The sequence below is a fragment of the Wolffia australiana genome, chromosome 8 (genome assembly GCF_029677425.1).
Source record: "Wolffia australiana isolate 7733 chromosome 8, ASM2967742v1".
NCBI classification, from domain to species: Eukaryota; Viridiplantae; Streptophyta; class Magnoliopsida; order Alismatales; family Araceae; genus Wolffia; species Wolffia australiana.
This window is the reverse complement of record NC_135842.1, coordinates 10,083,740-10,227,407: the sequence shown is the minus strand read 5'-3', so window position 1 is coordinate 10,227,407 and position 143,668 is coordinate 10,083,740. Positions and strand designations below refer to the sequence as shown.

The 143,668-nt window shown below is 41.9% G+C and overlaps 8 protein-coding genes, 1 long non-coding RNA gene and 1 pseudogene across 15 annotated transcripts; 4 read left to right on the top strand and 6 right to left on the bottom strand.

The window, feature by feature from the left end:
• The first annotated feature begins 2,101 nt into the window (after nt 1-2,101).
• SETH1 (phosphatidylinositolglycan synthase family protein) lies at nt 2,102-9,816 on the top strand. 4 transcript variants are annotated; one of them, XM_078579369.1, is made up of 5 exons: nt 2,102-2,635; nt 4,304-4,348; nt 4,760-4,883; nt 8,539-8,620; nt 8,690-9,816. In XM_078579369.1, the coding sequence occupies exon 5, from the start codon at nt 8,771-8,773 to the stop codon at nt 9,716-9,718; it is 948 nt and encodes a 315-aa protein (XP_078435495.1). In that variant the 5' UTR covers nt 2,102-2,635; nt 4,304-4,348; nt 4,760-4,883; nt 8,539-8,620; nt 8,690-8,770; the 3' UTR covers nt 9,719-9,816. The 4 variants fall into 4 exon arrangements, with proteins under 4 accessions (XP_078435495.1, XP_078435496.1, XP_078435498.1 ...); XM_078579370.1 differs by lacking the exon at nt 4,304-4,348; XM_078579372.1 differs by lacking the exon at nt 4,760-4,883.
• On the bottom strand, nt 2,722-7,782 carry LOC144706430 (uncharacterized). Its single transcript, XR_013582248.1, has 2 exons — nt 6,376-7,782; nt 2,722-3,105 (listed from the first exon to the last, which is right to left on the bottom strand). It is a non-coding gene; the product is annotated as an uncharacterized LOC144706430 (long non-coding RNA).
• Nucleotides 9,817-58,268: 48,452 nt separating the features above from the next.
• Nucleotides 58,269-58,932, top strand: LOC144707119 (expansin-A1 pseudogene; annotated as a pseudogene).
• A 26,749-nt stretch (nt 58,933-85,681) lies between these two features.
• LOC144707076 (proteasome assembly chaperone) lies at nt 85,682-87,188 on the top strand. The gene is made up of 5 exons (XM_078580198.1): nt 85,682-85,872; nt 86,171-86,239; nt 86,314-86,389; nt 86,837-86,901; nt 86,988-87,188. Exons 1-5 carry the CDS (start codon nt 85,765-85,767, stop codon nt 87,045-87,047), a joined length of 378 nt encoding a protein of 125 aa, XP_078436324.1. The 5' UTR covers nt 85,682-85,764; the 3' UTR covers nt 87,048-87,188.
• A 1,352-nt stretch (nt 87,189-88,540) lies between these two features.
• Nucleotides 88,541-106,273, bottom strand: LOC144706401 (protein serine/threonine kinase). 2 transcript variants are annotated; one of them, XM_078579326.1, is made up of 18 exons: nt 106,083-106,273; nt 105,931-105,980; nt 105,741-105,806; nt 103,614-105,650; nt 103,045-103,372; nt 101,249-101,464; nt 101,097-101,169; nt 100,794-100,999; nt 100,603-100,665; nt 100,276-100,478; nt 100,088-100,199; nt 99,892-100,023; nt 99,514-99,783; nt 91,280-91,569; nt 90,094-90,340; nt 89,626-89,699; nt 89,392-89,527; nt 88,541-88,854 (listed from the first exon to the last, which is right to left on the bottom strand). In XM_078579326.1, exons 1-18 carry the CDS (start codon nt 106,257-106,259, stop codon nt 88,699-88,701), a joined length of 4,836 nt encoding a protein of 1,611 aa, XP_078435452.1. In that variant the 5' UTR covers nt 106,260-106,273; the 3' UTR covers nt 88,541-88,698. The 2 variants fall into 2 exon arrangements, with proteins under 2 accessions (XP_078435452.1, XP_078435451.1); XM_078579325.1 differs by having other exon boundaries at nt 99,514-100,023.
• LOC144707211 (uncharacterized) lies at nt 96,325-98,602 on the bottom strand. The gene is made up of 2 exons (XM_078580347.1): nt 97,299-98,602; nt 96,325-96,942 (listed from the first exon to the last, which is right to left on the bottom strand). The coding sequence occupies exons 1-2, from the start codon at nt 98,341-98,343 to the stop codon at nt 96,920-96,922; spliced, it is 1,068 nt and encodes a 355-aa protein (XP_078436473.1). The 5' UTR covers nt 98,344-98,602; the 3' UTR covers nt 96,325-96,919.
• Nucleotides 106,274-110,923: 4,650 nt separating the features above from the next.
• LOC144707038 (C2H2 and C2HC zinc fingers superfamily protein) lies at nt 110,924-112,566 on the bottom strand. 2 transcript variants are annotated; one of them, XM_078580156.1, is made up of 3 exons: nt 112,320-112,566; nt 112,142-112,220; nt 110,924-111,191 (listed from the first exon to the last, which is right to left on the bottom strand). In XM_078580156.1, exons 1-3 carry the CDS (start codon nt 112,491-112,493, stop codon nt 111,082-111,084), a joined length of 363 nt encoding a protein of 120 aa, XP_078436282.1. In that variant the 5' UTR covers nt 112,494-112,566; the 3' UTR covers nt 110,924-111,081. The 2 variants fall into 2 exon arrangements, with proteins under 2 accessions (XP_078436282.1, XP_078436280.1); XM_078580154.1 differs by having other exon boundaries at nt 112,311-112,565.
• An 18,872-nt stretch (nt 112,567-131,438) lies between these two features.
• LOC144706572 (small ribosomal subunit protein bS1c-like) lies at nt 131,439-134,030 on the top strand. Its single transcript, XM_078579564.1, has 7 exons — nt 131,439-131,799; nt 132,219-132,494; nt 133,029-133,109; nt 133,194-133,478; nt 133,562-133,672; nt 133,752-133,835; nt 133,916-134,030. The coding sequence occupies exons 1-7, from the start codon at nt 131,467-131,469 to the stop codon at nt 133,919-133,921; spliced, it is 1,176 nt and encodes a 391-aa protein (XP_078435690.1). The 5' UTR covers nt 131,439-131,466; the 3' UTR covers nt 133,922-134,030.
• A 193-nt stretch (nt 134,031-134,223) lies between these two features.
• On the bottom strand, nt 134,224-136,017 carry LOC144707118 (GDSL esterase/lipase APG-like). The gene is made up of 4 exons (XM_078580237.1): nt 135,732-136,017; nt 135,518-135,648; nt 135,000-135,218; nt 134,224-134,424 (listed from the first exon to the last, which is right to left on the bottom strand). The coding sequence occupies exons 1-4, from the start codon at nt 136,015-136,017 to the stop codon at nt 134,224-134,226; spliced, it is 837 nt and encodes a 278-aa protein (XP_078436363.1).
• A 3,321-nt stretch (nt 136,018-139,338) lies between these two features.
• On the bottom strand, nt 139,339-143,388 carry LOC144706571 (putative fucosyltransferase 8). 2 transcript variants are annotated; one of them, XR_013582277.1, is made up of 5 exons: nt 143,078-143,388; nt 142,050-142,117; nt 141,108-141,898; nt 139,814-140,528; nt 139,339-139,563 (listed from the first exon to the last, which is right to left on the bottom strand). XR_013582277.1 is itself a non-coding variant. In XM_078579563.1 (4 exons), the coding sequence occupies exons 1-4, from the start codon at nt 143,277-143,279 to the stop codon at nt 139,868-139,870; spliced, it is 1,722 nt and encodes a 573-aa protein (XP_078435689.1). In that variant the 5' UTR covers nt 143,280-143,388; the 3' UTR covers nt 139,632-139,867. The 2 variants fall into 2 exon arrangements, 1 of the variants encoding a protein (XP_078435689.1); XM_078579563.1 differs by lacking the exon at nt 139,339-139,563 and having other exon boundaries at nt 139,632-140,528.
• Nucleotides 143,389-143,668: the final 280 nt, after the last annotated feature.

Sequence of the window (143,668 nt, the reverse complement as noted above, 5' to 3'; positions counted from 1 at the left end):
AAAAATTAACAACACACGGATCCTAATTTCCTTAGAAGCTAATCAGGAATGGGACCTTCAACAGTTTGATGTAAAAAATAGATTTCTACATGGTCATCTCAATGAGGAAGTTTACATGAAGATACTTGAACGAAAAGTGGAGTCGCCTTCATAAGGCCCTCCATGGACTCAAAAAGTCTCCTCGTGCATTGTTTGAACAGTTTACCCAGGCCATGAAACACATTAAGTATCAATAATCAGATGGGGATCACACCCTTTTCGCTCATCGATTGAATCCAGAATCCTTTTTTATTCTTATTGTAGACATTTAAGTCAGCAACTCAGCGATCAATTCAACATTAAAATTCTAGGCCTCCTCAAATACTTCTTAGGCATTGAGGTTGGCCATTCATCAAGTTGTGTCTTGATCATACTGGCTATTTGCACTGCCAACAAATGTCTACCCCAATGGAAGCCAATCTCAAACTTAAACAAAACAATAATGAAATTGATACTGATTCTCTGACTTATAAGTGTCTCATTGTCAAACTAATTTATCTAGCTCCTATATGACCCTACATTTCTTATGATGTAAATGTTCTTAGCCAGTTTATGCATCATCTTAAAATATCTCATTTGAAGGCTGCCTACCGGATTCTACATTACTCAAAGGGAACCATTGGGCTTAGCCTCATTTTTATCAAGGCATGCCCTTGCATCTCAAACTTTATACTGACTCTGAATATGCTGGCTCTCAAGTTGATCGCAAGTCTACAATTGGGTACTGCTCTCTCCTGCGCTGCAACTTAGTCACATGGCATAGTAAGAAGCAGCCCATCATGTCCTTATCCAGTACTGAAGCCGAGTTCTGAGCTCTTAGCAAGGGCATTTGTGAAGCACTTTGGATTCGCGGCATCCTCCATGAGTCGGGTTTCTCACCATTACAACCTACCATCCTCCATTGCGGCAACCAATCTACTATCAGCTTGGCGCATGATCCTATTCAACACGTGGAGATTAACCACCACTTTATTGAAGACAAAATTAAGTCCCAAGTCATTGACTTTGTTACATCCATACTAAGCAAAAATTGGCTGACATACTCACCAAAGCTCTTCAAAGAAACCAACATGAAGCCCTGGTATTCAAGGTAGGAATGAGGGGAGGTGTTACAGAATTACTACACAGCACGTGAGGGCCACATGCTGCCCTTCTTCGAAGGATATTCCAACCATTGTTAAATGTTTGTAATCCATAGTGTATATAATATGGGTAGAAGAAATAGAAAAATGAGCAAAAAACCTCTGTATTCTTCTCGTTTTCACTCTGTTACGGCCATGATGGCGCACGCCATCAAAGGTCGCCATCGACGTCATCCGCGCCGCACGCCATTGATGCCGACGACGGGGTGAAGTTGCATCGCTCTGTTTTCTCGTCTCCCTCCCACCTGCGTTTTGTCTTTTCCGTTTCGTCCATCCTGTTTTCATCGTGTTTCGTCGCGTCCGCGATGTTGTTCGTCCGTTCGTCATTTTGCCATCTAGGGAGGATAGGCCTCTCTCTCTAATCCCCCCCCCCCCCCTTTGCTTCTTCCTCCTTCATTTCCCCTTAATTTCCCTTTGTCATATGTTTTTCTTCTTTGTTTTGTAATGAGGGAGCTCATTTATAAGGGCTCCCCAAAGGGATCCCGTTTGGCCCATTAGGGCCCATCTTTCCCCCCATTATAATGGAAAGGGTGGGTGCCCTAATGCTTTAGACCTGTTTTTTTTATTGTGGCATTTTGTCGAACAGAACGCAGGTCTCACCTTCCTCGTTTGAGAAGAACAGAAAGAGAAGGAAGAAGAGGAGAGGAAGAAGAAGGCAAGAAGAAGAAGGGAGGAAGAACGAAGGGGGAGGAAAGAAGGACCGCCCGCCGCCGCCACCGCTCGGGCCGTCACGCCCGAGCGTTCACGAACGCGCCGCCGCGTCCACGACGTCTCGCCGCCGTGCAGCCCGTCCGCGCGGCCACCGCCGCCGACCGCGGCCGCTGTCCGCCGCGCCTCGCGTGCGCGACCGCCGCCGCCGCCGCGCCGCGCCTCGCCCGCGCGACCGCCGCCGCCGCTCCGCCGCCGCCCGCGGCCATCGCCCGGCTGCGCCCTCGCCGCCGCGTCGCGTCGGCCGCGCCGCGTGCTCTCGTCCACGCCGCCCACGCCGTGCCGTGCGCCTCGCTGCGCCGAGCGCTCTCGCTCGCGCTGCTGCGCCGCGCGCCTCGCCGCGCGCCAGTCCACGCACCGCTGCCGCTGACCCCCCGTCACCTGCAACCAGCCGCACCGCTCCGCGCGCCACGCCCGCGCGCCGACCGCCCAAAGTCGCCGTTGCCTGCGCAGGCCCTCCATCCACTCTTGCGACGTCGCCACGCCCGTTCGGGTCATCTTAGACGCCCGCCGTCGTCTGCGACCCCCGCTCCAAGACGTTTCGCCGCGACCCGACTGCAACACCGACGGGCCGCTCCGAATGACCCCCTTATGACCGAGTCCTCTACGACTGACCTTTACAAGAAGCTCCGTCACTTACCGCTGCACGTCGAGCCGCCGAGTCTCCTCCGGCGTCCCCCCACTCCACCTGCTCCGACACGCCATCGACGAAGACGAAGCCCTGCATTACGAGCCACGTCGACGAGGTACGTCGTCCCCTCCATCGCTCATCTAGTTATTCCTTGCAGTATTTCTTTCGTCCCGTCTCCTCCGCGCTCGGGCTAGGTATGTGAGAGAGGACAAACGAGAGATAACTATGTTAGTGAGTGTCTGTTACGTGCGAGCCCTACGGATTGAGTCCGTTCGGCCATAGACGCCTTCGTCACTCCGACAAGGTTCGACAGGCCCCCGTTGCCGTCACACGACGACCCGTCCAAGCTAGGAGCTCGGCGCCTCCCTCGAGTCGGGGCCTGCATGTACGACACATAGGGCATTTCACATTCACGTAGTTACATACCCGCCAGGGTACCATCGGACGACGACACCGCCGTCTCCTGATACATCATCATTTATAGTCACCAAGCCATCATACTCGGTGACGACAGCACGACGTCTAGACGTCCGTCCTGCATCAGGCCACCTCCCAGTCGTAAGATTTTTCCCAGCCCCAATGCAACTGCCTTGTCAATAAAAATAAACTCAGAACCATGTTGGTGTTTACATCCAAAAACCTACTGAAGATAATCCTAAACTTCTCATGATAGGAAAGACAATTACTTGTAACATGTATATCAAATATTATAATTAATGGGATACCTGCCATTTTCACAAACTGCACATGACGTATGAAAAGAACCCAAAGCTACCCTATTGAGGGAAACATGACATAAATTTCACTATTCTCGGGCAAAAAGCTATATACAAAATAATATTCAGTTAGAGTAAACTTCTGATAAATAGGGAAGTACTGAGAACTAATGCAAAGTTTATTATCATTTTTTACATTCTCTGGTTGCTCTCGAAGTTGAATAATAGGAATACATAAATATTCAGAAGGGAATGTTTATGACTGTATGAGTGTATGAGATTGGCTCTCATCACCAGTTCTGTCTATAAATAACATGCAAGTGCTTCAGGCAAAAGCGCCGAAGGCGCGGTTCTCTCTAGAGTTGTTGGACAAGTGAATGATGATGTTTTCGGACAGACGGAACGGGCCTGAATGGACTTCTGTTTAGTCATCCGTCCACAACATTTCAATTCGTACATTTTATCGGCCGTCTATGTTTTGTCATCGTCACAACTACGTCATCAGTCCCATTTTGTCAGTCATCCATTGCGGAAAACGAAACTGATGATGGACAGATGGATGACAAAGTAGACTAAACCATGGCGAGGGAGAGGGAAAGGCGTGATCAAGAGAGGATGAGGGAAAGCTCCAATGAGGTCCTCCGACAATTCTGTCACTGCCAAATAATACAAATGCTAGACACTTTCTACCTGAGCATGGTGGCAGGGACGAGGCGCACATCTGTGGCCAGCTCTTCGTCGATGTTCTCAGTGTTGTCGCCATCGTGGTCAGCGATCGGTATACTTAGTGGTCGTCATCCCCATGGTCGAAAGTCATCTTCAGTGGTCTAACTTTCCCTCCTTGGTGGTCTTCATCCCTGTCATTGTTCACGACCCCGATGGTTGTTGTCCCCATCCTAGTTGGTGTTCCATGCTCGAGGTCATACCCATCCACCAATGCTTTATATATATCATATTTCTTCACATTTCCGTCATCCATAAACGTCATCAGTCATCTTCGTCATCCGTCATCTGAGACAGATGACTGATGACAGATGACTAAATACCATTCATTCTACATCTCTCAGATCCACCATCGATGACGTCGAGGCCGGTCGCATCTTGTCTTCACAGTAAGATTTGATCTTGTTTATGTTCTTTTAATTTGTAGCTAGATCTGAAGTTCCGCCGAAGGTTATTGATTCTGTAGATCTCGAGCTGCCTTTTTTCCATCGGTTATCGTCTTCTTGTTCATATTTTCAGTGTTGTTGTCTTGCTCTACGGATTCGGTTCCCGTTGTGGTTTCCGTGGCATTTGAGTTTCAAAATTTGTGTATCTCAGCTCGGGATTTGTGTTTTTCCGCCAAATTTTTTGCCTCTTACGCTGTAGATCTGATCCAATATGTCCACATCTTCCTCTTACGTTGTACATGTCTTACATCTGTGCTCACTTGTTTTAACATGCCACATTATGGAGTTTAGAGACTTTGCTTGATGACACTCGTCTACGTGTAAACTTAGAGACTTCCAAACTAAAACTTGCAGGAATCTTCGCTTCCTGTTCAAATCCGCGCCTAATACATTTCCTAGATTACCCATTTATCACTTGAGTTAGTGCACATGTCTTTCAAGCTTTCCAATACCTTCGTTTAACCTATCTGTGCTCAAGGTATGCCCTAGATTCTCGATTTATCATTCTTATTCTTCAGTCTTGATTATAAATTGATAAATTTTTTGGGTTGCCTAGATTATTCCTGATTATGTGTGGGATGGTGCTGCGGAATTGGCCGAGGCAGCAAACAACACAACTCCAATGATTAGCATTAGATTTTGATGGTTTTGTCTGGGAAACTCCAATAAACTTTACCTAAAGTTTCCAGTTACAGTCAGTTCTGGTCAGGTTGTCCAGTCAATGTCAAAAAAGTAAAAAAATTATGTTGAATATCCACATATTGAGCTTTAAAACCGCCGGCAATGAATACCCCTTTGCCTCCCTTCCCTCAGGAAAGGTCCAAATGTGCAAGATATTATTTTTCGTGCATTTGTGCGGTGCAGTGCAAATTTCGCACACTGCACTGCACACCGCACAAGGGTATGTGCAGTGTAGTTATGTGCGACTGTGCGAAATATTTGAAGGTGCCCCTCCCCGCCGCCGCCCCGCTCTCCTCCCCCGGCCGCCCGCGCCCCCTCCCCGCTGCCGCCCCGCCCTCCTCCCCCCGCCGCCCGCGTCCCCTCCCCGCTGTCGCCCCGCCCTCCTCCCCCCCCTCCCGTGCCCCCTCCCCGCCGCTGCCTTGCCCCTCCTCCGGCTGCTCGCTTCCTCCCCGCCGCTGCCCCCACACTCCCTGCCTCTCGCCACCCTGCCGGCCTCTCTCGCTGATGACCGCCCCCCCTCCCCGCTTCCTTGGGGCGGCTCCGTAGGCTCGAGCAGCTCGACCTCGCCCAGAACGACCTCAATGGGCTGGTCCCCACCGCCCTCGCAGGGCTCTCCTCCGTTGCCGCAATCGAGCTCTACGGGAACCGACTCCCTGGCGCCATCCCAGACCAACTGGCCAGCAACTTTCTTCCACCTCCCGCTGCTCGAAAGCTTCCATCTTTACCAGAACAGGCTTGTTGACAGGCTGCCGGCGAGCATCTCTGGCGCCGGCGGCTCGCCGACCTTTGCCTCCACGGGAACGGCTAGAGGGGGCGTGATGTCAGACGTCGTCTAGGATGTCGTCCGGTCGACACCCGTCTAGGACGTCGTCTAGGATGATGGCTTGGTGCCAATAAGGGATGATGGTATTGAACGTCGACGGTGTCGTCGTTCGACGGGTAACCTTAACGGTCGATGTAACTACAATGCAAGTATGAATGTCCTATATGTCGTACGTGTAGGCTCTGACTCAAGGGAGGTGCCGAGCTCCAAGCTTGGAAGGGTCGCCGGGTGACAGCGACGGTGGCCTCTCAAACCTTGTCGGAGTGACGAAGGCGTCTACGGTCGAACGGATTCTATCCGTAGGGCTTTCACGTAACGGACGTACTCGTCCGTATCGGTAAGACACTCACAGAGTCATAGTTCTCTCAATTTGTCTCTCTCACCGACCTAGCTCAAGCGCGGTGGAGTCGAGACGAAAATATACTGCAAAAGGTTAAGGAACGAGCAACGGGAGAGGATGGCGTACCTCGTCGATGGTGGCTCATCGTACAGTATCGTTGACGGTCAGCGGCAATTCGGAACGGGTGGGGCGGAGAGATGCTGGAGAGCTACGGTGGCTCAACTAGCTTCGATGCTGGAGCAGTTGAGGGGAAGGGATAGGTGCAGGTAAACCTTCAGAACCCTGTCGTCCCGAGTGGGCACGACCTCAGGTATGCCGACACGGGACAATGTCCGAGGTAGGCTCAAGCAACAACAATACATCAGCGATTGGGTACGTGGCTCTGTCAGCACCGGTGGCGTAACCGTTGGATTTGGCACACACCCAAACAGGGAAATGCGTTAACACTTGAACAGCTCCACCGGGCTGGGCGAGGGGTTCCCGGGTCGGTTAGTCGACTTCGCCTGGAAAGATGGCTGAGACCCGTCAGAGCAACGGAGAGTTGACTCACCGAGTGGCAATCTTCCTCGACCAGATAGGGGGGGTGGGTCCGCTTGAACCAATCGGTCGAGGGTGGATCGTCTGACGATTATCGTCTGGCGAGCATTTCTGGACGGGGCCGAGCGGTGGCAGAAGCCTCGCCAAGGAACCACATCGCCAAACTTGCCACGCGGGGTTCTAGGCTGCCGAAGTTGTAGCCTCAAGGATGACCACCGTGGGTTGGCCTCGACGAGGTCAGAGGCGCCACCAATTCACGCAATTTGACAGCCGCATGTGCAGGATCATGGTTGACTCGTCGCCAGGCAATGACGCCCGACTGATGAGACTAGAGGTGCTACTCCTACGCCGACGAAGGGGAGGGTCGGGCGAGATAATTCAAGCCACGTTGAGGACGGGACTTCTTCGTTCCCGAGAATCCACTTCCTCTCCAACCTCCCACGCTTCTTCTCCTCGTTCATCCTCTTTTCCCCTCTTTCTTTCTCTCAAGGTGAGACCAAGAACAGAAACTCAATACCTTATGATTTCTTCCTGGTCTAAGGATTAGGGCGCCCCCCTCTTCCCTTATAAAGGGGAGAGGTCACTGGGCCCCCAATTGGGTCAACAAAGGGAAGAAAGGGTCCATTAAGGGGGGCCCTTATAGATTGGGCCCCCCTCATTACAAAATGAAAAGGGGGTAAATTGAAAATAAAGAAAGAAGGTAACAAGAAGGAAGGGCATAAGGGAAGGGATCCAAACATGACTAAGGATCCCTCCCTATGACGACGACGAAGGAAGTACGGGCGCGTCGCGAATGCGACCAAACACAACGATGAGACGGGAAAACATAAAACACGAGAGAGCGAGAGAGCGACGAAAACGAAAGCGATAAGTGAGCAATTTTATCCGAGCTTCAACGACAGCGGGGGGGGGGGCACGGATGACGTCATCGACGATCTTCGATGGCGTGCGCCATCAGGGCGGCGTCCCACGGATTGTGCGAATTAGTGCTCTGTGCGGTGCAAATTTCCGCACGAAACTGCACCGCACATTTCACATGCCCTTTTGTGCGTGCGAAAATTCGCTCCGCACTGCACGACCTTCCCTACCTTCCCTTCTTTCCCCCCTCTCAATCTCCCTCTCTAGATCTTTCTCCCTCCGGACCTCCCTTTCTTCATGGAGAACTATCAGGCTGAATAGAGAAGTAAGAAACTTTTACTTGAGAAATTGGTTTTAATGGATTTGTGAAGCCCGCCTTTGAATGAAGAACTGCATCAAGGGGGTGCCTACATATGGTCAAAGGTATGGCGGGTACACTAGGCTCAATAGAAACCAACGGGTCCACCCTCAAATGGAGGACCTACGGTTCCAGTTCAGTCCTCGGACCTAAATTTCCAAACCCTAGTTTGCATCACCTCTATGAAACAGTGCATTGGACGGATGGATAAGATAGCTTGTTACCTTTATCATAAATAATTAAATTCATTTTTATATGTTCTTGTTCATTTAACTCACAACACAACTCATGATGCATTTATACTACATCAATTCTTACAACTAATTCTTCCATCCTATATTTTATTAAACGATAAGATGCATTTTCAATTTTCATAGTCGGGACAGTCAGTTCATATATCATAATACTGTTGCATGACACAACCGTAAAAGTAGCCGGATTCATCAAATACAGCATATCATACATTCATAGGTTCATACATCACTATATTATAATAAATTTATTTTTTGGACTAATAAGATACAACTAATATGTAGGCTCTCCCCTCCGATCGCTTCAGGAGAGCTCCAAAGAACCTGTACAGATTCAACGTCGCAGGGGTCGAATCCCTTCTTCCTGGTAAGTTTCGATCCTTTATACATTCTCTATTTTATAGTCGCGCAGGATTTGATGTCAGCCGTTCTTTAGATCCCAATTTCCCATCTGGATTTCAAACTCCCACCCTTGGATCGAATTACGGCAATCTGGGTCTAGAGAAATTCCTTGTACATGAATGAATTCAACAACTCTTGGATCAATTTCTCAAGAATGGAGTCTACAGAGCCGAAAACTATTCAACCTCCGCAGAAATGGAGGAAGATTGCCTACGGGGGAATGCAACCAGGATACGATGACAACCACACCGACGAGGGTTTCCTCAAAGACATGGTCATGAACGCCAACGTGGTAAAACGGGAGCTGACACAAGTCATTCTCGATTCAGTCTCAATTTCCCAGTACATCTCAATCGTAGCCATCATAGTTTCGATCTGGACTTACACTCTTTCCTCATCCATCAGCGAAAATTCTCTCCTCTTACTAGATTCTTGTGTTCTTTGCCTGGGTTTCGTTGTTCTTCTTCTAACAGGGAGCAGTTTCACATTTTCCTTGCTGTCCAAGTATTTTTTCAAAATTTTATTCTTCATCTCGGGTTTATACGTTCTATCTCCAATTTACTACACTCTGACTCGATCTATAAGCTCGGATTCCATCTGGGCCTTGACTGTTTCTCTCCTGGTTGTTCATCTCTTTCTTCATGATTATTCTGGTTCAACAATTAGGCCGCCAGGAGGGCTTAATAATCCAACGTTGGCCGGTAACATATCTTTGAATGCCTCCATTGTTGCTTCAGTGCTCATAGCTTCTCGTCTCCCTTCCAGAGTTCATGTCTTTGCTTTGATGCTCTTCTCTCTGCAGATCTTCTTGTTTGGTCCTCTAGTGACCTATTGCATCAAGAAATTCTCTTTTAGAGCTCACCTTGTCTGCTCTTTTTTGTTGATGGGCTTGGCACTAGGCTTGATCTTTCCCCTCCATCGTTTGCTTTTCCTGGTTTTTGGGTGTCTTCAGGTGTTCATCATGCTCGTATGTCCCTACTGGCTGATTAGAATCCATGAATACAAGTTCGAGATCAATGGCCCCTGGGATGAGGCCAAGCTATGTTTGGACATAACAGAGTGATCAAGGGAGAGATGTAGCAGGTTTTTTTTTAGAGTCTTGTTATTCTCCTGTAAATTCTTAATCTTTGATTTAAAGGTGATTGATTTGATGGGAAGAAATTCTTTTTGATATTGATATATGTTAGAAACTCACTATGTCCGAAATAGAAGAGGTAAGCTGGTTTTTATCATGCAGTGTTCATCATGATCTTAAATCCTTAAACTTTGAAATAACTTTGAAACATATTTTGAGAATCTTATTTTTTCTGTCAAGTTAATTTCATGATTATTAGGTGATTGATTTAAGAGTCAGGATGGACAATATTGCATGTACATATTCGGCTATCTTTGTTGATCTTATTTATCTTAGAAACGCGTAATGTTAAAAAGATAAGGAATAATGTTTATACCATGTCGATGATCATGTCATTGTTTTAATGGATTGCATGAAGAACACGAGGACAATAATTTGGTCATAGGGCTCAGTTTTTGTCTGTGGTTTTAAATTTTGAAAAATTTTAGTAACTACTATTCACTGGCTAAAGACAGAACATTAACCAGGAATTCTCAAAACGTTGCAGGTCTACCTCTAAAAAATATATAATGCCTGAAAGGTATTTGTTTTTAATTTCCCTTCTGTTGTCTTAAATTGGAAAATTATTCAATAAATTATTTTTATTCTCTTAGTCCCGGAATAAGTCATACTTTTAGAAGTGACCAATGTAACGTACTTATTTTACACTAAAAAAAATTATGGCACTTTTTTTTGCACGTCTTACCCATCTAAGCATGACTTAAAACAATCATCTCCCTTAAAACGTTAATTTTTGTGTTTTTTCCAGCTGAAGTCCGAAAAACAAAATAAAACGGATCACTTAGTTATAACATTGTAATGCACAGATGTATTCTGTGAAATAACAACTGCATAAATACCAAGTAAATTTCACGTAGAATAGTTCAAAGAGAGTAATGCCGTTTTGAAAGATTTTGTCTCAACAATAAAAAAATATGGCAATACTCTTCAAGACAGGCAAAAATATCTGGTAATAAAATCCTAATAAAAATCAAATGAGGGAATCAGCGCATGTTGGACAACTTTTGTAGATGAGATAGATTTATAGAGTATAGTATGATGCGCCAGAATTGGTGAGGAGAAAGGGAGAGGCACAAAATAAATGCCCCTTTTTTTCCTTACACCCCAGTAAGTTAAGATTTCATTGATGATAAATCAAGTATTCCTATGCCACACCACATCTCACTTACGCATCTCATTAGTAAGATCTGAGTAAATCGTTTTTTTCTTTCTTCCCCACTCAATTAAAACATCAAATCAATCATTGTAATCATTAGTATAGTCCTCCCATGTGCGAAATCAACTTTTCTCTTTCGTGCATACAATTTACCAGAGATAAGATTTTATCCTTAACTATCTAGCACAGTCTTTATGATTTGACACTACCTAGTCATTATTCTAAGACATTATGTTAAAATCAGAAATAAAAGTTTATTATTTTTCGAGAAGATTTTATTTTTTTGTTTTCTCTACTTTGTACCCTATAACTTATGTACTTATGTTTATGTCCCTCCATCATTTGACAATTGTAACATATGATTCTCAAATCGACCAAAGGGATTCTGTATCTGAGGCAACCCTTTATAAAGAGGGTCTTTTCAAGTAATAAGAAGTTTGTTTTATTGGTTTTTTTAATGCTCCTTTTCTGCTCTCCAAAAGGTGCCGAAATGATGACTCAGACTTCATATTCCATTACATCAATATCAATATGCTTCATCTCTGATGTCTTCTCCTGTTTGGAAACCCTTGCATATCTATTTATCCCTTTCTGGTATCGAAACTGGATGCTTGTGTGTCATTATTCTAAACTTATAGTTTCTAAACTTATTGTTTCTAGAGAGTCCAATCTGCCTGTGCCACAGGGATGGTCCATAAACTCATTTTATTATGTCTGCAACCCTATTTGACAGCAAGTGTCCTATGTTTTTTGGGAAGTGCCTCTATCTGTTGATTTGGTTGTCTGCATATGATGGAAAAATATTTGACATCCATTCTAGTGCACTCCTTTGGTATGCAAAGCTATACTGCAATTTACCCAAAGTCTTTGATGCATTCAAGATCAAAGGACCTAACCAATTGAAATAATCTGAATATGTCAATATGTTACTGTTCGGTCAGTAGAAGTAAAAGCACTTAACTAAGAAACCCCTTCCTTCCACCAATCTCCTATATGAGAGTGGCATGAGGCTGATGCCTTGGTTAAGGCATGGCTCATAGAGATTGTGGAAACCTCAGTTGGTAGACATTTGCTGCAGTACCCACATTTTAAGGTTATAATTGAGTATTATACAACAAAGAAATTCTAAGCTCAATGATAGTCATTCTGATGAAAGCCAATTACACATGTATTTTTACTATGGTTCCAATTTAATTTGCCTAAATCAAATAATTTTATAATAATAGAAAGCTCACTCAAATATGTATATGGCTGTCTCCCAAGGATTGACTTTTAGAGGTGAATCATATGATTTAGTTTGAATTAGGATAGTCAGACAATGAAGTGAGTGATTAGAGGAATTAAGTATATAGTAAGACAATAAAAGAGAAGAGTATTAATATTATAGAGAGTGAAAGGGCAGAAGATAAGAGATTATTAAGTGGGAGAAAGGAGTTAGAAGAAGAAAGAATTTGGGATAATATGTAATAATAAGTAATAGTGGATAGTTTTTGAGATACTGGGGGATAGGGAGAGATAATATAAGATATTACTTATACTAGTTTTAGGGGTAATATTTCGAAGTAGGGTGTTGAAATGAATATATGGTATTCTAATTAAGGATGGTATTAAGATAGGTAGAAAAAAATTTATCTTTAAGATGTACAAGAGATGAGATGATATAGTAGTGAAGTAGGTGATTAGGGTTAATTGTAAATTTTATTGCATAAGTCTCGAAATTACACATGGACTAGATTAACCACCTAAATTTTGACTTATCAATTGGTGTCGTTTCCGGGGAGGGCTGTGGCATTGAGGTTGAATTTTAAAACAGTTTATCCTGAGCATTGAAATATTTGCATCTTTATATTCGACTAACATCAACTAATCATTTTCTTGAGTGGTGTTTGATGAACAGAAGGAGATCACTTAATCCACGACTCTTTTACATCAAACTAGGTGAGAGTTCAACCATAAATTCACATCCTAACCTTGCTTTTACAGAGGAAAAATAATAGCATATAAGAAGAAATGGATCAACATCAAGCTCAAAATTACACTAAAGCCGATGAAAACCAATATATAAGTCACATGCGTCTTAGAGAGTATTCTAATCTCGTTGAAAGCCAAACTTTTACTTGGATATCTGCTCCATTAGCAGAGAGTTTTTCTTATCAAATCAATCCCCAAATTCTACAAATCCTACCTAGATTGTTTGGAAGAATCAATGAGAAGCCATATGAGTTTTTAGAGGAGTTTTCTGATATTTGTGACACATACACCTACCCCGGGGTATCAGATAAGAATTTGAAAATGATACATTTCCTTTTACCCTTAAAGATAAATCCAAGGATTGGTTCATATCCTCTAGACATGAATTCACATCATGGAATGACATTGAGAAGAGTTTCCTTCAAAAATTTTATTCTTTTGGCAAAACTAATTCCCTTAGGAAATCGATTAGGGACTTCCTCCAAGGAAATGAGTCTTTTAGTGAGGCATGGGATAGATTTAATTCCTTGACCAGGAGATGCCTCATCATGGGACTCCATCTTGGGAGTTAGCCCAAACATTTTATGGAGGCCTAAATGATTATGAGCTTAATATGGTAGACATGGCTAGTGGAGGTGTATTTGTGGAGCACTTCGCTGATGAATCAATGGCCTTGATGGAAAAACTAATAGATAATTGGGCACATCAACAAAGTTTTTCTAACAATGGCAGAAATACCTTGCAAAAGAGAGGACTCATAGACGTTAGAGCTGTGGAAATGGATCTCCAACTCGACAAGATGAAAAGGGACATCGGTAATTTAAGTAAGAATATGGAGGAATTAACTCATCATTTGAAAATTTTGATGCAGAACCTCAGATGCAAACTTCTCATTTTGAGGTTAATAATGTTTCTAGTGTTTTCTGTTCTATATGTTCCTCTAATGATCATTTTGATGAAGCGTGTCCAATGATGGAGCAAGTGAATGCCTTTGGGCAACCCAACCACAATCAAGGAAATTGGAACAGAGGAAACCAGAAAACTTTTTAAGGACAAGGAGGAAGAAATGTTTTTCAACCTAAAGCTTTTATTCATAATTCATATCCATATTATTCGAAACATTTGTTAATTCTAGTTATTCTAAACCTACTAATGAAACATTGAATGAAACAGTTAGGGGACTATGAGAAGACAAGAAGAATCAACAAAGGATAATTGAGAAACAATAGGCTATTATGCAACAAATGAAGATGGAGTTGGAGGAACTCAAGAAGAGATTAGGACCGCTAGAGCAACTACCGAGTCTGAAGATGAAAGGTAAAGTTGATGAATATGATCACCATGCTCAACATCAAGGTCAACTCCCAACCCAACCTCTCGTTAATCCTAGGAATAGTTGTTCAATTTCTAGTGATATTTTGAAGGATAATAGTTTATTTAGTGATGTGGAGGAAGAAAATTAAGACAATAATGTGAATGCAATATCTAACCTTAGGAGTGGTAAGATATTAGTTGACCCAGTTGAATCTAAGGGAGATGATAAACCGATTGAAGTTTTAGAAGAAATTAAGGATAACAATATGGAAAAGTAAAATGTGAAGGATATCAGTAAGATCATAAAGAGATGAGAACCAAGTCCTAAGGAGTACATTCCTCCAATTCCTTTCCCTAATGCTTTAAAGTCTTCAGAAGAGAAAACTAAGTATTCACATCTTTTAGAATCCCTTAAAGATGCAAAGATCACTATTCCTTTAGTGGATGCTATTCAAAATATTCCTTCTTATGCAAAGTTTGTTAAAGAAATCTGTACACCCATAGGAAAACTAAGAGAGTATATCTTTCCAAAAGTGTTAGTTCAATTATATTGAATGACATACCTAGGAAAAGAAGAGATCCAGGAGCATCATTGATCAAGCGTGAAATGGAAGGAATGATTTTCAATAGATCCTTCATAGATTCAGGAGCTAGTGTTAATGTAATGCCCAAGGCTCTATATGATAAATTTAAATTTGGAGATTTAGAGACATTAATGTTCGAACTTCAATGAGCTGATGGGTCAATTAGGAACCACATAGGAAATTAGAAGATGTGATAATAAAAGTAGAAAATTATCAAATCCGTTTTTATTTTTTAGTAGTTGATATTAGTCATGAAATATTAGTCATGCCACTATAATTTTAGGAAGACCATTTTTAGCCACTGCTAGAGCTGTCACCAATTGGGGCAAGGGATTGATAACCTTCAATGTTGGAGGAAATGAAATTAATTTCCCTATTTCCAATACAATAAGATCTCCTAATGGTAATGAAGAGGTCTATGTTTATTAAGTTTAGTTTAGGAAGATAACTTTGGTTTTGATTTATGGCACCTTCAATTACTTACTATTGATTTCGATAATATGAAAACAATATTTATGAAGAGCAACCACATTTTATTCCTTCTTCTAAAATAGAGCTTAAATCCTTACCTTCTCACCTTAAGTATGCATTCTTAGGTCCTGGAGAAACCACATTTTCTCTTCTCTCTTATCCATCATGCAAGAACAAACACTAATTAAGGTGTTATCATCTTATAGGGACGCAATAGCTTGGAAAATTGATGATATTAAAGGAATTGGCCCAGTAATTTGTGAGCATAGAATATTTGTAGAAGAAGGTTCTTAACCTTCCAGACAACCTTAGAGAAGACTTAACCCACAAATGTTTGAGGTTGTGAAGAAAGAAATCCTTAAGTGGTTAAAAACTGTTTTTATTTATGCGATTTCCGACAGTCCTTGGGTTATTCCTATCCATGTAGTGTCTAAAAAATCAGGGATTAAAATAACCAAAAATGATAAAGGGGAAGAAGTTCAGACTAGAACTGCTTCAAGTTGGAGAGTTTGCATAGATTATAGGAAGCTTAACGCCTTTACAAAAAAGATCATTATCCTCTTGTCTTCATTGATCAAATCCTTGAACAATTATCTGGAAAAAAAATTATAATTTTCTAGATGGGTATTCAGGTTATAATCAGATAGATATCCATGAGAAGGATCAAGATAAAACCACATTTACATGTCCAGTAGGTACATTTGCTTTCAGGCGCATGCCTTTTGGTCTATGCAATGCCCCCCCTACTTTTCAGCGATGTATGAATACTACATTTTCAGATTTATCTGGGGATTGTATAGAAATTTTTATGGATGATTTCTCTGTATTTGGTTCTTCTGTTGATGCATGTTTAGCTATTTGACTAAAGTTTTGGAGATCTGCGTGGAGAGCAGGTTGGTCCTCATTTGGGAAAAGTCCCACTTTATGGTGGAGGGAGGAATAGTGTTGGGAAATCAAGTCATCAAGAGTGGTTTAGAAGTGGACAAAGCCAAAATCGAAATGATCAAGAGCCTTCCTCTTCCAACCACACTCAAGCAGCTTAGAGGGTTCCTTGACAACGCTGGTTTCTATAGAAGATTTATTAAAGATTTCGCTACAATATCCAAACCATTGACTCATCTAGTCTCTAAAAATGTTGATTTTGTTTTGGATGAGAGTGCTAAAAGATCCTTCTTGCAGATCAAATAAGCTTTAATTCATGCTCTTGTTCTCCGAGCACCTAATTGGAATTTTACGCTTGAGATTATGTGTGATGCTTTAGACTTTGTAGTGGGAGCGGTTCTAGGACAAAGGTTAGACAAGAAAACCCTTGGCCATCTACTATGCTAGCAAGACCTTAGGCAGAGCTCAGGTAAATTATACTACTACTGAGAAGAAATTGCTAGCAATTATATTGGCTTTAGAAAAATTTCGTTCATATTTGTTCATCAGTAAAATAGTTGTTTATACCGATCATTCAGCTTTGAAGTTTTTACTTTCAAAAAAATTAACTAAACCTAGGTTAATGATGTGGATCTTGCTCATGCAAGAATTTGACATATATATAAAGGATAGGAGAGGAGTAGAGAATGTTGAAGCCGATCACCTTTCTAGGTTTTCTACATAATACACCTACACCTATCATAGATAAAATTCCTGATGAGTACATTCTAATGGTCAAAAGCCAAACCTCACCTTGGTATGCACACTTAGTTAATTATCTAGTCACGGGATTGATTCCAGATGATTGGGATGTGCATCACTGAAAACATTTCTTTAGGGATATCAAATTTTACTATTATGAAGAACCCCAATTATTTCACTTAGGAGATGTCTTTAGAAGATGCATACCTGAGGAAGAACAATGGTGTTTTGAATTTTTGTCATGCTTCCTTCTGTGGAGGTGATAACACCCTAAATTCTGTCTTTATTTCATGTTATTAGCACAATTTTATGCATTTAAAGAGCTTAAAATGGGGTTGTTATCATATATTTACATGAAAATATTATTTTCAAGTGATTTCTGATTTTTCCCTAATTTTCTGTTAATTCTATGAATTTTAAAGGATTTATTGGAGCTTGAAATAACTATTTTTGAATGAAAATGGCAAGTTTAATATTTAATTTTGAGATTTATCAGTATGGGGATGAATCAGTGAATTTTCTAGAATTTTCTAGAATTTTTTACGAATTTTTAGGATTTTTCTGAGATTTATTTGAAGAGGAAATGCATTTATTCTAAGAAAAAAAGATATATTTATAAGAGAAAAAAAGTATTGATATCATTTTCGAACTTTGAAGGGCCTTTTTGCAAAGTTTTGTTGCAAAAGACCCTCAAAACAGCTCTTGGTCGTCACTGTATGCGTAAAGATGTGATTTAAAATGTTCCAGGGTTTTATTGCAAATGGTTTATTAATTGTTTTATTGTTTTGGAAAAAAACAGGAGGAAAGAGAAGGCGCAAAGGGCATATACACGAATATTTTTGGGCGGCGTCCATTCGTAGTGCGAATTTTCAGTGGGTTTTTCCGCAAAAACGCCACTAAGAGCTTTTCGCGCGTCGACGTGGCATAATGGTGGTCGTCGGATAAGAATCCGACGATACTTGAGGAGACGTCAGTGACGGGAGGTAAGTTCATCGCCAACGCGGCGCGCACAATGCGCACGCACAGGCGGTGACGTGGCGCCTGCGGATTCGTCTGCGCAGCGAGAAACGCAGGTGCCACGTGCGTGATCTATTTACGCACCTATTTGTTTTACTTCTCTCTTTCTATTTTTTTTTTCACCAGGGGGTACGTGGCGCAACGAGGAAGCACCCGCCTGAAGAAGTTGAAATGGCGCCGCCAAGGAAATGGCGACACCTCAGCGTGCGGTTAGGAGAAGAAAAAAATAAATAAATGAATTAATCCAATGGCTAATATTGGTTTGAATTCATTTATTCATAACTTTTGATCCAGAAGTCCGATTGAGATGATTTATTTATGGATTTGCTCATATTGATCCCCTCTTTCTATCTGTACAGTTGGATCATTGAGATCAAGCCTGTATTGATAGATATAAATTAATTACTAATTAGGGGTAAAATGATAATTTATTCCATTTTACTTAGGTATAAAAGCCAAAATTTGAGAGGAGGGGGTTATTCTTGATGGTGCTCTATCACAGCTGCAAGACACAGAGGAGCTCTAGCTTGGATCAACCTATCTGGTACCTTTTTCTTGTTTGTATTTGAACTTTTAGTGTATTTTGGATGATGTTTTAGTGAAATTTCTTCTTCATTCTTCTTGATCTTGGTCTGAACTTCTAAATCGCTAGGCTTGAGCGGAAGGTACAAGCCCTTACTAAGATTGAGAGGAGAGAATGAGAGATTTACCTAGCTATTCCAAGTGCACATTAAAAAACTATAAAAAACTTCAATTTCTAGGAGAGTAAATTTCCCTTTGTATTATCTAGTTGTGTAGTTATTTCTGAATTATAAGACCTACAAAACCAACCAACTCAAATAAAAATTTCCCTCTCGACCTCTCTAATTGACCCCTTGGACCCTTTTCTTTGGATCAAAGAAGCCAATTTAGAGCTCCCTATTTCTTCTATTTATCCTATCTCTTCTACCCCCCTTTCTAAATTTCTCATCGAATTAGGGTGGTTTGATCTTCATTGAAGATCAAATTAACTCTAATTAGGGTTGAATTACCAAGAAAACCATCAAATTGAATTCCTTACTAGCTTCCCTTGGACGACACTCGTACTTATCACTACACATCTTAAGTAGAGTTTTTATAAATTTTATTGTATAAGTTAAAATTGACGACGACAAGGGTTTAAAATTGTATAAAATTTACCCCTATTTTTGGCTTATCAGGAGGACACTACGCAAGTAGAATAACAACAATTAAAGTCCTCCAATGTGGCTTTTATTGGCCCACATTATTTAAGGATGCATGTGAATTCTGTTCTAATTGTTTAGAATGTCAAGCTGCAATAATTATAAGGAAGAATGATTGAATGCGATTACATCCTATTATTGAGGTTGAATTTTTTTATCTTTGGGACATTTATTTTATGGGGCCTTTTTTCCTAATTCAGAAGGATATGAATATATTTTTATGGCTTTTGATTATGTGTCAAGGAGGGTAGAAGCCATACCCATTAAAAAGAATGATCATAGAGTTGTTTTCAAGTTTATTCGACAAAATATCTTTTCAAGTTTTGTATGTCATAGAGCTATAATCAGTGATGGAGGAACTCATTTTAATAATCATCAATTTAGTTCTCTCCTTAAGAAATATGGAGTAGAGCATAGGATCACCGCACCTTACCATCCGCAAGCTAATGAACAAGTAGAAGTGTCCAATAGAGAAATTAAGAAAATCATTAAGAAGATCATACGCCCAGATGGAAAAGATTGGTGATGCAGGACGGACGCGGTCGACGTCCTGCGGCGGGAGCGTGGGTCCGCTTGTCCCTCTCGGGGACGTTCATCTTGGACTGCACGTCCCGCTTGTCGGTGGGTGTCCCAGAAAGGTCCTACGCGGGGCCTCAATTCGTAGTAGCGAGGGTGACCGTTCTCCACGTGGTCTGTGCTCCACGGATAGTTTCGGGGCGTTGGTGGGCCCGACTATCGGTGGAAGGGGGCTGTTCAGCCAGCAGGATGGAAAGGACGGCGGCGAACTAGCAGCTGCATAAGACGGCCATGGGCGACATCGTGCTGTAAGCCGCGGTGGTCAGCAACAGTGTGGCGGTGGCCGGAGATGGCAGCGGCGGCTGCCAGAGATGACGGTGACTGGAGGTGGCGGTGGCCAAGGATGGCGGCGGCGGCGGCAGCCGGAGATAGCGGCGGCGGCGGCCGGAGATAGCCGGGAGAGTGGCTGCGGTAATGGACCTCCTTCGGGGTAACAGGCCTCGGGCTTGGGCCAGATCGGGCCACCGAGATTGACGGTGGCCCATGGAATTAGGCCCGTAATGGGCATAGGGCTGTCGTAGCATCCTCGAGATGCGTGCATGGCAATGGGGCTCTCGGGAGGGCGGTCCAGTGCGGGGCGCGACCCAGGGCGCGGGGACCGTGGCGCAGGGTAGCGGGTGGCCGTGCAATGGCGCCGTGCGACCCCGTGCGGCCGGCGACGTGCGCTGTTCCGGCGGCTGCGGACGGCTGCTGCCGCTACGCTGATGGCGGTTGCGGCTGCTGCGGCGCTGCGGCGCCGCGATGGCTGCGGCCGCTCGCGGGCTGCGGCCGCTGCGTGCGGCGGCCGCTGATCGCGGCGGCGGCCGCTGCGGCCACTGTTCGCGGCGACGGCTGTTGCGGGCGGCTGCGGCCGCTGCGTGCGGCGGCGCGGCGCTGCGTGCGGCTCGCGGCGCTGCGTCGCGGCGCGCTGCGCCGCTGCTGCGGCGCGCGCGTCGCGGCTGCGGGCCCTACTCGGGCGGCGGCCCCGTGATTCGAGCGGCGGTCCTCCAACCTGGGACCCTGGCGGCAGCCGTCGCCTAGGGTTCCGTTGACCCATTCTGACGGAACGGGTGGGGGGTGGGCGGAACGGGACGGCGGACAAAATCGGCCCCGTCCCGTCCGCCCATTCACTCTCCTACTCTCAAAACAGAACGGGTTTTTTTCCAAAGATTCAAGAAGACTTGCTCCGTCGGGCGCCCTCTCCTTCCGTTATGTAGGGAGGATAATGGGCCCTAAGGAGGGATCCAAGAGGGGGGAACGCATTAGGAAAGGGTCCCCCTCTTAAGACCACTAGTACATAGTTTATTTAAACATGAACTTTAACTAAACCTAGGAAAAAAAACGCGGATACGTTGAGGGCTTCGCCATCAATTGGTCGAGTAAACTTTATGATGCACTTTGGGCACATCAGACAGCCTATAAAACCCCATTAGGAATGTCCCCATATAGGCCAATTTTTGGGAAAGCATGTCATCTTTCAGTGGAAATTGAGCATAAAGCTTATTGGGCCATTAAGAAACTAAATCTTTCTTTAGATGTTACAGGGAAGAAATGTTTATTGCAGATGCACGCACTTCAATAACTATGGAATAAAGCATACAAGAATTCAAGGATTTATAAAGCCAACATGAAAACTTTTCATGACATGCACCTTAACCGACGAGAATTTATAGTGGGGCAGAAGGTTTGGCTTTATAATTCACGATTGAGACTGTTTCTTGGGAAATTGAAGTCACGATGGGATGGTCCTTTCGAGATCATTAAATTTTTTGACAATGGAGCAGTCACAATTTCAGATCCTAAAACCAACACAAAATTTTAAGTTGATGGTCAAAGGCTTAAACCTTACATAGATTCTTCATCACTACCTCAGCCCAAGTCCATTTATCTTGAGGAGCCTCTAGAGTCTCCGGGATCACCATCATCCTCATAATTGGTTCATGTTTTCTTTGGTTCCTGTATTTTTCTTAAGTTATTTTTATTGATGTTTGCCTTGGTTATTTCTTTTTCATAAAAATCACACCATGGATTTTTTTTTCACAAGGTATATGGGGACAAGTTACAACTCTACAGTAAGATCAAAAGCGCAAACCCAGAAACTTTTAAATCTCTTTACTTATGCATTGAGGACCATGCATGATTTAGTTGGGGGGAGGGAATTTCAGATATTGAGAATTGCTAGGATATGATTAGAATGCGTAAAAAGGGCTTTTAAAATTTGTGCTTAATCCTTAAAATTCCCTAAGCATTCAATGAAAACTGTGTCATCTGAGATCCTTATAAGTGAAAGGACGAGAATTGATTTATTGGTTGTAAAATTAGGATCATGGGATCTAGAGCCTTCAATGGATAATTTAGTGGTTGGCCTTCTTGGGGTGGGAATCTAACAGGCACTGAGGAAAATTGGGTAATCACTGGGTTGCTGTGCTATAGGACTGTTATGGAGCGACTGAGAGAGAACAAAAGTGAGGAATACCTTCCTGTCCTTGATGATAGCCAAACTACCTAGTGTCGAGATTATTTACCGCTCTAAATTTCATTGATTTACCTATTTCCATGTGATTAGCCTTCTAGTATGTCCACAATGTAGTACCCACTTCGAGCCTCATTTATGATTCTACACTCCCAGGTGATTTCATGCAATTTACCCTACTCCATTACTTCATTATATACATCTACCTCACATATCTATCCTATGCATCCATCTCGTATATTCATCTTGTATCCTCATAATATCATTATTTATCATTGTTACAAGTTGTGAGTAAACATCATTCATCATGCTCTTTCAAAAAAATAAAAAAATGAAAGAAAAGAGATAGCATAAATTTTTCTATTCTTCTAATCATTTACTTCGATCAATATAGACCACCATTACGCCATCTATCGTTTCTTCATAGTCATGCATTCATATCACCTAGGATAGTAGTTTTCATAAGTGGAAACTTCCTTTGCTTACATCTTATATACTTTTTGCACCCTAATTATTAGCCTTTTTCCACAACATTCTATGATTATTGTTTCAGCCAGCTTTTACTACAATCACACAAAGTTAGAAACGCTTTTGACGATGCACTCTTGGAGGAAAGTGAGTTGGGGGGGAGTCTTAATACACTAGGTAGCCTCCATTATAAGTCAATAGGTAGTCATTATTTAGAGAGGATGAGGGTTCAACTCCACTTTTTGAGAGAGTGAGGATCATCTCATTCTTATAGCACTATACCCACAAATAGGCCCAACCTCGACTACAATTGAAGCTAGGCTTCTGGAATTAACCGTTAAGAAAATCCCAACATACTCTAAGAAGGTCGACCTGGTGATGGAGTTAGATTTTCATGGCAATAGTGGAAATACAATTAGTGAGTTGATATTTCATGCTTTAACTTTTTGGATCATGTTGACATTATTATTCTCCAGTGAATCCTGTGGTGATTCTAAAGATAATCCCTTGCACATTGCTAAGGGACTAGCAACAATTTAAGTTGGGGGGTATGATCACATGAAAATAAGCATGATAATTCATGCTTATTTCATGCATTTAAGAGCATAATTAATCTAACTTATGCATGTCATCATGAATTTTTAGTAATTTTCACCAAAAATAGATAAATTCACTAAATACTCATTTTCTATGTCTAAATGATGATATTTTGAGGTGTTTATGATTTTAGTGAAAAATAGATTAAAAAAATTATTTGGTGAATTTTTTTAAGAAATTGTAAATCAAAAGATATTTAATTTTGAATTTTTGGAAATTTTACGGAATTTATTTAATATTTTCTAAGTGTTTTTCAAGTTAAATTAGGAAAAGGGGGCCCATTAATTACTGCGCTGATGTGGCATGCACACCTACGCGGCGTGCCATGTAAGCCCACATGGAGCACAATTGGCCCTGATGGGGCACACGTGTGTGCACATGTTTACTCACATGTGTGCTCGTATGAGAGGAGCAGGGGGCATGTGTGCGCACATATGTCTCGCTTGTTTTAACCACAACTTTCTTGAAATTTTTCCATATGGGACTAACTCCATTTGAAGCAATACATGACGTGGCAAAATTAGAGCCATTGGATCAAGATCTTAGAGGTAAGCTCACCTCCTCTTTTTTTGTCTTTTTTCTGCAGATCAACGGGGCACACCAATTGGGCGGTCCACAACTGATCCGATCATAACAGAAGCGAATCCAGAGGTGAAAAAAGAACCCTTACTTAAAGAGGGGGATCCAACGGCTGAAATCAATCCCGATATTGATGATCAGATGATCTGGTGGCTAAGGATCGATCCAATCATCAAAAATCAAGAAAATAGCCATAGAAGTTCATAAAAAATTTGAAGAAAGGCCTAAATTTTTTTGAAAAATTGAGGCATTTGCAAAGGGCCATAACTTCTCATTCGGGAGGATTTTTCAGCTGAAATTTGTTTGGCAGTTTTCTCTCTTCCAACTCTTTGAATGGACTGGTGGCCCCTATAAATAGAGTTGCAGAAGTTGGAAAATGACTTGTATTCTTTTTGTCTTTTTTCAATGAGGGGACCTTGTATTCTTGTGTCACAAAAGTTTTGAGGTGCCAGAGTACGGTTTTTCTTCTTTCTAAAGTGAGTTTGTTCCCTCTCTTGATCTATTTTCATGTCTATTGCAACACATGGATCCATGAAGGGAGATTAATTCTTGGGAGCATCTCCAATGGAAGAGGTAAGTTATAAACACTTAATTAGAATTTTTTTCAATTTCCCCCATCTTTCTATCCATTCCACATTATTATATCACTTCACTATCTGTTATAGGTTATTAAACCCTGTGAGTAGGGATTTAATAGCTGATACCTCCAATTTCTAATTAGGGTGTTCATAGGAAACCCCTTATTAGGGTTTCTTCATCACATCCATTCATTCTTCTCATCCTATCCTCATTCCAAGATTTTAATACCATCCTAATCTATGTTACAACTTCATAATCTTATGAGTAAGAATTAATAATTTATACACATGAATTATTTAAATTAAATGATCATATAAGATTAATTATCTCTTCTTTCGCACTCTTTACACCTAATCCACTTTCTCAACAATTAATTTGCTTTAAAATCAATCTTAATCACTCAATTGTCTCTGTGGTTTGACCCCTTACCAATTTAGATCAGTTATAACTGAATTAGGGTTAATTATAAGCTTTATTGTATAAGTTTCAAAAGTACACATTGACTAGGTTAACCACCTAACTTTCAACTTATCATATATATACTAATAGTTTAAGAGTAAGGGAGATAGGGAGGAAATGCAATTTATTTATTTCTAATTACTTTCTCCCACTTTTTTTAATTGTTGGCAAAAACATGATGCCGGGTACGTCCAACCCTAGGGTTGTGCTCGTAGACTGATCCTGTCGTGCCTTGGTCTCCACCTAGGGTTTATATATATAAAGAGTAGTTTTTATCAGAGTTTATAGGCATGAAGCGAGCGTGTCCCAATTTCACACGGACCCTACTTGCCCACACCCATGATGCAGTAAAAGAAATGATACACTACTGGTACCCAGGAATTTTGGGAGAGGGTCGCTCGAGGCCCGCATCATGCTATTGCGTCGTAGCGATGGTGGTACATAGAGTGCGCTTGATCCACCTATTGTCATCATGTGTCAGAGTTGAGGCGTGCGACGGGTAAAACAATCAGGTGAGAGGGCGAGAGCTTCCTATTCTAGTGCTCCATGCGATACACCACTCGCGGGGACCATCCTTTGACAGGGTGTGACGTGTGCGAAGAGCCGGTAGGCCGAGGAGCTCTACTCAATGATAACCTCAAGCCGCATGTGGGAGATTTTGCCAAGTAAGGAATAGGGAGGTAGCTGACAGATTCTTGTCAATCGGCGATGACACCTCATGATATCATGTCATATGTTGTGGAGACGCCATTGGGAGCATGTACCTGCACAGAGCATATCGACTAACAACTGTGAGTCTGATTCTATGACGATATTGTGAAGGTTTCGCTCCTCGCAAAGGAGCAAGGCATCATGTATCACCATACTTTCTCCCACTTACTAATCAATTATGTTCTGACAATTCACTCTCTTTATTATTATTACTTCTCTCTTATATTGTCTTATTATAGACTTAGTTCCTCCAGTTTAGCCAGACGAGCCGCAGATGGGCCTCTCGCTGCTGAGTTGGATCTAGATCGGAATATATCAAATTAGGGGGCCATTGTGCCCCTTTAAAGGCTTTGGAAGGACTTCCAATGGCATTCAATGGAGTGGGCCAATATTGGGGGATCTCCTAGGCCATATGATCTCCCATGACATCCCCCCCAGCAGAAATCACTATCTGGTCAGAGGAAGAAGACGATTGGTGGTGGAGATAGACAGATCTGCACTGGCTGTCTGATCTTCCTCATAAAGGACCCAACAACTATAATGAAATTAAAGTCGTGGACCCCTTTAGGTTATGGTGCACCCTCTTGCAAAGCCAAAAGCCCCATCAACGGGCCACATCAACCATCCTTGTGATTTGCTTGACATTGGGTCTTGCTGTCCTTGTCAGCTACTACAACCAATCAGAAGCCTACAAAAGAAAATTAAATAAAAATCAATAAGAACAAGATCTCACCATTTGATCTTAAGAAGATCAGATGGCCAAGATTATAGGCAAATACTTATAGAAGTCCATTATCATGCGGGCTTTGATCTAGGTCAGGTCGAAGCCCAGTTAAGATTTCTTTCTATTTGTCTTAAGATTGCAAACCATTGGGCTATCATCCATCTTGTCCCTTGTGGGCCAACCCAATGTAACTGAATGAAATAATCATATATGATCCATATTGGAAAATGGTAGAGAAGCAATAGTTGTATAAACTCAATTTGAATATGACATATGCAATAAAATGCCATTTCCTTGCGCATGTGTGCGTGTGCTATCTTCATGCTAGGTCTCTCTTATACTATGGGTGCCCTTTGTGAGCCTTCTATGGACTTGGCCTTGTGTGTGTGTGTGCAACTATTGGGTATTGCTGCTGTTGGTTTTGGGAGGCCAGGATCTTGAAAAATAACTCAAAATGGTTCAGAACAGAAGACTTAAATGGAATCATAATGACATTAAGAAAACATTTAAACTATTCACTTGTGCACGGATCACATCCAAGATTTCTTGAATCCTCCAGCGAGATGAGTTTATATGCTCATGTGTGCAGCCTCTTGACATATCCACGCAGTCCTTGGCACATCAAATCTCCTCCTTCACCTTAGGAAGCTCCATTCAATCTCCATTGTCATTTTTACGCCATCTCGATTCCATCATGAGTGGAGTGAAGATGTGGGAGAAGGGAGAAGAAGGGGAAGGCCCCAGAAAAATTCTTCATTGGGTGAATTTTTTGGGGGCCTTTCCCTTTTTATACTAAGTGGGCCTTTTTTTGTAAAACCCCCTAAAACTTAACTATATCTTTCTACGTCCAACAAACCATCTGCGCGTGACTCTCTCAGCTTATGTATAAGTCTAGTTTATAAATCCAATGGTCAAATAACCTTTCTGACCTTCTAAATTAATGAACTATACAGATTAATTAATGGCAAATCAATTTAACCCAATTGATAATTTGAGTTTCCATCTTTTAGGGTGTCAAGGTACACCTTGTACTCTGGAAGATATGGAGTGTATTGAGTTACTCATGAAGCCTATTTATCATCGATATCATGTACCAATAGTCCCTCACCAGCGTTATGCTCCTAGGATGACTTAGGGTATGGTAAACTGTCAAACTCTAATCAGTCATCCTAGTTAGTACTAATGCATTTGAAAATCATTTGAAAAATATTCTACAATATTACACTGCTTTAACCGAGGACTTCATCCCATTGTCTTCCTTAACTATCTCCTATTATACCAAAGGCAAATGATCCCATCTTGATCCCTTAATTATCTTTATAAACTTCTAGATGCACCCAAACTAAGATTATTTAGAAATATATGATTAGGATTTCCAAGGTCATAATTAAAGTATAACTGCATGTCCATGAGACATCTTTGATGTCTCATGTCCAAGGACCACTTACACAACTAATATCAAAAGAGTGCGAGCCCTAGCATGCCCCAACCAGTTGGAAACGATTTTGTAATCTATGCTTGCTGCTCGTTCAGTGTCAGTAGAATAAAGAAAACATGGTCATAACATATTGTTGGGAAGATGTGTAGGTGGATTGACTCAACAAATTCCTATAGAAATAAAACCTACACAAGGAAGTAGTTGCCATTCGTTACATTATCATTTTAAAAGCTTTAGAAGAAGCCAGCCTAAAAATTCATTGAAGCTAAGACTTAAGGTTACTGTTGGAGGTGTATTTCACAAACAAGGGGCTGTTGAATAGTAGTATTTTTCATGGGAGGCCTGATTTTAGGAGCGTGAGAGAGTAATGAAAGATCCATGTCCCCACCCTAGCTAGATGAAAATAAGGGTATGCCTGCACATAAAAGACCTAGGAAGCCTAAGCCTAATTTGCTATGAAAAGTAGTTCCCCGTTAGGAGAGCTGTTGATGGACGAGGAATCATTGGGTTCTTTGGTTCAATGGTTTAGAAGAGAAGCTCCTTATAAATGATTTGATGGGGGACCATCCAGCTTTGAAGACCCCGTCAAACCAGTTCGTTGAGTGAGGGCTCACGCGCGAGACCCACCCTTTGGAGTATCCGGCCTCGTCATTGGGCCATAAAGGTTTGACGTTATCTTTCCTTTATGTTTTCTATATTTAGTAGGCCTTGTATATCGGCCGTGTATGTGTCTTTTTTCTGTTTGTTCGCACGTGTTTGGACCGCTGTATGGACCTACATGTTTGCGCGTGTGTGAGCCCATGTGTGGGCGTGTTAGTAGGTTTCTCTCTCCTATTAGGGGGCCCTAATTACTCTTAATTGGATCTTCTCCCCTATATACCTAAGGGGGAGGCCCATATTTTCCCCTATAATAGGTGGGGTCTGCCCATAGGAAGAGAAGAGAAGAAAAGATAGAAGAAAATGTGATTTTTAAAGGAATTTCCATATTTTTTAGTTTCTTTTGGTGTTTTTTCTCTCTCCTAACTTTGTAGTCGCATTTTCATAAATATGCGCGCCAGAAACCACCCACGTCTTCGTCGGAAACCACCATCGCCGCCGCCTCCCAAGATTGCCCAACAACACCCACGGCCGCCCAATGCCGCCCTCTGCCGCAGCAACGCCACCCCCAGCTAGCGTTGCCTGCAGCCGCAACAGTGCCACCCACGGCCGCAACAGTGCTGCTTGCGACCGCCGCAGCCACCACAGAAATCCGCGACCGCCATAGCAGCCGCCCGCGGCCGCCGTCGCAGCAACCTGCGGCCGCCACAACAGCCGCCTACGGACGCTGCAGCATCCTGCAATCGTGCCTCGCTGTTGCGCCCATCACTACGGTGCCTTGCCATCGCGCACACCGCCGGGCCTAACCTTGTACTTGCGCCGCCGCGCCTACTTGCGCTACCACACTTACTTGCGCTGCCGCACCTACATGCATCGTCATCACACCTATGTGTTGTTCGCCTTCCACTGCTGCCGAATCAGACATCGCCCGGGCCTAGCACTCCTGGTAGGCTCATCAATGCCCTCTCGGCGTTATATTATTTCTTTCATTGCCTCCAAACATTTTCTCCACCGCCGGGGTTAGATTAGTGATAGATAGGATTCACGTTTTGAGGATTACGATTTCAATCAGTACATCCTTGGTTGAGACCATCGAGGGCGTGAGCAAAAGCGGCAGTAGCCAAGCTTGCACCGTCGGCCTTCAACCTGACATCCACATCATTGGGAGCCTAGTGTCATTTCTAGATCACGTTTACCATAGCTGAATGGTCGTTGGTGTACGTCGACACCGGATTTATACTTCTCAGTGATTTCATCATTGCATCATCACTTGCATGACGTCCACGTCAGCTAACCTTCCTACATGACATGACTGCCATCACTCTTCTTGTGGTGTAACACGAGCCATTCGATCCCAACGTCCGTTGGGTTACATCATGATTGACCGAGCACCCTCTTCCATTCGTGCTTTTCTTGTTTGGTCCAAAAAAGGAATTTGCTGAGCCTTTCAATGAAGGATCAATACAATCCTATTGGCTTTATAATAGAGAAGGCTTTTATTTCATTATTTGCAATACCAGTAGGCGCCGATCTTCTTACTGATTTACCAATGTTTATTGAATAGATGGTACATGAAGACTAGGAGGCACACTCTAACGCTCTAGAAAGCTTGAAAGAAACTCCGTTCAGGATCAGATCAGATTCAAAATCAGAGAATAGGAAGAAGAAGAACTACTCTTTACTTTGATAAAGAAATAACTTTATAAATAAAGAGAGTTGCTTACTAATCCCCACTATTATTATTTACGTGACTCTCAGTCACTGATTCAAGAATGATTATCACGATAGTTCATGTTGAATTGAACCTAAGATTATGTCTACATAATGGTGATCCCTAAAAAATTAGTAATTGACAACAGGAACTAATAATCAATAAAAGGTTCAGCATGAACAATGTGCACTCATGTGGGAGCATTTCATTTTGCACATTGTTATAGCAAAGGTGCGAGTTTAGGAGGGTTTATGAGCAAGATCATGTTGTTGACTAAAATGGGTATTTTTACCTATGAATGACATAATAAAACTAGGGTCCTGACCAAGTAAGACACAGGCCTATCTATTTACATTTTGAGACGCAATATCTTGAGCATCTATAATGGTGACTACATCTGCTGGCATGTGATGTTTGGAGATAGAATCAAGTCCTTATGAATGAGCAGATCCAGGTGATCTTGTTTTATGATGGTAGGGACAATTGCTTCCATTAGTGACCAGAAAGACACCAAATTTTCCTTTAGGTGCCTCAACTATGGTATAGGTAGAAGAAGCTGGTGCAGAAAAAGCTTCGCAATAAGGTTCGAAGTGTTGAATTCAGGTAGAATAGACTGATGATCCTGTAGTCACTTGGCAGGCTATTTAAAGAAAAGCTTTCATCTACTCCCCCTAAACAATAACCAATCCCATCTCTCTCCAGACCTAGTGTGGTAGTTTCCACAATATAGGGTTTTCTATCTATAGATTGAGCCATTACTAAAGATCCTATTCGTTCAAAACTCAAATGACTGCTTCTATAGATAAGGTGGAGCATCCTTGTTCTTACTTTTTTTTCCACAGAATCAAATTCTCTTTTAACTTAATATTTTGAATAATTTTTCTAATACTTTTAGGATTTTTTTGAATTAATTTTTACTCATTTTGATTTATCAATTTAGGTCAAATTTTCATAATAAATATTGAAACAATAAAAGATAGATTAAAAGTAAAATTTAACCCTTACTCAATTAAAACCTATGAGGATTTGACCCTTACTCACCCAATTCTTGCAAGGAAACTTTTAGAAATATTTTTAGAAATCAAATGCCTTTTAATGATATTTGTAACCCTAATTCTGGTTCATCTCGCACAAAGAGAGAAGAGTGAAGAAGGAATGGGGGAAAAAATAGTTTTGTACCGTACAATCTACTCTATGACTTGATGTGCTTTTAGTCTTCATAAAAATTTTAACACAACCTTATACTATAAGTACATTCCATAACATCTAACGAACCTCATATGAATGTCCCTCTTGTTCTATATACCAGCATAATTAATGAGTCTCTTAGCCCAATAATTTCTTTTTGGCCAACAGATAAGTAAGATATATCTAATATATCAATTAATTAATTGTAGGTTGATTGCCCAATTTTATAGGTATGGTGCTCACATGTAAGCTATCAAGCTACATTATTTGCCACAAAATATTAAATGAGTTTAATCGGTCCTTTTATGGAACTGATTCATCAAAAGTTATGATGTATTTATTTATAATTCATGACATATATTACAATCCAAAAATGACTCACATTGTAATCAACCCTAAACCTAATGGTCATAATATTTGAGATTGATGCCACAAGATATCATTCCAAATTTTACTTTCTTATGTTAGTGACGGAAATATACATAGCATGCAAGCCAATCACATATTTCATCTCTCATTTAACATTCAATGATATAGTCTGTTCATTAGAACACTCACTTGCTACTTACATTAAAGTCCATAAATGCATGAAATGACTAAGTAAATTATGGTCAAATCATACAAAGATCACTACTATTTAAAGTATTTTATAATACTCGTGAAGGGCATAAAAATATAAGGATACCATGTCGCTATCTACTCTCTCTAATATGATAAGTACACTAAATAAAACATATCTCACATTCCATATTTTGTTCCATATTCATTATAGTGCACGTGTGATGCTTATAATCAAGTCTATAAACGCATTATCAGACTAAGTGAATTATGATGAGATCGTAATACATATATCACTAGTCTTTAAATATGTGTTCTAAATATTCCTATTTGAAGGAAACTATGGATACACAACGGGTCTCTTAAGTGGAAAGAGTTCATTTAATTGATCTGCACGAATCCCTGAATTCTATTATTTCAAACTGTCAATCACGTTGGTTCACGCAATGGTTGTGTAAGTGGTCCTTAGACTTGAGATACCAAAGACGTGTTGTGGACGGACAGTTATACTTTGTCTATGACCTATGAGTCTTTCATCATGGGATTCTAAACAGTCTTAGTTTGGGTGCATCAAGAAGTTCACGAAGAGGATTGCATGGTCAAGATCAGATCGTCCACCCTTGGTATAAGAGGAGACAACTCAAAGAAGATAATGCGATGAAGTGCTTGGCCAAGTTGTGAAATATCAGAGAATAGTTCTGTAACAATTTTTGAACGCATCACTACTATCTGAAATGCCCGATTAGGGCTTCACGGTTGGCAATACCATAACTAGACTAATACATGGGCCTAGAGGGTCACACACAAGTGGCCTTTTTAATGTCAAAAAATATACTTAAATTTTGGGGATTTATAAGAAAAAATACCCGCTTAGTATAAGTATGGGGAGGCCCTAAAAACACTTCAGCAAAGCCAGAATTTTTCAGGGCTCTTCCCCTTCTTCTCCCTTCCCCTTTCGATTTCTCTACATTCCTAATGTGATCAGAAGGGCATAATGATGCCGATGAGGCGTGAATGGAGCTCATCATTATCAAGGAGGAGATTTTATGTGCAATGGACCATGTGGATATGTATAGATGATGCACACATGAGAAACTCAATACATGTCAATCCAGGATCCAATAAATCACAAATTTGCTTCATGCCTAGGTGATTTGATCATTAGTTTTATAGATGTCGTTGTGAGTTCATATTAAGTCTTTTTCTGCAAGAATAACTATATTTCATCAAGATCAAGCCCCTAGAACCGAACAAAAAGTTTGAATGATAGAGCTGAATTATACTTCAAATTTTGTTGTGCACAAGGTGTATCTTGGCTTGCCACATGTTGAAAATCAATCATGTATTAAATCATTTATTTTATTAAATGAATTATGCATTAGTTAACACATACGTTGACATAGTTTATTAGTTAGGCTTGCCAATAAATTTTATTCTACTGTTAAAGTTAATAATGTTTGTAATTTTAAACTTTTATTGACATAAATTCAAACTTGATTTCATAATGAAATATTGAAGAAAAGCATATCTAAAAATCTTCAGCATAGAAAACAAAACATTACTTTTTCATGGGTTGAATACATAATTTATTTGTTCTTGAATTGAGTTTCTTTAAGCTGTTAAGATTTCTAAATCAAACATTCGGGTCATGTAGGGTCAGATGAGACTAAATCATATCCAAACTTAGAACCTTTTTGTAACTTACCGAATTTCAAATTCAGTGATCTGGCCCAACTAACTATCAACCTTGTAATTTGAAATTAGATGTCAAAAGTCACTGGCCGACTAACTATATGCCCATGTGTAAGGCCCCAAAGTATGTGGCATTCCTGCACAGAGGCCTGCGTGCTAACTATGGGGACATGTTCGTGTAAGGGACTCATGATTTGGAAACTGAGTTCCTTAGTGCAATGTGATAACACACACTACAGACAACAACGTCTGACACCTGATCTTTTAGGCCATCGCCCTTAAGGTGGGCGTGCCCGTTGGCGCTCAATCACGGTGAATTAGGGGAGGCCCGCACATGCTGGGCACGTGGGCTGCTGGGAGCACATGCACGGGATGCGCAGGCTGTGCTGTAGTGCCGCGGTGCTGCGTGCGAGGTCATGCGGGTGAGCCACGCGGCCCTGTGCGGGCGTTGCGTGCATCGCGTGTGCAGGGCGTAGGGTGGGAGGCATCCCGCCAAGAGACTAAGGCATTGGCGCATAGAGAGTGCCGAGACAATGCGGGCGCATGGTGCCCCTATGGATAGCGCTGGGTGCAGCGCCAAGTTTGGAGCGCCGGGCATGACACTGTCTGAGTGGATGGCACGATAGGTGTCATTGTGGGTGCTAATGGCGTGTATGATCCCCAAGGCTGGGACGGTGTGTGTGATCATCATGCCCACAGGGGCGTGGCTCCCAGCCCAGGGGCACGCGTGTCGTGGTAAGGCCAATAGGCATGCGCGCGCCGAGCGACGGGCCTCAAGTGCAAGAGCGACACTACCAAGGTGCGTTGCGCCTTGTCTCGTTACTTTGGTATCATCCCTCATCTTCCCTCCATGTAATGCTCATGACTACAATGTAAGCTCTTCATGATATTAATGCAATGATCCTATTCTCCAATGGGGCTGCATCTCTACCCTCTCCTCTAACCCCTTCTATCCATACTTAAGCTATTGCAAAGAGTTCCGCTGCAAGATATCAAGGCTGCTCAGTGTTCTGATCCATGCACTAAGGCCAACACACACCAAATTTGAGTATTTTTATTAGCTTGGGATTTGACCGCATGGGACCATGCCACACCTATAGCAGCTGCTGCTAGCATTAGTGGTGGTGGTGGTGTAAGTTCTCACGCTAGGGCTAGCAATACTACCGTTGGCCATTTTTAGGCTTCCATTGGCGAGATCTGAAGTTAATTAGGCACCCCAATATTGGGTCAAAGTAGGATATAAAAGCCATAAATATAACAAACCAAATTAACAGGTTAATATGACAACTTTTTACGAATCAAATATGTAATGTATTGATTCCTCAATTGAGCCTCTGTAAGCCATTTAAATGTTGTGGCCTAGACTTATCCACATAATCTGTGGAGTGCCAGATCTTCTAATGTTTCTATGGATTATACTAGTGTTAGCTGATTTCCTATCCATGTAGTCTCCAATGGAAGCATCACTCACAGATTATGAAAATAAGCAAGAGGGGGATACTCAAACTGCCACACACAGGTACTAAATGAGGGTACCCCTCTATTTATAATATCTGCGAATGTTTTCCTTATAAGTTCCCATCTTTGGGAACAAGTAATAGAAGTCCCTAAACTTGAGTATATATATTAATATCAAAAACCCTGTGCGGGTGATCTGTGAGGTTGATATGTAAGTCTATTTAATAACATCAATGCCGAATAACCGTTTTGGTCCAACCTTATATCACATATATATTTAAAATAGTTTGTACTTAATTCTGCATCCAAGTTAGAATAGTTTGAACAACTTACACAACAGTAAAAACCACAAGGCATCTTTGGTGTCTCAAGTCTAAGGGCCACTTATGCAACCAGGACATAAATCAACCTGATTTATGGTAGGTATGGTACTACTTTAATTATCAGACATGAATTAAACTTAATATATTATACTAATAAATGTTAATCGAGATGTGGAATATGTGATTGGCTTGTAGGAAAGATGTATTTTTTACTCAATCACACTGACACGTGCCCAACAAGGTCATACATAAGATCTATGGACATTGGTGACAATACTTAAAGTTAGAAGGCTTGTATGAAAAATGTCCGAACGAGTATAAAAGGGGGACCCATTTTAGTTGCCCATACCAGCGTCTCCCATTATCTTGTGAAACTTAATGGTAGGAAAATCAACTATATGTTCAAAGATGTCTCAAGAATGTCAATAAGAGATCCATCATATCGATTGCGTGGATATGTCTAGACCGGACTCTTGAATGGCTTAGTAAAACTCTTCAAGCCACAAATCAAGGGTGGAATCAGTTACACCCAAGGTGCTAATATCATTTTTAGTTTTATAGATATATTATGAATTGATTTCGATATTTGGCTACATGAAATTTTATTCGAAGCACTCAACCAAAGCCACCAAATACAACAAGATGAATGACATAATTGACCAGTAAGTGGCGGATGCTGGCATGTAATCTGTGGGTTTCCAGCTCTGTGAGATGCGGGGGTGTCATGATGCACTCTATCACATGCATATTTTCTGTAAGTTCCAGACCTTTGCTATATATTTTTTTTAAATGAGGGGAAAAGGTGATAAATAAGGGAATATTACACCAACCTTGTTGTTATTCTAAATAAATCCTGATCAATTCTCCTTCTTATAACTCTTTATTATAAAGTAATTAGTCTCTTCTCTACACTCTTGAAAAACAAGAAGGGAAATTTAGAAGAATGTGTTTTACTTGTACAACCACTATTTGTGTACAAATCCCAAGATGTGATATAAAGGGGGGAATATGAGTTTAAATAGAAGAGCCTAAATCAAATCTGACTTGGATTTGATTCTAAGAAGTTTGAGGGTTGAGATGTCTTGTATTTAGCCATATTACCCATTTCCACCATCCTCCCTCTGTAATGACACCTCCAAATGTGAATCATTGAAATATCTGTAACAATCACATTAGACTGAGTTCGGTTTTTCTCCTCCTCAAATATTGCACCTCCTATTTCGATATATGCCATGGATTTTGTTCTCCCTGTTATCAAATTTCTATCCAAAAATTAAAATTTAATGTACTGATGTTCTACATTTCAACAAAACTGGAAAAAAGTTTTATCCACTTGACCCTAAGGAGTCAAGTGTTGTGAGCCCCAAAACTCATCAATCAGTGGATAACATGTTATAAATCAGGAAAATTGTGATTATTTTATGAAATATCTAATTTGGGTACCATGAAATAAGAGAGAGTTTATGCATTAAATCACCGGAGATTTTTTTTGGTTGCTGCAACTGAAATTATGAATAGATAGTTTTGAATCGGTAATGCGGCTTTCGTGAGACATACCATGTCAGATGAACAAGATATGCAAAACATTTGGAAGAAGGGGGGCTTTACTCTAATATATTTGTAATACATTGGAAACCAACTTGAATTGAGATATTTAACAACAATATGTAAATAACCCATTTCTTCAAGGAGACCGGAAGGAAGAGGTTTGTATGACAATCAAATGAATGTAAAAACTTATACCTAATATGTCTCAAATAGTATTTCTGTTAGTTTGTGCATTGGTACGTCTATTATAAGTGGTCCATGGGTTTAAAAGTGGACTAGTACATGTAATGTATTTTTATTAGCTGCGGGCAACCATGTCTAACCATAACAGGATAGGTGCTAGCAGCTGCAAGAGGCCGGTAGACAGATTAGAAAAATCAACATCCAAGAATGTGGTTTGGACGGTTCTCCAATGGCATGAAAATACAAGTCTATATGTAGTGTAACGGGGATCACATCCTCTTCATGTAACCTTTAGAAGTTAACGATTAATGTGCTACTTGTACGTCTGACATATAATTACCACTAAATGAGACAAGAAGGAAGCCAAATGCCTAGGTGACACACCTTTTAGGGAATTGGACATCTTGTCTGAAAGAATACTTTACTATTTTGTGGGATGGAGGTGACATATTCTTGAGAAGGGTCAATGTTGTCACTGCGTAAGTATACGTTGGATTTTTTTGAAAAAGAAGACATACATTTGTTTTGCTGAAGGAGACTCGTAAGTTGGCTTTTAAACCCGGAGTGCATAACCCTAGATTCCGACTAAGAACCTCGGATTAGACACATACAGTCTTAGTGGATTGCAACCCATATCAAAGGTTAATCATAAATTTGATTTATCTCAATTATACATGCACGAACACTAGATTTGCAGTGAGCTTGTTGAGCCAAGGCATGCATGACCCTCATGAGACTCATCAATTAGCTGCATATCATGTCCCAATATATTATACAGGAATTTCAGGTTAGTGGATCCACTTCTAGAAGAGTAACCAATCAGTGAAGCTCTATACTGATGTCAACTATGTTGGGTTAGTCATGGATTGGAGTGCGGATGTTACTGCATCTTCTTGTATGGAAACCTTGAGAGTTTGAACAGGAAGAATCAGTTATTTGTCTAAGTTTAGATCCTCACTAAAAGGAGTCTATTAGGGATTGTGGACCCAAAAGATTCTCCATGACTTGAAATTTGAGGCTGCTTATCCGATTCAGGTATTGTAATTGCTCATAACCCTATAAAGCACGTAACGATTAAACATGTCTAGGTCAACTGACATTTTATTTATGAAAAGGTGGAGGCAGGAACCATCACTACCTAGTGGTAAATATACACTCTAAGGGGCTACCAAGTTCATCTTTCTCCATATGGTTTCCTAGCTAAAGATGGAAAACATCCACATTAGGCACCTGCATTACTGGCTCTAAATTTTATCTTTAGTGCTTTGTAATCAGGTGTTGGGTGAATAGTGACCTGACCCATATCAGTTCTCTTTTTCATCTCTTTCTGTGTACCTTACCATACCATACACATTCATGATGCAATCATAATGGGTCCATTTCAGTGTAACTGACATTTATACCATTCTCTATACAAGATAGTTTGAGGTATTTTTTCCCAAACCTTAGATGATTTTGACAATAGCTGGAGAGACATTACTAATGCAGCAGCTCACAATCTTTAGTCCCAGAACATCTTGAAGAAATGTTCGGAGCATCCTTCATCTTGTCCAGTTTTTTCCGTTCAACATGATAACCTAGTATTTCAGGGTGGACTAGTGCTACGCGGCAAATAAATGATAATTCCAGTAACCTTAAGGAAGTACCACAATTCTATTACTAGAGTGATACACGGTTTTTGCACACTAAGAAATGATACACGGGCTATGCAAGATCTCATCTAGACATATACGTGAGCAGAGATGAAAACCTACATCAACAAGATTTATCTCTAACACGCCATTTCACTTGGTTCTAAAAGCTACTCCATTCAAGGTGCTTTACTTGGATACCCCCAAAACGGATACAGTATGATTTACCATCTGCCCTTATATTTTCTTTGGCAACCCTCCACTTAGAAAGAGACCAAATTCTCACTTCAATTCATCAAAGTGCAACATGCCATGAAAAATATGGCAGATGAAGATCGGCTGTGAGATAGAGCTCTAGGTAGGGGGATAAGGTCTATCTGCACTTAAAACCCTATTGCTTGAAGTCCTCAACAAAAAGGGTAAATGATAATTTATCTTATTAATTTTGTGGTCCCTTCATGATCTTAAAGAAATTTGATTGGGTTGTATGTCACATGGAGTTGCCCCAGGACCACTCACTGTACCCATTATTCATTACTGCATAGAGTAAGAAAGCTTTGGATCCCACTAAACAAGTTCAGTCTGTCCCTCTCAAATTAATTTCAGAGATTGAGTGGCAACTCCATCTAGACCATAAAAAGTATTTAGTACCCAAACTAGCCAGGATGACTTAATCAAGTGGCAATTTTTCAGACACACCAATTTCCCATGTTTGATGTCAATTTTCATAATTCCACCTTTGAGACAAAATGGTGGTCAATGAGGGGGATCAAGATATGGTCATACATGTTGGATATCAAAGAAGACAAAAAAACTTAATATAATAGGGAGCGGGCCACTTATAGTTTGTGGGTGTCATGTACTTGGTGAAATACAATAAGGGTAACACAAAAGAGGAAGACAATGACCAATAAGCTCTTGCAAAAAAATTTCCTTTTGAGGGATATTTCTTGTCAAATTTTTAGGCATCGTCCTAAATGATATGTAACAGTACGTAACTTCAATCAGTAGCCCCCTCGCAGTCAGAAATATTTGTAGAGTTTAATTTTGAGTTTTCTGCAATTACCTTATCTCTTTATGCCCATTAATTTTGAAAATTCATTCCCTTTCATCACATCATTCCTCTACCTTGTCTTTTCCTTTGGTTTTGCAGAGAACTTGATGTTCCCCTCTGAAAGGCACATGATATATCAATGAAGTCTGGGATAATGGACTGGTAGAAAATATCATCACCTTTTTTACTCCATAAAATATGAGGGTGGACTTCCAGACCAAGTCTTTTGGTTCTCAATCACCTAGTAAAGTTCAGCTCATCCTTAAACATATTTTGCTGAACAATACTACTTTAAAATCTGTATTTTTTAGACTAATTCATGGTATTATAGGGCCCTAATTTTCATTCTAATTTACAGTTTTAAAGTCTGAGCCTTGATTGGGGTCTAATAATGTTGAGGATGAAATCACTCCATCTTTGACTGATATTTGTAGTGGCCCTCCCCAATTGATCCCACTTGCATATGCCAACAAGGAATGAGTTGATTCGCTATGATTTTTTCCTTTGGACTTCTAATCTGCCTTAGAATATTTTGTAGTTGGCTATTCTAATGTGCCTTGTTGATCAGCAAAAAAATGAAGCTTTGGTACAAACTTGATCTGAAATGTAATCTTCCTCCACAAAGTACATGTCTATGCCCTATGAGATCCTGTGATTGTTGAGCACTTACGGAAGAAAATGAGTAGCTTAAATGATGCCTGAAAGGGAAAGAACATTAAAAAAATTTAATTCATAGTTAACATGAATTTAATCCATGTTATCACCAATTTTTGTCATTTTAGCATCTGTCCTTTTTATTCACTTCTTTGCTCATTTTTGCAAAAATAATGCTTAAATGATGAAATTTGCTTGACTTTCTTTTTTTAAGTTAAAACTATTGAAAATTAATCATGGCTTTTGAGTTCATAATATTTCAGGGGCTAAAGTCAAAGCAATAATGAATAATGGGCAATGTGCATGTCACAGCAGAAAAAGTCTGAACCAAAGTGCAAACTTTGGTATGATTTTGATTTTCCTTATTAAAATACTTAGGTAGAGGATGTTTCATGAAAAAACTATGAATCTTGAAGAATTGGGTGAAAATTTCACCCAATTCTGATCTGTGGATGAAAAGATTTGGGGTTTCAAAGTTAAGTGAAAAAATTGGATTTCTGAATTTTTCCTAAAGATCATTTTTTTTGAATTTAGCCACGTGGCAAGTACCAGGTGCCATATGAGAAACTTACGCTGGCAGTGATGGGGTGCACACATGGCACGCCTGGGTGACATAGAAAAGGGGTGACATAGTGATGTAGTTATCTTGATATCTTATCAAGCACGAAAATATTATATAATTATAAATTGATTTAACCCTTGTGGGACTAATTTTCTTCTTTTTTTGGGGCATTCCTGCTCAGATCCAAAGTTGAGAAAGGGTGCCTGCCATTTCTCGATCCTCCACTTACCTAACCATTCGACATGCCTGCATTTAGGGAATGACGGTTTCAGTCTCAGTCTTGGTTTTTGGCAAATATCTATACCTATATCTAAACTTTGGTACGGTCTTGATTCGGTCAGAGTTTGGTTTTGGTTTGACAAAACCTATAAGTTCGGTCATATAATTTTGAAAATCAAAGTCAAATGAGGTAAAAATACTAATTAAAAGAGTTAAATGAATAACTGTACTAGGTAAAGATTCCATTTTTGCCATGGATTCACTACACAATCAAAGGCAAAACTGTAGTTGTCCACATTTTTATATATTTATATTTGAATTTGTGTATTTACATCTTTCTATAGTCATAGATTTACATATCTATGTATTTAAATATTTAGGTATTTACACAATTACATATGTAGGTGTTTACATTTTTGTATGGTTATGTATTTGCATATTGACATATTCATTACATTTTTGTATAAGTTATTTGCATATTTATATTATTTGTCAATTGATGTTATTTTCATATTTCAGAAAAATTTTGTTTGTGTTATTTGCCTATTTATCCTTTTTATATTTGTGGATCTTTAATGATTGATTTACATTACACAAGAGTAAACATGAGTAGCCCAGTTGGCACTTGGTGACCTCACTGGTGTCCTTGACCCATGTTTCAAATCCGAGTCCGCATTTTTCTTAGTATTTTTTCCCTTATAACTTTTGGTCCGGTTTTTGGTTTGGTTTGCTCGTGAAGCTCAACTGGTATTGAACTTTTGGTAAACCCAATATTCCCGAGCTGATGGTAATGGTTTTCTCTGCTTTTATAGAAATTCAGTAAAAAATGGCAAAACCTAGCTGCATTTGGACCCTTTGACTCAGATCACATGGTAGAGGATCATCCCCCCAAACCTTTCCTCTCTACTCAATTTTATTGGCCACATGGTGTATTCTGGGCAGTTCTGCCCATATCTGATATCCAGAAATGGCCGTGATCCTCCTAAAATCTTTTCTTGTTTTTTTGAAGAAATAATCTCTGTACTTGATCAAAATCGCTATAAACTATAGTTGTAGCTCAAGGGATGATATCCAGTGCTTGCCATCCTCTTATATGACAAAAAAACCTTTAGGTTTGGGTGGAACAAGCTCAAATAGATGGATGAACATGGTGCTTGAACATAAAGCTTTGATGCCAGACATTGGGACGTAAAGCCTTGATTCAGCATCAAGTTAGAGAGAGGTTCGATTCCTAGTTGTGGTCAAGTTAGTAACACATTAATTCATCAAATCATCACTTAATTAGGTGTCATTTTAAAGTTTTTGGCAAGATAATTTGAACTTAACCACGTTTCTCTATCCTCATGCACTATTTTCTCTCCCTAACTTATCACTAAAATTTCTCCTTTGATTTAGGCAATAATTGTGGTATCATGGGCTCATTGGAAAGTTCATAGTCTTTTTAGTAAATATATCCTTATATCTTTCTTAAAACATGATTTCTTCATCCAAGTTTCCAAATTACCTCTTAAAGTTTGAAATTATTGTGATAATCCCCAATTTCTCGTGGACACGATCTCGACTTGCCACTAAGCTTTATATTTAATTTTAAGTTCAGTGAGTTTGAGTTTATTTTATTAGCGTGTAATTTCCTGTTTTCAATGACGAAGGAATACATAGCCAGGAAACATAAAATCATTGCTCCCAAGAGGTCTGAGAAGCCATCATTATTGTAGGGAAGACCATTTGGATAGGGGAGAGAGAAAAATGAGGATTGGCCAAAGGAGGGGGAGAGAATGAGAGAAAGGAGCAATGGATAAGAGGGGGAAGAATGAGAATGATGTGCTTCCAGATTTCTTCATGGTTTTCCAAACATTAAGTTGGAGCATTCGCTGTGCTTGTGGGCTGCTTCTACTTCATGGCCCGATGACGCTCATAGACAAGGACCTGAATGATATTAGTGTCTCTTCGTGGTTTTGGCCTTCTATAATGCATCCCATCGATAACCTTTAGCACTTCCGGTCCATTTTCGGGGTGCTTTGACCTGATGTGAGACATATTCACCATGAGATTGTTGGGGCATATGCCCCATCTCTTTCATGCCCACGGTCTTGCTCACTCAGAGATGGTATGGAATGGGCAGGAAGTGCATCCTATTCGGTGCATCAACTGAGATACCACATCCGCCCATGTCCAAAGATTCTGATAGAGATGGAATTGCACCCCCTATTATTGTGATGGGATTTAATTCCAGATCAACACCTAATTTAACAAAAATCCCAGATCACAATTTTTTTTGGACTTGTTTTTTTCTTTTGTGAGCAGGTAATCAAAGAGGAGATGGAGAGGGCATTGAGAACCACTTGATTAATTCAAAATAAGGGCTAAAATTATGTGGTCGTGAAATTGAGTATAATCAATAATATATAACCTTTCAATGTAAAATAATTTAATTAGTTTGTGATGAGCCAGGGTCATCTCCACAAGGAATAGATCTTAGGGAATAAACTCTCTCGATTGCGTGAAGTCGAGAAGATGAGAAGAGTTATTTATATTGTACGAGTAGTGAATGGCTAAAGATAGTGATTACGATAGAGGTAGGAGTAATTTAAGAAGATGGATGAGGGATAGTACTAGTTGTGGATCGTTGAATAGGATGAGAGGATAAAGGGAGACGAGAATGGTGGCGTGAGATGGTGACATGTGACGAGATGGGAGTGGCGAATATCAGGTATCCAACTTAGGGTTAAATTAGGGTTTATAATACAGGAGTGTGGGAAGATGAGATGGGATTATGATGGCAGCTGTGGTAGTGGCATGGAAAGTAGTGGATGCAGTGATGGAAGTAGTGAAACTAAGGAACAATTATGGTAAAAATGGGAGAGATATTACTGTATGTATTCTTAAATGGAAGGAGCAAGAGATAGGTGATGAGATCGTATCGGTGCAGGGGACACATGAAATGAATGAAAAATGAGGATGAATATAGAGGTGGATGAGTGATGGTGATGGATGATGAAGATAGTTGAACTACCAAAGTGTGTTGCATAAGACTCAATGTAAGGCAATATGCTAACCTTAGTTTCCATTAATCCACCTGGATCAAGGAATCTTCTTGATGCACATCACCCTCCCCACTTCTTTGTTAAAGCTCTCCAAGCACTAAAGACACCAAGAAACCCTTGATGGACCTTCAAAACTTCACTTTTTAAATCTGCCTCTATAGGAGGAAGTGAGCTTAAAGATGTTTTTTACAAATATTAGGAGCTCAGTTTATAGATCCAACCATACGCATGGATAGACGACATAAAGACAAAACTACCATTAAAACTTCACCTTAATCTGAGTTGTCAATTATCGAATATTAAGCCTAGAAGTTGGACTCTTCTTAGTAGTTGCTTTAATCCAAAGATTCCTCTCTCCTCATCCTCTTCAACACTGTCACATTGTTCAGTTAGGATTTTGTCTCATCCTAGCATTTAGTGGCAATTATTGGTTGATATTCTTCCTCGTCATCCATGATCGATGGCTCTTGTTGTGTCATGTGTCACCCTAGGAAAAAGTAAAAAAAACAGAACAATAATATATTAATTAAATATCCTATTAAATAAATTTTGTTGCAGCTGACATTGCGCTGCCTCAGCGTGTTTCCTTTCTAATTTCATAAGGATCTGAAATGTGCGCACCACATCAACGTACCTACCATTCTTCACTAGTAAGATCAGAGAGAGAGAAAAAATTAATTTTTAATTTGTCTTTGCCTTGACACACACGCATTGCATTCATTACAAAAATGCCCCTTTTTTATTGGACTGCATCATCCTGCACCAGAAAAAGTAAAAAGAGAAATTGGTTATCATTAAATGCCATAACGGTTTACTTAAATGATTGGCTGATGCCAATCAATAACTGGATTTAATGATTGGTTGTCTCCAATCATTATCCCTAGCTCTGATTGGTCGTCATCATGAAAAATAAGGATAAAAATAATTTAATATAAATAAATAAGTAAATATGGTCGGATGAAGCTACTAAAAATGCATGTTCTTAGTGCTAGTATTAAGCCTTTGAACCATTTATCATACTTGAGGATATAGATCCTTCATAAACTATTTGGGATGTGAATGACAAGTTGCCTTGCTCTACAATCAGCGGTATCTCTTTACTACATTTGAAAACATTTATTCCTGATCTTCACTCTCAAGGGTCAAATGAACTCCCCTCTTTTACTTCCTCTACAATTGTATTTTTCAAAACATTATGCAGCTATTTACTTTTGTTCTACTTTTCTTACTGTTTAAACTGTTACATGCACATCGAGGGTCTTTGTCACCTAAACCTACTTGAGAAGGAAGTTTTACACATCATAATTATATGCGCCAGAATGTTTCACATTCAAACATTGACCACCGACTTCTGGCATCAAGAACATATTTGTCTGTCCTGCGGTTCACAGTTTCTCCAGAGAGTTCATATTACAAATTGGTCAGAAGGCGCTTCAATATGGAAAATGTTTTACAAAAAAGTTAAACTTTCACTCGCATGGACAAAAAATTCAATATCTTTAATTGCTTCTTACACTACCAATAAATTTACAATTTGATGGCTAGTAACTATTTGATCTAATTTAAAATGGAGTTATATTTCTGAATTGAGCAAGACGAAGGTGTCCAGCGCACTAGACTGAGAGTGATAGAAGCTTTATTTTCTTATATAACCAATTCAGGTTTTCCCCTGGATTCAACTTAAACAGATTCAAATTATTCAATAATTTAATTTAGAATTTTGACTCACAAGTTGGTGTCGTGATCTTCAACTATCTCAGCACGAAAGAACAATAGGGCCTACTGTGTTCTAGGTTTTTGCTTCACAGTGTAGTCTCCCAAATATACCATTTACGACTGGAACTAGAGAATCACAACCTTCATTAACAATCTTCAAGAGATAGAAGTGTGGAATCTCTACCCATTCTTGTCATTTCTCACCCTTCATGCACTTGCATTTGCTCCACCATGACTACTCTTCCAAATACTTAAGGATTGTGCTTATGCGACCATAACTTCTTTAGAAAATGTGTCGATTGATTTACAATTTTGGTCATTTATATCTGTAAATAATCTGCACCCCTTTCTCTTTTTCAGGATAACATGGACAAAGAGTCCTTTGACCACCACATCCAAGCCCTAATCACTCTGAAATTGGAGAAGGATCCATCCCTATCCTAAAAAACCGGCGGCTCTTTGACATAGATAGTCAACAAGAGGTTGAATTTTCCATATTCATGTTAAGTTTTGGTTAAAAGATTGACTTTTGAATATGTATTAGTTGACCTTATGCTAATTTAGACACTCCTTTGATGCATCTAAACTTGAAGCTAAGGAGTTGAACACAATTAAAAAAAAGATGTGATCTGGCGCAACAATAATTTGCTGATGTCATCACCCAAACGCCAACAGCTGACCATCCACATATGAGGCTGTATCACTGACGCCACAATAGATGATGCCACTGAGTTTATGAACCCTTATTGATGTAGAACAACAAGAGAGGATTGAATGTTCATTCCAACGTCGATTGGGTGAATGAAATGCAAAAGGGGTATGTGCTAAGGAAACGTTTAAAATCAACACGAAGTATAGACTCAGCGTCTAAAGACACCGATGACCAATACATCACGGTGAGGAGGCCCTGCGTATGCCACAAAGATCCAATTGACCTGAAAATCAGGTTGAAGACGGAGGTGTAAGCATGGCTACTACTGCTAGTGCGCACACCCTCAACCGTCACCAAGGGCTTACCGTGAAGAACACTATCACTCAAGTCAACAATCCTATCTAAAACTATCCTATCCCCGCTGGTGGAGACGGGCTCTGGAGGTACTAAATGAAGTAAAGAACGTACACGGGTAACGACAAGCACATACGTGATATTAAAACCTGATTGGTCGTGACAGTAGCAATCAGGACCCGACAGGGAACAGTCAATGTTGGCAATGATGGTAGTGGCAGCGGCATCAGAGATGCAACAAGTTGGTGGCGATGACGGTCACGATGTGGATGTGAGTGGGTGGCAGCGGTAACAGCATGCGCAGAGCGGCAATTGCAAGCAATGTTATGCAGAACGGGGGTGAGGCGGTAATGATGAGCAGAGTACATCAGCACACAAGCGTGGGGGTGGCAAGTGGTAGGCAGCCTGAACGACTTGCAGACGACAGCCTGGGTGGCGCATGGGTGACAGCCTGAAACGTGCGCGGGCAGTGGTTTGAGCGGCGCACATGGGGGGCTTGAGCAGTGAGCAGCGACAATACGAGTGAGCACGGATGGCGACCTGAGCAGGGGCAGACAGCGGCCTGAGCGGGAGCCGACGACGGGCTGAGCATGCACAAAGGTTGTATGTGGAAGCATGGGCAGTGGCCTGTGCGAGCGGATGGCGGAGAGATTCATGGTGGCCTGAGTGAGGTCAGTCTGTGCAGGTGCGTGGGAGACAGCATGTGCAAGCGGTGGAGGCGTGATAGGTAGCAACCAAGGTGGGCATGGTGTGTGGCTTTGTGCGGCACAGGTGGCAATGGTGGCAGTCGATTAGGGTTTCCCAAGGAAGCCCAAATTCGTAGTGGAAAATTTCTAACTAAGTCAAAAACTCAGAATAACAATAAAAATAAAATAAAACACAAACTTTTCTTCCTTTTTTTCTCTTTTTTTCTAATTTCAACAAGGGGTAGCCCCCCCACTCGCCCTTACATAGAGGGTGAATATGGGCTTCCCCCCATAGAAAAAAGGTGAAGGCCCGCATAAAAGGATCCTAAGGGTCTTCCCCGGCATGGAAAGGCCCACCCATGGGCCCAAACACATCTGCCCGAATACAGGAACAGATGGACTCGAATACATAGGCCTGACACACAAAAAAAAAATGACATAAAAGCACAACAAAGGTAACATCAACCTTCGAGGCCCCACGGACTACGCCGAATATGTGAAGGCTTGGTCTCTCCTTTAGCCCATGCTCCTCAAGCTAGCTGATACAGGTCTTCGATGCTAGATGGTCACCATCACTTATCAACAATTTTAACTTGTTCAACACATGGTCAATCTTCTACCCACACCTCTGCTAAGTTCTTTTAGCATCACCTTACTTTGTTAGTGTAATCATTGTTGTAACTCAGATCACTTGGACCAAGCTTGTTGTGAAACCACATTCTTGATTTGGGATGGACTGAAGCAGGCCGCGTCATTGTCTATGTCATTAAATTAGGGCCAATCATCCTGGCCTTCTCCAAAAGTCACATATCTTGAGTGTGAGCTTTTATTCCTCCCCTCTGCTTTTTCCCATTGGGAGGTGCAATTTAAATTAATTTTTTGGAAAATTCGAATATATTTCAAATAATAAGGCAAAATTTTGTGCTTAAAAATAAATTAATGGAAAACTTCTAGTTATGCTTCCCAATAAATAGGTCTCACGATTTTTTTCTTCCTAAACCCTCCAAAGATATTAATTTTTTAATTAAGTGTTATCTTGTAGTATTGCATCGACTGTGAATACTTCCAATACTTTTGAATAACCAGCCTGCTTCTTGGCAGTCAATCAGGAACTTGTGAACTCTAATGCCTCCCACTTAATGCATTTGATGAAAGTTGATTTTTCTTTGGAAAGGCCTAAAATTTTCTTATAGTCTCCCCAAAACTGTATCTTTTTTTTTCTTCACTAGTAATACTCAAAGGTCTGTATAAATTTTACAAAATTACCCAATAAATCATATTCAGGCAAAATTTATCTATCCATATGCTAACTAATTAACAGGTTCCATCGATTTCATTAAATTTTCATAGCCACAAGAATTATCATTTATTCTCCCATTCTGATTCTAGAAAACAGTGTGTCGAACTCACACCTCATTATTATCTCCTTGCCATACCATCACTAGTCAACCCAATAACTATATTCTAAAAAAATTCAGCATTAACCAATAGACGTTTAGGAGAGTTATCACATCAACTGAAGAATTAAACATGAAAATTGAAACCGCGTAGAATTCACATTAATTATTATCTCCTTCCAGTACCCACCAAAAGATTGATAGAACCAAGACAATATCTAGAACTCTAGAAAACTTTCTCGATAAAACTTGTGTGTGCATGTGAGTTATGAAGTCAACCATAAAATTAAAACATGAAAAATGAAACTGTGGAGAACTCAAATCTCATAACTATTTACATGCAAGACTCACCAGAATATTTCACAAAATCTAGAAAACAGCTATATTCTAGCTAATAGCTATGCATGTATATGTGGAATTATCCATAGAATTACAGCAAGAAAATTGAAACCGTGTACCCCTCCCATCTGATTATTACATCCTTACAACACCCACCCAAACATATTTTCAATAATCAAACCACTAGATACACTCAAGAAAAGCTTCTGCATAAAACCTATCGGTGTGCATCTGAGTAATGAAGTCAACCATAGCATTAAAACACAAAACTTGTTAAGCGTTAAGAGCCCACGTCTCACCATTTGTCCCAGCAATAAGCACATCAAGATTTCACAGAATCAAGCCAACAACTAAATCTGACAAATAATTTATGCTTAACTAAGGGGGACTTTTCAAAACTGGCCCATTAAATGCAGCGTATCAAGGCATTTTCAGAAAGAGAGGTGCAGAATTCCATTTTCAGAAAGATTTTCTGGAGAGAGTGAAAGAGAGAGACAGACAGAAACAAATAGAGAGAGACAGGGAGAGACACAGGGAGAGACAGGGAGAGACACAGGGAGAGACAAAAAGATATAGAGAGAGACAGGCCCCCACGTGTATTCCAGGACGAGAGGTGAAGAATTCCATTTTCAGAAAGATTTTCTGGAGAGATTGAAAGAAAGAGAGAGAGACAAAGAGATAGGGAGACAGAGAGAGAGAGAGAGATAGAGAAAGACAGGGAGATAGAGAGACACAGAGAGAGATAGAGACGGGAGATAGAGAGACATAGAGAGAGAGATGGATACAGGGAGGTAGAGAGAGACAGGGAGATAGATAGACATAGAGAGAGAGAGAGATGGATACAGGGAGGTAGAGAGAGACAGGGAGATAGAGAGACATAGAGAGAGAGAGAGAGAGATGGATACAGGGAGGTAGAGAGAGACAGGGAGATAGAGAGACATAGAGAGAGAGAGAGATGGATACAGGGAGGTAGAGAGAGACAGGGAGATAGAGAGACATAGAGAGAGAGATCGAAAGAGAGAGAAAGAGGGAGAGACAGAGAGATAGGGAGACAGAGAGAGACAAGGAGAGGCAGAGAGAAAGAGAGACACAGAGAGAGATAGAGAGAGACAGGGAGATAGAGAGAGACAGGGAGATAGAGAGACAAAGTGAGAGATAGAGAGAGACAGGTAGATAGAGAGAGAAAGAGGGAGAAAGAGGGAGATAGAGAGACATAGAGAGAGAGACCGAAAGAGAGAGAAAGAGGGAGAGTCAGAGAGATAGAGAGACACACAGAGAGAGATAGAGGGAGACAAAGAGAGACAGAGGGAGAGAGATAGAGAGAGAGAGAGAGAAAGAGAAAGAGAGAGACAGAGAGAGAGACAGTCTAAGGCCAATTGAGCTGATAGAGATGTCCCACTACAAAGTTCTTTCGAGTTGATAAGCGGGTCAGGCAGGAACTCGACAAGACAGGACCGCTGCTTCAGAGGGACGTTGCCAATCTGCCTATAATATGGTAGGGCCCATTTTCTTTCTTATCCTTTTTCCCTCTCTTCCCCCATAAATAATGGGATATTTGGATTGACTAGCGACCATCGATTTTAGGTCAATGCTGTTTTGTTTCAATCTTTTTATTTTATTTTTAACACATCAACCCTCTTTATGCACACTGTTTTGCAGATTTATATATATAGGACTCTCTCTCTCCATTTTTTATCTCTCTTCGTCTGAAATACAACAGTATGAAAACTCTTTTTCATGTCTCTCTCTACCCCTCTTTTCTAGCATGAAAACCACCTTTCTATCTCTCTCTTATCCTCACTCTTTCTCTTTTTATCTCTGTCCATTTGCAATAAGACCGCCTGAAAATTATCTTATTATCTCTCTCTCTTATTATCTCTTTCTATTGCAATACGAAAGCATATAACTATCTTTTTAATCTCTCTTTTAATCGCTCTCTGTCTGCAATACAATAATAACATATCTACTCTCTCTCTTATTATTTATTTATGTTGCAATACAAAAGCATAAATCTCTCTCTTTCTCTCTTGTCCTATCTCTCTCTTTTAATCTCTCTCAGCCTGCAATACAATAATAACATATCTTTCTATCCTACTCGCTCTCTTTCTTTATTCCACGACCATCTCTTTCAGGTTGATTACGGAAACCATGTCATTATAAAGGTTAGTTCAATTTAGAGTAGGGTTTATCATGCTAATTATAAATCCGGGGAAAAAGGAGTTTTGTTTATGATCATGGAGAGGCTGATGGGGAGAATGTTCTTGGTTACATCAGGAAACGGTCTTGCTTGATTTTTACAGGTCAAGTACCGGATGGTTTCAAAAAAGACCGCCTTTCTCTTTCTCTCACTACCCGCTTCTCTCTCTATCTCTCTCTCTCTTACTGTTGGCCTCTAGTCTCTCGTGACCATTTACCCATCCATATATATATATGACTGCTACCCTCTTTATCTCTCGTGACCACTAGTTCACTCTGTCTCGAGATCAAGACCATCCTTTTGTCTCTACCCTATGGTTTTCTCTCTTGTACACCAGCCTTCTTATTCTCCTGATCACTTTCTCCACCTATGTATTTCCATCTATCTCTCTATCTTTCCTTATCAATATCATGTTCTCCGGCCAAAGTCAAACTATGACCATTCTTCTCTCTATCTTCTCTGATTTTTCCTTGTCTCTCTCACTTCGACCTTCTATTTCTTGTGCCCATTTTTCCCCCAACTCATCTATCTGTCTATATATCTCTCTATCTATCTATCTATCTATCTATCTATCTATCTATCTATCTATCTATATATCTATCTATCCATCTATCCATCTATCCATCTATCCATCTATCGATCTATCTATGTATCTATCGATCTATCTATCTATCTATCTATCTATCTATCTATCTATCTATATATCTATCTATCTATCTATATATCTATCTATCTATCTATCTATCCATCTATCTATATATCTATCTATGTATCTATATATCTATATATCTATATATCTATATATATATATCTATCTATCTATCTCTCTATATCCTTGGCTCTATGTCTCGTGACCACTTATCCATCCAAATATATCTCTATCTCTCTTCATTGAATTTTCTTTCCTAGACGATAGATTATCTATTGATCCACAAAACCGCTAGTCGATGACATTTCCTAGGGACTACTTCCTGACTATTGGCATCCGCTGAATTTGGATTCCGATCATTTATGGGACAAATTTCTAAGGTATCAAGCTGTTTGTCCACAAGAAGATGGATTTGATAATATCATCCAACTGGATATTATCAATTGTGTCTGATGCAATATACGAAGTCTCTCTTTATCGTCATTATCTCTATGCCTACGACTCTTTTCTCTCTTTTTGTCTTGGAGGAGATAATCCATTTGGCTCTGTCTACAGGATAGAGTAATAGGATAGAGACACAGAGAGGGAGACAGAAAGAAAGGGAGAGAGAGAGAGAACACAGATAAGCTATCAAGAAATAGGAGCATGAGCAAGATGCACCCGCAACCAGTAGAAAAAAGCACACAACTTGCCGAAATTAGTAGTGCACATAGTTATCTTCTTACGCACAATTCTTCATCGCCACAGACTTCTGCCCATTATCTCCCAGTAATTAGCAGTAATGTCCAAGGATCAGGCTTCATTGCACATGAACAGCTTTGGTAATTTGCATAAATCATGGATAGTTAATCTACCAGCCTTAGCTATGATTAACTCTTAATGACAGAACTATAGTCGGCCACACGCGTCACCATCACAATCATCTACATTAGTGGACGGTTGGCACATTGCCCTCTTGGCAGTAAAAAGGCCAGTCCATCCGAGCAAGACAATATCTATGTGGGAACCACCGCCCAGCCGACATCTCTCTCTATAAAAACTCACCAAGCTCCACTCCACAACCCATCACCAACTTCTCTCTACAGCTTTTCATCGCTCTACAGCTCTACATCTATCTCTATCGCTATCTCTCTCTCTAGCTTAGGAAAGAAGTGTTGAAGACTGTCGAAGACTGTCAAAGAGAGAAGGATGTAGATAGAGAAGGAAGATACGGGAATAATCAAACTAGAATATTGATCAAGAAGAGTTAGAAGACAGTGTGAAAATAACTAAGGGGCTATGCCATGTTTATAGCTGCTGGAGGTGCCTTGGGGATCGACGCATGTCTGGGGACCCGGTACTTAATGATGGCGTGTGTCAAGGAACCCTTCCCTGATGATGGTGGTAATGGCGTGTTGTAAGAAGCTGTGGCGGCTGGAGGTGATGGCGGAGTGTTGTTAGGTGGCTTGGATGATGTGGCATTAATGGGTGTCTTGACATCCCCCGACAAGCTCAACCGGGGTGTAAGGTTAAGCTTGGATTGAAGACGTAGAAATTGTTGCTTGGGAAGACTCTTGGTCAAGTGGTCAAAAAATTGGGTTTGACTTGAGATAAATTTGATATGTAGTTGATCAGCCGCAACCCATTCATGAACAAAGTGGAAATCGATTTCTAGGTGCTTGGTGTGTGCATTGAAAACCAGATTTTGAGCTAGGTAGATGGGGCCAAGGTTGTCGCACCAGAGAATGGGTGGCGTAGCTGGATGAAGGTGCAGTTCTTGCATGAGGGACTGAATCTAGATGAGTTCCAAAGTTGCATTTGCTAACGCTTTGTATTCGGCTTTGATGCTGGATCGTGAGACAATGGCTTGTTTCTCGGAGTTCCAAGTGATCAGGTTGGTGCCAAGGTAAATGAGGTAACCACTAGTGGAGCGGCGATCATGAGTATCCCCCATGTTGGGTTCTGTGCTTTGGTTCGTCCATGGAAAAACGCGTTCCATGGATGCAAAAGCGTGGTCGATTGATTCTCAATCGATCTATAAAGCGAAACATTTCAATTACCTTTTGGGGAACTCATTCCACCCTTGACTTTGCCGCTCCGAGATCGTTCTGAAGCCATTCACGCGTCCGGCCTCTAGAAGTATCCACGCGATCACTCGGCGCTTGGATCTCCACGTCTTCTTCTTCAACTCTTCTTGAAAATCTAGAAGATCTCCTCACCATGAAGTCACTCTTCCTTGGATGAGAGGAGAAGAGAGTGAAGAAGGGGAGGCTCTCAAATGAGGCTTGCATGGGTGCTTCAAATGAGACCCCTTTCCCTCTTTATATGTCACTGAAGGTTTTTCTCAAACCCCACCTCCCAAAGTAAAATATATCCACCAATGCCCTTATGACCTTGTGCGTGTGACCCTCTAGGCCCATGTATCATTCTAGTTAATAACTTTAATGGCCCAATAACATTTATTGACCAACTTTATTAATTAACTATATCAACATATAGATTAATTAAATAAGGATCAATTTATCCAAAGAGCACCCACTATCTGACCTTAGCGTCTGATAAGTCCAAAATGAGTCATGTAATTAGACATATTTTTAAGGCATTTTGGGATCAATTCATGTGTATTTTACCCTATTTTATAAAATATTGCATGTCATGCACTAAATAGAACGAATGATAAAAATGATCCATTTTAATGTCATTTTATGCACATTATACAATCTAAATATTTCATTAGTTGAAATATACATTCAATACATATTTAATTGTCTCATGTTCTATTTAGTAACTTTTCTATGAAATCGCAGGAGAAAAATATGTATTTAAATTGTAGGAAGAGATAGAGAAATATTATTGAAAAAAGATAAAAAATATTTTTTTTATTGGGCCGGCTATGGAGCAACCAAGGACTGGGCCTCGAGCCAGCAGCTAGGCCAGCGAGTGCACAACACTCACGCCAGCCCCGCCACTGGCGAGGCCCATGCACGAGGAGCCCAAAGAGTGCAGCGCAGGCGCCACAGAGATTTTCATTTGTGGTATGGATTCCAGCCGCCGGCGAGGCCCATGGACGAGGAGCCTAAAGAGCGCAGACCCAAATTCGTGTCGATATCAAGCCCAAGTAAGTCACAGAGGAAGGTATGGACTTCAGTCGGATAATTAATTCGCGCCAATAGATATATACTAATGTGAGTTTTTAAAATTGTCCATATGGGATTGCGAATGGCACCATATCTCTAAACCGCTGTGGGCCGGGCTGCAGAGTAAAAACATGATCGCGGCCCGACGGGCCGCGATCTTAAAGAAAACAAGAAGAAATCGATACCGGGCTTTGAGCCACTCCGGCCCGAAGCCCGTATCATTTCGGGCTTTATAAAATAAGAGTTCATCTCAGCCGTCCGATCTTCTCAAGGAAGATTGGACGACGAGATCAGCCTCTTGTTATATATCATTTTCATTTTACATTTTGCAGGCCCTTGATTAGTGTGGTAGCTGACGAGGATGCGGGGCCCGACGGCGAACGAATTGTAGACAGCAAAGGCGACGTGGACTGCTCACGTGGACGGTGATGGAGCGCTGACATGGCGAAGATCGGGGTACATCATACAGGGGTCCACTGGTGCGATTTAATCGCAGCCGTTGGATGTTTATGAGAGAGATCTGACGGCCAGGGGTATTTCGATCCACCCTCGCCCTTGGCCGCCTACGCCGGCCACCAGAAGCTGTTGTTGGCCGGCGGGGGGGACCGCTGGGCGATCCAACGGCCCGAGAGGACCCCTAGAGCGGCCTCCTTCCATCAGACGGCGTCGGGGCTCCTCCCAAGCCATTAAAAAGGGGCTGAGAGCCCCAACTTCGCCATCTCTGGCCGCAAGAAAAGAGGGACGGCGGAGGGCTCTCGCACGTGACCCAGTAGCCACCAAGGTGCCGTGACACACCTCTAAGGCTCAGAGGACTGTCGAGAAGGTCTAGGAAGCTTGGGTCTTCATCGAGTCGCACCCCAACGGAGGAGGAGGACAGAAGAAGCAGTAAACCGAGGTTCGGCGGCGGCGACCGGCGCCGCCACTTCTGCCCTATGAATCAGGGCGTTCGGTGAGATCTGAGTTTCTTAGATTATCCCTATACATCCGTTTTGAGCCTGATGGAAAATTTTATTCAAGATTTCATCATATAATTGCGTTTTCAATCCATTTTGATTCACCGTCTTCTTGGGGGCATTTCATCGAACACCTAGTGTGTTCGATGAACAATATTTTATTTACCTAAGTTTTACATCATTAAATCTTACAAAACATCAAAATAATATATCTCAATTTATTTTGAGCATTCTGTCGAATACCTCACGGGCGTTCGACAAAATCGGCTCTCTTATCCTATCTTTATCATTATTCCTACTCTATCGGGCATTCTATCGAACACCTTACGGGTGTTCGACAAAAACACCCTCTCCTCTTTATAAAAACTTTAGAAAACATATATATATATATATATATATATATATATATATATATATATATATTCTCTCTCTTAGTCTGTTTCCTCCGTGCATTCTGTCAAACACCTTGCGGGCGTTCGACAGAAACACTCGCTTCCCTTTACAACATCTATAAAAACGTATAAAAAAACTTTCTACTAAGTAAATCTTATATAAACAGCTTCTCTTCTATCCCTCCTCAGGGCATTTGGTCGAACACCTCTCAGGTGTTTGACTAAATCTACCTGCATTTCATAAAATCAATAATAAAAATTCCATAAAAAAATATATAAATCATAAACAACCTTTTCACTTCTATTATTATCCTCTACATCCTCCTAATATCTCTCTACACACAGAAGTTCTTACTTAGCATATAATAATTTGATGCTCACTTATTCTCTTCCTATCTATCTTATTAATATATAAATAAGTCTGTATCCCCTCTGTTTTCTCTTAGTATATATATATACCCATCTATATAACTCTTCTTCTTTCTTCTATCCTCTTATTACTAATTACTCTTATCAAGTACTTTATATTTCTTCGCCAGCCACCTAATATCTTAATTCTTTACTATTCTTAGTAGCTATAAAAGATATATCTATATAAATCTAACATTCCCTTTTCTATACTTATCTTGCTAAACTAATATCCACTCTAGTTATTAATTACTTATCTCTTCTCACTCTAATTAACTTTAGCTTATCATTATATCTTAATAAATGATAACTCAATTATTGAATTTAAACCTAAAGGCCAGTCCCTATGGAGACGACCTTACTCACGCTGTACATGAGTAAGTTTCTATACATTTTATAAATTTATTTGATTGAAGGCAAATTAATAGCAACGAAAATTAAAAAATAATTTCACAATTTGCCTCCGTCAGTGTCGCCACACTAATAGCCACAGGATCAGCTATACTTATTGAATAAGTAGAATCAGCTAGTGTTATTCTATCCGGATAATTTGATGTCTATCTCGACTATCCTCGAATAGGAATATTTAGAATACATGTTTAAAGACCAGTGATCATTGTATTATGATCTCATCGTAATTCACTAGGTCATTGCATGTATTCATGGACTTCATCATAAACATCACATAGAATAATAATGAACGTAAATATTTTATTCAATGGACTTAAATAAACATGGTAGTGTGATTGGCTTGATGGCCACATAATATCCATCACCCCACCCAATCAGCATCACTGAAAATGCTTAAATGGGAATGCGTGTTATAATACAAGGTGAGTTGAAAAGATAGAGATACTTGTAAAGAGGGAGATGTAGAGAGTTGAAAGGAGAGAGAGTTGTAAAGAGAGAGATGTAGAGAATTGAAAAAAGAGATAGATGTAGAGAGCTTTAAATAGAGTGAGAGAGATGTAGAGAGATGTAAAGAGAGTGAGAGAAATGTAAAGAGTTGTAAAGAGAGTGAGAGAGGTGTAGAGAGCTGCAAAGAGAGTGTGAGAGATGTAGAGAGCTGTAAAGAGAGTGAGAGAGATGTAGAGAGCTGTAAAGAGAGTGAGAGATATGTAGAGAGCTTCAAAGAGAGTGAGAGATATGTAGAGAGCTGCAAAGAGAGAGAAATATGTAGAGACTAGTAAAGAGAGAGATGTAGAGATCTGTAAAGAGAGCGAGAGAGATGTAGAGAGCTGTAAAGAGAGTGAGAGAGATGTAAAGACTTGTAAACAGATAGATGTAGAGAGCTGTAAAGAGAGTGAGAGAGATGTAGAGACTTGTAAAGAGAGGGTGAGAGTTGTAGAGAAAGAGAGAGACGAATGAAGGTAACTGAACAGAAATTGGATAATGATGCAGGTGGGGCATGTGGATATGGAAACCTACACAGCCAGGGCTACGGGATGAACACGGCAGCACTAAGAATGGTGCTGTTCAACAACAGGCTGAGCTGCGGGTCCTGCTACACAATCAAGTGCACCGGCGATCCCAAATTGTGCTTACCCGGCGCCATCACCGTCATGGCCACCAACTTCTGCCCACCCAACTTTTCCATCCCCTGTGACAATGACGGCTTGTGCAACCCTCCGCACGAGCACTTTGGCTTAGCCCAGCCCGCCTTCCTCAAAATCACCCAGTACCGTGTTGGCATCGTCCCTATCCCCTACCAACGCGTCCCTTGTGTTAAGTCCCACGGCATCCACTTCACCATCAACGGCCACAGCTTCTTCAATCTCCTTCTCATCACCAATGTCGGTGGGGCTGGCGACGTCATTGACCTGGCCTTGAAGACTCCCACCTCCGGCTGGCAATACCTCTCTCACAATTGGGGACAGAACTGGCAAAGCAACGCCGACCTCGGTAGCAAAATCTGTTAAAGAACATGATGCTCTCAATACCAAATCTAGCCAAGTCAATACACAAAATGATGATATGGATAAGGACCAGCATCGAGCAGCCAACACATCCTCTCGAGATCCAAAAGCATCAAAGATTTTGCGTCTTCCCAAAGCTCAGTCAACTAAATCAGGGTTAGTTAACCCTGATTAAGGTTCTGAACCGTTGTCCCTTTAGGTCTATAAATAAGACCCTTCGTGTATCAATTTACACACACTTGAATATTCTTAAGTTTCTTCTTTGTTCATCTGATTCTCCTTCTCCTTCTCTTTGTGGCTCATCGACCACTTCTTCTCCCCAGCTACTTCTTTTATTTCTCAACATGGTATCAGAGCCAAAGCCTGAAAGCATGGCCGAAGAATTTCTTCAATGTGAAGAATCGTTTGAAGCATCGTCTCAAGATGCATCTCCAATGGCTTGGAAAAGAACTCTCAGAGCAAAAGCTCTAGTAAGGATTCCAGCCACCATGGTCCCTTCGATCAAGCTCACCAAAGAAAACTATGTCATCTGGAAAACTCAGGTAATATGAAACCTTAAATCTCATCGGTTGATGTCCCACATCACCGAAGAACTTCCAATAGAGGCGAATGATCCTGAAAGTGAATGGTGGTATTATGCTCAACATGTTCTTGCATTTCTACTTTCATCTATGACTGAATCTGTCATAGGTTGTGTCACACAATCTCAAACAGCCAAGGCTGCTTGGGACATTCTGGCAGAAGAGTTTGCCTCTTCCGCAAAAGCTAGAGTTCAGGAATTGCTTGGAAAACTCCATACTTAGGCTTAAGGAAATATGACATTGGAAGAATACGTCTCTCATTTTTATTCTCTCAACAGTGCACTCGCAGCATCAGGCAAACCTGTTGATCAACGTATGTTGGTACATGCCCTTCTCTGCGGCTTAGGACCTCAATATGCACTTGTTATTACCACAGTAAGAGCAGCAGTACCTCCTATGTCATTATAAACGGTACTCTCTCATCTCCGTGATCATGATGCAATGCTTATAAGCCATCAATCTGCAAAAAACCGTCTGAGTTTCCAGCTGTGGAAAATCAAGTTCAATCAGCGGCAACAAACATGAGCGTCATAGTCATGGGCGTGGCGGTTTTAACATGAACAATGGATGTGGATACTGAAAAACTGGACAGCAGCAAACAAGAAGGCCTCCACCAAGATGTCAGATATGCTCGTGAACCGGCATCGGGCCCTGGAATGTTATGATCGTTTCAATCGGATGTTCGTGCCACAAGACTCGCGCGTCAACCAAGTAGCATTTTCAGACACCCGAAGCATCTCCAGTCGCTCATCCTCGCAGTTTGACTCGCCGTCTTACCCATCGCCGCATGCTTACAGCACTACATCATCAACTATTTTCTTCTCACTGGTACCCCGACAACGGGGCAACTCATCATGCACCACAGATCCTAACCTTTTGGTTGACCCACAGGTTTACTCTAGCTAGGATAAGCTTTACATCGACGATGGTACAGGTTTGTCTATTCACTCGACAGGTCACACAAAATTTCAAACTTCTTCCCCGAATTTAACACTCAAAAATATTGTGCATGTTCCAACTATAAATCAAAATCTTCTATCAGTTTGAAAATTTATTGCAGATAATAATGTTTTCTTTGAGTTTCATCCTACTCACTGTCTTGTTAAGGATTGTTCCAACGGACAGGTACTCCTCAAGGGCAACATTGAGGAGGGCATGTATCGTCTCGATCAGCATACTCATCCAGAAGCATATCTCAGTGAACAAAGCTCCGCCGACACTTGGCATCATTGGCTTGATCATCCCTCTTTTCGGATTCTACAACAAAATTAAACGATTTAGTTTACCTTCTACTAATTTTCCCAAACGTTATGTTTGCACTGCATGCGCAGTCTGAAAAACTCACAAACTTCCCTTCTATTCTTCTCAAACTCAATCTCATAAACCTCTTCAGCTTATTCACTCTGACTTATGGGATCCTGCACCCGTTTGCTCCCATTTTAACTTTTTATATTATGTCATATTTATCGATGATTATAGCCGATTTACCTGGTTCTTTCCGTTAAAATCCAAAAGCGATGTGCACCCCATGTTCCTTCATTTTCAATCTCTTGTTGAACGATAGTTTTCATCCAAAATTTTTGCCTTCCAATCCGATTAGAGGCGGCAAATTTCAAGCTCTTCATGTGCATCTTCAACAATGTGGCATCCACCACCGCAGCTCCTGCCCTCACACTCCTCAATAGAACAAAACCGCTGAGAGGAAGCACATACAAATTATTGAAACAGCGTTGGCGTTTCTCCACCAAGCCTCTCTACCACAAAAATAATGGGATGAAGCTGCTGCAACTGTGACTTATTTGATAAACAACATGCCCTCACCTCTGTTGAGTCACAAGTCCCCCTTCGAGCATCTCTTCAAAGGTACGCCAAACTTTACATCTTTAAAAAAATTTGGTAGTCTTTGTTTTCCCAACTTACGTGCTTATGCAGTCAACAAGCTTTCATCACGATCCAATCGTTGCGTCTTCCTTCATATAGTGATCATTATCGTGGATATCGATTTCTTTCTCTTACTTCTGGTAGACTTTACATCTCTCGTGATGTCTTCTTTGATGAACGTTCCTTCCCATTTCGTCATATCCACTCCTCCACCACCGGTCAACGTCCTCCTGTTGACACCGCCGGTATACTCGGTCCGTCAACCCCACTCCTCACCCCTCTTCCCATCTCTCATCCTTCACCATCGTCTCCCTCATCTCCCCATTCTGCTGAACTTTCGTCGTATGTTTGTGATTCCTCTACGTCCATCTAAACTTCCTACCACCCTCCTTCTCTCTCTACTACGGCCCCTAACTATGTGCCATCATCGACCTCTCCCTCTTCTATTTCAACCATGTCCGACTGTCCTCTTCACTCCCTCTGTGATCTCTACGCTCGAATCGTTCCTCTCCCTCCCACCCCCATCTCTCCTCCTTATTTTCATGCCTCATCCGTTCCTGCTGAACACCCTTCATTTCATGAAGCTGCTCTCTATCTTCCTTGGATACAAGCGTTGCTTGTGGAACATCAAGCGCTTCTCCGTAACGGTACATCGGTTCTGGTCCCTCCAGCCTCTTCTACTCGCGTGTTGGGCTGCAAGTGGGTTTACCGCCTCAAGCTCAATCTTGATGGCTCTCCTCAACGTTATAAAGCTCGCTTGGTCGCTCAAGGCTACCGTCAAGTTCCAGGTATTGACTTCTCTGATAGCTCCGTTCGTCTGCTTCTTGCCACTGTCGTCTTGCATGGCTGGCACATTCATCAACTTGACATCTCCGATGCATTTCTCCATAGAGATCTAAATGAAACTGTATATATGCGTCAACCTCCAGGTTTTACTCATCCTCACTTTCCATCTCATGTTTGTTTTCTTTGAAAATCTTTATATGCACTAAAGCAAGCCCCTCGTGCCTGGTTTCTTAAATTATCGACTTATCTTCTTCAACTCGGTTTCACTGGCTCTCGTACTGACTCATCTCTTTTCTTTAAAATCACCACTACTTCTCATCTCTACCTCCTTATTTACGTCCTTGATTTTTTGGTGATTGGCTCGGATTGCTTGGGGGTAACGACTCTTCTTAGTTCACTTCATAAAGTTTTTGCTATTTGCAATCTTGGACCAGCTCGACATTTTCTAGGTATTCTGCTTCGTCCTCATCCTCAAGGTTTGGTTCTCTCATAGTCTCACTATCTCTCTAGCATTCTTTATCGTGCTCACATGACTAACTGCAAACCAACTGTCATTCCTGCTCAGCTTTCCTCGTCGGATTTGTCCTCCAATGACTCTGATCCCACTCTCTATCAAAAAATTGTGGGATCACTTCAATATCTCACCATCACCCATCCCCACATTTGTTATGCCATAAACAGAGCATGTCAACACATGCATGATCCACGGCCTGGTCACTAGAAAGCCGTAAAACATCTACTTCGCTACCTTAACGACACTATAAATATCTGACTTATGTACTATAAACATTCTAACTCCTCCTTGAGGATTTTTAGTGATGCATATTGGGCCAGGGATTCTACGGACAGGCGGTCCACTAGCGGCTACCTCATTTACCTTGGTCCAAACTTAATCTCCCTGAACTCAAAAAATCAAACTATTGTTTCCCGCTCAAGTACTGAACGGAATATAAGTCAATGGCCAATGCTACATCTGAATTTCTTTGGATTAAGTCTATTATGCAGGAACTGCAGATTCAAATGATCCAAACACCGATCCTCTAGACAACTTGGGTGCTTCCTACCTTGCACAGATTTCAGTTTTCCATGCATGTATGAAACATGGGGAAATTGACTTCCACTTTGTCCGTGAACGGGGTTCCAACAACCAACTTCGAATCATGTTCACCTCCAGCAGCAACCAATAGGCAAATATTTTAACAAAAATTCTGCCCAAACAACCATTTCTTCGACATTGTCACAAGCTCAATCTCATTCTGTTGATGAGCTTGCCGGGCATTTAAAGCACATGATGTTGTCAATACCAAATCTAGCCAACAAGTCAATGTACAAAATGATGATATGGATAAGGACCAGCATCGAGCAGCCAACACGTCCTCTTGAGATCCAAAAGTATCGAAGATTTTGCGTCTTCCCAAAGCTTAGTCAACTAAACCAGGGTTTTTTTTCATTTATTGGCAAAAAACACTGTGCCAGGTACGGCCAACCCTGCGGTTATGCCCGTAGACCGATCCAGCCGTGCCCTGGACGCCACCTAGGGGGATTTTATTTTTAAAGTGAAGTGTTCATCAATGTTTATAGGCGTGGAGTGAGTGTAAATATCCCAATTACACTCGGATTTCACTTGTCCACGCCCATGTGCAGGAAAGGAAACGATACATAGGTGATATCATGCAGGTGCTCGGAGAAGTGCTCGCGTTGACGCCTCACACAAGCCCCCCGCATGATGATAGTGGAGAGATAGTGGAGTGGTCCCCACCTTTAACAAGTCCATCGATGAAGTGTGTGGCGAGGACCTCATCCGAGGTGGGCGCAGTCCACCCCGCTGTCGTGATCGTCGGATCAGGCATGAGCGCCCCCACCTCAAGTGTTCCACGTGATCCGCCACTCCCGCGTGGCCTCCTTCAAAAGTGTGTGGCACGTGCAGAGTTTCAGAAAGCCGAGACGTTCGACGCGATAGCGTCCCCTAGCGGTTTGAGGTAGCGCCTGCCAAGAGACGAGAAGGGAGGAAGGGAGTCGTGTGTGTACCACATGTTCTGAACCATTGTCCCTTTTGGTCTATAAATAAGACCCTTCGTGTATCAATATATACACGCTTGAATATTCTTAAGTTTCTTCTTTGTTCATCTGATTCTCCTTCTCCTTCTCTTCGTGGATCATGGAAAACTTCTTCTCCCCAGCTACTTCTTTTGTCTCTCAACAAAAGCCTCTCCTTCAAGGTCACCACCAGCGATGGAAGGACAGTCATCAGCTATGATGTGGCCCCACGTGGCTGGTCCTTTGGTCAAACCTTCGAGGGCAACCAGTTCTAGCCGGGCCGGGCACCTGCTGGCATACCCGTCAAACAATTATACTGATTTGTGTAATCCATGGAGTGGATGCCCTCTGTTGGCCTTGCTACCACTGGTTGGGCCTAAGTTGAAGGGGTGATCTTTAGTGGTAGAGGAAAAAGAAAGAAATGCTTTGTCAAATTGCCTCATTAGAAAATATTCTATCTATAGAATAAAGAGAAATCCTTCAACGCTAAATGCCCTTCTATCAACAATTCAAAGTATGTATAAGACAAGAAATTCATGGAAAACACGTCATTAGACATAGCATCACATAACAACCTTCAAAATCCAAATCGCTACACATGTATTTTACGTGTTTAATCTCACTATAATAATCATAAATCCATGTTATGAAGCCTTTAGATAATCTATTACACCCTTAGAATGAAGTTCAATTTGTTTGTATTTCACGGTATTTTAATAAAAACTTTTGACTCATTTCATGAATAAAATAATTTTTGAAGTCAGAAAATATTTTTTTAGAGTTATTTCAATATTTTTAGGGTTTTATTATTTTTGGAATTATACTCTGATTTATCTGGATTTTTGGTATTTTATAAAATTTTGATATGCCAAGTTGTAAATAAAATAATTTTATATGCCAACAAATATCATTTTGAATTCGTTTATATATTTTAGATGATCTTTTTTTCTTTCTCCGCTTCAAGAAGGGGATGGCACACTGTCAATCCACTATGCAGGTTAAAGGAGAGAGATTATGAGATGGCTCAGATTTCTTAAAATTGAAGCAATGATATCTAAATATCTAGATGGAGTTTCAGCGTAATATATTTAGGATAATTCCATCTTTCCCTCCTCTGTCCACCAATGATATTGTATCTATAGATAGAACTCCTTCATCCTTGTAAAAAGTCTCTCTTTGATTTTTTTTCCTAATTATGATTAGCGGAGTGATTTGCTTATTCGAAATCTCGTTTGGTTCCGTTCTTGTACTCCAAGAGTGAAGGATTAAAGAAGAGTGAGGTTTAGATGAAGATACGTGAAGAAAATCACTTTTTGGCTTGTTAGGCACATGAAGACAAGGTTAGTGTGATCTTCATCTTTTTCTATCTCACATCTTTGTCATTTTTCCTAGGTTTCATCATCCATAGCCTAGGTTTCCACTATCACACATGCTACCTCAACTTCTGCCACTCGTTGGCACATATCCACCTCCATCTTCGTCGCACCAGCGATGGTAAAATAGTCATCATTCATTCCCACTCGACCACTTGTAGGCTCATATCTGCCAACATCCCCATCACAATAAATGACAGTATTGCTTTCATTCGCTCTACTCAACTCCATACACTGCCATGAATCATCATTTGGCACTATCAAAGACCTGGCAAAGGTATTATTTGGAGTAAATTAGATTTTTTTCATAAAATAAAATTCTATGTAAACTAAAATTTTGAAAAACATTTCTAGTCCTTTCAGAATTATTCTAAATTAATTTTCATTAATTTTATTTCATCAATTTAGTTTAATTTGCTATAAAAGATATTTTAAAAAATAAAATATAGAAATTAAAATTAAGATACACTTATAAGTAAAATAAAAACTTATGAGGATTCACTTACTCACCCAATGCTCGTAAGGAAACTTATAGAAATTGTTGCATAAATCAAATGCCTTAAATGATATTTTTAACCCTAATTCTGGTTCATCACTCACAACGAGAGAAGAGTGAAGAAGTAATGGTGCAAAGAATAGTTTTGCAAAGTCCAATCTACTCTATGTTTCAATGTACTTTTAATCTTCATAAAAAATTTCACATAACCTTATACCATAAGTACATTCTATAACATCTAATGAACCTCATATGAATGTCCCTCTTGGTCTATATACCAGCATGATTAATGACTCTCTTAGCCCAATAATTTCTTTTTGGCCAACAGATAACTAAGATATATCGAATATATCAAGTAATTAATTGTATATTGATTATCAAAATTTACAGGTATAGTACTCACATGTAAGCTATCAAGTTTATAATTCATCACATTTGTTACAATCCAACAATGCCTCACATCCTAATCGACCCTTTACCCTAATGGTCATAATAGTTGAGATTGATGCAACTAGAAATCATTTAAAATTTTAATTTCTTATATTACTGATGCAGATATACATAGCGCGCAAGGCAATCACAGATTCCATTTCTCATTTAGCATTCAATGATACAGTCTGTTCGTTATAACACACTTGATGCTTACTATAAAGTCCATGAGTACATGAAATGAGTAAGTAAATTGTGGTCAAATCATAATATACAGATCACCAGTATTTAAGCAAATATTCTAAATATTTGTATTCAAACAATACTGATGAAGGACATCAACAATCTAAGGATGTAATGACCCTATCTACTCTTACTAATATGATGAATATCTGACAACACATATTTTTATAAGATTAATCTGACCGTATTTACATGTTTATTTGCATTAAATCAATTATATATTTGTGTTATCAAGCTTAAACTGATTTCAGTTATTTTTAGAATATATTTTGAATTTTATGAATTTTTTAATACTTTTAATGATTTTTCTAACATCAAATTCTAAAAGTGCATAATATTTTGAGACAGAATATAATTCTCCTGAATTATCAACATTAAATTCCTAAACATATGATTTCTGTAAGTTGGAATAATATTTATTTATATTTTTTGGGCTTTTCTTTGATTTCATATAAATGTTCAGATTTTTATGGGCCTTTTATTTCTGCCATGCCACGTGTTGCCATTCGATTCATCAAACGGCGACCAACCAGCGTTTATTGTTAATGCTTGGTGACAACAAATCATCAACCTCGTCAATGATTGGCATCAGCGAATCATTAATCACAAAATGTTATGTCATCATGATTAGGAATTCCATAATGGCTTTTAATTGCACGGCCGAGGTGGCCTAAGAGAGGAAGCTGATGGGGTGCACATTGATGCATGGCACATCACACGTTCTCTTACTTTTTAAATATTGTTACAATAAATATACTGTTAATCCTACTTTTTTTCTTTTTCAAGAAGCAACATGCAGCGCAATGAGAGCCATCGATCAAGTATGACACAGGGCAATCCAAGACAATGATTGAATTTAATATGAAAATAAGGAAAACCACTAATATAATGACATGATGGCACTGACGAGGAAAAGCAGAGAGAAATATTTTGATTAAAACAATGGCTAGGAATCGTCCAACTTCTAGGCTTGATATTGACGATATAGAACTCTGATTGAGCTGAAATTTTGGTAGCTTTGTCTTTATCTCCTTTATTTACTCATATGATTGGATCTATAAATAGAGCTCCCTATCTTTGTAAAAACATCTTTAAGCTCACTTTCTCTTGGAGAGGCCGATCAAAAGAAAGTGACGTTTTGAAGGTCTTGGTGTCTTTAGTACTTGCATGTCAACAGAGAAGGGGGGGTGGGGTGATCTACACCAGGAAGACGCCTTGCACCTGGCAGAACATAAGGATCTAAGGTTAGCCTCTTGCCTTACAATGATTATTTTTCAACACATTTAGGAAGTTACTCTATCACTCCCATCCATTATCAATATCCATCTTCATCCATCATCATCCCTATCTATCATCACCTACAGCCTCCTCACATACCACCATCACCGTCACGATCATGTCACGTGTCCCTCCATTAAAGAAAACATAAATAAAATCTTCCACATTTCACTCCTCATTATCCTTCTAGTTCACTACCTTCATTATCATGTTTCATCCCATTGCTTCTACCCTGTCTCGCCTTCACACCCTCTTATATTTAATTAAATCCTAAATTAGCTACTTCTTATCATTAATTCTAACCTCGACTCACCGGCACCGTTATGTCTTCCTTGCCTAAGCTCTAGGCCTAGTCACTTGATAACGATCCATTACTAGTACGATACTCGCCCTGATTTCTTAAATTACTGCTGCCTCTAACATGATCACTATCTTTGTCATGACACTATTTGTTAAGCTACATGTAGTCCTTCTCACCTTCTACAATTCAACCGTCGAAAGAGTTATTTCCTTAAGATCCATTCCAATGGAGATGAATCTTAATCACCACTAACTGATCCAATTACTTCATGAGTAAAGGTTTATAAATATTATTGATTAAACTCAAATTCACAAGGATGTAATTTTATCCTAAGTTTTAGTCTATCAATTGGTGCCTTTGCTGGGGAATGGTTGCTGCTAGGGATTTGACTCTCTCGTTTGGTCATTATCTTTTATTTAACTAACCTCTTTGTGTATTAAATTATTACATTAATTTTCTCGTAGATTTGAAAAGAACATATATATTAATATTTTCTCGTTGTGTTATTTATTCTTGAGATTTCGGAATTTTGATAAATTCCACAACAAATGACTGATAGAAGCACCAATATACATCATGACTTAGGAAATGAAGTGGAACGGTGGAGCCTCTAAAGATAGAGATACTAGCGATGATGTTGAGGATTATATGATAAATGATGATGTAGGATATTTGAATGATTCAATCTCTTCCTACTTTTCATGGTGTATCCCAAGAGGAACCTTAAAACCATTTAGAATAATTCACTCTCATTCGTCAAACTTTTCATTTCTGTAATGGCAGTAACGATGCAATCAAAATGAGATTATTTCCATTCCGTCTTTGTGATAAAGCTCTTAGCAAGTTCACTTATTTATCTGTTAGTTTAAATAGTTGGAAGAAATGGAGTTTTATTTCTTGAAATCCAGTGACCTGACGGGTCCTTGGGAAAAGTATGGGAGAAATTAAGGGAATTCAAATGAAAATGTCCACATCATGACATAGAAGAATGGGAGATCTTCCAAACATTTTATACAGGCTTAAGAGATCAAGATCAGAAGATGATCTTTGCGGCTAGTGGAGATATCTTTGGGCATAAATATCTAGATGAAGCCATCAAGATTCTAGAACCCTTTCAGAGAACGATGCCTATTATGTCTCTGTCAATTGACATGGATGAAAACAAATGCAAGAAGAGGTAAAATAATCAAGGCAAGTCCAGTAAAACCAGATTTATGGATTGATCAATTAGTTAAAGCAGTTTCTTATTTAACTAATCGATTAGATAGGATGAGCATGAGATGACATGCATTTTTAGTACATTATATGATCATATTTACATGTCTATTTGTATTAAGTTACTTATATTTGCGTGTTATCAAGCTTAAAATGATTCAATCAATTTTTAAAATGATGTTCTGAATTTTCTATATGCTTTGCGCATTTTTGGGGAATTTTATGACAATAGATTCTAAAATAATATAATTTTTTGAGATAGAATATGATTTCTATGGAATTATTTGACGTTAAATTTGGAAAGACGTGATTTTTCTAAGTCAAAATTTATATTTATATGTATTTTTGGGCTTTTATTTTATTTTATATGAATTTTAGAAGATATATAAAGTCATTATCTCGCGCCACCATGTGTCGTTGTTTGATTCGTCGAACGGTGACGAAATTATAACTAAATATAATGATGGTGATAACCAATGATTAACTCAGTTAATGATTGGAGTCAGCCAATCATTTGGAAAGCATTGTGGCATCTTGAAAAGCAATGTCATAATGGCATTTAAGGCTTACGAATATTTTTCTAGTTTTTTTTACGCAAGCGATGTGGACCAGTCACAAAAAAGGGACACTTTTTCACACTAAATGTGTGCACGTGGGTCGAGGAAGAAAGAGTCAGAACATGCTTTTTTTCTTTTACTTGAAATAGAAAAATGTGAGCTGGGAGAATGAGAATTGACTATTTAAAATAATATAAATGATATTACACTGTTTTGTTTTCTTAATTACAGATACACGTGCCCATCTTGAATGACGCGAGAACAGAAGAAGAGAAGACACAGAATTTCAATGATTTGACAGTTAAACTGAAACGGAAAATGAGGAAACGTTAGCGAGCTAATGAGGAGAGAGAAAGAAATCAAGGGCTAGGATTGGCCAACTTCAAACAGAGATATCTAATGGTCTATAGCTCCGATTGAGCCGAAATTTTCAGCACTGCTTTGTCTTCCCCTACTCTTTTCAGTCATACACTTTGACCTATAAATAGAGGTCTAGATCACTGTGAAATTCATCTTGAACTTTCTTCCTTCTTTTGTGGGCTGATTGAAAGATAGTGAGTTTTGAGATCCATCAAGTGTGTTCCTAGTGTCCTAGGTGTGTGGGGAGAACCATTGGAGACGAGAAATGATGTAATACGACTACACCGGGATCAACGGTTCATATTACAACACGATACAATGGATTGATTGTTTACGAGTATTTAGATGAGAATGGTAATCAAGAGGAACTTAGATGAGCAATATAAGACATCTCTTAACTTGGGTGAACAATCGACTAATTCCTCTAAGGGAGGGGATAATCAAGACTGACTCCCAATGACCCTCTAGACCAACTATGATGATTATGATGTAAGGGGCTTTTGATGGCCCAAGGTTGTCCCAATTCCAAGTTCAACGAGTAGTCTTCTGCCTCAAGAAATCCCTATCTCACGACAACTGGCTATCCTATTCAGTCTAGACAAAGGACCTGATAGGGGAAGACTGCACTGCATTAAGCAATCAACTGGTATGTGATAGGGGAAGACGAGAGAATACCTTGAATGAAGCTAGTCCCTTGGCAGGATGTCAGAGAAGGCAGAGCTCGGCGGTGTCGACGGGGTCCGAGGTGCCAGCCACGGGCACACGGTGGCAAGCGGGTGGGAGATCCGAGGGTGCGCGTTAGCGCGTGGAAGCGAGGGTTGTGGGTGCGGGAGGCGGCAAGGTGCGCACGGTCTTGCGTAGAGGAGGGGCTACGGGCGCTGATCAGGGTGCGGGCACCACTGAGTTCGGCAGCGCACGGGGCGCTGGGCGTGGGCGGCAGCGCACGGGGTTGGTGTCGTGTGCGGGCACCGATGCAAGAGGCAGCACGTGGGGCGCCGAATGCAGGCAACTGTGCGCGGGCGCGGACGGTAGCGCGCAGGCACTAGCGCGGGCACGGACGGCAGCGCGCAGGCACTGGCGCGGGCACGGATGGCAGCGCGCAGGCACTGGCGCGGGCGCGGATGGCAGCACGGATGTCGGCATCAGCGCGCGTGCGCAGGTGCTTGCGCGTGTAGTAGCACGCGGGTTGCAGGCCGCAGGTGTCGGATGTGCGGGTTGCCTGGCGAGCGAGCACATGGCATGGAGTGGGTAGGAGGTGCAGGTGATCCATAGGACAGTCTTGCGGAGGCTGGAGATCACCAAATTCTCCAAGAAGAGAACCTTCCTCGTTTCTTAAAAGTTCTTCGGGAAGAAAGCAAGGCGGCTCCCAGAACGGGGTTGCTTTAGACGGATGGGCATCGGCGGTGCGTCCTCGGAGTGGTCTCGACGAGGGAGGCAAAGGCGACAACGATCCAAGAAACTATGATTCTTGAAGATTCAAGAAATCTACCAGGCCAGGAGCAGGCGTCCCGGCGGCGTCGGAGCGACTTTGGCGTGATCTCGACGAAGGCGTTGACGGCGGCGGCTCACGGAATTATCTCGACGTGAGGTGGGGCGATGCAACCACGATCCCTCTCCTCTCTAACTCCTATCTAATCCTCTCAAAGCACTAAGGTGGAAAAAGAAATCACAACTTTCAATTCATCAAAAGCCTTTTTTCACTTGGGCCATGCTATCCCCTTATATAGGGAGGATAGGTGCCTAGTGATGTCTCTAGAGGAGGAACCGTCGCGAGACATGGTCCATCCTCTAGGCAGCGGTTACAACTCAGAATTGAAAATAAGATGGACAAGGCCCAAACACACTGGCCCGGTCCGTGAGTTCAATAAACGAAAATATAACCAAGAAAATAAAACGCAAGATGAAATAGCCACTTACGCGTGATACTTGAACGCGAGGTGGCGAGCGTCGACACAAGCAGCGCGGTGTGGTTGAACTCGTCCCGTCCTGGCGTTGTCACGATGGTCCCCCATCAAGAAGCTTATCGGCAATTGCAAATTGCAGTGATCCTAGAGGAACGTAAGGATTTAAGGTAAGTGTCTTCTCCTCACGTTTCTTTTTTCCGACATTATAGTTTACTTAGTTAGGGTTTACTATCATATCACCTCTTTACATTCCCTTTATCTCGTCTATATCTTTTCCATCATACCATTCCTACATTCAATCACTATTGTATCCTTCGCACTCTCTATCTCATCCGCATATCGTTACGCATAATTCAATGTTCACCTCTTCTTTTCTTGACAATTTAAGTGAATTATACTTGAGATTTACTTGAGATTACTATCTCTCCTACTCTACTCTAGAATTTATCTTTTCTCATATCGTTAATCACTATAGTAAGAATTAAATCCTTAAACATCGTTCCCTGAGGAGACAATCTGTACTCATCAATAACTAAATTTTCTTAAGTACGGTTAAATATATTTTATTGAATAATCTCAATTACCAATGATGAATTAAAACCCCTAAATTTGATATTATCAGCCTGCATGATACATCTCTACCATCTGAACTAGATGTGTCATTGTGCCATCATTACTCTAGTGTCAATTATGTTGAGGCCGATTGCCCTTTGCATGAACAAGTTATGGCTATACAGATGTGGGTCAAAGTTCTTGGAATCATAGAGAGAGCACATATCATCGGCCTAACATGCAAAGGATGTCTCTTAGGCAGCAAGAACAAAGGAATTTCTACCCGGGGGGTTCACAAAACTCTTTTCAGCACGAATCTAGCCCATAGTTTGATGATTTGTATATGAATGTGGAGTAAAAACAAGAAAATATGGAACAAATACAAGCTCAAATGTTGGAGACGATGCAAGAGTTTAAGAAGGAGATGGAGCGGTTGAGAGAAGAGCAAGAGGTGAGGATGGACTATAAACAAAAGGTAAATTGGACAGAAATGGTTCCCACAACCATGAACAAGGTCAAATCCCAACTCAGCCTGAAATTAAAATCCTAGAAATTTAGATTCCATTTATAGTCATGTCTCTAGCAAAATCATCCTGAAACCATGCATGTGATTCCTAAGTTGAGAAATGGAAAAGTTATTTCCGATATTTCTGAAAATGTGGAGGAATTAGAAGAATCTCAAGAGGATATAGAAGAGAATATGAAAGAAATTGGTCCTAAAGACTTTCCGCCGACCATTCCATTTCCCGATGCCTTGAAATTTTCTAAGGCTAAAGCAATTGCTAATGATGAGCATCTTCTTGAAATTTTTAATTTACGTTGAAGCTTCATTTGACTAAAGCAATTCATTATATTCCCTCTATGTGATTTTTTTGAAAATTTTGTGTACAGCTAGTAGGAATCAGATAAGAATCCAGTTATCTTGAAATGTGAGTTCTATTCTACAAAACTATCCTGAAACACGTACGGATCCCGGATCTCCTTTGATGGAATGCAAGATAGAGGGAATGGTTTTCTCCAAATATCTTCTTGATTCAGGAGCAAGAGTTAAGATTTTTTCTAAGGCCTTATATGATACATTTCAATTTGGAGATTTGGAACCAATCTATTTAGAACTTCAATTAGTGGATGGATCTATTAGGCAATCCTATGGATTGTTGGAAGATGTAGTAATAAGGATTAAACATTGTCATTTTCTGGTAGACATTTTAGTGGCAGATATGAAGTCACTAAGGATCTTGGGAATGCCCCTATCATCTTATGCCAACCTTTCTCAGCCTCAGCTAGGGAAAACATGGATTGGAAAAAGGGCACAGTTGAATTGAAATTTGGAGAAAAGAAAGTAGAAATCAATATGTGTTGGTTAATGAAATATCTGGAAAAATCTTGCAAGGATATTTGCTTAGTTGATTCTAATGATGGCATTGATTATGATGTTATGTGTTCCACATCTCATGATTTTCAAGATGGTTTCACATTCAAGCATAATTTTTGTTCTATTGATTCAAAGGTTGATTTCAAACCATTGCCATCCATATTGAAATTTGAATTACTAGGAGAGGACAATGATTTTCCTGTTACCATATCATCATCGTTGTCATTGCATCAGGAAACTTAATATCTAACCATCTTAAAAATTATAAATCTAAAATTGGTTGGTGCATTTCTCATATCATGGAAATTAGTGCATCTACATATCTTCAGATAATCTTTACCATTAAGAATGCTAAGCCTATTAGAGAGCATCAGAGGAAATTAAATCCTATCATGCAAGAGGTAACTAGAAAATAAATATTGAAATGGTTGGAAGCTGGATTTATTTATTCAAGTTATGATAGTCCTTGGGTTAGTCCAGTACATGTAGTTCCTAAGAAATCTGGAATAACCGTGACCAAGAACGAGCGAAGGGAAGAGATCCAAACTAGATTACCAACTAGTTAGAGAATATGTATTGATTATGGGACACTAAATGTGATGATGAAGAAAGATCACTATCCCTTGCCCTTTCTTGATCAAATTATCTGGTTAAAACTATTTATGTTTTCTAGGTATAAGCAAATAGAAATTCACGCTGAAGACCAGGAGAAGGCCACTTTAAAATGCCATTTTGGAGCATTTGTGTTTAGGAGAATGCAGTTTTAAATATGTAACGCTCCCGCCACGTTCTAGTGATTCATGACTACTTTTTTTTCAGGTCAAGCAAGATATTGCATAGATATTTTTTGGACAATTTCTCTGTTTTTTGTCAAGATTGTGATGCATGCTTGGCTAACTTAGAGAAGGCCCTTGATGGAGGACCATCCAAGCGAACCAGCACCAAGCCGCAAGCAACCGCACCGCGCAACCCAAGCCAACGCAAAGGATCCACAATTCAAATACACGGTGTGAGGTCTGTTTTCTTTGTTTTATCATGAACTGATGAAATGCCGCTGCCACGCATTTACTTCATGTCTGTTTTCATTTTATTTCCAGGACTACCCACATGTATTCGGGGGTTCCGCGCACGTTTTTTCCTCTTTGTTATTTTGAGGACCGGTACCGGCCCTAGGGTGGCGCCGTTACTTTAAACGTCACCCTAACAGGCTGGATTAGGGTACCCCCTTCCCCACCCTATAAGAGGGAAGAGGCGCCCAACATTTTTTTCAGGGAATTTTGAAGAAAGACAGTTTTCTTGGAGAAGTTCCCCACCCCTTGCCCTCCCGATCTTTCATTTCCTCCATATCTCTCTCTCTTTCCAGGATCATTGGAGCTCAGGATTCAGCAACCGTCGACCTCCCCACGCTCTCAAGATCGAAGGAATTCTCCTGTTTCTGCCTCCAATCTCCTGATTTTCAAAGAGGACAGGGACTCCTTCGTCAAGCAGGGTCGCCGACTTCCCAAGCTATCTGGAACTAGAGACAAGTGCTTCTAGCGGCCAACCTCTAGGGAGCGGCGAACTCATCCATCCACCAAACCTGGCCACCGTTGAGCACCCATTGATGCCTCTTTAACGCCTAGAGCTCTTGCAAGGATTCTATCCGCCCTATACATCCTGCTTCGGCTTCCCGTGCCTGATTTGGTTCAACCAGCGCCGTTTGTCGTGGGAAGAAGAGGGATTCAGTCCATTGCCGCCCTGATCGCCTCTCGTTGTCAGGACGCTTCCTTTAACTTCTCTAGCCATTGTCACACGACATTGTAACGTCGGTAGAGGGATCACACGACATTGTCAACGTCCGGTGAATACCTATCCAGCCCACCCCAGACTGCCGACGCGGCCCTTGGGTGGAAGAGTTGACCGTTAGCTACAAGGTTCAATTTAGTCGGCACGTGCCGCCGGTCTTCACTCGGGAAGCCATTGCCGATCCGTCTGCCCGGCAACTCGACGTGGGACGACCCTGCTCGCCAGGACCAGGCTAAGTGACACCGGCCTCCGACCAACCCGCCAAGAAGTCGTTGTCGCTCTTGCCACCATGACTATTGTGGAACGACAGTGATCACCCAATCCAAAAACCAGCCGACACCAGCCGCTGATCACCTAATATAAAACCAGCCGACACCAACAGCTGATCACTCATCCAGGAGCCTACACAGACTCAACCGTCCCCCCTCTCACCGTGGGGCGACGGAGCTCACCATCGACACAGCGCTTGGGTGACCAATTACTGTCGACACCGTCAATGCGCCTCTTCCCTTCTACTGTTGAGTTGACTCTCCGCAGACGTGGACTTGCCTTGCACCGCGGCCTCAGGGATCTTGATCCACAGGTCAGCCCACAAACCCCCTTTATGAGGTGTTGTTATCTTTCTCCTCGTGCCGATCACGTGTGATCCGTTCCCCCATTTTCCCTTGCCGCTTGCCACCCCTCTCATTGGCTAGCCTGTTTGGGTAGTTGCTAGTGACTATTTGGGACGGGGTTATTCACTGTGAGGGATTAGATTTCTTTATCTAACTCTGGAGGTCTCGAGGCGAATCACCGGACCATTAGGAAGCTTGGCCCTCTCTAGTCCCACCCCGACGAGTTTGCAGTGTTTCTCTGCAGGTTAGTGACAGAACTGGGTTTCTCATTGTTTATTTGCGAGTGCATTTCCATTATTGTCATTGTTTTCATAGTAATTTTGACAACCCCCGTGTGTGCAACACGCGCCGATCAATCCCGGTCGATGGCGTGTTGCACCAGTCCTGTTGATATGCGTGGAGAAAAAGCTAGTGTTGAGTTGGGAAAAGTTCCACTTCATGGTTCAAGAGGGAATAGTTTTGGGACATCTAGTCAACAGATGTGGGCTCAAAATGGACAAGGCCAAAGTGGAAGTCATTCAAAACCTTCCCCCTCCCACCTGCACGAGGGAACTTAGAGGATTACGTGGCCACGTGGGCTTCTATAGACAATTCATTAAAGAATTTGCTAAAATTGTCTAAGCCGTTGACAAATTTATTTGTTAAGGATGAAACTTTTAAAATTAATGATGCAGGGAAGTAAACTTGCATGCAGATTAAGGAGGCTCTAGTGAGAGCACCAATTCTACAAAAACCGAACTTGAGTCTTCCCTTCGAGCTTATGTGTAATGCATCCGAGTTTTTGGCGGGCGTAGTTCTTGGTCAACGAATAAAAAAAAGCCAATGGCCATCTATTACGATAGCAAAACTTTAGTGGATTGATGGGAACCATCTAGCTCTGAAGACCAGTCTCAACCAGCTCGAGGAGCCAGGTCTCAGGGGCAAGACCCAGCCTTCAAGTATTCGGACTAGTCTACAGTCCCCCAAAGGTTGACACTATCTTCATCTGTGATGTACAACTTCTTTTGTTTTGAAGGCCTTGTATGTGGGCCTATGTGTTTGTATGTTTGTACTCGTTGAGTCAAAGGAAGAGAGGGTAACTACATTTTGTAGTAACTACATTTTTTCCCATTACAAGTATTGGGTATCCCTTCTAAAACCCTAAAGTTGTTGCCACCGCCACCATCTGCTGTCCCCACCATTGTCATCGCCACAACAGATGGGGGGGGGGGGCGGGGTGGTTTATACTCGTTGAGTCAGAGGAAGAGAGGGTAACTACATTTTGTAGTAACTACATTTTTTCTCATTACAAGTATTGGGTATCCCTTCTAAGACCCTAAAGTTGTTGCCACTGCCACCATCTGCTGTCCCCACCATTGTCATCGCCGCATGGCTGAATGCACGCCATCGTGCACAGCTGCCTGTGTCGTGTGTCGTGATGAATCAAATAGTAGGTGATAAATGACATATTTTAGTGAACAGTTTAATGACTATTAATATTTAAATTTATCATTTAAACCTCATCTAGCATTTAATTCATGAAATTGGCCTAAATTAGTAATTGAGTATTTATAAGTATTTCTTTTACTAACCCCACTTGACTCATAAAGTCAGGTGGAATGAATCTCACTTCTCTTTTAGAGTTTTTTTGACATTTTCAGGTTTAGGTCTCATTTGAGGGTTATTGGGCTAAGGGAAAGAGGTTAAAGAAGGCCCAAAAACATTCAGAGCTCCAGAAGTGGCCCAGAGTTGCAACTTGCATGACTTTAATGAGGCTTTAATGAGACTTTAATCTCATTAAGGTCAAATATTACAAAAAAAGCAAGCCAAGTGAGCGACCACAATGAGGAGAAATCAGAGGACACAAACCTGATTGGAGGACACCTCTTCACCAGGATTGAGGCTTCATAAAGATCTGGGCCATTCAAGACCTTGGGAGATCCACGGGTCATCATTTCCCTCTCTTCCCTAGATAAACCCCTCACAATTCAATGTAATACTCACTCTTGTTTCAATCTAAATACAAGATTTAGTGGCATGTGTGCAATTGTTCTTGAGTCATCTTACATTTAGTGATAGTTGGATAGAGCAAGGGTGTTCCTGAGCAAGAGCTGCTGGAGAAGTGGAAGAGTATTGATCACCTTGGGCCTTGGTTGGTGTGACAAAGAGGTTCGATCACTGTTTCTTTCCCTCATCCCTATTTGTTCACCTTTGTCTATAGGTTAGTCTTGGAGCAGCTAGCCAACATCCAGACGGTTAAATTTATTTTATTTAAATTTTTTTATTAAACTTAAAAATTTCATAAAAATTGATAAAATTCTCAAAAATTATACTTTATCTAATATTTCCTTTTAGGATTAATTTTAATATAGATAAAATTTCTGAATTATAATTTCAGTAAATCTAGTTACTTTGCTTTATAGGTAATAAATTATAATTATAAAATAAACTTATAAAAATCTACCCAAAAAAATATTGTAAACTAAAAATTCACTAACTATTACTTTGCTCTATGAGGATCCACCCTTACTCTCCCTAGGCTAGTAAGGTTTATAAATATTCTTGGTTTAATTCGATTACATAAATGATTATAATTAGGGATCACTTTATCATTATTAAACACCGAAAACTGAGTTATCATCTCGCCTTTGCCACAGCATTGTGCCCTGCCCACGCATTGCTGCCCTGCCACTTGCCTTCACCGTCGTGTGCCACCTGCGCCCCGCCTCACACGCTCGCATGCCCCTCGCGCGCCAAGGCGCCCACACGATGCTTGCATACTGCCTCACGCCAGCACACCACCTGCATGCCACATGTGCTGCGATTGCCGATGGCGCCGTAGTACTGCGTCCCACCCATGCAAACGTACTGCGCCACTCGCCACATACTACATTTGATGTAAGATGACTAGGGGAGACCGTGCTGGAAAGACTATCTAGTGTAGGGTGGGATAAATCAGACCACAATTCACACAATTGAGTTCGAAGATTTAAATCCGGTGCAAATACTGATGGTGCAGCCCCTTTCCTCATTCGAGGGCAGGAGTATTGCCTTTCAACCACCGTGGTGAAAATAAAGCAACAATTTCAATAAAGTTGAATGGTCGATCGCTAGAATATTCAAAGGCCTAATCAACTAATTGCTAGAAGATTCAAAAGCCCAAAGCTAATCCGATGGCGGTGGACAAACAATTGAAGAACACTAGACGAAGAACATCGACACCAAAGAGGACAGAATTTACCTGGCACAAGAGCAGTGCATCGTGGCGGTGCTGGTAATTCTCAACGCGTGGTTGGCAGGGCAAGAGACGTGCGCTTCGACAGGGTGTCGCAGATCCAACTGCGCGGTCAGATGGCGGGCACGGGCAGATCCGCACGACTGTGCGTGAGGCAGACGTGGTGGCCGTGCATGCGGTGGGTGCGGCGGGCAGTTGCGGCGAGCGGTTGGAGACGACGCTGTGCAGGAAAAGAAGCAGGTAGGGGGGCTCCTCTAGACGGCGGCAGCGGCGGCAGTCGAAGGCTAGGGAAAAATTCTATTAGAAGAAGAAAACTTCAATTCCAAAAGAAAATAACCCAGTATTTCTTACAACATTGGCCTATGTATAGGCCTTGGAGGAAAGAGAAAATAAGACAGCCGTAAATTTTTTAAAAAAAACTAATATTAAACCACGTTGGCGACGTGCCAACGTGTCATGCCAACGGACGGTTCTGAAGTTGGCGTTGGCGACGTGTCATGATGTGGGACGTCTCGTGAGAAGGTGGAAGCACGTCCGCTACTGGTGCGTTGTTGTGGTCGCCACCAGCATTCCTGGCCACCACTGCATTATTGGTCATCGCTCACCCCCGCTATGTCGTCCACGCCAACACGCGTTAATTCACGCGCCATCGGGCTCCGCCCGTGTGCAACCATTGCACTAGCATCGCACGCCAGCGTTGTACGACCACTGCACGCCACCGACGCATGACCACCGCGTACCGTCGCACGCCGCCGTGTGTGTCCACCTATGTGGCATTCTGTGCCGCCACACCGTGACTGTCATGTGTCTTGCCATTGATGTGGCTACCATTGCCTTTGTGCGATGCATGCCACTGTTGTGCCATCGCGCTGCCTGCTCTATGGCGTTGTTGTTGGGTTCTAGAGGCCTTGACATGGATGAACAAAATGAAACGATACGCAACGGAAGACTTTTGCGAATTGAACGACATCAATAAAATCATTGAAAAGATGTACCTTTCCACGGATTGCATCCGTGATTTCTTAGATCCCAGAGTAAGCCGAGTCAAGCTGCTCATGTGTGCAGCCTCTAGACATATCCACACGGTCCTCGGCATGTCGGATCTCCTCCTTCTCGTTGACAAGCCCCGTTCTTTCTCCGTCAGCACCATTACGTCGTTCCGATCACATCGGGCATGGAGAGGGGTGTGGGAAAGTGAAGAAGAAGAGGAAAGGCCCCTGAACAATTCTGGCATGGGTGAATTTCGTTCAGGGCCTTCCCCTATTATACTAAGTGGGTATTTTTCATAAAAACTCCCAAAACTTAAGTATATCTTCCGACGTCCAAAAGACTATTTGCGTGTGACCCTCTAGGCCCATGTATCAGTCTAGTTAACGACTCTAGCGGCCCAATAACCTTTATTGGCCTTCCAAATTAATTAACTATATCATCATAAAGATTAATTAATGTCGGATCAATTTAACCCAATCGATAGGTCAAGACTCCAACACGTGGGGTGCCAAGCTACACCTCGTGTCCTAGAAGATACAAAGGAGTGTGTATCGACTCACTCATGGAACCTGTTCATCATCGATTACCGTGTATGTATAATCCCTCATCCACTTGACGCTCCTTGGACGACTTAGGGTATGGTCAACTGTAAAACCCTAATGGATCATCCGAGTTAGTACTGATGCATTCAAAAATCATCAGAGAACTCTTCTCTGATATTTCACTACCTTGGCCAAGGACTTCATTGCATCATCTTCCTTGAGTTGTCACCTCTTATACCAAGGGTGGACAATCCCATCTTGACCGCTCAATCGTCTTCGTGAACTTCTTGATGTACCCGAACTAAGACCATTTAGAATCCCATGATTAGAAACTTGTTGGCCATCGCCAAAGTACAACCGTCCGTCCACAAGACGTCTTTGGTGTCTCAGGTCTAAGGACCACTTACACAACCGTGACGTGAATCAACATGATTGACAATTCGGTATTATACCATTCAGGGATTCGTACGTATCAATTCAGTGAACTCTTTCCACTAAAGACCACCCACTTTCTATCCTTAGTGTCGCCACACTAATGGCTGTTGGACCGGCCATACTCATCATATGAGTGAGGCTAGATAGTGCTATTCTATGTGGATACTTCGATTTCCTTCTCGTGTATCCTTCGAATAGTAATGTTTAGAACATATGCTTAAAAAATAGTGATCTCTGTATTACGATCTCATCATAATTCACTAAGTCCGATCATGTATTTATGGACTTCATTATACACATCACACGTGCACTATAATGAATATGTTCTATTAATGAACATGGAACGAGATGTGGAATGTGTGATTGGCTTGCCTGTCACATATATTTCCATCAGTTGCAACCGCCCATCTACTCCGCTTGTGACACCGCTGCGTGCCCTCTCGCCATCACCACGTGCCAAATTGCCGGCGGGTGCCGCTCTAGCGGTCATCCGCATCAATGACAGGTCGCTCGGTGACTCCCATTCTCACTGTCATGGATGGCCGGGTCACATATATTCGGGTACACTAGCACCGATCCCTGTGTACACATTTATTATTTACTTTAGTGTGTCCCAAACCCGTCTCCACCACCGAGTTAGATTAGAGGTAGATAGGGATATCACTCTGAGAGCTAGGATTTCGTCCTCAGTTGGACTCGTCAAGATGTACACACCATCGGCAGTAGTTGCCTCACATTATCAGGCATCAACCCGACGCCCAAGTTATTGGGAACCTAGTGGCATTCCCAAGCCCCTCTTACTGTGATTTATTGGTTGTCATAGTCATTGACGTCCTGTTTAAGCTTCTCATTGATTTTTTACGCGCATCCGCATCAGCATCCACTTGCATTACACCAGCCCAATTTATGCTAGAAAAGTTGTTCGATCCCGACCCATCATTCTACATCATGGATGATCAGGCACATTACACTACAACTAAAAAGGAATTGCTAGATATTGTTTGCTTCAGATAAATTTAGACCATATTTATTACGTAGTAAAAAAATATCTATTTTCTGATCATAATGTTATTCGATATTTGATTAATAAGAAAGAAGCAAAATATAGGTTAATTACATGGATATTATTGATGCAAGAATTTGATACCTAAATCAAAGATATTTGAATTTTATGAATTTTTAAGTACTTTTAATGATTTTCTGACATCGAATTCTGAAAGAACAATTTTTTGAGTCAAAATATAATTTTTCCTGAATTTTTTGACATTACTTTTGTATTTTTTATATAAAAATATTTTTTTATTTTTGCAAGTCGAAATACATATTTATTTATATTTTTGGGTTTTTGTCTAATTTCATATGAATTTTGAGATTCTTTGGGGCCTTCGATTCATCTATTATATTTTGAGATATAATTTGCATAGTGTTGTCATTCGATTTGTCGAATGAAGACCAACCAGTGGTTATCTTCGCACCTATGATATATCTGCATTGATACAAATACTTAATAAGACTTCATACGTCATTTTTCCTCAAGGGCTAATGTTTCCTCTTTTCCCCACTTTTTCCCCCTCTAATGGAGTGTATTACTATAGTTAAGAAACTTCCCTCTACTTGTGCGGAATCACAGAGAAAGAGAGAGCAAGAGAGGAAATCAAAGAACAGTAAGAAAAAGAAAGAAAAAGGTTTGGAGAGACACTAGATGGAAAAGGAGAGAAACACAGAGAAAGAGCGAGAGTAAGAGAGAATTAGAGATTGGAGAGAGGGAAAATAGATAGAGAAACGCAAAGAATGAGTGATAGTAAGAGAGAGAAAGAGAATTTAGAGAGAGAGGGAGAGAGAAAAGAGTTTGGAGAGAGAGAGAGCGGAACACAAAGAGTGAGAGTGAGAGAGAAAGAGGGAGAGAGGAAAACAAAGAGAAAGAGCAAAAGAGATATAGAGGCAGAGAGAGGGAGAGAGGACGAGGAAGAGAGAGAAAAAACACTTATAAAGAGTGAAGAGTGAGAGATGAAGAAGCAGAGAGAGGGAGAGAGAAAGAGGAAGAGAGAGAAAAACACATAGAAAGAGTGAAGAGGGAGAGATAAAGAAGCAGAGAGAGAAAGAGAGAGTGATAGAGAGAGGAGGAAGAGAGAGAAACAATGAAAGAGAGAGAAAGAGAGAGAGTGATAGGGTGAGGAGGAAGAGAGAGAAACAATGAAAGAGAGAAAGAGAAAGAGAGAGAGAGAGTGAAAGGGGAAAGAGAGAGAGAGAGAGTGGGAGGAAGAGAGAGAAACAAGAAAAGAGAGAGAAAGAGAGAGAGAGAGAGGGAGAGGAGGAAGAGAGAGAAACAAAGAAAGAGAGAAAGAGAAAGAGAGAGAGAGAGAGAGAGAGAGAGAGAGAGAGTGAAAGGGGAAAGAGAGAGAGAGAGAGTGATAGGGTGAGGAGGAAGAGAGAGAAACAATGAAAGAGAGAGAAAGAGAGAGAGTGATAGGGTGAGGAGGAAGAGAGAGAAACAATGAGAGAGAGAAACAATGAAAGAGAGAGAAAGAGAGAGAGTGATAGGGTGAGGAGGAAGAGAGAGAAACAATGAAAGAGAGAGAAAGAGAGAAAGTGATAGGGTGAGGAGGAAGAGAGAGAAACAATGAAAGAGAGAGAAAGAGAGAGAGTGATAGGGTGAGGAGGAAGAGAGAGAAACGATGAGAGAGAGAAACAATGAAAGAGAGAGAAAGAGAGAGAGTGATAGGGTGAGGAGGAAGAGAGAGAAACAATGAAAGAGAGAGAAAGAGAGAGAGAGAGAGAGAGAGAGAGAGTGAAAGGGGAAAGAGAGAGAGAGAGAGAGAGAGAGAGAGAGAGGGGGAGGGGGGAGAGAGAGAGAGAATGAGAGAGAGAGAGAGAGAGAGAGAGAGAGAGAGAGAGAGAGAGAGAGAGAGAGGGAGAGAAAGAGGGTGAGGAAGAAGAGAGAGAAACAATGAAAGAGAGAGAAAGAGAGAGAGTGATAGGGTGAGGAGGAAGAGAGAGAAACAATGAAAGAGAGAAACAATGAAAGAGAGAGAAAGAGAGAGAGTGATAGGGTGAGGAGGAAGAGAGAGAAACAATGAAAGAGAGAGAAAAAGAGAGAGAGAGAGAGAGAGAGTGATAGGGTGAGGAGGAAGAGAGAGAAACAATGAAAGAGAGAGAAAAAGAGAGAGAGAGAGAGAGAGAGAGAGAGAGAGAGTGATAGGGTGAGAAGGAAGAGAGAAACAATGAAAGAGAGAGAAAGAGAGAGAGAGAGAGAGAGAGAGAGAGAGAGAGAGAGTGTGAGAGGGTGAGAAGGAAGAGAGAAACAAAGAAAGAGAGAGAGAGAGAGAGAGAGAGAGAGAGAGAGAGAGAGAGAGAGAGGAGGAGAAGGAAGAGAGAAACAAAGAAAGAGAGAGAAAAAGAGAGAGAGAGAGAGAGAGAGAGAGAGAGTGATAGGATGAGAAGGAAGAGAGAAACAATGAAAGAGAGAGAAAAAGAGAGAGAGAGAGAGAGAGAGAGAGAGAGAGAGATAGGGTGAGAAGGAAGAGAGAAACAAAGAAAGAGAGAGAAAGAGAGAGAGAGAGAGAGAGAGAGTGATAGGATGAGGAGGAAGAGAGAGAAAGAGAGAGAGAGAGAGAGAGAGAGAGAGAGAGAGAGAGAGAGAGAGAGAGAGAGTGAGTGAGTGATAGGGTGAGGAGCAAGAGAGAGAAACAATAAAACAGAGAGAGAGAGAGACAGACAGACAGACAGACAGACAGACAGACAGACCGTAAGAGAGTCAGTAATGAGAAAACACAGCGAGTGTAAGAGAGCAAGAGAGCGATATATATATATATAGATAGAGAGAGAGAGAGAGAGAGAGAGAGAGAGAGAGAGACGGTGGAAGCGTGGGGAGCTTGTCAAAGTCTTCCATGGCGGAGGAATTGGCAGCGGATGAAGGCACTGCGCGTACAACGAGCTTCTCGGAGAACGCAGACGACGTTGCCCTACATTTCCAGATCATACGCCTCCAGAAACAGGTTCTCCCCCCAATCCCCAAAATCCCTTCCTCTTTTCTTCCCCTGCATCGTTCCCCACCTTTGGCTGATGAGATTTCATATCAGTAGTCCATATTTTCCCTCTTTGATCTCTGCCGAAACTTGGGGTTTAGTCTTTTCAAATGGCAACTAACCACGCTGATTAAATTTGCATCATTGATCTCTTCTGCCTGCCATTGTTGATTACTTCAGATTTAAGATTACAAATTTAAATCGTTCATGGTTTTTTGTTGGAAAATCATGATTAATGGATCGATTAAGATATCGTGGATTACTGCAGATTTATGTCTGGATCGGATGCAACTCCTCGAAATTGGGCCACATGTTTGCGGCTGCTCCAACCCGGCTAGTATGCCATAAAATCTACCAAAATTTGGCAGATTTAACCTATCAAATCTAACAAACATTGTCAATCCTCTGCAGAGTGATTCAGTAAGCGTTTCCTCCGTGATGGGTGGCGGATCTGATAACGTGGGCTCTTCAATTGCTCGCCGTTTAGGTCAGAAATTTGGCCCTTAAATCCCACTCCGATTATTTTCGCTTTCAGTTTTTCATAAGATCTAGGAACAGTAACCGATCCAGAAAAACAATCAACGTATTATTGTACTGCAATTCGTGCATTAGTCTTCTCTGTATTCATCCTTTCAAGATGTAGAATATATGTTTAATCACGACTCAAGAAGCTTAATCAAGGTAATTTTTTGTCATCGGATTTTAATGACCTGTTGATGCTGTTTTTTTCTTTCGTAGTTAATTGATCCTTTATGAAAACAATCAACGTATTATTGTACTGCAATTCGTGCATTAGTCTTCTCTGTGTTCATCCTTTCAAGATGTAGAATATATGTTTAATCACCACTCAAGAAGTTTAATCAAGATAATTTTTGTCATCGGATTTTAATGACCTGTTGATGCTGTTTTTTTTTCTTTTTTTTTTGGTTTGCAGTGATAAGAACAGGTCTCCATGTTATTCTTTCCTGCAATATCCCAAAGGGAAGCCCAATGCTTGAGGTATTATCATAGTTTATGATACATATTTGGATGCTGTTTGTGATCTTCCTGGTTTGAGATTAGACTCTTTTATTTCCTCTTCTCAGGCCACTGCAGAGAGGAAACTGGTGGAGAAGCTGAGAAGCTTGGGCTATATTAAGCGGTGATCTAGATGAGATGGAAGTATAATTTAAGGTTTGCCGGCGTCACGCACATCCCCTCTCTCTCTCTCTCTAACTTTCTGAAGATACCCAGATGGGATTTTTTATGACCCAATCTTACCAATCGTGCCATTTTGAAATTAACAAGATCTGACTGCCCTCGTGTACAATCCTCTCTCTCTCTCTCTCTCTCTCTCTCTCTCTCTCTCTCTCTCTCTCTCTCTCTCTCTCTCTCTCTCTCCCCTCTCCCGTCTCCCCTCTCCCCTCTCCCCTCTCCCCTCTCCCCTCTCCCCTCTCCCCGCTCCCCTCTCCCCTCTCCCCTCTCCCGGTCTCCCCTCTCCCCTCTCCCCTCCCCCCTCCCCCCTCCCCCCTCTCCCCTCTCCCCTCTCCCCTCTCCACTCTCCTCCTCTCTCCCCTCTCTCTCTCTCTCTCTCTCTCTCTCTCTCTCTCTCCCCCTCTCTCTCTCTCTCTGACACACACTCTTCCCTCCATCTCTCTCTCTCCCCTCCTCTCTCTCTCCCCTCTCTCTCTCTCTCTGACACACTCTTCCTCCATCTCTCTCTCTCCCCCTCCCTCTCTCTCTCCCCCTCTCTCTCTCTCTCTGACACACACACTCTTCCCTCCATCTCTCTCTCTCCCCCTCTCTCCCTCTCTCACACACACACTCTTCCCTCCATCTCTCTCTCTTTCCCTCCCCTCTCTCTCTCTCTCCCTCTCTCCCTCTCTCACACACACACACTCTTCCCTCCATCTCTCTCTCTTTCCCTCTCCCCCTCTCTATCTCTCTTTCCCTCTCTCTCTCTACATGGATACCCAGGAGGGAGTTTTGATGATCTTATTGCCAATTTGATGTACTTTTGAGATTAACAGGATCTCTCTCTACGCTGATACACAGGAGGGCATCTTTTTTTTAAAGAAAAGAGGGAAGATCACCCAAAATCGGTGATCAACCCAAACTTAATATTAATATCGGGGTCCGTGAAAGTTAAATGCTCGGCCAGCCTGGCCTCTTTTACCTCCTTATCTTCCATCTGCCATGAGGGAATCTTATTTACCAATGTGGTGTACTTTTGAGATTACCAAAAGTAATCTTATTTATTTCTCCCTCTCTAGTGAGAAATAAATAAGATTATTTATTTCAGTCCATGAGGGAATCTTATTTATTTCTCCCTCTCCCTAGTGAGGTGGATACCCAGCCAGAAGAAAATTTTAGTGACCCAACCTCACTTAACAGTGTGGTGTATTTTTTTGCAATTAACTATATCTGAGTGCACTAGAGCTCCTGAATTAATCACAAGAATTTCAAACATGGAAAACAGTACAAACAAGCAAGTGAAAGGCACTGAGCGGCGTTATTTGTTATTCAGATGATTAAGAGAAAAAATATATATAGGAACAGAGAATCAGAAGTGAAGTACTATCAAAGTAGTACTCGTGCTATCAGCGATAGTTTTTAGCACAGTTGGTAAGCACTTGAATTGAACACTACCAAATAAAGATTGAAAAAACCTCAGCGGAAAAATATTATAAACAAGTGGAGGCTTCGAGATGCTACATATGTTCTTCGGAAGATACAAGGAAAACAAATGAATAGACGATCGGAAATTTGATATAAATATTAAAAAGAACAAATCCTAAAAAAACTAAAAAAAAAACCTCAGCAGCAAACTTTCAGATGGCCATCTTCTGTTCCCACTAGGAACAACCTTGAGAACGGAAGAATGCTTATGGCTGTGAGGTTGGACTGGTTCCTCGCCATCTTATCTGACGAGTGGAGTTTCAAGGGTACCATACCCCGCTGGACTTGACTCCTCTGCAAAGTTTATTTAAACTGATTAATTGATAATTTTGCAGATTATGGAAGCCAAGTGTAATATTCATATTTCTAAAAGTTCGCGGCATCTGATTGGTTGTCTAAGATTAGATTTGATTTGTTGGATTGAAATCAAAGAGTAAGGGTCTAAAGAGAAAAACAAAATAACAATACAAAAATGAAGTCATAATAGACGAGAAAATAGATTTTTACATAGTTAGAAAAAATGTATCATTTAATTATAATGTTAAAAATGAAGATTTTCGAAATTGGGTAAAAATTTCTCCTCTTGTCCGTTAAATCAAGAAAAATATTATTTTCAAAAAAATCAAGAAAATAAATATAGGATGCATTTAAGGGCTAAAAAGAAACGATTTATCTAATTATAAATAATACGATGGAATAACTGGACTTGAACCCGTGACATTTTGTACCCAAAGCGAACACTCTACAAAGCTTATCCTTAAATGATGATAATTTCCTAAATGATCTTTGCCGAATATAATAATTTCTATAAATGAAGTGCTGCCCACTTACATTGGATGTGAGTCCTGAAAACGAAGAGAGGCCAATCTTGTTTTTTGATATTGAGATCATATTCTGACCCCACACGGCAAATCTGGAGATGCCATCAGAGTGGCCAGCGAAGACATTCGACTGAGATGACAGGTTCCTGCATAATTTCAAGATGGAGTAAAAATTGGACACCCTCGTGGACTGAAATTTCCTGAAAAATAAAGATGCTACCTAGAAATTTCGCAATCACCTCACCTTCTCATGTCCCAGATACGTAGAGTTCTGTCCAGAGAGCTGGAAATGAGTGTATGATCCTCTGGAGAAGCCAGCTGCGAAACAAAAAGCTCAAAACACTTATTAAATAATAAAAGGGTCGTTTTTTATATTTTCAAAATGTTAAAATCGCTGGGTTTTTCCTCCTCCACAGGAGAACACTTCTTTTCCGGCATACTACTACGCATCTGGCCCACAAGTTGAAATTTGCCGCAATGGAAAAAAAAGAATTGTGGCTGAAAGAGACCTTGTGTAGGTCTCCATGGGGGATGATCTTGGAAAGGTAGAGAGATATATAGATATATATATAGAGAGAGAGAGAAGCAACAATTGCTTGCAGGCCCAGACAGGCGTCTGACCCCCCTTCGGAAGGGTTATAAGAATTTAAAAGAAAATTACTCAAATGAAAAAAAACGAAATACCCGTGGTAGTGGAAAATGGACTATTAACCTGAGTAATATAGCCATCGTGGGCCCGCCAAAGAGCGACAAGCTCTCCACTTCTAGTATCGAGGAGCCTGCAGTGGCCTGAGCTAAGCCCCACAGCAAGCCAGCGAGTGCCACGTGGAGTTGAATCAGCTTGGAGTTCCCCTGATCCATCACAAGAGCAAATGGCGGATACAATGGATGACAGTGAATGTTCAACTGTGTCAACTTTCCATAGATGAAGCTTCCTCCCTTGAGCGACATCGATGAATCTGCCAAGAAAAGCAACCATAAAATAGGCGGAAAATATGGGTTTTATTGTAAATGAAGGATGCATCGTGGGCAAAAAAATTCAACCAGGTGAAAAACATATTTCTGTGGGCAAAAACTCTATTGGCTACTGTTCCGATAATGCTATGCAGCATGTGACATGCAGGTGCTGCACACAATTTTAGGCTATTCTAGCTATTGGTCCAAGGACCATTGTAATCTGTATTAGGCCATTGTTTTCAGCCCAATACACTACTGTATTAGCCCAATAAGCTAACCCTAAGAATTTTTTTTATCCCGTATCCCTCTGCTGTTTTTTCTTCTTCTTAACCGTGAGCCCTTTCTCACAACTTTTCCTCCCAACCGTGAGGCTTTCATCACAGCTATATTTCGAATCTATGGAAACAAGGATTTGTTCTAAAAGACACCAAAACGGGAAGAAATCTTTCCATGATGTGGAAACTGAGTATCCTACCATAAGCCAGATCACTCAACCTTCCAAAATAGCTTTTGGAAAATGAAGATTTACGGTAAAAGACAGACATCGTGGGCATAAGTTTTCCAACAAGTGAAAAATGAGATTTCCAATAGAAAAAAACTGAACGAAAATGGTGCAGAATTCAAATGTATGGAAATATGTGTTTACTCTAAAAGACACGAATAGGGGTGAAAATTTTCCATGATGTGAAACTGAGTATCCTACCCTGAGCCAGATTGATGAACTAGCCAAAAAATAACACCAGAAAAATAAAATGTGGGTTTTAGAGTAAAAGACGGACATAGCAGACAAACTCTCCACGAGGAAAATTGAGAATTCTGTTTTTTTTTTCAAATGAGTATCCTGTCAGCAAAAAAAGATGAAAAGAATACGACTGAATTCTTGTTTCACATAAATATGAGTTGATTATAGAAAACATCGAAAGGGGGAGAAAATCTTCTACCTGATGCAACCACTTCCCATTCCAGCTATCAATAGATCATCAGAGCTCAAGTAATACATGCAAGTATACATACTCCCACTTAATGCATTAGAATAAATTCCGGTGGCTGAATTTGAGGGTAACATCTGGGGCAAATCCTCATTAACCTTAGATGACACAGGTGATGAACTAGTAGATGATTCTACAAACGATGAGATGAGCTTCCCAGTGTGGCTACTCCATACGTGAATGGTGCCATCGCAAGAAGCAACCCTCTCTGTCAGCGACAAGATGGCAATATCATTCACGACCTGCAGTGGGTTCACATTATGAAGGATTAAATAACAATAGGCAAGATTCAAATCAAAAAAATTGATAAATTTATTCCTTAAGTAGGTTCTCATGGTTTTTCAATTGAAGTTCCACATTCCATCACAAATTTAACAACCTGTTACCTCTACTGAGGGTCCAAGGTCTGAGGATATGGAAAACATATATTGATCTTCATCCCAATGATAACCCATCAACACACTAATGGGTTGCATAAGGAATGGGCTGAGGTCATTTGATGATGTTGTAACGTAAATGGGCAAGCCCATTGGGCCTTAGCCATCCCTCTCTCTCTCTCCATCAATCTAATTCTCTGGCTCCCCCATGTTACTGTTTTAAATGAAGTGAAATTCAAAATGTGTATTTAATTAAAACCCTAAATGGGTTCTTGATGCGATCCGACACGTATATATGAACGTCAGCCTCGGCCCAAACAGGGTGAGAGCTGCGCGGCCCACGCCGGACCAGACCTCAGTAGCTCTTAGGCTCTTAAGGGGAAGGGGGCTTTTGGTTTCCAGGTGAGGGCTCCTGCACCTATCGTTATCTTCCGCTTGAACTCACCGCTTCCTCTCACAGACGACCACTCCTGCACGCAAGGAGTGAAGATCACTACAGCTCGGTGTCATCCACTCGGCCGAGTCACTCTTTTCCCGTCCTATCCTCCTTACTCTCTCAATTCTGTTCTCACTTTCCTCCACCTTCTGAAAGTTGAACTCAGCTTGTAACGAGTACATAGGAAGTTACCATTATCATTCTGGTGGAACAACGAGTACATTGGTTTATACCAGTTCTTTGCCATCATCAGCGATCTCTTTCACTGCTTTTGTTGAGAGAGTGCTGCAAGGAGTCTGCAATGTCTACTTTATTTATCATTTCCACAACCTCTGTTCAGGCAACCAGTTGCAGCCATTAACTGTCTAGATCACTGTTCAATTTAAGCCAACCAATTGATTTCACTTCTGCCATTGAAGCAACTATCCTCTGCCATATGAGTAATTTTCATCAGACATTAGGCATCCTCTGCCATCGTGCGATATTTGTGTGATGGTTGGGCCACCTTCATCTGCTGTCAGTCATCAGCAGTCCAAACCCCCAATGTCAGCCCCATTTCCACACCATAGAGGTCTGCTGCCGCCACCACACTATTGTCACCAAGTGCCAACCTCCATCATCTGGAGGTCAGACCCCCCACCGTTATACACCACTAAAACATTTTTACGGTGCACTGAGTTGACTAGCTCTAACCAACAATATGCATGGGGTACCTGTTAGGGATATTAGCCTCGTAGAGGGACGGATAATCGATACCCCATCTTTTTTTTAACAAGCTGCGCTGATATAATTAAATATGAAGTGAGATCCTATGATATAATGAAATATGATGTGAGATCCTAATAAATGTTGGACCAAAGTTTCCAATTCACTCTTGAGGAGGTGTGAATAGCGGTATGTATGATCCTGGCTGATGAGCAGGATCGAAACAATGATTCGAAAACGAAATACGTCAAGAAAATGCATTATGTAGGAATGTCTTCCAAGAACTCAACCTTAGGTAGAACCAGCGGTAAAGTTAGATTGTGACAGATGAGATGAGAGGCTGAAGAAGACCACCAGGAGCGAGTCACATTGACTCCCCTCCTGACACGTTGATACACTCTTGATAATGCAACTTCGAACTGAATCAAGAATTGTATCGAAATTCCAAGAATGTCCACGGAGAAGACAAAATACAGATGAGAATGAAGTAATGCAGGTAGCAGATCTTGACGACTCTCTGGACGCGAGAGTTCCTTCACGATCTCGGGCAGCGACTCCCTCCTTGGGCGAAGCTCCTCCCTCTTGACGGCAGAAGAACCTCTGCCTCCCCTCTTGACTCCTGAGAGCTGACTTGGGTTACAAGAAAAGATGGTTAGCCCCAACCTGTCCGCCTTTATTTATAAGGGTATAGCCGACACCCTTCCCTTTCCACCCCTTTGGTCAGTAGGACTGGTCAACGGGCCTTTGACCCGATCTAGCTTTCCTTCTTTGGTATTTCTTGTAATAGCGCTTATCACACGTGAGTCGGGAAGGATCTCTCTCTCAGACTAGAAGCCGCAGCGCCATCTTGGAAATCAAGAAAAAGTCCCCATGGTTTCCCGTCCTCCATTGGCTTATTTATAGATTGTGTCAAGAGAGGAAGGAAGAAGATAATGACATAACTCAATAGAGTACATGGCTGGGTATACATATACCCTAGGAGAGAGAGAATGATAAGAGGGCTAATGGGCTTATAGAATAGGGCCCATTAGCCCATAAGGCTGACTATCTCACTAACTACCCGCCGCAAGCGAAGTATGGATGTCATCCATGCCAAGCTTGGACACTGCACGTTGCAGGAGAGGTCGAGATAGTCCTTTGGTAAGGACATCAACAGCTTGATCAGCGGATGGAACAAATTCCAAGTCAAAGATGCCCTCGTCCACGCGCTCCTTGAAGAAGTAGCGGTGGAGTTCCATATGCTTGATCCGTCCCTGTTGGCCAGGGTTCTTTGCCAAGGCGATGGCTGACTTGTTGTCGCAGTAGAAGTGGATCGGGCCGGAATACTCCACACGAAGGTCATGGAGAATTCCGTATATCCACTGGCCTTCAGAGGCCCCATCGGCAAGTGCCCGGTATTCGGCTTCAGCACTGGAGCAGGACACTTTGTCCTGCTTGCTGCTCTTCCAACTGACAAGACTGCCGAAGACAAAAGTGCAGTACCCCGTGGTGGAACGACAGTCCACAACTGAGCCGGCAAAGTCCGCATCAGTGTACACCTTCACGGTCCGCTCCATACACCGAGGAAAGAACAAGCCCTTCCCGGGGCAGCCCTTTAGGTACGCAAGTACCCGGTTGGCCGCCTGACGATGGATCTCCCGCGGAGAGTGCATGAACTGACTGAGGAGGTTGACGGCGAAACTGATGTCGGGGCGGGTGTGGGTCAAGTACAGGAGTTTCCCCACCACCTGCTGGTACTGATATGCGTTCACCGGTACTGAGTCCTCCCCCTTACCCAACTTGACGTTAGGGTCGATGGGAGTAGTAACCGGTGCACACTTAGTCATTCCGGTCAAGGCCAGTAGGTCAACGGCATACTTCTGCTGTGACACAAAGATCCCCCGGGGGGAGTAGGCCACCTCGAGGCCGAGGAAGTAGCGAAGAAGCCCGAGGGCCTTGATTTCGAACTCCTTGGCCAGCGAGCTGAGGCGCCGGCCTCTGCAGAATCGGATCCCGTGATGAGGATGTCGTCAATGTACACGGCCAAGATGGAGACACCCGCGGAACTGTGACGGAAGAATAGGGAGGCATCCCCATTGCTCTGAGTGTAGCCCTCGGTCTTCATGACCGAAGAGAACCGACCGAACCACATCCGCGGTGACTGTTTCAGTCCATAGAGAGACTTCCGCAGCCGGCAAACGGTGCCCGGGGGGCCAAGGGTATACCCGGGAGGTGGCTGCATGTACACCTCCTCCGTCAAGTCACCGTGGAGAAAAGCATTCTTCACATCGAACTGTCGTATCGGCCAGTCGGAATGAGCCGCAAGCGCCAAGAGGAGACGGACTGTTTCCATCTTCGCCACAGGAGAGAAGGTCTCGAAGTAGTCCACGCCATACAACTGAGTAAACCCCCGAGCCACAAGTCGAGACTTGAGGCGCTCGAGAGTACCATCAGCATGATGCTTCTTGGCATGAATCCACTTGCAATCCACCGCCCTCTTGCCAGGAGGAAGTGGGACGACTTCCCAAGTGTGGTTCTTGAGCAAGGACTGCATCTCCTCATCCATCGCCGCTTTCCAATGAGGAGAAGCAAGAGCATCGGATAGGCGACGAGGGAGGGGATGCGACTCGATGTGAGAAAGAAAGTACCAGTAGGAAGGGCTTAGCCGATGAAAAGAGAGATAGTGAGATAAGGGGTAGAGAGGTGTGCGAGCGCACTGACGAACCCCTTTCTGAAGGGCGATAGGCCATCCCAACTGAGCATCATCATCAGTAGACGAGGGTGACGCATCGTCCGACGGAGGAGCGGAAGCAAAGGAGGGAGAAGAAGATAGCTCCCCGGGGGTGGGGGGAGGCTCCCCGGGGGAAGGTGGTGCACTAGGAGAAGGATACGGTGCACCAAGAGTAGGAGGTAGCTCCCCGGGGTGAGAGATGGACTTCCCGGGGTTAGGAGGTGCACTAGGGGGAGGATACGGTGCACCAGGAGGTGAGACGGTAGGAGGCAAGGGAGAGAAGGTGGCTGGGGACGGCGACGGTGGAGGGATGGGTCCCACAAGTGGAAAGGGTTCCAAGGAGGGAGTCGAAGACGCCTCACCCAGCGGAAGGCGTGGCGAGGTAGAATCACCAAAGTAAGACTCGTGCTCGGCAAAGGTGACGTTTGCCGAGATGAAAAATCTCCGAGACGGAGGGTGGTAGCAACGGTAACCTTTCTGGAGAGAAGCGTACCCGACGAAGACGCACCGGAGAGCTCGAGCATCGAGCCGTGCGAGTGGGAGCCGATCGTGGACGTCGCGTGCACCTGAAGATGCGAGGGAGGAGTCCAGTCCGCAGTGAGAGATGGGGGAACGCCGTGGAGAGACGATCCAGTGGGCTGACAAACCCGAGGGCTGGGAGGGGAGACGGTTTACGAGATGGGTACTCGTTAAGACCGCCTCGCCCCAATACGCCCACGGAACAGAATAGTTCAGTAGAAGTGCAGGCGGTCGACGTGACATACCCGATCCGACGTTCTGCCATACCGTTCTGTTCCGGGGCGGCCACACAAGAGGACTCGTGGAGAATCCCATGGTCAGCAAAGTACGTGGCCAGCTCGGTGTTGACGAAGTCCCGGGCGTTATCGGAGCGGAAGCGCTGAATACCTCGACCAAACTGAGTACGAACCATGGTGCAGAAGTGACGGACCGTCGGAGCAACCTCAGATTTGGCGGTCAACAAGTAGACCCATGTGTAGCGGGTGGCCTCGTCAACAAAGATCTGAAAGTATCGGTGGCCCTTTAGGCTAGCCTGCGGGGCGGGTCCCCAAACATCACTATGGATGCGAAATAATGGAGTGGAGGAGTGCGAGGTGGACGGAGAGAAAGATGAACGACGGTGCTTCGCCAGTTGACAGGCATCACACACGATAGTCTGAAGGTCCAATCCAGTACACATCGAAGGAAAGAGACGCTGTAAAACTGAAAATGGCGGGTGACCCAGCCGTTGGTGAGCCAACTGGAGACGTCCCATACGCTGCACATCCGCCGGTCGGAGTTGGCGGTTAAGCAGGAAGCACCGAGAGCGCCCCCCATCGTCCAACAACAGCAACCCGTTCTCCCACCTAATCGGTGTAGTCCGACCCACCTTGTCAGATAGAAACATTCCGTCAGGCTGGAGGTGAAAAGAACAGGACAAACTGTCAACCAAACGCTGAGGAGACATAAGTATAGCTCTCAGGGCGGGGACATGAAGAACATTGCTGACCACTCTGAGGCCGTCTACAAACACTGCCCCAATTCCAGCAACACGCAACCGTCCACCACCGGCTGTAAGAACTGTACGGTCCCCACTATGCCTTTCGTAGGATACAAACCGGTCATTGAACGGGGTCATGTGTTCGGTTGCCCCCGAATCAAGAACCCAATTCGTATCCGATACGAGAGGCGAGTAAGAAGCCGTACCACAATACCACTGTTCAGACTGAGGGAGAGAGAACGCACCAAATCCACCAAAATGTGCCGTCGACTGAGTCTGAGTCTGCATAGTAGCCACTTGGTCATGGAGACGGGCCAAGTCGGCTTGGAGCTGCTCAATAGTCGCCGGGCTGGTAGAAGAGGTAGAGGAGGAGGCAACCATAGCTTTCCCTTCGGTAGCCTCCTTCTTTTTCCGGTTGTCGTACTGACGCTTCTTGCACCACTTGCGGAGATGTCCAGGCTTGTTGCAGTAGGAGCAAATCAGCCCGGAGGGGGCTGCCTCCGCGGGGGGAGCAGGAGCGGGCGAGGGAGGCTGGGCGAGGAGGGCAGTCGAGTCACGAGCTGCCTCCGAGGAGAGAGTGCCAATGACATGAAAATGACTCTCCTCTTCATGGAGTTCCTTCACCAAATCATCAATGGAAGGAAGGCCTTCCTTGCGATGGAGGGCACGGCGCCGAGTGTCGTCATACTCCTTGTTTAGGCCATAAAGAAACCCCAAGAGGCGTAGGCGAAGAGTGTTCTGGAATGACTTGCACGTCGGATCATCCGTCGGCAAGTAGTAGTCCACCTCGTCCCACAGCTTCTTGTGTTCCAGCGCATAGTCCGAGATGGACAGTGCGCCTTGGCGAAAGTTGCTGGCTTTAGCAACGAGCATAAAGAGGCGCCAGTTGTCCCCTTCGCGGCCGCAGAATTTGTTGGCCTGGTCCCAAAAACCCTTCACGGTGGCGCAGCGAGGGAACCTTTCACGGAACGAGGGTGCCAGGGAGGTCGTGTAGAGCCATCCAAGGACGAAGTGTTCCTCGGCTTCCCACGCCGCATAGTGTGGATGGGTCGATGGAAGCGGGGCTTGTGTGCAATGCTTGAACAGTTGGCGAGCCTTGAGAGTAGTCTCGACAAAGTGACGCCACTGTAACAAATTCGGGCCCTGGAGACACGTCGTGTCGGGAACCGCCGGCAGAGAATGAGTAACCTTGTGTGACAAGGGTTCTCGTTGAAAGTCTGCATCGGTGAAGCCATCATCTGGGACGGCCGGTTGACGCGTCTGGCCCGTGGAGTAAAGTTCCTCCGACATCAGAGCCGTGGTCTCTACGGAGACGGCTGTTGTGACTGAGGTTGCGGCCCGTGCTGCGGCTGCGGCTGCGGCTGCAAGCTGCGGCTGCGGCGGCGGCGGCTGCTTCGGCGGCTGCGGCGGCGGCGGCTGCTTCGGCGGCTGCTGCGGCTTCTGCTGCTGCTTCGGAGGCGGCGGCTGCTTCGGCGGCTGTTGCGGCTTCTGCTGCTGCTTCGACGGCGGCTGAGGCAGCTGGCTGCGGCTGTGCGCGACTTTGGCTGGCGCGCGGCTGCTGCGGGCGAGCGGCTGCGGCTGTGCGCGGCTGCGGCGGGGCGCGGCTGCGGCTGTGCGCGGCTGCGGCTGTGCGCGGCTGCGCTGCGGCTGTCTTGGCGGCTGCGGCTGTCTTGCGGCTGCGGCTGTGCGCGGTTGCGGCTGCGGCTGGCGCGCGGCTGTGGCTGGCACTCGGCTGCGGCTGCGGTTCCGGCTAGGGCTGCGGCTGCGGCTGCGGCTGGTTCTCCGGAAGTTCCGCGGGCTGGCTACAGCTCGCGCTGTGGCTGATCCGTCGGTCACGCTCCGGGTTCGCTAGACAGCGAGAGGGTGATGTCAAACCCTAGATGGAAGAGCTCTGGATCTCTGATACCATGTCAAGAGAGGAAGGAAGAAGATAATGACATAACTCAATAGAGTACATGGCTGGGTATACATATACCCTAGGAGAGAGAGAATGATAAGAGGGCTAATGGGCTTATAGAATAGGGCCCATTAGCCCATAAGGCTGACTATCTCACTAACAGATTGCTCTCCCGATGTTTATGTATTTGAATCCATATGAGCCTGCTTATTTCTTTAAAGAATAATAAAATAGAAAAAATATCAAGAAGAAAAAAATTTTAAGATTTAAGACTTCTTCTGTCATTGAAAAATGAAAAAGAGATTATCATCTGCTCATACATTCATTTTTCTAATGTCTGATGGACCAGTTGACTCTCTCTACATCATGGAATAATTCTAACTTTCTGTAATCCAAGCCCAAGACCAGTTGATAAAGATGGCTCCTTCTATAAAAAACTTTTTGTGGTATTAATCTGGAAAGAAATGAAGAAGCCTCCAAAAACATTTTGGCTACTTCAACAAGCCTCCAGAAAGAAATGAATGAGGCAGCGTCATTAGTTTAAAAGAAATAAAGAAACAAACCTCATCATGACCATAATAACCAGAAATACAATTCATTCGAGACAACTCCCATTTCTCCACAATTCCTTTGAATCCAGGCCCAACACCTCCTGTGAACACTGTGCACTCATCATCCGAAACAGCAAGAGAACGTAAAGTGCCATGATGTGCCCGAGTTGCCCAAAGAATGGATGCTTTGACTTTCCATGAATCATCCTTTGGTCCTCCCGCCCGGGCAAGAAAATCTAGCCCGTCACAATAGGCAGCTGTCCCGGGAAACCAGAACCAGGGCTGGTGCAAATTCATACCAGAATTAGGTTTATCTTTATTTTTCTCAGTGACAGTTTTCTGATCACTGAAATGTTTACCATACGTGAACATCTTCCTGCTCTTGGCTACCTGAGTTTGTGGTACAGACCAGCCAGCCCCGGTAAGTAACAGCTTGGCTGGGTTATAACCACTAGATGAAATTGCTGAGGAAATGGCCTTCCCAATACTTTCACTTTGAGGAGCTTCTTCTAGGAGCTCCCACTGAAAGAAAGCTTCAGTTAACAGAGAATGGTGGTATTTCATATCAGATTACGATAGAACGCACCTTCCAACCATAAGACATTTCGAGAAATTGCTCCAGAAGGAACCAAGTTGTACAAGACTGACGCAGTCTCTCAATGCCAATGAGGGATGCCAGCGGAGGATATAAAACCGATCTGCCATAACTCAAAAAGAAATTAGAAAGTGCCAAAAAGATAGAATTCAGCCCACAGAAAAGAGTTTAGGCCTTACACAATGTCCACGCGGGTATCTATACGGTTTTCCCTTTGTAACCTCATAGAAGATGCTGAAATTTTTCTGGAGGATCTGGTGTCCATGCACTCTTGAGAGACGGCAAGTTCATCAAAGAGACGTTTAAGCTGGGGTAGGATATAGGATGCAGTTGACTCAGGTCCAACCCGTTGACACACACTGACAAGTGCAGTTGCGACAACCTCAGAGAACGCCAAAAGTGTATATTTTAGGTTTAAGTCAATAATCTCAATGCATTGACAGTAGTTTGTGCGGGCCAAAAATATAAATAATGTAAAAAAATAAAATAGATTAAATATATCTTACTTGGAATACAGAAAGATCAAGATTAGCTTGGCAAAGAACCTTAATGTGAAGGCAGGCTTCATCCTGAGTAACAAAAAATAAAAAACAAAGAAAAGCAACAATAAGAAAAAAGTGCACTCGTGTATCATGCTGAACAAGAATATTACAAAGGAATAAAAAAAGTACCGACTCTTATTCAAAAAAAAAAGTACCGATATGAATTCTTTGAGAAGGATGTCTTCATCCAAGAATTTGGCCAGGCCATCTAAGGTAATAAAACAATCAGTCAAGACAAAGGATTTCCAACTTTGAACTGCTTCAGATTTGTGGACAGAGGATGAATCAAGGCATGATATGACAACATTCTTCAGTATAGGCAGAAGGTGTCTGGCAATAAAGTCCTCTCCATGAAGCCCGCCTGTGATTGCAAAAATAAAAAGATGTTCTATCCAGATAAATCAAAATGCTTGTAGTTTCTAAACAGAGGATTAGTGAATGCGAATTTACGGAAATACCAATTCTAACCAATGCATCAATTCCATCCCCCGCGAGCCCTTTTCCAAAAAGATGAACTAAGGGAAAAACTGTCTGCAAGTTTTCAAAAATAACTTCAGGATAACTATCAAACAGATTACCAGGAGCAAAAAAATATTCATTCTTCTGCAACCTGATGAATGGTGATTGGAATCCCAAGCTCTTCACTTGAGCCAATAAGCAGCACAGATGCGGCAGAGGCTGTAGATTTGTTTGGACAATTACAAATGTTTGAAATCACTAGAGGATGTACTTTCTCCAAATACACACTTTGGCCAAGATATTTCCATACTTTCCGCATAAAAGAGTCTTGGAGGATAGAGACCTTTAAGTGTGTACAGCCGGCAATCTGTGATTACATATCATATAGTTATCAATGAAAAAATTCTTCAAGCATTCAGGAGTTAATATTAATTCCTGAAATGCACAACTTTTCAAACTCGGGCCGACAGAGAAATCCTACATTTAAATGTCCAACATGAAGGTCCCATGACATGAATCTGAAAGAAAATAAAAAAATATCCTTGCATTCATGCTGCATAAGGGAATGTTAGAAAAAGTTTTGTTTGTGTCACCCATTATATTTCTCATTTTCTTGTTAACTATAAACTTTACCTAGTTACATTAGGAAATATGTCTTGCCAAGAAATAAGCAGGAGCCGGAATAGATGAGATAAATGCATCGTGGAGGGGCTATCTCCCACTGCCATCAAATATAGTTATAGTAGAATAGCCTACTCCTCTCTTTCTAGAAGCTGGTTTGACTTAACCAGGCAAACTGAGCCAAACAACTGGACATTTAAGTCCAAACATGAAACTTAAAGCCAATCATCCTGAAATCCGACACTTCCAAAAAAATGGCACATGAAGTATTTCATAGCCCACTTGGATATACATAGGGAACATCACCATCCAGTTTAGTCTTGGTTTTGGCAAAAATCTAAACATTGACCTTGAAGTTCGGTCCGGCCTCAATCCAGTCAGGTTGACTAAGTGTCAAAGCCATATTTTTTAATGAAAATTATGAGCTAAAAGTTCATCTAAAAAGTTCATTGCTGATTGAACCAATGCAATAAATCGAATAAATCTTGACATGAGTTTCCACAATGAGGAATACTGTATTAAGTCAGTCATAGAAAACATAATAATCTCATTCCAAGAGCTTCCACAAAATGTGGTATCCTTTCAAGCGGATTACATTTTTCAAACTGGATAAAAGCAATATATAATTATGGACTGTACGGGGATCAGAGATGAGATTGGATGGGAGACAAAGGCATGAGAGAGTGAGACGAAATAGATAAAGGTAAATAGTGGGAGAGGGAGAGGGAACGAGATACCATTAGAGAGTGAGAAAGAACGAGAGAGACTCTGGACAGAGAGATAATTGGGCAGCGAGAGAGTGAGAGGGAAAGAGATAGAGAATCGGGGGAGGGAGAGAGTGAGAGGGAAAGAGATAGAGAATCGGGAGAGGGAGAGACTCAGAGGGAATGAGATCGGGAATCGGGACAGGAGAGAGTGAGAGGGAAAGAGATAGAGAATTGGGGGAGGGAGAGAGTGAGAAGGGGCAAACTCTTCCTGATTTCTGACAGTTTTTAGTACGCATGTATTAATCGCTCATCAAAATTTTGTGAAGACACAATATTTAGTGTTACAGCTCCACTTTTCACGCTCACTCTTATGATGCATGCATTATGTCTTCAGAGGAGCAATTTTTTCTGTTTCTAAACATGTATACTTCTAGGACATAAAAGTTCAGATCTCAGCAACAGTAAGTTTACTTTTTTTTGAATAATGAGCAACAATAAGTTTTTTTTGAAAAGAGATTATTCATAAAGCAAAGGAAATCAACAACGCGTGATTTTTTTTAAATAAGAAACACGATAAACAATAAACGAACAGTGATATATCCAGTTGAGTTTCACAAACCTGTAATATCCTCTGAATAATGGGAACAATCAGAAACTTCACCGCCGGAAACTTGAGGCTTCTCATAAAATCAGAGAGTAAAGATATAGATGCTTCACTTTCAGCATCTGATAAAGGACTCAAAATCAGGGGTAAACAAAATGGAGCACACATCTCCACAGCCAACGGTCCCATAGCTCTCAAAGCTCCTTTGTTTCCGAGTTTAGAGGCATATTGAAGACGAGATGTTGATGTCGACAGATAATGGATGGGTGCAACAAAACTATATACAGACCTGGTTCCTGGCGAAAAATATTCCGACTCTAGGATAGATTTAGCTGAAGGCCTCCTGGTATGTTCAAAAAACAAAAAATGTACTTCAATTATAACAACATGAGGGACTGAGAAAGTCAATGTCAATGATGGCCACCACCATTATTCTAAGTCGAGCTCAACAAAATGAATTTCATGGTCCACGAAGGAGCAAGAGGAAGCAATATGATTTATAACCAAAGAACGTCGTTTACCAATATTTTCCATGTTTTTTATGTTCTACTTAGTGACATATGACATCAAATGAAAATCTTTACCTTCTCCAGTTCTTCTGTATGCATGATTCCACAAGTAGCCTGACATGAACTGGAAGTTCCCGTATGATTCCTGGCATAATGTCTTTTTCTGCGTAGACGGAGATGGAGGCAGAGTCAAATAGTGGTTTTTTCAGGTATAGTTCAGCCACAGTGCAACCAAACGAGAACATATCCTCGGCAGTATCTTCCGAGAGACATGCTGACTCAGAAAAATGTTTCTCCAGACATAGAAAATCTTGTGATCCTTTAAAACCAATGTCATCTTCAAATGAGTCAAGAAGGCTTGATAAATTGACATTATTCAAAGCCAAAGAGCTATTTTCTGAGTCAACCATTCCATGAGAACTCTTCTTATCTGATGGTTTAGGAACATAACGTTTCTGGTTCAGGTTTTCGCCAAGACTGTAGACAGGATTAAGGAAATGAGCATACACGGAAAAGGAAATAGATTCTTCCAATTCATCAATATAGCAAGTCGCTGGAAGGACACTACAATCTTCTGATGATAAAACATCTGCATTCTCATTTTCCAGGGCTGCATGCTCAATAGGTTTTTCCATTTGGGCATTAAGAGACTTTTTCCCAGAACACTGTCGATTTGGGTGGGGTGTGGTGAAAAGCTGACGCCTACCAGTTGACTTTGGTGTCATGGGATCTACTGTCGGCAGCATAACATTCTTGGCAGCAATAGAAGACGCACCAGAAAGCTTGTGACCAAATGTAATATCAATCCAGTGGTGAATCTGACGAGAAACACGATCACTCTCCAAAGCTTCGCGATGCACTTTGATAAAATCCTCAGGAGACTCGGCCCAGGAGGGCACTCGGAGATCACTCATTTCAGGATGAATAGAATAAAATATACGAGGATCACAGTAAAACTCAGGAATACACTCATCAGGAGTCCACTGGTAAAGCCTTTGCATATTGGAAGGATACTCATTAGGCTCATACACGGATCGGACAGCGGAGCGTAGAACACTTAAAGGCAGCCTTCTTGCTTTGTAACTACAGACAGCCAGCTCAGAAAGGCACTCATCGGAGACATGATGAGGAATCTCAGAGGTCAAGTAAGTAAAATCAAGCTGTTCGTCTCCTTTCGCCAGACGCCACTTGCTCTTCTGAAGATCCCTCCATCCCACATCAGAATTTTGGTCAGGCTTGACGCTGAAATCTATCACCCATGGCATCACCATGTGGAATGTCTGATCTCCCCATCTTCTTCCTGCCATTCTGTTTAAAGAAATAAGGTATTCATAGTTGCTCAGTTCACCGGCCTGCCATCGCTTGAACTCAAATCCCCAGTCAACTGGACTTGATAACCTTGAGTACTCCCAAATTGCTTGGCAAGAGCAGTTTTCGGCATAACAGCATTTTCTAGAAGATAAAAAAGCCTTCTTAAAGGCCAGATCATTGTTTCTTCGATCGCATAAGCTTAGATAAGACCAGCCTGAATCAGTCAACATAATTTTGGAAGGCCGGATATTGCCATGAGCCAGTCCCAAGCTGTGAATGCAATTCATTGCAGAGAGTAACTGGTATGTAATGAATTCAATGTGCCAGCTGGACTTCAAGGCTCTTGGACTATAGTTCAAAATGGACTCCAAGGCGAACTGAAATTTTGGCTGTAACAGGTATGTACAGCTTGAACTTTTCAACACGCCCAAGACAGGACAAATGTTAGGATGCCTCACACAACTGGGAGTTTCCTTCTCAATAAAATTAGGAAATCCAATTGAACTGAAGAAATCCGTAACATGGGGCTCGCATGCTCTGCCGTCGAGGAAGAGGTTGATAGATGTCATCACATGTTCTTCAATAGAACCAAATAAATAACGTCTGATGAGTTCCAGCAAGGTTGAGTATGATCCAGAACCAATATAAGTATCAGGTGACAGAGCAGTAATCCCCGGGATAAACCTTGTTTTCCATTCCGATGAGAAAGTATTATCATTTATACATACTCCAACGTTGGCTTGCTCTTGAAGCTGGATACTTTCTGACGGAGGAATTCTCTCCTCACTTGGAAGAGAGTACCTATCCATTCATTAGATGCGAAGTAGCACAGGTTTAGCAAATCTATAGAGAAAAAAAAAAAACTTCTTCTTGAAAAAAAATATGTCTCACCCAGTGTCGGGGAAGAACTCGAGATCATGGAGCGCCACAATCACGAACTGGGCAGCAACTTCGTCGCTGATTATTTCCCAAACAGTAATCATGTCACATCACTAATCTAACTTCCCAGTAACTTGATTTCTTTATTTTAGACAAAAAAATCTAAAGAACCGATCGGTGACATCCGAATTGAGCCACATACTCTGATCGGTCTGACCTGGTGGAATCGCCCTCCCTCTTGGGCAGATTAATCTGCACACGACAAAGTTATATCCTGAAAATTAGAAAAACTTCCAGAAAGAGTTAAAAACAACGGATAAAACGAAGAAAAACACAGATTGAATAGATGGCGACCTCGATGACAGCGGAATCGCCGAAAGGGAATGGCGATTCCGCAACGACGTGACGGAAGACGAGATCGCCTGCGAAGTCGGATCGAATTTGGCGTTCGAGACACTCTGGACACGCAATCCAGTGGCGTCGCGCCGACGCAATTCCAACCTCCTCTTCCTCTTCTTCCTCCTCCGTCATCTCCGTTGCCGACGACTGTAACAGACTTCATTCGCAATTCCCCAGTTCATACGTATATATATAGTTGACGCTTGATGACGGATGACTGTCCTTCATCCGTTCCGTCCGAACTCGTCATCCGACATCTCCGATAGCCATGGATGGATGACGATTTGGATCACGGAATTGTTGATAAAAAGTTTGAATTGTAATGTTTTAATTAAATATTGGGATATTAAATTATAACCGTATAACTAATAATCCTAACAGGAGATCAAAGGCCGAAAAGATTGTCGTACAAGAGAGAAAGCAGTGAAAAGGAAGAAGCATGGAATATTTTCTGAAAATCACATGGTTTCATGATGCTCTGGGTGGGACATGTGGTTTTATTAGGATTTGATTGTGTGCTTTAAAAAATTTCATACAACTTGACAATCACATTACCTTGGGGGGAACTTATTCAAGCATTGACTTGCTCCATATAAGGCTTTCTTTAATCAGTTTATGGGTCTGACCTCTAGGCATAGCCACACAATTAATGTCTTGATGGATATCTTCTTCTTATTATCCATCTCTTCTTCAAGATCGAGTAGATCTCTTTACCATCAAGTCTCACTAGAGTAGTGAGTGGAAAGAGAATAAAATAAAAATGATGGGGCACCTAGGTCTGTCATGCATATGCACCTATAATGGCTGTTCCCTTAATTTACACACCATCATCCTGATGTTTTGGAACTTTTCAGAAAAAATCGGTATAAATTAATCCCAAATCACCTAACATGAAGGCACACACTTTGTTGGAACTATCAATCGGGTAACCAGTGATCTATTTAACTCAATTTATAGGTTCAACTTCTAGCCTATGGGGTTCCAAGATACACCTTGTGTTTTAGATGATAAAAAAAGGAAAATAAACTCTCTTTTAGGATGCAAACCATCATTGGTTAGTGCATGAGTAAAATCATTTATCTATGTGACACTTCCAATATGCATAAGCTATGCTCAATTATCAGATCCTATTCCATTATTCTAGTTAGTACTAAGTGTAACTTATATCATTGGTTAACCTGTTTTCTGAGATTTCCACTACCCTACCAATGTAATTCAATGCATATTCTTCTTCGAGTCAATTTTTTCTAACATGGAGGCCATAGAATACAATTTTTACCATCGAATCATCTTAGTAGACTACTTAAAATAACTGAGCTATGATTATTTTGAATCTTATGAATAGTAATTTTAAGTTAAAATTAAAATATACCCATGCATCCGCAAGATGTTTATGTTGTCTCAAGACTTAAGGCCATTTACATGATTGTAACATAAATCAACCTGATTTGACAGTTAGGTGTAATACCATTCAAGGATTCATGCAGATCAATTTGCTGAATTATTTTCCCAAATAACACCCACCATCCATACTTGGTTTCTAGACTAAGGCCATAGGTACATCCATAGTTGTTGTATAAGTAGGGTTAAATAGTGATATTGTTATAGAATATTTTTTTACCCAGCTGTTTAACGATAAATTATAACACTAACATTATAAATCACTCGGTCATTGCGTATATTCTAGGACTTCATCATAAATACCACATAGTAATAATAATAAAATATGTTTATTTCAATAAACATATCACTAAAAGTGTGATTGTCTCGTAACTTATGTAATATCAATTGCTTTACAAGTTCTTTCTGGAGGAACTTCATAAGCTGTAATGCACTAATGTAAGGATGAGATATTTCCATTATCTTTAAACTGACTGGTAGAACGAAGGCACAAACCTAACTGGAATGTCATTGTAGGTGATTTACTTTGCACATGCCAAAAAATGAATAATATGGCTTCAAGAGCAGAATGTAGTTATAATAGCTTGATCCACCTCCGAATGGCTTAACCACTTCCCTAATTAATTCATCAAATTAGCTTTTTCACAAAGGAGAGTGAAAAATAGACTGAAACCAAGGAGATTGCCAGTTAGAAATAGGAGAGAAGGTCTACTTAAAAAAACCACCAGTATCACATGAGGTCATTAGTGAAAATTTTATGTGAAACACTATCGCCAAAATCTTTCACTCCGTCTACCATCATTGAGAAATTGGGGCACACGGGCTATTAATTACATTTACCCAACTCATTTTCTGTACATCTGATTTTCCATTTCTCCAAACTCTCTACAAAGGTGACAGAGAGAATCAAAAGTTTTTTTCTGATCCTCCTTATGTCTCTCACAACTAGGGATGGCAGGTTTTCCAAAAGGATATTTTATCATATCAATTCAAGAAACACTATGCATATCCTGGTCAAATGAAAGAATTCACCCAACTATGAAGCAACATGGGAGGGTGCCTTGGCAATGGAGAATCACTTTTTTTCATTCAAATTGTAGAAAATTTGGTAGTCTTGGATATTTAAAATTTTGTGCTGGAAATTTTGATGGAGCGCGCCCAAGCATCATCAACAATGCATCATCAGAGCCGTCTTCATCGACAGCAGCATCATCGCCAGTCCGTGTGCAGCCTGACCGGCATGCCAAAGCGTCCGTGAAGACGCTCGGGTTTAAATACCCCAAGTAGAGCACGTCCGCGTTTGTATCACTGTGTTTTCCTTGTCTGTTTTCAGTCGTTTGATTTTATGTCCGTGTTCGTCATGAAGAGTTCACAATAATCGTCATGACGCGTCCATATCGTTGTATTTTCATCCGTCATTTTTATTTTGAGTTGTTTTATCATTTCCCCATGTTTTTTTTTATTTTAAGTGTTGTAAAGGGGTCCCTTAATGGGCCCCTATGTGTACTCTGTAATGGGTCCATCATGGCCCCTATATAAGGCCAAGATGGACCATGTACATCTTAGATCTGTTGCAGTTGTGGAAGTTACATTTTGTGTTCAGATCTCAAGGGAGAGGAAGAAGAAGAGCGAGGAGAGGAAAGATCAACGGTCTTTGCCGTTTCCATCTCTTTGGAAGGTCGTCGCAGTGCACGAGCTATCCTTACTCATCAACGTCGAGCTGATCATTTTCTCAGTTGGGTATTGTCCCCGCCGCACGCCGCATACAAGAGTTACACTCGACATTACTGTGCGGATCGTTGCACTACACGACTCGACATCACGCGTATAGCCATTGCTGACCGCGACCTTGTCCATCAGGGAAGCGTGGCAGACTTGCTCAGGAACGCAATTCAGTGTCGTCGCAGCGGGTCAACCCGGTACACACCGCAACCGATTTGCGAGCACCGTATGGTGACGGCAAGCCCTCTCCTGACCTCAAAGCATCTGTGGCCTGGACCGGCCGCACCAATCCGTCGGTGTGACTCCCTGTGACGATCCACGTGGGGTTGGGATTGTTGGTCATCGCACTGATTGTTGGTCGTGTACGCCCGCATTGGCTGGCTCAAGCCTCCCACTCGGACGCCTCCCAAATAGTTTGGATACCTGCCCGACGTGCCTCCGCCACAATGTCGAGCACCACCATGACCAAAGCTACTTTGCTGCTATCCTTCTTCTGAACTTCAATCTCCAATTTATCCGGCCCAACTCTGCCTCGTCGTCTGTTGTCGAGCTCTACAGTGCTACCTCTACGCACATCTGTTCACGCCAGCCCTGCATCTAGAAAGACATCACCAACGAGCGCCGCCGCCGGTGAGGTACGCCGTTCCCCTTGCTCGCCAGTTATATTACGTCTTTTAGTATATCTTTCAACTGCACTCCACCGCGCTCGGGTTAGATAAGGTGAGAGATTCACTTCGAGAAAATTACGAATTGAGCGTCATTCTAGGTATGGGTCGAGCTCGTCCGTTACATGCAAGGCCCTATGAAAATATTGCGTTCGGCGCCGTAGTCACCGTCGTCGCTCCGATGAGGTCACCGTCACCGTCACCGGACGCCCGCTTTGGAGCTTGGAGTTCAGCGAATCATCACGAGTCGGGGCATGCGAGTACATTCTCCTAGGTTACGTCGCATCACGTAGTTACATTCACTTAGTGAATTGACCTATCGGTCAACACCATCGGCGACGTTCAACATCAAATTTTTTTCTCACGTAATGATTTTATTTCATCAGATTCATGGGAGATCCACATCAGATTGTGACACAAACGATACATTATACATTAAAGTGGTTTTGAATACAGTTGACCTGTAAGTCATCACATTAGTAGACTTTTTATAATACGTTTGTGTAATTTTCAATTCTTTGCTCAACCCACAGGTTATTTTTCGTCAAAATCATGCCATTTATATTGTCCTTTTGGGAGCGTTGGGCCAACATTAGATGACATTTTAAACCACCCATAACTATCTCATCTATTTGAAAGATGTTGTATATGGATAGCAGATATATTTGTTTTATGTTCAAGACATTGATGTGAATAAATGGCAAATATCTGAAAAACTTGCCCTAGATTCGAGTTGTTTTCCACAAACATTTCTCCATCAGCACTTTCATATTATATAGCTAATATTAAGGTACAAAATGATATCGATAAGAAGTGCAATGAACATCTCAATCCAAAAATGAACTCATTTTAATCAAGGGCTTAATAGCTTACAATCTAATTAACACATCTGCCCATTTCAGAAACGCTTAAAAGATTGTGCCTAAAAAATCCAACAACTCCATATACCAAGAAAATGTCAGAAATGTAACACAGAAAAACAGAATTTCCACAAAATCAAAACGCCAGTTGATCACCAAACTCACCAGGATTTTTAAAATGTTGGAAGTTTTTAAAAGAAGAAAGTTGTAACTAAGAATATCAACCGCAAGTGGGCATTTTCAGGAAATAACGTCTTATTGAATAATTAAGAAGAAAATATATACATAGCGATTTAATTATGCCTTTCAGCCCCATTCAACAAATGGGATTTGTGAATACCCACCCTCTGGCGGAGGTCTCAACGATGGAGGTAAAATGTCCCGTGAAACCCGAAGTTGATCATGCGTCACATTCCCTAATTACATACAAAAGAGGAAAATAACTTTTTCCAGACAAAATAGATGATCTAAAAACGAGAATTTATACAATCTTGGTCCTTCATTTAAGTGGAAAATCAGAGGACTAACTCATGAACTCTAGAAATCCACAAAGCACAGAAGTATAATAATTAAGAGTATTAGAAGGTACAAAACCTTGAAAATTGGAAAGGTTTTCCAACAATACGCCCGAAATCATTGATTAGTTCACTCAAGAACAAAACTTTTGAAAAGGGAAAAGAATTCATAAAACACAGAAGATAAGCTAGAGGCCACCAACTTTTCTTTAGAGCAATATCAAAGAATGATACAAAGCCACGGAAACAAGAAATATTATCACAATTAAAAAGAATTAAAGGGATTGAAAATCTGGACTATGAGCTTACAATCAATTGGGTCACTCAAGAAAACTTTTGTAACGGGACATAGATTCATAAAAAACATAAAATCGGTGAAAGGCATCCAATCCTGCTAAAGAACATCGGCAAAGAATGATCGGTAGGCCATGGAAACATGAAATGTTATAAAAAATAAAGGAATAAAAGGGGTTCAAAATCTTGACAATTGGAAAAATTTTCTGAAGCTTAGCCCCCCAATAATCGGGTCACTGAAATCAATTTGCCAGAAAGGGCACAGAAATTCATAAAGACATCAAACCAGTAAAAGACCACCAATTTTTTTAAGAATCAGTAGCAAAGAATGATCACCGGGGCACAAAAACACGTAATGATATAACAATTACAATGATAAAAAATGGCACAAAATCTTGTCAACTCGCCCCAAGTCTGCAGTCCTCATTAATTCAAGCACAAAACTAATGAAACGGTAGAAAAAATATTCATAAAAGACAACAAATTAATGATCCCCAGATCATAACGCTAAAGCAAGAGTTGAAGCCATCAATCTGGGGAAAAAATCAAGAACATACCAAGGACAGCCTGACCCGCAATCTGCAGATTCCTCGTCGGATGCAAGTACCTACACCCATCCCCAAACTGGCAAAATCCCTAGAACAGCAGAAACCAATAAATCTCAGAAAAAAACCCATCAATTTTTTTCAAAAAAAAAGAAGGAATCCTTCAGCAATTCCGCTTAACCGTGCGCACGAAGTTGTTGCAGACGCCTGGCGAGTGAAGCCCAAGTCCGGGGCTGTGGAAAGACGCGTACCAGAGGGCCTTTGCGCGCTGATGCTGGGCGCCTTCAAGGTGACGTTTTCGAGCCATGGGCGTGTCCTGGAACTGCTTGTCGCAGTAATCGCAGAAGTATTTCCCCAGTGGCATCGATTTCTGCGGCCAAGGAAGGTAGGAGAAGGGGAGAAAGAGAGATTGCTTGTCGGGAGAAGGCGAAGTATTTCCCCAGTGGCATCATATATATATATATATCTCTCTCTCTCTCTCTATCTCTCTTTCTCTCCCTCTCTCTCTATCTATCTCTCTCTCTCTCCGTTTCTCTCTCTCTCTCTCTATCTATCTCTGTCTCTCATTTCTCTCTCTCCGTTTCTCTCTCTCTCTATCTCTCTTTCTCTCCCTCACTCTCTATCTATCTCTCTTTCTCTCCGTTTCTCTCTCTCTATCTCTCTTTCTCTCCCTCTCTCTCTCTCTCTCTCTCTCTCTCTCTCTCTCTCTCTCTCTCTCTCTCTCTCTCTCATTTCTCTCTCTCTCCGTTTCTCTCTCTCTCTATCTCTCTTTCTCTCTCTACCTTTCTCTCTCTCTCCCTCTCTCTCCGTTTCTCACTCTCTATCTCTCTTTCTCTCCCTCTCTCTCTATCTCTCTCTCTCCGTTTCTCTCTCTCTCTCTCTCTTTCTCTCTCCCTCTCTCTCTATCTATCTCTCTCTCCATCTCTCTCTCCGTTTCTCTCTATCTCTCTTTCTCTCTCTACCTTTCTCTCTCTCCGTTTCTCTCTCTATATCTCTTTCTCTCTCTCTCTCTACCTTTCTCTCTCTCTCTCTCTCTCTCTCTCTCTCTCTCTCTCTCTCTCTCTCTCTCTCTCTCTCTCCATTTCTCTCTCTCTCTCTCTCTTTCTCTCTCTCCCTTTCTCTCTCTCTCCGTTTTTCTCTCTATCTCTCTTTCTCTCTCTACCTTTCTCTCTCTCTCTCTCTCTCTCTCTCTCTCTCTCTCTCTCTCTCTCTCTCTCCCTTTCTCTCTCTCTCTCTCTCTCTCTCTCTCTCTCTCTCTCTCTCTCTCTGTTTTTCTCTCTATCTCTCTTTCTCTCTCTACCTTTCTCTCTCTCTCTACCTTTTTCTCTCTCTCTCTCTCCCTTTCTCTCTCTATATCCCTTTCTCTCTCTCTCTCCGTTTCTCTCTCTATCTCTCTTTCTCTCTCTGCTTTATCTCTCTATCTTTCTCTACTCTCTCTCTCTTTCTCTCCCCGTTTATTCCTATTTCCTACTCTCTCTATCTCTCTCTCTTCTCTCTGTCTCTCCCCATTTATTCCTACTCTCTCTACTTTCTCTCTCTGTCTGTCTTTCTCTCCCTTTTATTCCTACTCTCTACTTTCTCTCTCTATCTCTCTCATTCTCTCCCTGTTTATTCCTACTCTCCTTTCTCTCTCTATCTCTCTCTTTCTCTCCCCGTTTATTCCTACTCTCTCCCTTTCTCTCTCTATCTCTCTCTTTCTCTCCCCGTTTATTCCTACTCTCTCCCATTCTCTCTCTATCTCTCTCTTTATCTCCCCGTTAATCCCTACTCTCTCTCCCTATCTCTCTCTTTCTCTCTCTCCTTTATCTCTCTCTACTTTCTCTCTCTCCTCTCTCTTTCTCTCGCCATTTACTCCAACTCTCTCTCCCTATGTATTCCTACTCTCTCTCCTCCATTTGTATTCCCGCACTCTCTCTTCCCCCAATGTATTCCTAATCTCTCTCTCCATGTGTGTTCCAACACACACTATCTTCCTTAGGGTTCACCCGTTCCAATTAGACATGGTCGTTTTGTTCTTTTTGTACGAATTTGTGCGGATTATTCATTCTGTTCAATTTTCCAAACAGAACAAAAAAAAATTCGAACAGAACATCGCACAGACCCATGTGCTGTTCTTTTGTTCGCTTTATGCAAATTTTTTTCTAGTTTTGTGCGAATGTGCAAATTTTGTTCGTTTTAGAAAAAAAAAAACAGAACAAAGAACAAGGCTGTGTGCAGTTCTTTTGTGCAAATTTTTTGTTTGTTTAAAACAAACAGAACAGAACAACCGTGTCTAGTCCCGATACCGCTATCGGATTACGGTATCGAGATGGATGCTGTACTGGATACCGAAAATCAAATTTTTGGTGTCCATTTTTCCTCATATCCGGTTATCGAACATTGATATCGAATGTTGGTTGCTACAGTGCCGATATCCGATATCGGTATCTGTTTCGATGTCGTCATCCGCCTCTGTCTCACAGGGTGGATGACGATATCAGATATGGGGGTCGGGTATCGAGATTGGATATCTGATTTCGATATCCAACTTAGAAAGGTTGTGTAAAAATATAATTAACCCATAATTGTTCAGCACTAAGAGTGGATTAAAGTGGGCAAGAGGGTAACTGGAGAACTATTCGATTAATTTAATGGCTCGTTTAATATATACAGCTGAATCTTTTCTATTTCTGCCATATGGGATAACAGGATTCAGAGTTTAACTTCAAACTCCAAGTCATTTTATCCCATATCAAAGAAAATAGAAATTTTCAGCTCTATTTATTAGACGAGGTGTTAATATATTAAATAACCGACATATATAAGGGGCTCTAATTATAGCTACTATAGATTAAAATATTATTTTATCATTCAATATTTAGTCTGCCTCATTTAATATACGGAGCAAAATTTCTATTTTCTTCCATGTGGGATAACAGGATTCGGAGTTTACATTAAAATTTATTTTTTTTGTCGATACCGGATATCGATATCCGGATACCCGCTCCGATATCCGGTATCCAATACACGTTTCGTCCTTACCCCTCCGATATCCGCCATTGATATCCGTCTAGACCTAAAGGACGGATATCGAACGATATCCGATATCAGACAACATCTTGGTTTTTCCCGGATATCGGATATCGGTTTTCCGATGTCTGATATCGGACAGATATCGGTTGGACAATCACTACTCTCCCTGTGTATTCCTACTCTCTCTCTCTCCCTCCCTGTGTATTCCTACTCTCTCTCTCCCTCCCTGTGTATTCCTACTCTTTCTCTCTCCCTGTATATTCCTATTCTCTCTCCTCTCTCTGCATTGCTACTCTCTCTCAGTATTCCTACTCTCTCCTTATGCAGTTATAGTTCTCTTTCTCTATTCCTACTCTCCTTTACATTCTCTCTCTCCCTGTATTCCTAGTCTCTCTCTCTCTCTCTCAGTATTCCTACTCTCTCCTTGCGTAGTTATAGTTCTCTTTCTCTATTCCTACTCTCTCCTTTACGTTCTCTCTTTCTCTCTCAGTATTCATACTCTCTCCTTATGTAGTTACAGTTCTCTTTCTCGATTCCTACTCTCTCCTTCACGTTCTCTGTCTCCCTGTATTTTTAGTCTCTCTCTCTCTCTGTCCGTACTCTCTCCTTCTCTGTATTCCCAAATCCTCTCTCTTTCTCTTTATTCCCACTCTCTCTCACTCTTTGAGTTTCTCATCTTCCACAACACATACATAGAGTAATTATGAGTTTGTCATCATCTTCGCCATCCTTGTGCCGAAGAATGATGAGGATGATGATATCAATTATACAAGGATGATGCCCGTCCTTGATGACAATGACACAATGATATGTAGCTAAGGATGATGCTCGTCCTTAAAAGAAAATTAGGAATATAGAGAAAGAGAGAAGATGCATACATAGTGCATCATTTAGTAACTGTAGTTTAATTTGTTAAATTAAAATATGCTCCAGATTAAGGTAGACTTTTGAAAAAAAGTTGTGGAATTTTAATTAGCAATGCGTTTGAACAATGACATCGATAAAAGTATAACTAATGGGTACAATGAGAAAGAAGGGGCCCTTAGAGAATTTCAACTCTTCCTGTATTACTTAGGATGTTTATAAGTAGTAAGATATCTACATAAATTCATATATTCATTGGATATGAAAAAAGTTCGTGTTGTGTAATTTTCTTTTAAGGACGAGCATCATCCTTTTGTTACCTGAGGCATTGTCGATCATGTCTCAATACACCTGAAATGGAAATCACATTTAAAATGTTTCATCCGTTGTGGCATTCACTTCAGTTCGATTGACCCTTTTGTGTTCTTTGTGAAGTATATCTCACACACAAATATCAGATCCTAGATACACATTCTTTAGGAGAGATGGCTCTTCTACATGTATCACTTATCATTTCCTATTGTCACAAATGAACAAGATTTCATGCCCCTAATCTACCAAATACATGTAAAATACTAACATATATAATAATTTGGATGATAAAATATTGATAGGGAAATCTTGAGAGACAGATAAATTAAGAGTGATTGTGTGTGTTAAAACCAAAATATTAATTGGATGATTGTGTGAGTTAGTGGACGAAATTTGTACTATAACACTAATTGTATGGTGATTTCAGGGAAACTTGCATAAGGTTTGGTGTTTGATAACATGCAAATAAGAGCTGATAAGAGTTAATTTCATCATATTTTTTGGGCTTTTAATGCATAAAACATTAAATTTTAACGCATGTTATCATGATTTTAGGTTAAAGGAAGAATTTCCTTAAATTTCTAGTTAAATAATACGTTTGATAAATAATTTGGTCAATATATATACATTTGGTCAATATATATACATTTCCTTCCTTTGGAACCTCGGGTTTGGCCAACACCTGCCTTCGTACATCAGCTGATATTGCCATAACTGCCTCCACCCCTTATCCTTCTTTTTTTATAACATAACTTCTCTAAAGATAACTTCGCTACGCGCCTTCAGTGTAGAAGGCTCTGAGGTTACGATGAAAAGAACCTCCATACTTCAGTGTCTTCTATAAATAAAAAGAAACTAAACAATAAAACATATTTTAGAAATGAATAAATTAGTTTTTATGCATTAAGAAACAATTTTTAAAATTTATTTTAAGTGTTTTTTTAATAAAACTCTTTTTTTACTGAAACCGGCCCTTATTGGGTGGGTTTAAGCACTTACTGTTTGTTAAATGCGCAGGGAAACACGCCATGCGGCGCGTGGACCAATCAGAAGCCAAAGCCAGACTTCGGTGCGTGACACGCATGCACACAAGGTCGTGCTTGTCACGCACACACTATGCAACGTGGACCAATCACCTTTGACATAACTCCATCGCGTGCAATGTGCGACATGGACCAAAAGAAACGCAAATTGAGATTAAGCTGGCAACGTTTCCTCCGTGCGTTTCACATGCACGCACTGCCGTGCGCACGACGCCTGACACTGCACAGTGCGACGTGGACCACCCAGCCTGCTCCGTGCGCCCTGCGTGAAAAGCAAAAAAAACAAAGTTAATAACAGAATCGGAAGAACGAGTTCTTCCAATTTTGCGGCGATAAAAGGGGGAAACGAAAAAAATTGGAGTCTTCTTGATTTTAAGCTCTAGGAAAGAAGGCTTAGCTTCCTGGAAGACTCAAGAACACCCTGGATGCATTTTGGAGCTCGAATTGGACCAGAATTTTGTCGATCAGGCGTCGTATTCATCCCCAAATTGAAGCACATGCTCACGGGCAATTCGGTCGTTCGTTGCGCGGGATTTCTTCCAATTGACTCAAAAATATTTCCTGGTACCTCTAGGCTCTTATTGCTTGATTTTTACCCTTGATTTTGCATTCAATTTTAGCGAATTTGTAATGTTGTTCTTGTTCGTCATTTTTTCTTAATTTTCAATTTTAATCACTTTAATTCTAAATTTTACTTTGTTTTTAATTCAATTAGTATTCCCTGAGTATCAATTAACCATTTTGGATTACATTCTTCCCTTAAATCACACAATTTGATCTCTTGTTTCTCAAATTAACAAATCGTAGATCGTATTCAAGATTTGATAATTTAGAAAATCTTTATCATTTCGAATAAATAGGGTGATGGCACGACACAGTTTGAGACCACAGTATCATCACTCGAGGATTCGGCATCGTCATCGACTCCGCCACCGACTCGCGTCCAGCCTGCACGGCAAGCCAAGGCGACGACGCGCGCACCCGAATTCAAATATCCCGGGAAATGACGCACCATCTTTGATCCCGTTTACCGTTCTCGTTTTCTATATTTGCATTTTCTCTCGTATTTTCCTTCTTCGTAACAGAGTTGTAGCGAGGGGAAATTCCCGTATGAGGATATTTTCCCTCCTGTTATTGGGTCCAAACCTCTTTTTTCATTTTCATTTTGTAGTTTTAAGGGGGCTCATCCACCTCTCCTCTTTAAAGGGAATGGGTGGGCGCCCTCCCAAAACACTTGAATTTTTTTGATAGAAAAGAAAAATGTCAGAAGTTGAAGAGTCACACGATCAAGGAAGGAGGAAGAGGAGGAAGGAGAGGAAGAAGGAGGAGAAGGGAAGAGGAAGAAAGGAGAGGAGAAGCACCCCACCGCCGCGATTGCTGCCACGTCGCCAGCTTACCGCCACCGCGCTGAGCCGCCCGACCGTCGTAGCATGCAAGCCCTCCGTACCCACGCCGCCCGACCTGCATTGCGCGCCATCCGCGCGCCGAATCTCGTGATGCCATCGCCGCTCGCGAGTGCCTTCGGAGCCCACACCTGATCCTGCGCCGTGCCCGTGAACTGCCCGAGTCTCGGTCGTCGCTTGCATCTCCATCTTAATAATTTTCATTTTTTTGAGAAAATAATCTTCCTCGAGGGGACCACTTTCTGCTAATAAATCCTTCAAAAATTTACAAACATCTTTCTCCATATGTAAGATCCTTAAGAAGTATTCTCCCCTTTCATGAAAATCATTTGTTTTAGTAGGAAACCCTCTAATCATATCATGAAGTAGAATCATTTTGGAAAGACATTCATGTTTGAAAACATCCTCATATTCAAGAAAATAATTCATCATAAACTGGTCACTCTCTTCGGAGTCATCAAGTTGAGAAATTTTCTGTTGAATCCTTTCAAACTCATTAACAAACACATGATGCTCGTTGGAAAATGAAGATGATGCATTTTGCAATGAAATTGTAGAGGAAAGTACTAAAGATGGTGATTCCCCCACTCATAGTGTGGATATTCCAAAGGGGGTATGGCATGAGTGTGGAAGCCATGATCGTGGTTATTATGAAGAGAAAATTTAGGGATCGTCGCCTCACCAGATTTAGGATAATATGAATGCTCATAAAGATTGGGGAAGGCCTCATTTGAATGGTCAAAATTATACGTATAAGGATTGATGCCACAATAATTTTTTTCATCATGATGCAAGGAATCTTCAAGATCAAGAAAATATTCACATTGTGAATTTTCATAAAGACAATGATCATGGTGATAATTTTGATGCGACTCATAATAATAATAACTTTTTCCATCATAGTGAGACATGGTTGCTTCATATGCTTAAAAAAATTATCTCTTGTAAGCAATACAATGTAGTGAAATAATAAAAATTAGATGAATACTAAGCAATTTAGAGAAAATTAAACCAAAATCGATTTTGAAAATTTTAAAGCACTCAATTGATAGAAATGAAAACCAATTGAATTTCCTTAGCGTTGCTTCCCCGGCAACGGCGCCAATTGATAAGCCAAAAATAGGGATAGAAATTATGCAGTTTTTAGCCCTTGTCGTTGTGAATTTTGGCTTATGCAATCAAATTTATAAGAACTCTACTTAAGATGTGTAGTGATAAGTACGAGTGTCGTCCGATGGAAGCTAGTAAGGAATTCAATTTGATGATCTTCTTGGTAGTTTAACCCTAATTAGAGTGAATTTGATCTTCAATGAGGACCAACTCACCCTAATTAGAAGAGAGGTTTAGAAAGGGGGGGTAGAAGAGATGAGATGAATAGAAGAGATTGGGAGCTCTAAATTGGTTTCTTTGATCCAAATAAAAGGATCAAAGAGGTCAATTAGAGAGGTTGAGAGGGAAGTTTAAATTTGAGTTTGGTTGGTTTTGTAAGTTTGATAATTCAGAAATGAAATGGGGGCAATTTAATCTCCTAAAAATTAAATCTAATTTTTTTTAGAGTTTTTCTTTGGGAATGCAGTTGAATGCCTAGTTAAATCCCTCAAATTCTCCTCTCAATCCTAATCAGGGCTTGTACATGCCGCTCAAGCCAAGCGTTTTAGAAGTTCAGATCAGAATCAAGAAGAAGAAACAAGAAATTGAACTAATTTCATTCAAAATGCACAAAAATCCAAATACAATGAAATAAAAAAGTACCAAGTAGGTTGATCCAAGCTGGAGCTCCTCTCTGTCTTGCAGATGTGATAGAGCACCATCAAGAATGAGCTCCCCCTCTCGAAATTTAGCTTTTATACTTAGGTTATATGGTAAAAATTACCATTTTACCCCCGTTTAGTAATTAATATTTATCTATCAATGTTGGCTGGATCTGAATGATCCAACCATACAAATTTAATTTAGATATAGGAGAAAAAAAATACAATACGATATTTTTTGATCTAACGAGTAAAGGTAAAGTCAAAAGATATCAATGACAACTGCCGCATTGTCATCATATCTTATTCTCATACCGTTTTCACGCTTGAGTTAGTCGATCAAGGGATGCAAAGAGTGGAAGTCATGATAAAAGAACAAATAGAAAGAGGGGATCAAGACAAACAGATCCATAAAAAAATCACCTCAATCGGACTTCAAGATCAAAAGTTATTAATAAATCAATTTTAAACCAATTTAATCCATTGGATTTAAAATTGATTTATTTATTCATTTCGTTTTTAAACACGCCATGACGGGTCGCTCTCTCATTGGCTGGCGCATTTTGAATCCTTCTTTTTGCAGAAAAGTCCTTAAAAAGCCTGGAATTGCTGTTGGACGCCGCCCAAAAGTAATTATGTATATGCCCCTACCGCACTCTCTCTCCTCTGGTTTCTCCTAAAAACATTAAAAAATATATTAAATGATTACAATAAAACCTTGGAAGATTTTAAATTACATCTTTACGGCTGCAGTGGCGACCGAGAGCTGTTTTCAAGGTCTTTTTGCAACAAAACTTTGTAAAAAGGCCCTTCAAAGTTCGAAAATGATATAAATACTTTTTTTTTCTCTTATACAGATACCTTTTTTCCTTAGAATAAATACATTTCCTCTTCAAATAAATCTCATAAAAATCCTAAAAATTCGTAAAAAATTTTAGAAAATTCTATAAAATTCACTGATTCATCCCCATGCTGATAAATGTTGAAATCAAATATTTAACTTGCCATTTTCATTCTAAAATAGTTATTTCGAGCTTCAATAAATCCTTTAAAATTCATAAAATTAACAGAAAATTAGGGAAAAATCAGAAATCACTTGAAAACACTATTTTCATGTAAATATATGATAACAACCCCATTTTAAGCTCTTTAAATGCATAAAATTGTGCTAATAACATGAAATAAATACAGAATTTAGGGTGTTATCAACACCCGTAGCCGGTCTGATACCGCCGCCTACTGAAGCCGCACGGACCGCACCTGCCAACACGGGTGCCCCCGAGTCGTCAGGCCCACGCGAACCCACCATTGCGTCACGTGATCCACGACGATCTCCACATGACTCACCGCGATCGCTCGGTGAAGCCCTACCTTATGAATTCGAGGAGAAAGCAACCATAGGTCACCGACCACACGGGAAGTCCACCGTAGGCGAGGACTTCCCCCAAGTATCCACTACACTTGGCCGAGGAGGCGGACATGGACGTGGAGGAATACCCCGCCAGTACCAACCCCGGGAGGACCCGTCAGATGAGCAAGGGGCGTACCTTCGCACCGTGGCCGCCAGGATGGAGCGCATGGAGCAGATGTTCGTGCGCCCACGAACTTCAGAACACGATACTGATATGCCGCATGCCGCCCGAGGACGACATCGCAACCCATTCTGAGTCGCTCGACATGCACACCGGTGGAGACGCTCCTACGACCACGATGACAAGTATGAGGAGTCCGACTACAGGTCCGATGAAGTCCCTCCGCATGGACGTCCTGCCAGAGACCCGGCACGAGACCCATAGGATGTCCGTGCTTGGGATAGGCAACACCCACGGGATGACCCCGCCCGCGGGTATGAGGCCGAACGACTGGTCTGCCCGGACCACTATGTCCGACGACGTGATCGCGATTTGGACGCCGATTACCCGGCCGGCCGAGACGATCCCATCCGGCCCCGTGATCGCAAGCAGATAGCCGACTTACCGGCACGCCGTGACGACCACGTCCGGCCCCACCACCATCGGTACGAGGAGGTTGATGATGCCCCTCGATACCCACCACGGTCGCGCACCTCACGAGGGTCTTCCCCACCATTGGGATGACCGTGACCGCGAGCTTACCCCTCCCCATCGCCAGATGGATCCGCGACGCGAGGACTACCCAATGCTCGAACGGCACTTTGACGATGATGAGCGTCGACACGAGGAGCACCGCGCCCGCATACAGTGAAGCGTGCGCGCCGACATCCCCGTCTTCGAGGGTTCACGGAAACCCAAGGAGATCATCGATTGGGAGTCGAACATGAACTCCTACTTCTGTTGGTACCGCATGGACGACGACCTATGTGTCGAATATGCGTAGACAAGATTTGGCAAACATGCCAAGATCTTTTGGGAGAACGAGTGTGTCGCCGCCGAGCGAAGAGGACGACCCATCACATCTTGGGTCGATATGGCGCAAAAGCTGCGGAGCAATTATGTTCCTTGGCAATATCAGATGTCACTATTCCTCTCGTGACTCGATCTCAAGTAAGGACGACTCACGGTGACGGAGTACATCGAGGCCTTCAAGGAATGTCGGATGCGATGCCAATTCGTGGAGGACCCACGAATCATCTTTGGATTGTGAGCCCATGGACTTAGACCGGCCCTGCGCAATGAGGTCCTCAAGTGCAACCCGGCTGAAGTCGACGAGGCGTATCATCTAGTTGAGCACATGGAGCATCCTTCCGACAACCCCGCTGCACCCAGCGTGAGCACGGCGCCCGGGGCTCCACCTTTCCGGTCCAACCCTGCTCGGGCTACTCCGCCCGTGACCATATGGGTTACCCCGACCGCCGGGGGGCAAGGAATTACCCCCGTTACATCCGTGTGATCTACCCCAGTAGCTCGGGCCGTCACGAGCGACACTCCGGCCTGGAGCATCATTGTCAGCCAGGCACATGTGACGTGCTTCAAGTGCCAAGGAAGAGGGCACCGGGCCAACCAATGCCCATCAACTACACTTCTGATCAACACTGGAGACGTCGACCACGACCGATTGGACGCCGTGGAAACCCCACAAGACGATCATTATCATGGCGAGGAGGAGTTGGCCCTCGAGTATGAGGAACCCGACGGACAAGTTGGGTACATACAAATTACCGAGTCACGAGCGATCCCTCCCTCAGTGCCCTGATCGGTCGATCGACCATTGGCCAATATCGCTGTCGACACACCCGGGGACTTTTGCGCCTCCCGTTAGGGCCCTTCTGGCAGAGCCGAAGCCAGAACCGTTGGTAGATGCGGTCCTCTGCACCTCGATCTTCTACACCTATGTCAAGATCAACAGCAAGGTGTGTAAGCTGATCGTGGACAGCGGCAGTTGCATCAACGCCATCTCCGATACGATGGTTACCCAACTAGGGTTGACCGCTATTGCTCATCCGACTCCCTACGACGTCTCGTGGATAGACGCTTCGTCACTATCGGTGAAGCGTCAATGTCACATCCCATTGAAGTTGAGTGCCTACAATGAGAGCATCCTCTGCGACGTACTCCCTATGAAAGTGGGGAGCATCATCCTTGGTCGTCCCTGGTTATATGACCATGACGTCACTCTAACCGGAAGGATGAACACGTGTTTGTTCATATACCAGAGACGACGGGTTACATGGTACCCATATACCATGGAGCCGGCGAACAAGCTGGCCACGACCAAACCCGTAGGGTTAGTGGTCATTCGAGGGCCCTTGTTCACCCGAGACCTGGGCCGCGAGAGAGACGACACGATGTTGTGCCTCGCCATCACTCTCGATGTCCCCAATGATCCGCCTGTAGCACCTTGACCACCCGAGATCGAGGCCCTCGTATCGGAGTTTGGCGACGTCTTCCTAGATGAGTTACCTGGTGGATTACCCCCGATGCGTGACATTCAGCACGCGATCGATCTTGTGCCCGGCGCGACCTTGCCGAATCTGCCCCATTACCGCATGGAGCCGCGAAACTTCGAGGAAATATTACGACAAGTCTGGGATCTCCTAGAAAAGGGCCTTATCCAGGAGAGCCTCAGTCCTTGCGCAGTTCCTGCTCTCTTAGCCCCGAAGAAGGATGGCACGTGGTCCTTGCACAGTTCCTGCTCTCTTAGCCCCGAAAACGGATGGCACGTGGCGCATGTGCTGCGATAGTCATGCCATCAACAAGATAACGGTCAAGTACCATTTTCCCATTCCTCGCATACAAGACCTATTCGACATGATGGTCGGATCTACTATATTTTCGAAGATAGATCTACGGAGTGGATACCATCAGGTTTGGATTCGTCCCGGTGACGAATGGCAGACCGCCTTTAAGATAAAGGACGGGTTATATGAGTGGAGAGTTATGTCATTCAGTCTCTCCAACGCGCCGAGTACCTTTCAGCGCCTAATGAATGAGGTGTTGTGCTCGTTCATTGGGAGGTTTGTCATCATCTACTTTGACGACATCCTCATCTACAGCCGTTCGAGAGAGGAGCATCTCGACCACCTCCAACAAGTTTGCACTGTCCTTCGGCGCGAACGGCTATATGCGCATCCTAAGAAGTGTAGCTTCCTCACCTCGGAAGTTGCTTTTCTTGGGTTTATCGTTTCCGCCCAGGGCGTTGCAGTAGACCCAAAAAAGGTCCGGGCTATCACGTTCTGGCCGTCATCAGCCAATCTCCACGACGTTCGGAGCTTCATTGGTCTCGCGACCTTCTATCGACGATTCATACGGAACTTCAATTCCGTCACGACTCCCATCACCGACTGTCTCAAGGTAGAGCAGTTAACTTGGACGTTGGCCGTAGAACAAGCTTTCCAGCAGGTAAAGCTCATGATGACTCAGGCAACCGTACTCCGCCTACCACACTTCGGGAAGGTGTTTGAGGTTACCTGTGATGCCTCGAGCGTCGGGATTGGTGGCGTCCTCAGTCAGGAAGGCCACCACGTCGAGCTCTTTAGCAAGAAGCTGAACGACGCCAAGCTTCGCTACTCTACTTACGACAAGGAGTTCTATGTCGTTGTCCAGGCACTGAGACATTGGTGACATAACCTCTTGTCCATGGAGTTTTTACTCTTCTCAGACCACGAGGCACTCAAGTACTTGCACTCGCAACAGAAGTTGAGCGACCAACATGCGAGGTGGGTTGAGTATATGCAAGACTATACATTCGTCATCAAGCACAAGAAGGTCAACGACAACGTCGTCGCTGATGCACTCAATCAGAGAGCCCATGTGTTAAATGTCATGAAGGTGATGGTCCTCGGATTCAAGACCATCCGAGAGGGATACGATAGCTGCCCCGACTTTGGCTCCATCATCGCTGAAGTCCGACGAGTCCTGTCCCACGATCATCGGGGCTACATCATTACCGATGGCTACTTGTTCTATCATAACAGGTTGTGCGTGCCACGCACGTCTCTTCATGACTTCCTCACTTGGGAATGTCATGCCGGAGGTCTTAGCGGCCACTTCGGCCGCAACAAGACCATTGCGACCGTAGAATACCAATTCTACTAGCCCTCGCTAAAACGCGACGTCGCCAACATAGTTGCCCAAAGCCGTGTTTGTGCCTTGGCCAAACAGGTCAAGAAGAGAGTCGGGTTATACACCTCGCTACTGACACCTAAGCGCCCCTGGGACGACGTGAGCATGGATTTTGTATTGGAATTACCTTGGACTACAAGACGACATGACTCTATCATGGTAGTCGTAGATAGGTTTACGAAGATGGCGCACTTCGTGCCTTGCGCAAAGACTTCTGACACCACGAAGGTCGCACAATTGTTCTTTAGAGAAATTGTGCGCCTCCACGGCCTGCCAGCTTCGATCGTGTCCAATCGAGACGTATGCTTCACAAGCTTCTTCTGGAAGACTTTGTGGAGCCTCCTCAGCACGAAGCTCAAATTTTCCACTGCCTACCATCCGCAGACCGACGGTCAGACGGAGGTCGTCAACTAAAGTTTGGGCAACATGCTCCATTCCCTAGTTGGCGAACACCTTGCAACATGGGATTTGATCATCCCTCATGCTGAGTTCGCTTATAACTCCTGGTTAAACCGTACCACCGAGTTGAGCCCCTTTGAGATCGCCTATGGCCCTGTCGCCCGCTACACTTAGCTCCCGTAGACCCTCATGTTAGGGTGTTAGAAGATGGTCTTGCATTTGCCCAGCATATGTCTGCATTACATTAACACATCCATGATAGGATCACACAACAAAATTCATTGTACAAGCAAGCTGCCGACTTGCACCGCCGACATCGAATCTTTGATGTGGGAGACTTAGTGATGGTTAGACTCAGGCCAGAGAGATACTCTCCTGGGACGGCTACCAAGCTACACGCTCGTAGCACCGGCCCGTTCCCGATCCTCCGAAAAGTGGGCGACAACGCCTACATTGTCGATATTCCTCCTACGTGGGGAATAAGCTCCACGTTCAATGTGGCGGACCTGGCTCCGTATCAGGCCCCTTCTCATCCCTTAGACCCATCCTCTCTAGACCCCATCAATGTGAGTGAGTTTGCCGCGACCACTCCCCTAGTTGTTTCACCCGATTGGCACGAGGCAATCAATTGTGTACTGTAGGAGATAATTGACTATGCAGGGGAAGAGGTATCAAGGAGGTTCCTGGTGCGGTGGGTGGGACGGACCAGTGCAGACGACACCTGGATATTTGAAGATGAGCTCCACCGTCTTCGGCAAGATCTGCTCCAACCGCTGCCATTCATCCACCCTGACTCGCCAGAGTCGAGTCCTTCCAACCCCGTGAGGATTGATGGCGCGACACAGTCCGAGATCACAGGATCATCGCTCGAGGAGTCAACATCGTCATCGACTCCGCCACCGACTCGCGTTCAGCCCGCACGGCAAGCCAAGGTGACGATGCGCGCACCCGGATTCAAGGTGCAAGCACTTCCTATCGCCTAAGTAATACTCATCTCATTTACATTTGCTTCTAGACCCTTATTCGATCAAAAAGTGAACGTCACTAACGCCTCCTTAGGGTTCGACCCCTTACTTAAGCACTAAGGGATAAATAAATTGTATTGATTAAGTTCAGAAAACCCTTAAAATAACGACTTATAGACACATATTTTTGAACTTATCAATGTTGATGGGGATAGGGTTGAAAACTTTGGAGAAAAAACAGAGGGAGAGATATGGATTGATATCTAGAGAGATATAAAGAGTGAGGAATTAACTCGAGAGGGTGACAGATATTTTGAAACTCAAATATCTCACAGTTAAAGATATGTTCAAACAAGATATGTTGTGATTTTGTTGGGCACGTTTAAGCAATTGGACATGTTTTGGGACTTCGTTATTAACATCAAATAATAATAACAATGAATAATATTTCATTAAATGAACTTAAAATGACATGAAAGTGTGATGGATTGGTCGCTACATCACATGTGACAAAAGTCTTTAGCTAATGTGATTAAAATACTAACAATCATTCCAAAAATTATAATCATATAATGAACTGGACTTGGCCATTTATTTTCTCTGGTTTGAGGGTGCAGTCTTAGTGAGTAATCTTATGACTTTTGAATTCTAGCAATAATTTGATCCATTCCATATGTTAAAACTTATATGTTGAACACTATCACTAATAATTTTGAATTGAAAATAAAATCTCCCAAAAATCAAGATGATGATAATGTGGAATTGGTACATTCCAAAAGGAATGTGACAAATGTGTAGAGATTGAGGAAGGAGGAAGAAATGAGAAAATTGGAGGAAGAAATGGGAATAGAAAGAGAGAGAGGGAGAAAATACTTAACAATGTCCCATCCATCATCACCAACCTACCACTAATGGCTGCACCTCACAGTGATTCTGCTCTCATGCGCCGCTGATTTTGCCACTGATAGAGATATATGTGTCCGGCAAGCCAATCACACATTCCACATCTCGTTCTATATTCATTAATAGAACATATTCATTATAGTGCATGAGTGATGCTTATAATGAAGCCCATGAAAACATGTATTCATGAATACACGAATACATGATCAGACTTAGTGAATTATGATGAGATCATAATACAAAGATCACTAGTTTTTAAGCATGTATTTTAAACATTCCTATTCAAATGATACGCAAGAAGGACATCGAAGTATCCGAATAGAATAACATTATCTAACCTCACTCATATAATGAGTATGGTCGTTCCCATGGCCATTAGTGTGAAGACACTAAGGATAGATAGTGGGGGCTCTTTAGCGAAAAGAGTTCACTGAATTAAGACGTATGAATCTGTGAATGGTACTACATTGAACTGTCGATCAGGTTGATTCACGTCATGGTTGTGTAAGTTGTCCTTAGACCTGAGACACCAAAGATGTCTTGTGGACGGATGGTTGTACTTTGATTATGGCTAATGAGTCTCTAATCATGGGATTCTAAACAGTTTAGTTCGGGTGCATGAAGAAATTCACGAAGATGATTGAGTGGTCAAAATAGGATCATCCACCCTTGGTATCAGTCCTTGGCCAAGGCAGTGAAATATACAGGGAAGAGTTCTTCGATGATTTCCAAACACATCAGTACTAACTCGGATGACTGATTAGGATTTGACAGTTGACCATACCTAAGTTGTCTTAGGAGCGTCATGTGGATGAGGGATTATACGCACACAATAACTGATAACAAACATGTTCCATGAGTGAGTCAATATACACTCCTTTGTATCTTCTAGAGCACAAGGTGTAGCTTGGCACCCCACGGGTTGGAGACAACCTATCGATTAGGTTTAATTAATCCAACGTTAATTAATCTATATGTCAAGATAGTTGAGTAATTTGGAAGGACAATAAAGGTTATTGGGATGTTTGAGTTATTGAGTAGATTTATATATGGGCCTAGAGGGTAACACGCAAATGGTTTTTTGGACGTCAGAAGATATACTTAGGTTTTAGAGTTTTTTATGAAAAATGCCCATTTAGTATAAATTGGGGAAGGCCCTAAACTAAATTCACCTAGGACAGAATTGCTCAAGGGCCTTCCTCTTCTTCTCCTTTCTCCCCACACCCCCTCTCCAGTCCCCATGCGATTGGGATGGCGTAACGATGGCGATGGAGGTTGAATGGATCTCATCAACTAGAAGGAGGAGATTCGACGTGCCAAGGATTGTGTGGATACGTCTAGAGGCTGCACACTTGAGCAGCTTGACTCGTCTCTCTCTGAGATTCAAGAAATTACAGATGCGATCCGTGCACAGGTTCTTTGTTTCAATGATTTTATCGATGTCATTAAATTCTCAAAATCCTTCCACTGCATATCGTTTTGATTTCTTCATCCATGTCAAGGCCTCTAGAACCCAACAGCCACAAGCCCTTAATTCTCATCCTATTAAACTATCTTGAAGAGTTATAAATTTCCAATTGAAGATAGAATAAAAACATAAGGTGTGACTTATGAATTACGGTATAATAAATTAAAATGAGTTACAATATCCAACTTATTGATTAAGGTAAATTATTTGATTATCTTATATCTACTAACCAATATCAGACATCAAAACATGGCAATCAATTTAAATCTGAAACACTCATAGTAACACTTCAGATAACATATTTCTAAATGGTAATTCCATGCTATATGGATCCATGATGGACATCAGATATTTGTAACAACTTCTGTAGTACCATACAAAAATTTTCACAAAATCTGTATTGTAACCAATATGCAATATCTGTTTCCAGAATCTTTATCTGAACTGCATCAATAATTCAATTTAAAACATCTTTAAAATCTTCTAAGTCGTGCATTCAAATGTGAATTAGTCCACTTGCCCAACATGTCCGATGTCAAATAGGGGCAGTTTGGTACAAAATATTTATTGACACTAAAAAAATGTCCTTAATTGAAGCTAAGGTTTGGGGATGGATGACAATCCATCGTCAATCATTATTCCTGCCATCATGGCGGAAACAGAACAGGACGAAAGAACTCGTACCTCTGTTCTGTTACAAGTTACAACCATTTGACATTCATTGTCAAATCTTATTTGAGGCTATTACTAATTCACTATCCAGTACAGTTTTTTATTTTGGGAATTATGATATCATTTCACAACTCACATCTATGATATGGTTTAATATTGACTGTAAAGTATTAAAAAATGAGTTTTTACTCTATCAATTCTTTAGAGAGATAGAGATAGAGAGATAAAATAGATAGATAAATGGAGAGAGAGATAAATAGAGAGATATCGAGAGATAAATAGCAAGTGAGAGATAGTAAGAGATATAGATTGATAGGTAGATAGATCGATAGAGATATATATAGATAGAGAGAAATAGATGGAGCGAGAGAAAGAGAGTGAGAGAGAAAGAAAAAAGAATGAGAGATAGATAATGAGAAAGCGAGAGAAAGGGATAGGGACAGAGAGAGAAAGAGAGATCATGAGAAAAAGAGAGAGATAGTGAGAAAGAGAGGAAGAGATAGTGAGAGAGAGAGAGAAAGAGAGGGATACTGAGAAAGAGATAGAGAGAGAGAAAGAGAGAGACAGTGAGAAAGAGAGAGAGAAAGAAAGAGAGAGATACTGAGAAAGAGATAGAGAGAGAGAGAAAGAGAGAGATAGTGAGAAAGAGAGTGAGTTAGAGAGATAGTGAGAGAGAGAAAGAGAGAGATAGAAAGAGAGTGAGTGAGAGAGATAGTGAGAAAAAGAGAGAGAGAGAGAGAGAGAGAGAGAGAGAAAGAGAAAGAGAAAGAGAGAGAAAGAGAGAAAGAGAGAGATAGTGAGAGAAGGAGAGAGATAGTGAGAGAAGGAGAGAGATAGTGAGAGAGAGAGAGAGAGAAAGAGAGAAAGAGAGAAAGAGAGAAAGAGAGAAAGAGAGAAAGAGAGAAAGAGAGAGATAGTGAGAGAGAGAGAGGGATACAAATATAAATTCAGTAGAAACTTTAAACGGCGAAAGGCCTTGGTTCTTGGGTTGAAATAGGGGAGGGGATGGCTCCTGCTCTTCTGGGGCACAACTCTCTGCGAAATCCCTCGCTATTTCCTCCTTTTATTGGCAAAAACGTGAGATTTTTCTACCAAATTGTCCCCTTCATCACCTGCAATCCTTCCCCTTTTGCCGGCAAGCAGGTATCCTCGGTGGTAGTTCGGAGTTCGGCTCTGAAGAACAATGCTCAGACCCGGGAGAGGCAGCGGCTTAAGGAGCAGTTCAAGATAGCCCGAGAACGATGCCGTACGGACCCTATGGATGGTGTCACCTTCTCCGTCGAGGAATTCCTGGACGCATTGGATGATCATGATCTTGTATCCGAAGTGGGTACCAAGGTACCAATCCATTTTTATCTTTGTAATTCAGTGTCCGTTTTTATCTTGAAATAGCATTCACGCTTGAAAGATGATTGGTGATGTTTTTTAGCATGTAAAAATCATCAAAAAACGGTGCGTATGCATAAGCGGGTTTGGATTGACGAGAAATAAAATAGAAGAAGTTTCTTCGTACCGTAAGAATCTCGGTCGAGTAATTGACTCTATCTAGACCTAGCATCGTCTTAGGAATTCTTGGGTTTCATCTCAAACTAATGAAAATTTTGTGCCAGGTTATCATTCCTTTGAATTTCAACATTTTTGGAAAATTATTGTATATTTTAGGCAAATATGTTGTTTTCGCAGGTTATGTAAAAGTATTTGATTATTGGATGAATCTTTGAATTGGAAGTTGAAGGATAAAATGTTGTCTTGTCCAGGTATATGGAACAGTATTTGGCACGGATTCAACGGGCGCTGATGTGAATGTTTCTTCAAGTTGTTCGGCGTTCTTGCCGCTTGAAGAAGCATGCATGTACAAGATCAATCACGTAGCTGACGCAGGTATACTCCCAGGTTTCGAGGAGAACTTTGTTATTATTGGAAAGAACTTAGATGATAATCGCTTGATCCTAAGTCGGCGGCCTATTCAGTACTCTCTTGCCTGGGAAAGGTGTAGGCAACTTCAATCTGAAAATGCTGTTCTAATTTGTAAGGTGAGAATATGGATTGTACCTTACCTCTCATAATATTTGTAATTTATTTTGTTATTTAATCACGGCTGGAAGTTATTATTTTTCCAGAGGATTTACAAAACCCCTGAAAATTTGTGCTCTAATTATGAGAATGCACCTTTTTATTACTTAAGTTGCTGTTCTACTTCTCCATTTTATCCCTTTTTCGTGCTCTCTCGTATTTTTCTCTTCTTGCTTACTCTCCAAAGTGAGGACACTTTTGACCTCCGGAAATGAAATTGATTATTGCAGAAAATAGAATTTATTTCTCCCCGACAATTTTCTAAACAAATGAAGGATGAACCCTTTGATCTTTTAATCCACATATGCTAATCCATGGAATTTATTTTCTGAACAATATCAATCTTGATAATCTGCAAACTGAATGGAGAGTAGTTTTGCCTAAAAAATAATCTTGACTCTGTGAGAAAATAGCTTGTCACTGGACTATTTTCTTTTCTTTATTAAAATTTTAAATATTCCATTAAATTATTAAAATAGAGAGAATTAATGCAGATTATTGGAGGAAAGAGAGGAGGCTTGTTAGCATTAGTGGAAGGTTTGCAAGGCTTCATCCCATTGTCGCAAGTTTCTAAGGTTAGTCTTCTAAACTAGAACATTCTCCCCCTTATTTCTTCTGATAGAGCGAAAATTTATTATTTTTCCTTGGATGGGAAACAGAGGTCAGGACTTGAAACATTAATCGGGAAAGAGCTTCCTCTCAAAATTTTGGAGATTGATGAAAAGAGCTCAAAGCTTATTCTCAGCAATCGCAAGGCAAATTCAGAATATCAAGAGCAGGATCTTACTCCAGGGTCTGTTGTTACTGGAACAGTGGATAGCTTGAAGCCTTATGGAGCCATTGTCAACGTTGCAGGCCTAACTGCCCTGCTGCACATAAGCCAGATCAGCCATGCCCATGTCTCTGATATTTCAGCAATTCTTAAGCCTGGTGACATAATAAAGGTATTTTATTTATATAATTTCTCCAGAATATATTTCAAAACAGACGAATCTTATCCATCATCTATTAAAATGCATGAACATAGGGTATGGTTCTCAGATATGATCATGAGAAGGATCGGCTGAGCCTATCAACCAAAAAGTTGGAGCCAATGCCTGGAGATATGATTCATAGGCAAAAGCTGGTTTATGATCAAGTGGGTTTCTTAAAACTTATGCATTTTCTATAACAACCGTATTTTATCTTCCATTTTTCATCTTTTTTTGGCTTGTCAGGCAGAAGAAATGGCCAGATTATTCCTGCAAAAAATTGTTGAAGCAGAGGAAGCTGCGCGCGCTTTTTCTGAATCGGAGTCTGAGGTAGTTCTGACATATCACCGAGTTGCAGCTGTATTTATATCAACCTTTCATTCTTATTTTTCGTCTTTATGTTATTTCAGGTGTGACTTAACTGTGAAAGCTGTACAGTTGAAATTGATAACCTCTTTTCCTAGCTCTGTTAAGATATCTGGAAGTTTGTGAATATTACAATGCTTAGAGATGTGTTGGTGCGTATCATGTTTGTGCTTGAGAGTGATCGGGGCACCTCCTCTGCCGTCTGATCCAGCCGACGATGGGGTTGCCATGGCAGTCTGCGCCACAGCCCCTCACAGGAGCCCTAAACTCTAATGGGCTGTGGGCCCTCTAGGTGACTGCAGCCCAATGTGTCCGGAGATGGCCCACCCGTCAGATAATTTCGGGTCTCAACTCATCCCGACGGGTCGAACTCCAGGTTCCCTCTGAAAGGGGCCCCAGAAGAGTTTCTTCTGAGCATGCATTGGCCCAGGGACTGCAGCCAGCCCAGGGTTTCAGCCCACCATCCCCCTGGATTGCTGCAGACAACCCACCGCCAGCTGACTGCAAACCCACTGACAGCCGTCAGCAGTCCCATTGCGAGTCGCCAGCTGACCTGCCGCAAGCCATCGGCCAACCCGCTTTGAGGTGTCGGAGAACCTGCCATGAGCTGTCGTCCAACCCACCGCGAGGCGTTTGGCGACCCACCGCGAGCAGCGCGTGGACTTCCCTCGAGCTGCCTGGGAACCTCCCCCCCACCCATCGCAAGCCGCCCAGGGGCCCCTATCCCTCAAAGCACTTGCAGGCCCACTACGAGCCACTCACATCCCCCCCCTTTGCAAGCCGCCTGCAGACCCCCCTTACGGCCCCCGCAAGCTGCTGCCAACCCGCCACGTAGAGATGGTCGTGTGGTGCGGTGTGAAACTTCGCATCGTTTGTGCGCATTTTCAATCGCACGAAAGCCACTGTGCGATGGGCGGTGCGAATTTGTGCGGTAATACGCACATCGCACAAATTCGCACATACTGGTATCTGGCTTATCCTTTTGAAAAAAAAAACAAGCAAAATATTTCCAAGGAGGAGCAGTAGTAGTAGTAATAGTAGTGGCTGGTCTTTGGCACATTTATCTCCGATGGTTATGAAGAGGACAAGGAACTTTGAGATTTTTGCGTAAGGGAAGAACGAACTCACCCTGATGAAGCCGGAGAAGATGCTGATGAGGAAGGATGAGAGTTCTTCGGGGAAGTAAACCTTGTTGATAAGGGGATTTACATAGTAGTTCTGCACAAAGTCTGTGTTCCCTGTGCTCACGATGTAAAGAGCTTCGGTGATAATAGAAGAGGTGTTTCCGCGAGCCACCTTCTCCAGCCTCGACTGGTACTCCTTGTAGTACTCCAGCTGCTGGGACAACTAAATCGCGTTCTGCACAGAGACTCAAATCTTTGATTACAAAAGATGAAAAGTTGAAATAAAACTGAAAACCTCCTGAGCGTTACGTGTGATATTTTACGTCTTTGACGTTGTTTTTAAGATTAACTGTGACAGCGACGCGTTTTTTAAGTAATTTATGGGGGCCATTCGATTAAGCTTTAATGTCTTGGGCGAGACAGATGAACCATGTATTTCTGCCGAGAATACGAGATAAATATCTGGAACTGTCTAAAATAACAAAAGTTTAGCCATGCATCACTGTTGACCTGAAGACTTACCAGGGTCGACACGGTTGCATCGTAGTAGCTCGAGCAAGCAGAACCAAAATTAGCCCCAATGAGCAGGTTCTTCCCCGAAGCCTCAGGGCTAAGATATGCTCTCGGGTACTCGTCGAAGCCCAGATTCTCAGCTACATAATTTACGAACCATATCTTTCAAGAAGCGAAGAACGAGGTACATTTCCTTAAAGAGAAGCCACTGTGATAATCTCACTACTGATATCTGTGGCAAGCTTGCCATTGCAGAATCTCCCGGTAGGGCTCTTCATCACGAAGTCCCTTCCATAAGGCAGAAAGACAGATTTGAAGAGCGTGGGAAGATAGTTTTTGCCCATGTCCTCAGACGAGTTGCCAAACAAAATGATTGCCGGCAAAAGATGGGCATTTCCTCCTGCGATCCTTAGAACGAGTAGCGACACAAAAATCGCATAGAAATCTCTGCCACGAGAGCCCATGTAGCTCTCTTTCTCAACAGATGTCTTTCCTTCTCTGAGTTTCATGCCTGGCTAGCTGGCTCTTATAAGCAAGTAGCCTGTCTGGAACTCATTCATATGAGTGGACACGCAAGAGAGAACTAAATTGCTTGGGGTTTGTTGATGAGCATTCAATGCACTTGCATGCGTTCTTGGTTTTGTACTGGGACTCCCAACTCCCGAATGGGTCATCAAAAAATCGTACATTTGCACCGCACAGAGGTCTGTGCGGTGTGTGAATATTCTGTGCGAAGTGTGGTGCGAAAATTGCACCGCACTGCACAATCGCACAAAAAAGTTTCGGGCACACGTTTGGACCAACTCTACGGCGACGAGCTGGACTCGAACTGCCTGAAGATGTGGTGAGGTAGAGACGATCATGAGAGACGGATATCGGTGAGGGAGAGAGGGACCATAGACATGGAGAGGAGAGCCAAGGCACCTTACTTCATTCTTCTTTGCTGTCCTCCCATTAGGAAATGTACAATAACCCTACTTAAAGAATAGAGTCCTGTCAAGGATCCTGTCATTACTATTTAATTTAAAATACAAAATAACCAAATGACTGAAATGCCCTTGTGGGCTAAGATGACAAAAATACCCCTTGATAGGTTGAGGATCTTATCAAGGATCATATCAGAGAAGGAGATATGAGAAATCAAAGAGGGTTTATTCATGAGTTTCCTTGAATCAGGCAGGAATCTGTATTGAGATCACAATTATGTCTATGTGGCATCAGGAAGATAATTGTGGAGATTGTTATTTCCTCAAGTTTCAATAAGAGAGTCTGATAGATCCTTGAAGAAACTCCCACATCTAATTAGGGTTCCCAAAAAAAAGTGTTTCATCACGTCCAAAACCATCTTTGGATTCAAGTGGTGAGTTGTGCTCACTCATTAGTGGGTTATTGAAACAATTATTGCATGTGATTTGGAGAATTGTAGAACAAGTCATACTTTATTTTAATCCCAAATGAGAAATCTTTAGATCTTAAAGAACTCCCTTGATTCACTTTCCCTTTAAATTGGATTTGACCATATGGTTGTTTCTTTTTTTTGGCAAAATCACGATGTCTGGTACATCCAACCCTGCGGTTGTGCCCGTAGACCGATCCATCCGTGCCCTGGACACCATCCAGGAGGTGTTTATTTATAAAATGTAGATGTTTTCATCGTTTTTAGGCATAGAGCGAGCGTACATGTCCCAATTACACACAAACCCTACTCGCCAACGCCCATGTTGCAGGAAAGAAAAGGTACATAGGTGTTACCTAGTGAAGGCCGGGAGATGGTCACTCGTGCCAGCAGGAGTTGGGGGAGCCCTCGTAGCGATGCAAAGTGTGGAGTACGTAGTCCACCCCCGCCGTTCGCAGAAGTCATCGTGGAGGTGCGCGACTTGACGGACAATCAGGCGAGACCGACTATATAGCTGTTTCTAATAGGACTAATCATATATTGGTTCAATAACCACATTTTGAATGGTATTAGTAAGTGTAGCTCAAGTGTATTCAATTCTCAATTATCCATTGATAAGACTCCTTTTTCTCTGACCCTCTTCATACTGGAATCCACTGGTAGCTTTCATTCCAGTTTCCCAGTTTCCTTTTGTCAGTCCATATTATATCTATTCTGCAAGACTTAGATTCCTTGTTTGGAGTATACAACTTTGGCTCCCAAATTCCACATCTTAAATACATTCGGCATATTTAGACTAAGGCAAACATCAGATTATGCGTTTTTTCTATACATAGGCATCAATAGAGTGACCCCTAGGATTTCTGTTATTGTGAACCTTCCAAATCACATGCATTAATTGTTTGAGGTCCTAAAGATCCGTCCTTAATCTGCCTGTCACTTTTCGTCGATTTGAAATTTTTTTATGGTAGATGATATGCATAAACTTCTTCCACATCACTGTGAAGTAAATCATTTAACGCATCAAGTTGTTCAATGATCCTTCTTAATTGGCTGTGAGAACAATTAAAATTCTCAACAATATCCAGATTTTCTATAGACACTAAGGTGTCAAATCGATCCCTTGTGACTGGGTGAGATCCTTGGCGACAAGTGTTTTACAACTTTCCAAGCTCCCATCTGCTTTGTATTCAAGTGATGATACCCATCAGCATCCTACTGCAAGTTTCTTAGAGGAACTGGAAGAAGCCCTTAGATACCTCTCTTTATCACTGTAGGAAAATACAATGGATGCAATGAAAACATTTTATTTTCCTATAGTGATGAAAACACTTGCACAATGTAGTTTTTAAAGAAATATCCAGAGATTATGTGGAAGTTTCTCATATCGTGTAATGCCAAAAGTGATGACACCAGTTACATTTAACCATATTTGATTTCTTCTCCCATTGTGTGAAGAATTAAAAATAACAGGTGCCCAAATATCTGTCCTCAGGGTATATAAAAGCTTACTACTCTGAAACACATCCAACCTCCTACTTTTTAATTGACAAATGAAAAAAAATTCTGCCATCAGATGCACATTTTCACTCTTTTACAAATTTTAAGGTAAAATCAAACAGTCTCTTACAAATTGTTTTGCTATTTACTTACATGTATACAAGCATAAGAAAATGCATCAACGCGTCTCCTCCAAATCAATGGCAAAGTATTGAGGAACATGACAGATATTTGTCAACATATAAGTTTTGCACGATATATTAAACATCTTATAAACAAATCATTGGAAAATGTAGAGTTTAAAAATCACATTTGAGTCCCATGTTTAGCTACACTCAACAAAAGTTTGACTTGGGAGTTAATCACGTCTTGAAAGATTATCAGAAAATTTAAGATCAATAACATTCTCCAGGATTTTTCATTACAAGTTAAATTTATTTATTACATTATTTTCTTCAATAAGAACATTTCTGTCATAGTATGTCCCTTATTTTCATGTTTATCATTCCTTTATGCATGACCTATTATCAAATCGTCGATAAATTGCTCTCAATAAGTCATAATGTAAAATTTTATACAAATGATTATCTGTAATTTTTCACATAAGATTGCATAGTTGGGGATAATCCAAATAGTTAATATTATTCAATAAAATGAAGTATTGTACATACAAGCCGATATTAGAAGGTCGGGTAGTCAAAAAGTGAAGTTATCAAACATTTTGATACCATTCATTCTCTTATACTATTTGGTAAAGCCATAGACTACATTACAATCTGGTTAAGAAAAGATAATCTTTGGAGACCTATTGGCAAATCCTAATGTACAAACAAAGATGAAAATAAAGACTGTTAACAATTTGTCTCATATGTTATAATTACTAGCCATTGAGAGACAAAAGGATGAATTGTGCAAACATTGTGAAGATAAAATAAATAAAAAATTAAATCATGTCTCATTTAGGTTAATGTCCTATACAAGAAACAAGCCATGAAGTTTAGAGTGCAAAAGAGAATCAGACCGTAATTTAAGTGATACAAGCACGACAATACAGTAGAAAAGAGGAATATCATCCAACCAAAAGAGAAACCTCCTTTTAAGGGAAGGGTGCTTGGTTTAAATCGTCTGGACTCCTAAAATCATTTTTCCTGCATTTTTACTGAAGATCTTATTAAGATGATATGATCTTGAGTACAAATTTTGTCTCATAAGGCAAAGTGTTTAATGAAGCATTAGAACTCCCTGGTCAGTCTTACTTGAGGTACCAACTTTTCATCTCCCAGGAGGTAGTGGTCAATCTTTATTTCTATCAGTGAAATGAATATACAGGCATGTACTGGTAATAATTAAGAATTTTCCAACAAAAAATAGCCAACTAACTAAAAGACAGGCTCTTATTGAACACTCACCTGAAATCCCAACATGTTAACCATTCAGCCAGTCTTAATGGGCCGGGTCGACCCTCAGGGAACAGGCTTCATCTTCTTTCTCTTCAAGTCAACCAGCTTCAACCCTGGGCTCCTATCCCTGCACTGTTTCATGAAAGGGAACACCTTCCTGGTCAGAAAAAATCCCCCTGTTAAACAATCATAATTGGGGGGAAAGTGGAAGCAGGGTTCCATGGACACATCTTGAACACAGGCCGGGCTGGGCACGAATGAGTGTACCGGGCCACGCAAAATCCACGGCCTGATCCCACCGATTCCCTGAGCCACGTACCCAAACGTTGACCAAGCGCTGGTCAACAACTCATCCACTAAGCCCAGAAGGTAGATTTCGGCAAGGGCCTTCTCGTCATGTTCCACCTTCCCTGTCTGCTGCCTCCCTTCCTGGCTCGGTTGGTAGAATCTCAAACCAGAGCTCCGGAAGACTCTCTTTAGTAGAGCCAAGAACTCGGGCCTCAGAGACGTGATAAGAACAAGCTTCTTCTTTAAGGAAGAGTAAGTTGACTTGGTCAACGTCAATAGACCTTTCTCTGAGGTGCAGTTGACTATCTGGCGGGTGACGAGGTTGATGGTCTGAGTCTGCGAACCGTGGATGCGGATCTGGATGCCCAGTTTTTCTCCTGGTTGGAATTGGGCTCTGATTAGGCTCCAGACAGAGTTTCCAGGATGGAAAAGGTACCTGCCCGGAGGTGAAACCCAGTATAATTATTATCCACATTTTTTAATCTTTTTTGTACCCATACCCAAACATTTTCTGTACCCGATTCCAGAATTCTGAAATACTAACAGATAATGGTTGTGATAAGGGATTCCAATAACAGACCGATAAGCTACTGTTCCATTGCCCATTATCAGATAGCTGGTATCGGATATCAGAACTCGTATCATTATCTACATCTGAAACACTACAAGTAATGGTTCTGGTAACATAATGATAAGTTACCGATTGATTATTGATTATCGGATACAGGATATTGAAACCCATCGTTGTTATCCACATCTGGAAGACAAGAAGATAATGGTTCTGATAACGGGTACCGATAAGCAACTGTTCCATTATCCATTATTGGATACCGGATATCAGATATTGGAACCCGTCAACATTATCCACATCTGAAACGCTTCCAGATAACGTTTCCAATAATGGATACAGACCGATTAAGCTACAGTTCCATAATACATTATCATATACCGGATACCAATAACGGATAAGATAACCTTTTTTTGACATTATAGATAAAACAGTCAAGCCTCCTACCTGGCCAGGAGATGGAATATGGTCTCTTTCTCTGGGAAAAGCCGGTGAAGCCGCTGGTAGTAATCAGGGATGAGGAAGAGAGCAGGAACAAAGTACTGATCAGACTTGAGCACCATCCATGGGAATCTGTTTAGCTGGGCCTGGTCTTTCTCGCAGTAAAACCGCTTATCCTCATCTTCATAGTCATGGGACAGGTGGGCATACACCATTGGTGGGTTGGTTCTTCTTCTCAGAATATTTCCATATCTGGCAGGATGGGTCTTGTTGAAGACTGAACGGAATTTGAGGGTAAAATCCAAAGGAAGAAGCCATGAGCTGGAAGGGAAGGGCTCACAGAAGAGGTTATGAAGGTCCTTTCCTCTGTCAATTAGGAGGACTCTGTCTGAGAGGAGAGCGTAGAGGAACGCAGAGGCCAAGCTGATCATCTGGTTTCCGAGCCCGTTTTCAGGAGTCCAGACCAAGTACTTGCATTTAGATTGCTTCTCATGAGAGGAGGATTGAAGAAGGAACAAGTTTTTCTTGAAGTTTGGACTTAGTGGGCCGCAGTTCTTGTGCAGTTCTTCATATCTCCTGAGGCTCTTTAAGAGATCTGGAGATGGAATGTGATGGGAGTCTTTCAGATAGAACTTTGATTGGTACCTGCTCAGGCAATTGTGGTCGTTCTCCAAGCTGGAAGTCATTAATCCATGGAGAAGATCGTGTTCTTGTTCGTATGGAGGAGGGGGAATGGCGTTGACCGGCGTTGACTTTGTTTCGGTGAAGGATGCTGGAGACAATTCCGTTGAATCAACCTGGGATGGATGGAAAAATCAAACTGTGTTAATCTAAAGGGATGATGGCACAAGTGATCTGTTTGATTATCACAGTTCGAGTTTCTAGATTTTAATGTTCATCTCTACATTCTCGGATGATTCTGATTTTAGAGTCAGATGAAGCCATTACTTCTGGAATGAGCGGTTTGGAAGGGTGGAGCCTTGCAGCAGTCGCTGTTGTGTTCTTGATTCCTTCATCTGTTCATAATTTCGATGAAGAAATTCAGAAAAGAATCGACGGAGTCTGAAATCGCCTCCATTTGAATTTGAGGAATAAATTCAGAAAATAATGTGTAGGAAAGTAAAATGCTCGAGCAGAGAAATCCCGTTCGCCATTTCAATCAATCTTGATCCAACTTTATCAAAGAAAATCAGCGGAGACGAGATTCGCCACTATTTTAATTTGTGGACGAAATTCAAAAAATAAAGAGTAAACAAATATAACGCCCGTCTCGTCATTTCAATCGATCCAGATCGAGAATCAACGTAAAATCAGCGGAGAAGGAATTCGGCTCCAATTTAATTTGCAGAAGAAATAAAAAAATGAAGTGTAAGCTAGTAAATGCTCTTGCAGAGAAGCCCATCTCGTCGTCTCAATCGATTCAGAGGGAGTTTCAACGGAGAGTCGACGGAAATGGAATTCGCTTCCATTTTAATTCCAGAAGCTGAATAACCATTTCCTGAAGTAAAAGAATAAACTTCCAGCAATAGATCAACAAGAACACAGTGAAAATCGTACCCGACCCTTCAAAACCCGTCCAATGAGCTCCATTTTAATTAGACGCAGTTCTCCATTTTAATTTGAGGATGAAACTCATAAAATAAAGAGTAATCAAATGAAATACTCTTGCAGAAAAAACCCGTCTCGCCGTTTCGATCGTTCCAGATCAAGATTCAAAGGAGAATGGATAGAGACAGAATTCGCCAACATTTGAACTTGAGGAAGAAACTTTAAAACTGAAGTGTAGTAAGCAAGTAAAATGCTCGTCTCGTGGTCTCAATCGATCCAGCGCGAGAATCAACGTAAAAACAAACGGCGGCGGAATTTGGAACTCGCTTCCGTTTTAATTTGAAGAAATTCGTAAGAAAATCACAAAAAAAATCAGATAGCGGGTTTCCCGACCAATTACGAGCATTAAAATGAACAGCAAAACTGACCTTTCTCCGGCAGACGGCTGGCGTTCAACTCCGAGCCAGAGAAGACCGACAACGGAGGACTGTAAGATCCGGTAACGAAAACCACAAAGATCACACTGATGATAAGAGCGAAAGCAAAACGAAATGCGATAGAGAGATTTGGAACGAAGAATTTCGCGCTTCTCCTTGTTTCGGAGTTGCCACTGGCGGTAGAATCCGTCATACTCTTCAGATCTGGCGAGTTGAAGCTTCTACCACCGATCGCCGGTTCGATTACGATCAAAGAGAAGCAAAGAACAGTTAGAACTTAGAACTCTCTGTTTGAATACATAAGCTGTTCTTCAGTTATAACTGAATCTGATAAACATTAAATTAATTTTTTGAATTTCTGCACTCTGAGTATAAAATAAATAAAGTTTTGACAAGTTGAAATATTTATTAGAATAAGTTGCTTTGTAGAAATGTTCAGGGACGGATGACGAAATTAGAAGGATGGAACGGGACGAAAATGCAACGGTCAGTCACCCATCAAAGAGTCTGCCGTTTTGTTCCGTCTCTGTACAACAGCAAGGAACGGGACGAATGACGGGTCATGATCCATACCCGAGCCTT

Bases quoted from the DNA above. Each gene is read 5' to 3' on its own strand.
- LOC144707118 (XM_078580237.1), bottom strand. From the start codon at position 136,017: ATGAAACTCAGAGAAGGAAAGACATCTGTTGAGAAAGAGAGCTACATG. The intron at 135,219-135,517 runs GTAAGTCTTCAG...AACGCGATTTAG, and splicing joins ATGCAACCGTGTCGACCCTG to TTGTCCCAGCAGCTGGAGTA. The intron at 134,425-134,999 runs GTGAGTTCGTTC...GGCTTGCGGCAG, and splicing joins TCTTCTCCGGCTTCATCAGG to GTCAGCTGGCGACTCGCAAT.
- LOC144706572 (XM_078579564.1), top strand. From the start codon at position 131,467: ATGGCTCCTGCTCTTCTGGGGCACAACTCTCTGCGAAATCCCTCGCTA. The intron at 131,800-132,218 runs GTACCAATCCAT...TGTCTTGTCCAG, and splicing joins TATCCGAAGTGGGTACCAAG to GTATATGGAACAGTATTTGG. The intron at 133,673-133,751 runs GTGGGTTTCTTA...TTGGCTTGTCAG, and splicing joins AAAAGCTGGTTTATGATCAA to GCAGAAGAAATGGCCAGATT.
- LOC144707038 (XM_078580154.1), bottom strand. From the start codon at position 112,493: ATGCCACTGGGGAAATACTTCTGCGATTACTGCGACAAGCAGTTCCAG. The intron at 112,221-112,310 runs GTTAAGCGGAAT...CTGCTGTTCTAG, and splicing joins GCAACAACTTCGTGCGCACG to GGATTTTGCCAGTTTGGGGA. The intron at 111,192-112,141 runs GTATGTTCTTGA...GTATGTAATTAG, and splicing joins TGCGGGTCAGGCTGTCCTTG to GGAATGTGACGCATGATCAA.
- LOC144706401 (XM_078579325.1), bottom strand. From the start codon at position 106,259: ATGACGGAGGAGGAAGAAGAGGAAGAGGAGGTTGGAATTGCGTCGGCG. The intron at 100,666-100,793 runs GTACTTTTTTTT...TTTGTTACTCAG, and splicing joins TTCTCAAAGAATTCATATCG to GATGAAGCCTGCCTTCACAT. The intron at 89,528-89,625 runs GTGAGGTGATTG...GAAATTATGCAG, and splicing joins CGTATCTGGGACATGAGAAG to GAACCTGTCATCTCAGTCGA.
- LOC144707211 (XM_078580347.1), bottom strand. From the start codon at position 98,343: ATGTCGGAGGAACTTTACTCCACGGGCCAGACGCGTCAACCGGCCGTC. The intron at 96,943-97,298 runs GTGCGTTCTCTC...CTATCTGACAAG, and splicing joins GGCACATTTTGGTGGATTTG to GTGGGTCGGACTACACCGAT.
- LOC144707076 (XM_078580198.1), top strand. From the start codon at position 85,765: ATGGCGGAGGAATTGGCAGCGGATGAAGGCACTGCGCGTACAACGAGC. The intron at 86,240-86,313 runs GTATGCCATAAA...AATCCTCTGCAG, and splicing joins CGGCTGCTCCAACCCGGCTA to AGTGATTCAGTAAGCGTTTC. The intron at 86,390-86,836 runs GTCAGAAATTTG...TTTGGTTTGCAG, and splicing joins TTCAATTGCTCGCCGTTTAG to TGATAAGAACAGGTCTCCAT.
- LOC144706571 (XM_078579563.1), bottom strand. From the start codon at position 143,279: ATGACGGATTCTACCGCCAGTGGCAACTCCGAAACAAGGAGAAGCGCG. The intron at 141,899-142,049 runs GTAATGGCTTCA...CATCCATCCCAG, and splicing joins CCAAACCGCTCATTCCAGAA to GTTGATTCAACGGAATTGTC. The intron at 140,529-141,107 runs GTAGGAGGCTTG...ACCTCCGGGCAG, and splicing joins ATATTCCATCTCCTGGCCAG to GTACCTTTTCCATCCTGGAA.
- SETH1 (XM_078579368.1), top strand. From the start codon at position 8,771: ATGAATGAATTCAACAACTCTTGGATCAATTTCTCAAGAATGGAGTCT.